At 48.6% G+C, this 109,748-nt stretch overlaps 2 protein-coding genes and 2 long non-coding RNA genes across 14 annotated transcripts in view; 2 read left to right on the top strand and 2 right to left on the bottom strand.

Moving 5' to 3' along the window:
- The window catches only part of LOC140422030 (uncharacterized), a 5,218-nt gene extending 3,355 nt beyond the window's left edge, over window positions 1-1,863 (top strand). Inside the window, exon 2 of the long non-coding RNA XR_011947229.1 lies at window positions 573-1,863. This is a non-coding gene — a long non-coding RNA (uncharacterized lncRNA). The remainder of the gene's footprint in view (window positions 1-572) is intronic.
- Window positions 1,864-24,569: 22,706 nt separating this feature from the next.
- Window positions 24,570-97,266, bottom strand: LOC140422021 (uncharacterized). Of its 10 annotated transcripts, XM_072507002.1 has the most exons (4): window positions 70,881-71,058; window positions 69,523-69,649; window positions 47,354-52,929; window positions 24,570-25,947 (listed from the first exon to the last, which is right to left on the bottom strand). In XM_072507002.1, exon 4 carries the CDS (start codon window positions 25,586-25,588, stop codon window positions 24,761-24,763), a length of 828 nt encoding a protein of 275 aa, XP_072363103.1. In that variant the 5' UTR covers window positions 25,589-25,947; window positions 47,354-52,929; window positions 69,523-69,649; window positions 70,881-71,058; the 3' UTR covers window positions 24,570-24,760. The 10 variants fall into 10 exon arrangements, 8 of the variants coding, with proteins under 8 accessions (XP_072363103.1, XP_072363101.1, XP_072363105.1 ...); XM_072507000.1 differs by lacking the exon at window positions 69,523-69,649; XR_011947226.1 differs by lacking the exons at window positions 24,570-25,947; window positions 69,523-69,649 and adding an exon at window positions 39,967-41,325.
- LOC140422025 (uncharacterized) lies at window positions 71,412-76,192 on the top strand. Of its 2 annotated transcripts, none has more exons than XM_072507013.1 (2): window positions 71,412-71,638; window positions 74,253-76,192. In XM_072507013.1, the coding sequence occupies exon 2, from the start codon at window positions 74,751-74,753 to the stop codon at window positions 75,387-75,389; it is 639 nt and encodes a 212-aa protein (XP_072363114.1). In that variant the 5' UTR covers window positions 71,412-71,638; window positions 74,253-74,750; the 3' UTR covers window positions 75,390-76,192. The 2 variants fall into 2 exon arrangements, with proteins under 2 accessions (XP_072363114.1, XP_072363115.1); XM_072507014.1 differs by lacking the exon at window positions 71,412-71,638 and adding an exon at window positions 71,678-72,091.
- A 1,294-nt stretch (window positions 97,267-98,560) lies between the features above and the next one.
- LOC140422033 (uncharacterized) lies at window positions 98,561-108,080 on the bottom strand. The gene is made up of 2 exons (XR_011947232.1): window positions 108,026-108,080; window positions 98,561-102,427 (listed from the first exon to the last, which is right to left on the bottom strand). It is a non-coding gene; the product is annotated as an uncharacterized lncRNA (long non-coding RNA).
- Between the last annotated feature and the right edge of the window lie 1,668 nt (window positions 108,081-109,748).

Genomic DNA, 109,748 nt, shown 5'->3' on the forward strand with positions numbered 1-109,748 from the left:
GCTGACGACTCGGATGTTCTTTCTCTGACCCTCGGTTCTCCAAGTCCGCCAGGCTTCTCCCACGCCACTCAGCTGGTTCTCCAAGGATTTAATTCTTGCCTCCTCCGAGGAGGCATCTCGCTCAATGTTCAGGATTCTCTCTTCCGGATCGTCGAGCCTCTTCATGGTGTTGTTCAGCTCGGCCTCCTGAGCTGACAGATATTGAGTCAGCACACCCAGCCTCTGGTCAAGAACACGGAGAATGTCGCTGACATAGATCGGCCAATGATCCCACAGAATAAATGAGCAGGTTCGATGGGCCAAATGGCCAACTGCAGCTCCTATTTATTGTGATCTCTGTGCCCAGGACAGGAAGCAGTGAGCATGGATCTGTCAATCAGCCTGAATGAGCACCTTCAGGAGAATTGGGAGGGTGAATATTAGATACAGCAGGGTGAGAATGGAGGGAGAGTGTGTGGGATGGAGATTTTGGGGAATGAGAGAGGAAAGAATGTTATCTAGGAACTAGAATTGTCTGTTCTGAATTTCTATCCTGTATTGACAGTGATGTCTTTTGTAAATTGTTTTTACAGGATATTAGAAGAGGAGGAATTACAGACAGAAATCTCAAACTTCATGTCTCAATCTGGCTGAGCCTCTTAATTCCTTGGAACTGGATATCACCGGACTTTGAATCTCGAAGGAGAAATGTTTGCTCAATCTGTCGGCTTCAAAAGATTTTAACCATCAGTGTGACTGGAAAAGCACCGAGAGACACACAACCGAGTGAGAGTGTTCCAGAGCACTGACTGTGGAAAGAGCTTTAACCAGTTACACAGCCTGAAAAGACATCACACCATTCACAGTGGGGAGAAACTGTACACGTGTTCTGTGTGTGGACGAGGCTTCAACTGATTGTCAAACCTGGAGAGACACCAGGACACCCAAAACATGGGGAAACCGTGGAAATGTGGGCACTGTGGGAAGGGATTTAGTGCTCCATCTCAGCTGGAAGCTCATCGACGCAGTCACACTGGGGAGAGGCCGTTCACCTGCTCTGTGTGTAGGAAGGGATTCATTCAGTTATCCGCCCTGAAGTCACACCAGCGAGTTCACACCGGGGAGAAGCCGTTCACCTGCTCTCAGTGTGAGAAAGGATTCACTACTTCATCTAACCTGCTGACACACCAGCGAGTGCACACTAGGGAGAGGCCGTTCACCTGCTCTCAGTGTGAGAAGGGATTCATTGCTTTATCGAACCTGCTGACACACCAGCGAGTGCACACTGGGGAGAGGCCATTCACCTGCTCTCAGTGTGAGAAGGGATTCACCACTTCATCGAACCTGCTGACACACCAGCGAGTGCACACTGGGGAGAGGCCGTTCACCTGCTCTCAGTGTGAGAAGGGATTCATTGCTTTATCGAACCTGCGGATACATCAGCGAGTTCACACTGGGGTGAGGCCGTTCACCTGCTCTCAGTGTGAGAAGGGATTCACTAGGTTATCCAGCATGCAGATACACCAGCGAATTCACACTGGGGTGAGGCCGTTCACCTGCTCTCAGTGTGAGAAGGGATTCACTCGGTTATCCCACCTGCAGAGACACCAGCGAGTTCACACAGGGGAGAAGGTGTTAACCTGCTCTTCGTGAGAGAAGGTATTCAGATATCCATACACCCTGCAGGAACACTAGCGAGTTCATACCTGGAAGAAGCCATTCACCTGCTCTGAGCAGGGGAGACATTCAGTGATCGGTCCCAACTCCGGAGACACTAGCGAGTTAATTCTGGGGAGAGACCATTCATCTGCTCTCAATGTGGGGAGGGGTTTTGTGATTTGTGACTCCAACAAGTTCACAATAAATTACAGATGTTGGCTCCGCTGTTATTGTTTCTGCTCTCACTGACATCCAGGACTGCATTCTGCTCATTGACATCTGGTGAATGGTGATGATTGGAGGGTTTCTTTCTGCTGGACTGGCCGGTCTAACACCTCTGCCTCTGGTGGGCTGATCATTTTTGAGGCTAGTTGCGATTACCTGGTTCCAAGTTTGTCGAGGAGCACAGAATGAAAAGGTGTTTGCACGTTGGAAGATATTTAGTTCCCAAAGCAGCCATGTTGCCATGAAGATGGGCTATGGTGGTTACAGGGTTCTTTTGTCTAATTTATCTGGGTGTTTCTCGCAGAAGGAAACTGTCATGGTCTGAGGGGCAAGTTGTCTGTGGTAGATTGGGAAATTACAAGAAACATATCACTGAAAGTGGCAACGCAAGTGGATAAGGAGCTAAGAAGGCAGACGGCATGCTTGTCTTCATTGGTCGGGGCATTGAGTTTAAAAATTGGCAAGTCATGCTGCAGCTGTACAGAACCTTAGTTAGGCCACACGTGGAATATTGCCTACAATTCTGGTCACCACATTACCTAAAGGATGTGGAGGCTTTGGAGAGAGTACAGAGGAGTTTTACCAGGATGTTGCCCGGCATGGAGGGTATTAGCTGTGAGGAGAGGTTAGATTAAAGTCAGATTGTTTTCACTAGAGCGACGGAGGTTGAGGGACAACCTGATAAAAGTTTACAAAACTGAGTGGCATGGACAGAGTGGATAGTCAGAAGCTTTTTCCCAGTTTGTAAAAGTCAATTACCAGGTGACATAGGTTTAAGGTGCGAGGGGCAAAGTTTAGCCGAGATGTGCGAGGGAGTTTTTTTTACACAGAGGGTGGTGAGTGCCTGGAACTCGCTGCCGGAGGAGGTGGTGGAAGCAGGTACGATCGTGACGTTTAAGAGGCATCTTGACGAATACATGAATAGAATAGGAATAGACGGATACAGACCCTGGAAGCACAGAAGGTTTTAGTTTAGTCAGACATCATGATCCGAGCAGGCTTGGTGGGCCGAAGGGCCTGTTCCTGTGCTGTACTGTCCTTTGTTCTTTGTTGTTCTTTGAATGCCGATAGACAGGCAACCACTCGCATTTTATTTACATAAAATATAGATACCTTTAAGAAGCAAAAATTAAACAGCAAAATGAAGCTATCGTGACTAACAAGAAATGTTAAAGATTCCATTAGATCAATGGAGGAGGCAATATAGTAGTGAGCCTGGGGATTGGGAACTTGTTTTAGAATTCAGCAAAGGATCAAGAAACTGATGAAGAGAAAATAGAATATGAGAGCAAACTGGGGAGAACTGGAAAAGCTTCTATTGGAATGTGAAAAGGAAAAGATTAGCAAAGACCAATGTGGGTCCATTCCAGGCAGAGACAGGAGAGTTTATAATGGGTAATAAGGAAATGGCAGAGAAACTAAACAATGTGTGTCTGTCTTCACAGAGAAAGATACAGAAATTGTCTGAAAAATATCAGAGAACCAAGGGACCAGTGAGCAGGAGGAACTGAAAGAGATTAGTATTAGTGAGAAAGTAGTACTGGAGAAATTAATGTGGTTGAAAGTTAATAAATTTCCAAAAGCTGCTGCTCTCCATCCCAGAGTGTTGAAAGAGGCGGCTGTAGAGATAGTGGATACATTGGTGATCATCTTTCACAATTCTACAGATTCTGGAATGGTTCCTGCAGATTGGAAGGTGGTAAATGTAACCCCACTATTTAAGGAGGGAGAGAGAAAACGGGGAACCACAAACCCATTAGCCTGATATCAGTAGGAGGGAAAATGCTACATTCTATTATAAAGGATGTGATAACATACGAATTAGGAGCAGGACTAGGCCACTCGGCCCCTCGAGCCTGCTCCACCATTCAATAAGTTCCCGGCTGATCTGATTGAAACCTCAACTCCACAGAGGCCCCTTAGAAAATACGTCTGAGGAAATAGTAAGAATATTCTTTATTATTATAATCTTTATTATTGTCACAAGTAAGCTTACATTAACACTGCAATGAAGTTACTGTGAAAATCCGCTAGTCGCCACACTCCAGCACCTGTTCGTGTACACAGAGGGAGAATTCAGAATGTCCAATTCACCTAACAAGCACGTCTTTTGGGACATGTGGGAGGCACCCGGAGGAAACCTACGCAGTTTTGGGGAGGACGTGCAGACTCTGCACAGGCAGTGACCCAAGCCGGGAATTGAACCCGGGTCCCTGGAGCTGTGAAGCAACAGAGCTAACCACTGTGCCTTCATGCTGCTGTGTCAGTTATGGGGAACAAGGAAATGGCCGAGGAGTTAAACAGACATTATGCATCAAGATACTTCGAATATCCCATTAATATTAAAGAATACGGAGGGAGCAATTAAGTACCATCACTGGAGAAGTCGTATTGGACAAACTAATGGGGATAAGATAAGTCCCCTGGATGGCTGCATCCTCGGATCTGCAGGGATAGTGGATTGATTGTAATTTTAAAAAAATCCTTGGATTCTGGAGCAGTACCAGAGGATTGGAAAACTGCCAATGTGACAACCCCCCGATTCAGAATGGGAGGGAGGCATAAAATGAGACACTATAGGACGATTAGCCTAACATTTATTATTTATTTGTTGTTTTTTTTAGCTTAACGTTTATTATTGAAAAAATGTTGGAATAAATGAGGAAGTAATAGCAGCACATTCAGAAAATCTGAAGATATTAAGGCTGAGAGATTTTTAAAAAAATGTAAATTTAGTGTTCCCAATTCATTTTTTCCAATTAAGGGGCAATTTAGCGTGGCCAATCCACCTACCCTGCACATCTTTTGGGTTGTGGGGGCGAAACCCACGCAAACACGAGGAGAATGTGCAAACACCACACGGACAGTGACCCAGAGCCGGGATCGAACCTGGGACCTCGGCGGCGTGAGGCAGCAGTGCTAAACACTGTGTCACCGTGTTGCCCAGCTGAGATAGATTCTTGATCAGTCAGGGAACCGAGGATTACGAGGAAAGGGCAGGAAAGTGAACGTGAGGAATGTTGGTTTCAGCCATGATCCGATTGAAATGTGCAGCAGGCTGGAAGGGCCGAATGGCCTACTCCTATTCCTTATGGTCTTATTCCCACCTACCCCTGATAAATTTTCACCCCCTTGCTTTTCAAGAATCTATCCAGCTCTGCCTTCAAAATATTCACAGACTCTGCTTCCACTGCTCTTTGAGGAAGAGAGTTCTAAAGACTCACAACCCTCTCAGAGAAAAAAGTTCTCCTCTGCCTTAAATGGGCAAGTTATTACTTTTGAAGTGACTCCAATTTCTAGATTCTCCCACAAGAGGAAACATCCTTTCCACATCCACCCTGTCAAGGCCCCTCAGGATCTTTCACGGTTCAATCAAGTCACCGAAACTCCATCGGACACAAGCCCAGCCTGTCCAATCATTCTTATAAGATCAGCCTCCAATTCCAGGTATGAGTCCAGTAAACCTTCTCTGAACTGCTTCCAACACATTGACATCATTCCTTAAACGAGAGCAATACTGTACACAGTGCTCCAGATGTGGTCTCACCAATGTCCTGTATAACTGAAGCATAACCTCCCTACTTTTGTATTAAATTCCCCTCACAATAAACAATAACATTCCATTAGCTTTCCTAATTACTTGCTGTACCTGTATACTCGCCTTTTGTGATTCATGCTCTTGGACACCCAGATCCCTCTGAATCTCAGAGCTCTGCAATCTCTCACCATTTAGATAATAAGCTTTTATATTCTTCTGGCCAACATGGACAATCACACCTTTTCCCACGTTCTCCAATTGACAGATCTTATTCCACTCATTTAACATCTACCTTTGTAACCTCAATATGTCCTCTTCACAATTTACTTTCCTACCTATCTTTGTATCATTGGAACATAGGAGCAGGAGTTGGCCATTCAGCCCGTCGAGCCTGTTTCATCATTCAATACGATCATGGCTGATCATCCACTTCAATGTCTTTTCCCCCACACTATCCCCATATCCATTTGTGTTATTGGTATTTAGAAATCTGTCTCTGCTTTAAATACACACAGTGACTGAGCTCCCACAGCCCTCTGGGGTAGAGAATTCCAAAGATTTACAACTTGTAGATCTCTGTAGATCAAACCATTGCCCCGTTCTATCCCCATATCCCTGTCAGTTTATTTCCCTCAAAAGCCCATCCAATTTCCCTTTGGAAACATTCCAACATCTCTACTTCTACCCGCATCATAGGAAGTGGCTTCCAGGTATTTCCCACTTTCTTCAAATGCAAATGAGTCTCAGAGAGCACAGAAAGAGGCCATTCTGTCCATTGTTCCCATGCTAGCTCTTTGAATGAGTTATCTAATTAGTCCCATCGCCCGGTGAGTTTCTTTTTCTACAGAATCTGTCCAGTTCCCTTGTTAAAGTTACAGTTGAATTTACTTCCTGCACCTTTGTCAGGCAGTGAATCCCAACAACTCGTTCTGTTTTAAATCGAATAATTTTACGATATGCTGTTTGGATTTTCACGGGGGATTTGAAATGGAGAGAAAGACATGGTTGTTACACAAAATCAAGACTCAGTCTTTATGAGTGATCTTCATGAATGGGAAGAGTGTGAAATACCCAGGTTTGCGGTGCCAAGGTGCCAGTCTGCCAGTGTCAAGGTGCACACGTTCCAGGGGCTGGGCTGGAGAGCCACCCTGCCCTATCCCTGACCACTCAGGGGCCTCCAATGGCCCGGGAACCCCTCAGGTACCGTGATGCCTGGCCCATGTCTGTGTGGGCCAATACTAATCGGCGTCCATGTGACCGATGGGGACTCGGACTCTCCTGCGATCTAACTGGCGCACTTGGATTCGCGCCTTGCGCATCGTGGCCATGAGATTGTGCCCTGATTCTCATTTGCTGTAAAAATGTCAAAGGTTAATTGCTGTGTATGTAAAAAATGCGAAATGAAGATAAATGTACTGGCAAGAGAGACCTTCAAACTCAGATTAGCCTCAACATTTGAAACTGTATGAATAAGGGATTGTATAGAATCAGATAAAGGGATAGTATGTAACAGTTCTATTGTATTCCTGTCTAAGATAATGAGAGAAGGTGGTGTCAGTAATTGGGGATCCAATTAAATTAATCCAGTGACCAAATTGACCAATTGTCATGTTACAACAGGCCCAACTCTGACGTGAGGTAATGGTCACTTTGGGGATAAAAGTAGAGGTTCTGAAGGTCTTCCTTGCTGGAGACTCCTTTACTGAAGACTCCTGAGGCCGAGTTCCAAGGAAATTACTGTCAAAAAAGGAGCCAGAGAGGGTTACGCTTCTACAGACTGACCACCCACATGAAGTTGTAAAAGTCAATGTCTTTTGTTCAGTAAACCTTATTTATTTAATAAACCTATTTTAAAATCTACTATCCAGAGAATTCTGCCTTAGTCTTAATTGGTTAATTTATTAAATGGTAGGTTGGGTGGTGTGGCTGAAAACAATTAATTTCCAGAAAACAAGATCAGATAACCAAAATCTTCAATTTAAAAACTTGCATTTCTATAGCGCCTTTCACAACCACAGGATATCCCAACGTGCTTTCCAGTCAATTAAATATTTTTGAAGTGTCACTGCTGTAATGTAGGAAAAGCAGCAGCCAATTTACACACAGCAAGATCCCACACACAGCAATGTGATAATGAGCAGATGATGTGTTTTTGGTGATGTTGATTGAGGGATAAATATTGACCAGGACACCGGGGATAACTCCCCTGCTCTTCTTCAAAATAGTGGCTGTGGGAACTTTTACACCCACCTGAGAGGGGCAGACAGGGCCTCAGTTTAACATCTTATTTGAAAGAAGGCTGTTCTGACAGTGCAGCACTCCCTCAGTGCTGGGGTGAGAAATGTTGGATGTGATTTTTGTCTTCAGGTGCCTGGACTGGGATTTGATCCCACAACCTTCTGACCTAGACTTAGTGTCAGCCATGGCTCAGTGGGCAGCTCTATCGACAATTCAAAGTTAGAAAGGGAAAGTTACCCTTTAAACGCCCACCCTTTGCCTCCAGTGCCCAAATATAATAATAAAAACCCCAGTATAAATAACATATTTGACTGACAAATGTTGAAGTGTTGATTTAGAGACACAAGTTTTAACTTCCCATTTGAGCCTCGGGCACCTTTCTGTCTCTATTGCTCGTGTCAATGACAGGCAGGAGCTGAGGACTGAATTTAACTGAGAATAACGGGACCTGCACCCCAGTTGAGAAACTGCCAAGGATGTCGCACTAATGGAGGACTGACTGGGAAATGGGCCTCCAACCAATTGTTATATTGATCACTCAGAGCTAAAGAGAAACCCGTCTCTTCAAATACATATACAGGGAAGAGGCTGCAATGAAATCTGTCCCTTTTAACCTGCACAAAAGCAGGAGGCTCAGATTCACAGACTGCAGGAGGAGTCCATTCAGCCCATTGTGTCCCTGCTATCTCTTTGAAAGGACTCTCTGATTTATCCAACTGCTCTGCCCTTTCCCCACAGCCCTGCAAATTCTTCCCTTTCAAGTATTTACTCTTTGGAAATATACAATTGAATCTGATTTCAGACAGATCAGAACAACTCACTGTGTCATAAAATAAAATCTCATCTCCCCTCTGGCTCCTTTGCCAATTACCTCAGAGAGACTCACTTTCTGTTAAAGAGCCTGTCAACCCCTCACCCACTTTCCCTAAAGTGCATCAAACTAATAATGAAAAATCCAGAAAAATCTTAATATTTTTGCTGATAAAAGTTTATTAATGAAACAAAACATGGTTAAAAGACGCAAATTGACTTGGGGATCAAAGACAACCAGAGTAAAAGATGTTCACAATGTTCTGGACCCAAATGGTTTCTCTTTAATTCATCTGTAGCCTGTTCCCTGCCCTCTTTGTGGAACACCTCCGCTCAGTCCACAAGCATGACCCTGACCTTCCACTTGCTGCCATTAGAATTCACCACCTTGCTCTCAGGCTCACATTTCTGTCCTCGGCCTGCTGCAATGTTCCGGAGAAGCCCAACACAAGCTGGATGAACAGCCCCTCATCTTCTGATGAGGCACTTTACAGCTTCTGGACTCAACATTTGAGTTCAACAACTTCAGACCGGAACTCTCCTCCATTTTGATTTGGTTTTTTTACCGGGTGCCAGTCTGCATCACTTCCAGAAGGAGCTGTCCTTTATTCTGCCACTAACATTTACTCTGGACCAATGCTTTGATTCTTTATGACAACCATTACCTCTCCCTTTACCTTTTGTTCCAGGACATTTTTGTCATTTAATCTCAGCCACCCTCGAACCAGTCCCTGACTTTCTCTTTTGTTCTGCCTGACCCTCCCCCAATGAACATTCACCTGAGGAAGGAGCAGTGCTCCGAAAGCTAGTGTTTGAAACAAACCTGTTGGACTTTAACCTGGTGTTGTAAGACTTAAACTCATTCGTGGAAATACACAGGATTCCCCAGGTTCATTGTTCTTTGGGACATTCCTGTCAAACCAACTGTTCACCCACGACAGAGTCTGATGGCCTCTGTCCGTCAATGAGAGGTCAGTTGCACATCAATATCATAGCTCTGTTCTTCTGCATAAGGAGCTTGGCAGCGGTTAGAGAGAGAGAGAGAAAGAATGCGGTTCTGAATAGTTACATACGAGAAGGCTTTGGAAATTGACCAAGAGAGGTCATGAAAGTTGCCACCGAGGCAGGCTTTCGAAAACGGTTATGAACGAATATTCCCAACAGAAGAAAAATTGCTTTGTTAAATGCAAGTATTGCCTTTGCCTGTTTGTGTCAGGGGAAAGAGAGCTGCATGTTCACATAAAGTGTTGCTTAATGAGAACTGACACCTTACATTTAAGAAACTATATGTAATGGGGGGGAGGGAAGGTTAAAACTACAAGAAGTATAACCAAAGCAGGTCAGCATGTGAGAAGAAGTTAGAGGATTTTTGTTGTTTTTTTAATAAATATTTTTATTCTCCTTTTTCACATTTTCTCCCACATTTACACCCATCAACAATAAACAATAATCACCAAGATATGTGAATCCCCATAATAACAACGATCCGCCCACCAACCCCCAAACCTCAGCCCACATGTTTACATAAACAAATGACAAAAAGTAATCAGGGATTACTCGTAGTCACCCTTAATCTACACAGCCCCCCCCCCTCTCACACCACCCACCCACCCCCTCAACTAATGTTCGATGTTATCCAGTTCTTGAAAGTGCATAATAAATAGTGCCCATGACTTGTAGAACCCCTCCGAGCTTCCCCTCAGTTCAAACTTAAACTTCTCAAGGGTCAAGTATGCCAACAGGTCCCCCCGCCATGCCAGGGCACTGGATGGAGAGGCTGCTCTCCATCCCAGCAGGATCCGCCTTTGGGCGATCAACGAGGCGAAGGCTATGATATCTGCCTCCGCTCCCATTTCCAACCCTGGCTGGTCCGACACCCCGAATCTGGCCTCCTGGGGACCCGGGTCCAGTTTCACACGCACCACCTTGGAAATTACCCTAAACACCTCCTTCCGGTACTCCCCTAGCTTTGGACAGGACCAAAACATATGAACGTGATTCACCCTCCCCCACACAACGCTCACACATATCCTCTACTCCTTCAAAAAAATCGCGCCCCCCCCGGCAACGCTCACACACATCCTCTACTCCTTCAAAAAATCGGCTCATCCTCGCCCTCGTGAGGTGCGCTCTATATACCACCTTCAGCTGTATCAGCCCCAACCTCGCACATGAGGTGGAGGCATTCACTCTCCGGAGCACCTCACACCAGGCCCCCTCCTCTATAACCTCTCCCAACTCTTCCTCCCACTTTGCTTTGATCCCTTCCAGTGGTGCCTTATCCTCTTCCAGAATAGCTCCGTACACCGCTGACACTGCCCCCTTCTCCAGTCCCCTTGTCGTCAACACCACCTCCAGCAATGTGGAGCCTGGTTCCTCTGGGAAGCTCTGTATCTCCTTCCTGGCAAAATCCCGAACCTGCATGTGCCTAAACATTTCTCCCTGCTCTAGCCCATACTTCACTTCCAGCTCCCTCAATCCTGCAAACCGACCCCGAAGAAACAAATCTTTTAGCGTCTTAATCCCCTTCTCTTCCCATTTCCGAAAACTTCCATCCCACCTCCCTGGCTCAAATCTGTGGTTCCCCCGAATCGGCATTTCCCTTGACCCTAAACCCAACCCGAAGTGTTGGCGAAACTGCCTCCAGATTTTCAATGAAGCTATTATTACCGGACTCCCTGAATATTTCCCCGGAGCTATTGGGAGCGGCGCTGTTGCAAGTGCCTTCAGCCCCGACCCCCTGCACAAACTCTCCTCCATTCTGACCCACTGAGAGTCCACCCCTCTGACCCAGCTCCGCACTTTCTCCACATTCGCCGCCCAGTAGTAGTACAACAAGTTCGGGAGACCCAAACCCCCTGCCTGCCTTCCCCTCTGTAGCAGCACCTTTCTCACTCTGGCCACCTTCCCTCGCTATATGAATGAGGTAATCCTTCCCTCAATCTCACTGAAAAAAGTATTTGGCAGGAAAATCGGTAGGCATTGAAAAATAAACAGGAATCGTGGCAACACATTCATTTTAACCGCCTGTACCCGACCCGCCAGTGACAGAGGAAGGCCGTCCCACCTTGCCAGATCGGCTTTCACTCTCCCCACCAAACTAGTGATGTTGTACCTACGAAGCCTCCCCCACTCCCGGGCAACCTGCACCCCCAGATACCTAAAATGAGTCCCTGCTCTACGGAATGGCAACCCCCCCCACCCCTGCCCCCACCCCCGGCCGAGACACCACAAAGTACTCACTCTTGTCCAGGTTCAACTTGTACCCCGAGAAAGACCCAAATACCCGCAGTAGCTCCAATATTCCTCCTATCGACGCACTCGGCTCCGACACATACAGCAGCAAGTCATCGGCATATAAGGACACCCTATGCTCTATCCCCCCCCACACCCCCCCCAACCGGCACTATTCCTTTCCATGCTCCCGAACTTCTCAATGCGATGGCCAGCGGCTCAATCGCAAGTGCAAACAGCAGGGGGGACATAGGACATCCCTGTCTCGTCCCACGGTGGAGAGAGAAATATCTCAAACTGATATTATTTGTGCGGACACTCGCCTTTGGATCCTTATATAATAGCTTTACCCAGTTCACAAACCTGGGTCCAATCCCAAACCGCTCCAGCACTGCCATCAGGTACCCCCATTCTACCCGATCAAACGCCTTCTCGGCATCCAATGCCACAACTACCTCTGTTTCCTTTCTTTCCACCAGTGCCATAACAACGTTCAAAACCCTCCTAATGTTCGAAAACAGCTGCCTCCCTTTCACGAACCCCGTTTGATCCTCCCCTATTACCTTCGGAAGGCACTCCTCCAGCCTACCTGCCAGTACCTTCGCCAACACTTTTACGTCCACATTCAGAAGTGATATGGGCCGATACGACCCGCACTCCGTCGGATCCTTATTTTTTTTTAGTAACAGGGAAATCGATGCCTGCCCCAAGGTTTGTGGCAACACCCCCATCCCTATCGCCTCCTCAAACATGCCCATCATCAGGGGTGCCAACCTATCCTTAAATTTTTTATAATATTCCACCGGAAACCCATCCGGCCCTGCCACCTTCCCCGACTGCATCCTCCCAATCGCATCCTTTATCTCCTGCTCCACTATTGCTCCTTCTAATGTAGCCCTGTCCCCCTCCCCTAGCCTCGGGTACTCCAACCCATCAAGAAATTCCTGCATCTCACGGTCTCCTCCGAGTGGCTCTGACTTGTACAACCTCCCATAAAACTCCTCAAAAACCTTGTTAATCAGCACTGGGGCCACCACCAACTTCCCTGCCCTATCCTTCACCTGAAGAATTTCCCTTGCCGCTGCCTCCCTCTGGAGCTGACCTGCTAACATACGCCTTATCTCCATGTTCATAAACTGCACCCCTTGCTCGTCTCAGTTGGCGCACCGCCTTCCTGGTGGACAGTCGGTCGAAGCTCGCCTGTAGTTCCGTCCTCTTTTCCAGCTTCGCCGGGTCCCCATCCTCTGCATACCTCCTATCTACCTCCAACATCTCATCTATTACCCTCTGCCGCTCCAACCTCTCCTCCTTATCCACCCTAGCCTCAAACGAAATTACCTCACCTCTCACCACCGCCTTTGGAGCCTCCCAGACGACTGCCTTCGACACCTCACCCGTACAATTGAAACCTACATATTCCTTAATTACGTTTTCAATTTTCTCACAGAATACTTGGTTCCCCAAAAGCCCCACATCCAGTTTCCACCCCGGTCTCTGCGCTGCCCCCTTCTCTAGCACCATATCCACCCAATGTGGAGCGTGATCTGACACTGCAATTGCAGAGTATTCCGACTCCTTGACTCCAGCCAGCAAAGCCTTCCCCACCACAAAAAAGTTGATCCGCGAGTATACCTTACGGACCGCTGAGAAAAACGAATACTCCCATTCCCTTGGGTGCAGGAACCTCCAAGGAACCACCCCTCCCATTTCCACCATTAGCCCAGCCAGCGCCTTCGCCCCCCCCCCCCTGATGGGACCAGCGAGCGCGGCCGTGATCTGTCCAACCTTGGCTCCTGCACCAGGTTCCAGTCCCCCCCCCCCCCCCCCCCAATCAGCTACTCTAAATCTTTTTTAAAGAAGTTTGGGAATCTTTATTACAAGCACGCAGGGGAATGCTTCAGTGAACCAAAGTATCTGAAGGAGCAGTTACAATAACACACATTTATACACAGTCCAGTTGCAGCTGGCCAGGCTGTTTTATCTGCAAGTTAGTGGGAAAGTACAGGACTTACGGAAAACAAAATATAACTTGATAACAGCTCATGCTTATCGGCTAGAATGACTTCATCTCTCACAAGACACATCTGGGAAATCAAAAGCCGGACTAGCAATCCAGAGACCCAGGGTAATGCAATAGGAATTCAGGTTCAGCAGATGGTGAAATTTGAAGTTACAAAAAATTTGGAATTTAAGTTGATGACAATGAAAGCATTGCCGATTGTTGTAAAAACCCATCTGGTTCACTGATGTCTTAGAGAAGGAAATCTGCCATGCTGACCTGGTCTGGCCTACTTGAGACTTCAGACCCACAGCAATGCAGTTGACTCTTAGCTGCAGCCCCTCAGTTCAAGGGCAATTAGGGATGGGCAACAAAAGCGGCCCAGCCAGCGATGCCCACATCCCATGAATGGAATAAACAAATAGAAGATGTGCAGGTCAATGGTTCTGGTGGAAAATACAGTGAGATAGAGTCTATGAATATAACTCACTTTCCTTATCTGGATGGAGCAAGGAAGTATGTGGGGTTGATCACACACTTCATGGTCAGGGATGTGGCCAAATACTGCCAACGATGAATATAGTGCACCCTGGTGGAACCAGGCCGTCCCTGCACGATCAAAGTCAGCCCCGGCCCAAACGACCCTGGGAAAACCTGCAACTAGATTTTCCTGGACCCTTGCCTGGAATACAGGGTAAAACATATTGTCTGCTGGTTCTACGTCAATTCACCGGTGGGTGGAAGCATTCCTGTATAAGGACGCCACCGCTGGCACCATGGCTTTGATATTGGCTAACAAAATAATACCAAGGTGGGAGGGTGCCCCTCCAACTGGATTCTGACCAAGGGACCCACTTCACGGGAAAAGCCATGGAGGAGGCCTGTAAAGTTTTGGAAATCGAGCAGAGATTCCACATCCCATACCATCCTCAGAGTTCGGGAATGGTAGAGCGGATGAACAGAAGCTTAAAAAACAGCCTAGCCAAAGCCATGCTGAAGGAAGGGAATAATTGGGTACGGGCCTTGCCCGCAATATTGTTGTGTCAAAGAGCCACCCCAGCCGGGGGAACAGGATTAACCCCTTTTGAGTTAATGGCAGGAAGAGCAATGCGCCTCCTGGAGGAGGTGATAACCGGAGGGGTGGAACTTCAGATAAACACAGGAACTGTGCTCCAATGTATGAAAGATCTGGTAGACCGCCTGCTGGTCCTGAAAGGTCAAGTAATCACACAGCAACAGCATAGAGACTGGACCAAACTGACAGGAGAGGAAACCCCTAAACTACCCATGCCAGGGGCAGGGTAATAGTCAAAGACATGACAGGTAAAAAGGGACTAGGGGTTTGATGGGAGGAACCCTATGAATTAATAGTCACTGGACAAACGTGTCCTAATAGATGAAAAACCCACTGGAGACAGTTAAAAATCATACCCCAATGAGTAGTCCCATAATCACAAACATTGAGAGACCCTCCGATAGGTCAACGAACCCACGGAACTGGGGGTAGACGTGGCTTTTGCAGCCGCTGCATTTGTGAAAGGAATCATCTGGATTTGTAAGTGGGCCACGAGTGCAGCCCAGATTATGGGACAACGGAACCAAAAGGACAAAGAAGAGGAGGATTGGAAATGATACAAATGATATAATACTAACTGAGATCCGGAAGGCGTCTCTTTATACCTCCAGAATTGTATTGCCAGCGCGCTTTGGGGCCCCATCCCATATCTGGTTTCAACCACTGACATCGACCTCCTCACCATGGACACAGAAGGAGCCGGACATCACTGACACGAAAACCAATGATCACATGTATACTAATGTCACGTGGGTGTGTTGGGCCACAAGAATTGCAATAAGAGACATAAGGGGAAGGAGCGGTATAGGTTTTTATTATGACGAGACCCAGGATGTATGTACCAATGGGACTTTATACGTCCTGCGGGGCAGCTTTTACCAATTACCTGCAGTTCTGAAATACCTCGGCCCTATATCAGTTGGGGAACCCAGGATCAAGGGAATTACAGGTAATAGGGAAAGCTGGGACACAGGACCCTTCCCCCCAGGCAAGATGACAGTGTATTTTAAAATGACGGAGCAGAAAATACAGTGCCCTCAACAACCCCTATCGCTCTATTGTGAAATATAAAGTTAGAGGGGACTGTATAGAAATGTATTGTATAGACCCCTGCCAGGCACCTCAATGTACTAAGAATCAAGAGGTGAGATGTGAGAGACTGATTGCTTTGTACCAGGGAAGAGAATCAGAGGCAGAGCAGGCAGGGTGTGGTTGCTGATCAAAGCGGGTCTGGTGGACTGAAGTGCATTTGTTTCAATGCAAGAAGAGTAACAGGTAAAGCAGATGAACTTAGAGCTTGGATTAGTACTTGGAACTATGATGTTATTGCCATTACAGAGACTTGGTTAAGGGAAAAACAGGATTGGCAGGATTTCAGGCGGGATATAGAGGGATGTAAAAGAGGTGGGGGAGTTGCACTACTGCATAAGGAGAATATCAGAGCCGTATTGCGGGAGGACACCTCAGAGGGCTCATACAACGAGACAATATGGGTCGAGCTCAGGAATAGGAATGGTGGCTTCACAATGTTGGGGGTTTAGTATAGGCCTCCCAACAGCCAGCGGGAGAGAGAGGAACAGATATGTCAACAGATTTTGGCAAGGTGTAAAAGTAGCAGGGTTGTTGTGGGTGATTTTAACTTCCCTTATATTGACTGGGACTTACTTAGCGCTGGGGGCATGGATGAGGCAGAGTTTGTAAGGAGCACCAATGTTTGAAACAGTATGTTGATACTCCAGCTAGGGAAGGGGGTGTACTGGACCTGGTATTTGGGAGTGAGCCCAGCCAGCTGATCGACATTTCAGTGGGGGAGCAGTTTGGGAACAGTGACCACAATTCAGTAAGCTTGAAGGTACTGATGTATAAAGATAAGTGTAGTCTTCAGATGAATGTGCTAAATTGGGGGAAGGCTATTTCCCACAACATTAGGCAGGTACTGAAGGATTTAGATGGGGGCAGGTGTTTGAGGGCAAATCAACATCTGGCTTTTGGGAGGCTTTCAAGTGTAAGGTGATAGGAATTCAGGACCGGCATGTTCCTGGAAAGGAGGAAGGATGAGTATGGAAAGTTTTGGGAACCTTGGATAACGAGAGATATTGTGAGCCTAGTCAAAAAGAGAAAGGAAGCATTTGTCAAAGGTAGGAGGCTGGGAACACACAAAGCAAGCGTGGAATACAAGGAAAATAGAAAGAAACTTAAGCAAGGAGTCAGGAGGGCTAAAGAGGGTCACAAAAAGTCATTCGCCAGCAGGATTAAGGAAAATCCCAAGGCTTTTTATACATATATAAAGTGCAAGAGGGTAGCCAGGGAGAGGTTGGCCCACTCAGGGACAGGGGTGGGAATCTATACGTGGAGCTAGAGGAAATGGGTAAGGTATTAAATGAGTACTTTGTGTCAGTATTCACCAGAGAAGGGCTTGGTGGATGATGAGTCTGGGGAAGGGTGTGTAAATAGTTTGGGTCATGTTGAGATCAAAAAGAAGGTATTGGGGGTCTTGAAAGACATTAAGGTAGACAAGTCCCCAGGGCCTGTTGGGATATACCCCAGAATACTGAGAGAGGCAAGGGAGGAAATTGCCGGGGCCTTGAGAGAAATCTTTGTATCCTCACTGGCTACAGGAGAGGTCCCAGAGGATTGGAGAATAGCCAATGTTGTTCCTTGGTTTAAGAAGGGCAGCAAGAATAATCCAGGTATTTAAAGGCCAGTGAGCCTTATGTCAGTGGCAGGATTATTGGAGAGGATTCTTTGAGACAGGATTTACTCCCACTTGGAAATGAGTGGATGTATTAGTGAGAGGCAATATTGTTTTGTGAAGGGGAGGTCGTGTCTCAGTAAATTGATTGAGTTTTTCGAGGAAGTGACGGAGATGATTGATGACTGTAGGGCAGTGGATGTTGTCTACATGGACTTCAGTAAGGCCTTTGACAAGGTCCCTCATGGCAGATTGGTATAGAAGGTGAAGTTGCACAGGATCAGAGGTGAGCTGGCAAGATAGATACAGAACTGGCTCGGTCATAGAAGACAGAAGGTAGCTGTGGAAGGGTGCTTTTCTGAATGGAGGGCCATGGCGTTCCGCAGGGATCAGTGCTGGGACCGTTGTAATAGATATAAATGATTTGGAGGAAAATGTAACTGGTTTGATGGTAAGTTTATGGACGACACAAAGGTTGGTGAAATTGCGGATAGCGATGAGGACCATCAGAGAATACAGCAGGATATAGATTGGTTGGCGACTTGGGCGGAGAGATGGCAGATGGAGTTTAATCCGGACAAATGTGAGGTAATGCATTTTGGAAGGTCAAATACAGATGGGAAATATGCAGTAAATGGCAGAAATCTTAAGAGTATTAAAAGCAAATTACTGCAGATGCTGGAATCTGAAACCAAAAGAGAAAATGCTGGAAAATCTCAGCAGGTCTGGCAGCATCTGTAGGGAGAAAAAAGAGCGAACGTTTCAAATGTTTCAGATTACCCTTTGTTAAAGCTAAAAGGCTTAGAAAGTGGGAGATATTTATACTGTGGGGTGAGGGAATGAAAGATGAGTCATAGCCACAGAAACCAAGGGAAAAGAGTGCTAATGGCAGTCCCCAGCGAGAATAAAAGATGTGAAAGGCCAAACAGCAGAGAAACTAAAATCAGAGGGTAAAGTGTGACAGATGTAGGGGGGAAGCAAAGGGGAGAAAAGGTAAGGAGAGGGGGAAAAGATTGGAATTGAGGAAGTGAGTAGGGTAGGAGAAGAGCAATTAAAGGAGGCCATTGGGACCCTGTTTCTCGATGGGATCCGGCAGTGGAATCTATGTGATGGGTAATGAGAGCAATGATGGTGTAAAAAAAACATACAGTTTAGCTGCTGTTCATGGACAGAAGGACAAAGCCTCTTATTCAAGAATATACCAATGAGTCACTAACAACAAAGTCGTATTTCTGACACCTCCACCAACTGGATTACCGATTCTTATTCAAAGAGAAAAATAAGAGTCCCTATACCCATTATAAACTCTCCTGTCTCTGCCTGGAATAGACCCACATTGGTCTTTGCTAATCGTTTCCTTTTCACATTCCTTTAGGAGCTTTTCCAGTTCTCCCCAGTTTGCTCTCATATTCTATTTTCTCTTGATCAGTTTCTTGGTCCTCCTTTGCTGAATTCCAAAACAAGTTCCCAATTCTCAGACCTGCTACTATATTGGCCACATTATGAGCCTCTTCCTTTGATCAAATGTTAGCCACGGTTTCCTCACTTTTCCTGTTGGATTTTTGTTTCTTAAAGGAATCTATATTTGTTGTATAAATGTGAAGTGAAAGTCACCAGAGTCTGAGAGGCCTGTGGGCTGCTCTCCCCTTTGAGAGAGAGAGAGAGAGAGAGAGAGAGAGAGAGAGAGAGAGAGAGAGCTGGACTTCCAGTGATGGGGATGTGCTGAGAAGTCCCACATCAGGTGGCTCTCCTCCCACGAACCTGAAAAATAGGCTCTTTTTGACCGAAAAATGCGAACACCAAAAAACACCCCCACACCAGTTCCACAACACGGCAGAGAGAGAATAATACCAAACAGCAGCCAATCCAGAGGACAAGTGGAAACCAGGAGTGGAAAAAGCCTGGACAAGCAAACGACCGAACCGGCTGACACACGAGGCAGTGAAACGCAGGCTTCGCCAGAGCGAGAGGGACCGGCCTGCCACACGAGAAGCCCCCCCCCACTCCACACACCAGGGGATGGGTGGAGGATGTTTCTCTCAACAGAAATGAGACAACATTGGGAGGAAACTAAACTGGACATCCAAGCTGTGGTGAAGAGTATGGTTGCCAAAGTGATGGCGACCATGCAGGTGGACCTGGACAAGGCGGAAAGGCACCTGGAAGTCCAGGGGGAAATATCAAGGAGCTGGAAAGGGCTGCATCAGATCAGGGCGACCGGATCATTGCCCTGGAAAAGGAGGTGGTAAGGTTGGTCGCGACTCTGGGGAATTTAAAAGGGGAAATCAAGGACCAGAAGAACGGGTCGAGGTGGCAAAACCTACGAATCGTGGGCCTTCCGGAGGGGATTGAAGGTAGGAACCCCACAGACTTTGTGGCCCAATTGCTGGGTAACCTGCTGGGAAGGGACAGCTTCCCCAAACCACCAGAAATCAACACAGTGCACCGGTCGCACCGACCAAAGCCCAAAATCGGGGAACAGCCTAGGGCGATAATCGGCAAGATGCACCGGTACCAGGACTGGGAAAGAATCCTGCGCTGGGCCAGGCAGTCCACAAACTGCAGCTGGGAAGGCCACCGGATTTGGATTTATCAGGACATTGGGGCTGACCTGGCCAAGTGTCGGGCTGAATTTAACACAGTAAAGGCCGCATTGTACAAAAACAGTGTGAGGTTTGGGATGCTGGACCCAGCCAAGCTCTGGGTCACGTCCCAAGGCAGAGAGACTTCTTCACGGTCCCTGCGGACGCGGACAAGTTCGTCGCGGAGAATGGACTGGAGAAGCGACAGCAGGGACAGCGATGGAGAGCCCATAGAAAGACACTCTTAATGCTTAGTGTTTATTTGTTACATTCTGTACAGCCAACTGTGAACCATCACATCGGCCACGTGGTGCGGGAGCGTACTGCCTCGTTCTAGGGACCAAGGAGGAAAGAGAGGGGGGCATGAACGAGGGCAGCAGAGAGAAGCTGTGGGGAATGGCGGACAGGGAGCCCAGGGATCGGGCGACAGAGGATGCATAACTCACCACGGGAAAGGGGGCCACCACACTAAAGAGGTAGTTAGCACCGGGAAGCGTGCAGGAAAGAGTCTGTGGTGCGTCTCCTGCAAGGGGGAAAGCGCCTGGTGAGGGGGGGCCAGACATTGTGAATTGGAGGACAATCAGGGGAAGTAACCACAAGGGAGAGACAGATAAAGATTTAGGGCATTAGACCGGCTACATTAGGTCACACGTGGGGACTTGGAACAAAATGGCTCTGCAAGCAACCACTTTGGAGGGTCCCTGAACAAAGGGAAACCCCAGAGTTCAGGGGCTCACCCACGTGGAGAACTCACAGTTGGCGGCCATGTTCGGTGTCCCCTGGACAAAGGGAAACCCCGGAGCGCAGGGGCCCGACCTCATGGGGAGAACAGTGACCGCGGCCATCTTGGACGACCCCCAAACAAAGGGAAACCCCGGACTGCAGGGCGCATCCACTAGGTAAGTATTGATCCCGCAGTAACGGGGGGAGAGAAACCCCCCATCAGGACAATCACCTGGAACGTCAGGGGATTCAATGGCCCAGTGGAAAAACCCAGAGTCTTCGCCCACGTGAAAAGTTTGAAAGCCGACATAGTCTTCCTCCAAGGGACACACCTGAGGGAGAAGGACTGACTGTGGGTAAGGAAGGGCTGGGTGGGACAGACCTACCATCCCTGCTAATCTCCGACCACCTCCCCAAAGGAGGTTGGACATGGCCCTCCTGGCCAATAAGGCTTTCTGCAAAAACATTTCACAGGCCATCGGCAAATATATGACTAATAATCAGAATGTGGAGGCTGTGGTCAGGGGTGAAATTATAGCTTACAAAGAATGAAGGGATAGGGGTGGCTAGGCAACAGCTAGTCGCCTCCAAACTGGAGGTAGACCGGCGATACTCCGGGGCCCTGATTGTAGAGCTCCTGGCAGAGAGGAAAAAGCTACGGATGGTCTTTGACCTGATCTCCACGAGGAAAGCAGTGCACAGGGGACCCTGTACGAACACGGAGAGAAGGCCAGCCGCCTGCTGGCTCACCAGCTGAGAAAGCGGCAGCAATGAGGGAAATAGCCCAGATTAGGGACAGCGGAGGCAAATTAGTAGCGGAGTCGGTAAAGGTCAACAAGGCATTCGAGACCTTCTACTGGGGGCTGTACACCTACGAGTCCCCAGCAGGTGACTTGAGGATGAAGCAGTTCCTCGATGGACTGGACGTGCCCATTGTGGGGCAGGATAGGAGACGGGGCCTGGAAGCACCGTTAGAACTGGGAGAGATCATGAGAATATTAGCTCCATGGAGGCGGGGAAGACACCGGGACCGGACGGTTTCCCGGCGGACTTCTACAAAAGATTTGCGACAGCTCTGGCCCTGCAGCAGCCGGAGATGTTCACAGATTCACTGGCAAGGGGCACCCTGCCGCCTACACCAGCACCAGCCTCAATCTCGCTGATACCCAAGAAAGACAAAGACCCAAAAGAATGCAGTTCCTACAGATCCATCTCGCTGCTAAATGTAGACACAAAATTGCTGGCCAAGATCCCAGCCTAAAGGCTGCAGAACTGCCTACCAGAGGTGGTATCAGAAGACCAGAGGGGCTTTGTTAAGGGTAAGCAGCGAACTCGAACATCAGGCACCTGCTGAATGTGATCATGACACCATCTGGGGAGAGAAAACCTGAGGTGAACATCTCCCTGGACACAGAAAAGGCCTTTGACACAGTCGAATGGAAGTACCTCATCGAGTTACTGGAGCGGTTCGGGCTTAGAACAGGATTCACCGCCTGGGTGAAACTCCTGTGCAACGCTCCCACGGCGAGCGTTCGGATAAACACCAGCAGCTCTAAGTATTTCCAACTGTACAGAGGCACAAGGCAGGAATGCCCATTGTCCCCGCTGTTGTTTGCATGAACGATCGAGCCATTAGTGATCGTGCTTAGGACAGCAAAGAACTGGAAAGGGCTCCGGAGAGGAGACACAGAGCACAGAGTCTCACTCTATGCAGATGACCTCCTCTACATCTCGGACCCGCGAAGCAGCATGGGAGGAATAATGGTGCTTTTGAAAGAGTTTGGAATCTTTTTGGGCGACAAACTTAACCTGAGCAAAAGCGGGGTCTTCCCATTGAACCCGGAAGGGGGAGGAGCAGAGCTGGAGTGGCTGCAGTTTAAACAGGCCCGGCACAAATTCCACTACCTGGGGATCCAAATCGCTCATCACTGGACTGGGATCCACAAGTGGGACCTGACCAGCCTGGCGGAGTACCTGCAGAGATGGAACACATTCCCACTCACCCTGGCGGCGAGCCACTGCAGCACTCCCATCCCCACCTAATAAATACTCAACTAGCCCAGTGGCAGCAACTCTCCTGTCATGGAACCAACCGCGACAGCATTTCAGGCTAACTGAGATGTTCGATAAAGCCCCATCTGCAACAACCACAGGATCGCACCGGCGACCATGGACTCTTCCTTCAAAAGGTGGGGACAGGACGGGGAGACACTGACAGTTCAGGACTTTTACACCAACAACAGGCTAACAACGCTCGAAGAACTGACTGAAAGATTCCAGCTGACAGGGGGTAATGAACTTAGGTACCTCCAACTGAAAAACTTCCTATGAAGGGAAACATGGACGTATCCACGACCACCACGACAGTCACTGCTGGAGGACCTGCTGGACGCAGAGAGCTGAGGGAAAGGGAACTGTGGTGACATGTACGGGCGACTGCTAATGGGGGCCAACATCCAACTGGATGAGACAGGGAACAAGTGGGAGGAGGACTTGTGGTTTGAAATAGGGTGGGGACTCTGGAGCGAAGCACTGCACAGGGTCAACTCTACCTCCACATGCGCAAGACTAAGCCAAATGCAGCTACAGGTTTTACACAGAGACCACTTAACCAGAACCCAAATGAGCAGCTTCTTCCCGGAGGTGGAGGATAGATGTGAACGGTGCCAAGGAGGCCCAGCCAACCACGGCCACATGTTCTGGTCTTGCCCCAGACTTGCTGGGTATTGGACAGCCTTCTTCGAGGCAATGTCCAAAGTGGTGGGGATGAGGGTGGAGCCATGTCCGAGAGTGGCAGTCTTCAGGGTATCAGAGCAGCCAGATCTCTTCATGGGGAGGAGGGCGGTCGCCCTTTCCTTTCGCCGGAGAATCCTGCTCGGCTAGCGGTCAGCAGCACCACCCAAAGCTGCAGACTGGCCGTCCGACCTATCGGAATTTCTCCAAATGTAAAAAATTAAGTTTGCCATCCGAGGTCGGAAGAGGGCTTCCACAAAACGTGGGAGCCATTCACCCGACTGTTCCGAGACCTGTTAGTAGCTAATAGCTTAGAAGACAAAGAACAGGAGAAGGCAGTCATGACACAGTAAGGAAGGGGGGGGTGGTGGGATAGGGGAATGAGAGGGGGGCAGGAGACATGGAACCCAACCATGCCCAACAAAAGAAGCATGGGAAACAAGGGGGGGCGGGCAGGAAAAGAGAAAAAGGGGGGGTGGGCCGGGGCAACAGCCGGAACAAAAATAAACAGTGGGGAACGAAAACCAGGAAACCACCACTGTGAATAATGCGAAAGAAAGAACAACCGTGTCTGTACGTACACACTGATCCTTCTTCTGTATACCACAAAAGACTCAATAGAGAGAGAGCCCCTGGTAAATATGTAATCATTCCTTAAATATTAGCTATTCCCTGTCTCCCATGTAGTTTCCCAGTCCACCTCAGACAACTTGCCCCTCATACCCTGATGGCGTTCTTCTGTGAGCAACACCCAGATAAATTAAACAAAAAAAAAACCCATGTAACCATCACGGCCCATCTTCATGGCAATGTGGCATTGTTTTGGGGGATCCAAACAGGAATGCAAGCTGAATAACTTCTCTCTTGCAAAACATCCTTTTACTCTGTGATCCTTATGAAATTTGAAACCAGGTATTCGCAACAAGGCTCAAAGAGCATCAGCCCACTGGAGGCAAAGTCCTGAGACCGGCCAGTCCAGCAGAAAGAAACCCTCAGACCCTCCCCATTGACCAACTGACAGAATGAATGAAATGCAGTCCTGGATGTAACTGAGAGCAGAAACAATAACAGCAGAATCTAACTCCTGTAATCACTGGTCAATTTATTGGTGTCTCAGCAGATGCAATGAATCATGCTTTCCCTTCCCACATTGAGAGGAGGTGAATGGCCTCTACCCAGTGTGAATTCGCTGGTGACTCTGTAGGTTGGATAACTGAGTGAATCCCTTCCCACACCGAGAGCAGGTGAACGGCCTCTCCCCAGTGTGAACTCGCTAGTGTTTCCGCAGGGTGGATGAATCACTGAATCCCTTCTCGCACTGGGAGCAGGTGAACGGCTTCTCCCCAGTATGAACCCGCTGGTGTGTTTTCAGGTTAGATAACCGAGTGAATCCCTTCCCACACTGAGAGCAGATGAATGGTCTCTCCCCAGTGTGATCTCGATGGTGTGTCTTCAGACTAGATAAATGAGTGAATCGCGTCCCACACTGAGAGCAGCTGAACGGCCTCTCCCCAGTGTGAACTCGCTGGTGTGTCTGCAGGTGGGATAACCGAGCGAATCCTTTCCCACACTGAGAACAGGTGAATGGCCTCTCCCCAGTGTGACCTCGCTGATGTGACTTCAGGCTGGATAACTGTCTAAATCTCTTCCCACACTGTAAGCAGATGAACAGCTTCTCCCCAGTGTGAATGCGCTGGTGTGACATCAGACTGGAGATTTGAGTGAATCCCTTCCCACACTGAGTGCAGGTGAACGGCCTCTCCCCAGTGTGAACTCGCTGATGTACCCGCAGGGCATATAACCGACTGAATCCCTTCCCACACTGACAGCAGTTGAACAGCCTCTCCCCAGTGTGAACTCGCTGATGTATCTGCAGGTCAGATAACCTACTGAATCCTTTCCCACACTGAGAACAGGTGAACGGCCTCTCCCCAGTGTGAATTTGCTGGTGTTTCCTCAGGTCAGATAACCGACTGAATCCCTTCTCACACACGGAGCAGGTGAATGGCCTCTCCCCAGTGTGACTGCGTCGATGAGCTTCCAGGGGAGATGGGACTCTGAATCCCTTCCCACAATCTCCACATTTCCACGGTTTCTCCATGTTTTGGGTCTCCTCGTGTCTCTCCAGGTTGGACAATCAGTTGAAGCCTCGTCCACACACAGAACACGTGTATGGTCTCTCCCCGCTGTGAATGGTACAATGTTTATTCAGGCTCTGTAACTAGTTAAAGCTCTTTCCACAGTTAGTGCTCTGGAACACACTCACTCGGGTGTGTGTGTCTCGGTGCTTTTCCAGTCACACTGATGGTTTAAATGATTTGATGGCGACAGATCGGGTAAACATTAATTCTTCTGGATTCAAAGGTCGATGATATTCAGATCCTAACAAATCAAGTGGCTCTTTCAGATCGAGAAGTGACGATTGAGATTTCTGTCTGTAATTCCTCCTCTTGTAATATCCTTAAAAGGAGTTTACAAAGTCAACTCAGTATCGGATAGAAATTCAGAACAAACAATTCTAATTTCAGAATAACATTCTTTCCTCTCTCATTCCCCAATACCACATCTCTAATACCTATTCCCCAATACCTAGTCTCCAAGGAGGAATGGAGTGTTGGAGCAGTAAGTATAACAACCGTACCTCGGGGATTCGCGGCCAAGTCTCCAGGGAGCGGACTCGGAGGGGCAGGGTATCGGAGCAGTGACTGTAGGAAGGATGAGCTCGCTGACCACTGCACCCTGGTACAGGAGGCCATTCAAGTGGAAGGGGGGGGGATGGAAGTGGTAGTTGTCAGGGATTCTATAATTAGGGGAACTGATAACATCGTTTGGAATATGGACCGAGAGTCCCACATGGTATGTTACCTGCCCGGTGCCAGGGTGAGGGGCATCTCTAACCGGCTTGAAAGGATATTGGAGAGGGAGGGGGAGGATCCAGGTGTTGTGGTCCAAATTGGGACAAACAACATCAGCAAGACTCGGAAAGAGGATCTGTTTGGGAATGTCAGGAACTAGGAACAAAATTAAAGAACAGGTCCCAAGGGTTATAATCTCTGGGTTATTCCCCGAGCGGTGATGGGGAGTGTGCCTTTTGTTTCTCTTTGTTTGTTGCTGGTCGGGAGGGTTGAGGGAAGGGGTGGACTGGAAGGGCGAGAAGAAGTCAGAGGCCTTGGGCAGGGACCGCCATGCGAGCTGGGCAGGGTAGTTAATGGGAGTGAAGTGGGGGGTTGCTCGATGGAAGGCATGGGGGGGGGGGGGGGAAAGGAGATATTGGGTTGGTTCTTTGTTTGGTTGTGAGAGTGCGAAAGGGGGAGGTGCTGACGTGGGTGTGGTTGGTGTGGTAAAGGGAGAGATGATGGTGAACATCCAAGGGCGGGCCTGGAGGGGTGCATGCTGGGGGCTGGCTTAAAAGGGGATCTGGCTGACCGGCAGGGGAAGGGAGCGGGGCCCCCCTCCCTGACCAGGCTGGTCATGTGGAACGTGCGAGGGTTGAATGGGCCGGTTAAACGATCGCGTGTTTTTGGTCATTGGAGGAACCTGAAGGCGGACGTTGTGCTCTTGCAGCAGATGCAGCTGAAGTTTGGGGATCAGACGAATGGGTGGGGCAGGGGTTCCACTCGGGGTTAGACACGAAGACGAGGGGTGGCAGTGTTGGTTAATAAGAGAGTGGCTTTTGAGGTGGGGGTGCATTGTGGCCGATCCGGAGGGTGGGGGTAGCTCTGGGATGGTCAGTGGGAAGCTAGAGGGAATGCCAATGGCCATGGTGAATGTTTATGCCCTGAATTTGGGACACTGTGGCCTTTGTGAGGTGGGTGTTAGAGAGGATCCCGACTCGGAGTACTCGGCCATTGTGTTTTTTGACCACGCGCTGCATTGGGTGGATTTGAGGATGGGGGAGGGGCAACGGTTGCAGTGGAGGTTGGATGTGGGGCTATTGGCGGATGAGGGGGTGAGTGAGTGGGTTACAGCTGCTATGTCGAGTAGAACGATATGGAGGACGTCCCAGCCACCACGCTGTGGGATGCAGTAGTTAGGGAGGAATCCGGGTGGATAGGGAGAGGGTTCCCACCTCTCCCACCCTTTCAGGCAGTGAGTTCCAGATTTCAACAAACCTCTGGGGGAAAAGCTTTTCCTCACATCTCCTCTAAACGTCCTGCCCATTTCTTTAAATCTGTGCCCCTAGTTATTGACCAGCTGGGGTTTAACCAGCATTTTATACAGCTCCAGCATAACCTCCCTGCTCTTATATTCAATGCCTCTGTTAATAAAGGCAAGAATCCCATTGGCCTTCTTAACCAGCTTATCCACCTGCCCTGCTGCCTTCAGAGATCTGTGAATATGCACACCAAGTCACTTTGCTCTTCTGTACTTCATAGGGTCCGACCATTCATTGTATATTCCCTTGCCTTGTTAGTCCTACCAAAATGCACAACATCACACTTTTCTTGTTTAAATTCCATTTGTCACTCTTCTGCCCATCTTTTTTTCAAATAAATTTCGAGCATCCAATTACTTTTTTCCATCTTTTGGGTTGTGGGGGTGAGACCCAAGCAGACATGGGGAGAATGTGTAAACTCCACACCAACAGTGACACGGGCCGGGATTGAACCTGTGCCCTCGGCGCCGGGAGGTGGCAGTGCTAACCACTGCACCATCCTGCTGCCCCCTCTTCTGCCCATCTAACCAGCCCATCTATATTGTCCTGTAATCTAAGGCCTTGTTCCTTACTATTTACCACACCATTTTTTGTGCCATCTGTGAACTTACTAATCATACCTCCTACGTTCACATCCAGATCATTAATGTATACAACAAACAAGTGACCCAGCACTGATCCCTGCAGAACACCGCTGGACACAGGCTTCCAGGCACAAAAACAACTTTCAAACATCACCCTCTGCCTCCGACCACTAAGCCAGTTTTGGATCCAGTTTGCCAAATTGCCCTGAATCCCCTGAGCTCTTACCTTCTGCATCAGCCTCCCATGTGGGAGTTAGTCAAAAGCCTTACTAAAGTCCGTGTAGACTACATCAACCACATTACCCACATCGACAAACCTCGTCACCTCTTCAAAAGATTCAATCAAATTTGTAAGACATGCTCTCCCTTGTTTAATCTTTGCCTCTCCAAGTGGAGATTAATTCTGTCCCTCAGAATGTATTGCAGTAGTTTCCCTGGCAGTGAAGATAGACTCACTGGCTTGTAATTTCCTGGTTTGTCCCTACTTGCCTTCTTGAATAATGTCACCACATTACCTGTCTCCCAGTCCTCGGACACCTCTCCTGTGGCCAGAGAAGATTTGAAAATTCTCAGAGCCTCTGCAATCTTCTTCCTTGCCTCCCACAGCAGCCTGGGATACATCTCACCTGGCCCTGGGGATTTATTCACTTTCAGACCTGGTAAAACTGTTCATACCTTCTCCCTCTCAATGTTAAGTTGTTCAAGCAAATCACAATGTGCCTCTATGATTTCTATACCTATATCATCCTTCGCCATAGTGAACAAAGTGCTCATTTAACACCTCACCTGTGTCTTCCACTTTCATACACACATTGCCACATTGGTCCCTACTCTTACCCTGGTCAACCTGCTGCTCCAAATACACTTATAAAACATTGTTGGATTTTCCTGTATTTTACCTGTCAGTGCTTTTCCATGCTCCCTCTTTGCTCTCCTAATTCCTTTCTTAAGTAATCCTTTGCACTTTATCTGTTCCTCTAGGACTTCTGCTTTGAGTCCTCGGTATCTGTGATAAGACTCACCTTTAATTCCTTATCCAACCCTGGATATCCCTTGACATGGGACCCTGGAGCTGTGAAGCAAAGCGCTAACCAGGGCTACCGTGCCGCCATGTGCGCTGATTCGGTCTTATGTTTTTTAAACCCCCCCCCCCCCCCCCCACACACACATTCTGTAACGTACGAGATCCCAACCTCAAATTCAGATGTTTCAATTTTATTGGCTTGCTCCTCCTGGGCTTTCCATGAGCGAATTCAATTTATCTATTTCAAGTTGACTATGTTGTTCGTCAGTTTGCCAATACTTTGGGGTGTGTGAGCTGCATTGTTATCCTCCTGTTTTTATAGAATCTAACCCTCTTTCCCCACTCACTGTGTGAACATGGTGACTGGTTGTTGAATTGCTGACATTTCATCTGGAGGCTGTGCTCCCTCAGATATCCTGTTCTGAATGAATTCCCAATGTCTGGTTGTATTTCTGCGGCAATATCTCTTGTTCTCGGGGCCCATTTCCCGCCAGTTTTTCTGCTGCTTTCATTGTTTGAAAAATGGTGAAACGAAAATAAATAAAAATATTTACATTTGCGGGTGTCTGGCGGGAGGTGCGCGGCTTCCCTTCCGACAGGGAGTCAGGGAGCCGCTTCAAGTCTTTCCGTGCAGCCTGGTCAAGCTGCCGAGAGCCTCGGGACTCACTGCTCGGTGTCGCCGGTCGGTGCTGCGGGTCTGACGGGAGGACAACCCCAGTCAGTGACCTTCCCCTCCCCCGGCCCGGGACTGCGCATGTGCGGTGGAGCCCCCCCTCCTGTGACGTAATGGCCAATGGGAAGAGTTGGAGGACCGGAAGGTCGCTGGTCCTCCAGCTAATCAGCACGCGGGCTTTGTGTAAATGCTATTGAGCTTCACACAGACTGAACATTCCTCCTGTCTCCAACATCTGGGAGTAAAACACTTTCTTTTGTCCCCCTTTCCATTTCTTTTCTCATTCTCACCTTCAATTGGTCACTTGCAGCAACTGAAGGGAAAGGAGGTGAATCCAGGGAGGGTGCAGACTCTGGAAAGCTTGGCCCAGATCTCTCTCTCTCTCTCTGAAAGACATTGACATCCTTTGCTCCCTCAGCTTGACACGGGGAGAACGTGCAGATGCCGCACAGACAGTGGGACCAGGCTTTTGGACCGAGCCCCTGGTTGGTTCCAATGTGCTTGGCCCAGCGGTTGCCTGAAGGGTCTCCTGTCTCCGACCCACACTTGGGCCGAGGTTATGTCCCTGGGTTAAGGGGGTCGCTCTGCCCACCTCATCCAGGTAGATTGTACTCGGGTGAGGCCTGAGGGAATTGGAGGTTGCAGATTCCTTGGCCTCCTGTAGGGTTACAATACTGGGGAAACTGGTGCTGAGGTAGAGGGGCCAATTATCTCATCGACTGGTTGAGCAGGCTTGATGGGCCTAATGCAGCTCCTATTTATTCTGTGTTAAAACGCATGAAAGCACAGTGATTAGCACTGTTGCTTCACAGCTCCAGGATCCCAGGTTTGATTCCCTGCTTGGGTCACCGTCTGTGCAGTCTGCACGTTCTCCCTGTGTCTGCGTGGGTTTCCTCCCACAAGTCCCGAAAGACGTGCTGATCGTGAAATGAAAAATGAAATGAAAATCGCTTATTGTCACAAATCGGCTTCAAATGAAGTTACTGTGAAAAGCCCCTAGTCGCCACATTCCAGCATCTGTTCGGAGAGGCTGGTATGGGAATTGAACCCGCACTGCTGGCCTTGTTCTGTTTTACAAGCCAGCGCTTTAGCCCTGTGCTAAACCAGCCCCTCAGTGATTTGGACATTCTGAATTTTCCCTCTGTGTACCCGAACAGGCGACGGAATGTGGCGACGCAGGGTTTTTCCACAGTAACTTCACAGCAATGTTAATGTAAGCCTACTTGTGACAATAAAGATTATTATTATAAAGCAGTGAGCGTGGATCTGTCAAACAGCCTGAATCAGCACCTTCAGGAAAATTGGGAGGTTTATATTAAATACAGCAGAGAGCGAATGGAGGGAGTGTGTGTGGGATGGAGATTTACAACTTTTCGGAACATAGGAACTGGAGCAGGCCATTCAGCCCCTGGAACCTATCCCGCTATTCAATTAGATCATGGCTTATCTGTGACCTAACTCCATATACCTGCATTTGGCCCATATTCCTTCATACCTTTGATTTACAAAAATCTAACTATCTCATTTAAAATGAACAACTGATCTAACTTCAACTGCAGTTTGTGGGAGAGAGTTCCAAACTTCTACAACTCTTTGAGTAAAGAAGTTCTTCCTAACATCTCTCTTGAATGGTCCAGCCATAATTTTATTTTTTAATAAACATTTTATTGAGGTATTCTTGGTGTAGAAACAACAAAATAGAAAAGATACATGAAACCATAAACATCGTGCAAAAACCGTTTACCTTTCGTACAGGTCTCACCCTCATTGACCCCTGAGTCTAACTTAACCTACTCTCCCCCCCTCCCCCCGTCTGCTGACATTTAATTTTCTGCAAGGAGGTCGACGAACGGTTGCCACCTCCCAGTGAAACCTAACAGTGAACCTCTCAAGGCAAACTTAATTTTCTCCATACAGAGAAAGCTAGCCATGTCCGATAACCAGGTCTCCGACTTCAGGGGCTCTGGGTCCCCCCCATGCCAAAAGTATCCGTCTCCGGGCTACCAGGGAAGCAAAGGCCAGAACATCCGCCTCTCTCTCCTCCTGGATTCCCGGAACTTCCGACAACCCGAAAATCACCACCTCTGGACCTAGCGCCACCCTTGTTTTTAACACAGTGGACATGACGTTCACAAACCCCTGCCAGAATCCCCAAAGCTTTAGACATGTCTAAAACATGTGGACATGGTGCACCTATCCTCCACCTAAAAGAATCTGATCATCCGGGCCACTGTCATGTGAGCCCGGTGCACAACCTTAAATTGTATCAGGCTGAGCCTGGCACATGTGGCAGACGTGTTGACTCTAAACGCGTCTGCCCATAAACCATCCTCTATCTCACCTCCCAGCTCCTCCTCCCACTTACGCTTCAGCTCGTCGGTCTGCATCTCCTCCGACCCCATAAGCTCCTTATAGATGTCTGAAACGCTCCCCTTCCCTACCCACCCTCTGGAAATTACCCTGTCCTGAATCCCTCTCCGCGGTAGGAGCGGAAAGGTTGACACCTGTTTATGAAGGAAGTCCCGCACCTACAGATACCTGAATTTGTTTCCCCTCGCCAGCCCAAACTTTTCCTCCAGCACCCTCATACTCAGGAAACTCCCCTCTATGAACACATTCCCCATCCTCTCAATCCCCGCTCTCCGCCATACCCGGAACACCCCATCCATACTCCCCGGGGCAAACCGGTGGTTAGCACAAATTGGGGCCCAGACCGATGCTCCCACATGCCACGTCCACTGGCCCCAAACTCTCAGGGCCGCCACCACCACTGGACTCGTGGAGTACCGTGCTAGCGGGAATGGCAGAGACGCAGACTGGTGCTCTTACAAGAAGCCGCCTCCTTACGCACCCACGCCGACCCCTCCCCCACCACCCACTTCCTGATCATGGCTATGTTAGCTGCCCAGTAATAATTGCTAAAATATGGCAGCGCCAGCCCACCCTCTCCCTGGCTCCGCTCGAGCATTACCTTCCTTACCCGCGGAGTCTTGCCCGCCCAGATGAAGCCCGAGATCACCGTGTTGACCCGCTTAAAAAAGGAACGCGGAATAAAAATGGGGAGACATTGAAATACAAATAGGAACCTCGGGAGGACCGTCATTTTCACCGTTTGCACCCTCCCGACCAGAGACAACGGGAGCGCCTCCCATCTCCGAAAATAGTCCTTCCTTTGGTCCACTAGCCGGGCCAGATTCAAGTTATGCAGCCGGTCCCATTCCTGTCCCACTTGGATGCCCAGGTACCTAAAACTACTCCCTACCTACCTGAACGGCAGCTCCCCCAGTTGCCCCTCCTGTCCCCGCGCCTGAACCACAAACATCTCAGTCTTATTCATAGAACATACATTACAGCGCAATACAGACCCTTCGCCCCTCGATGTTGCGCCGACCTGTGAAACCACTCTAAAGCCCACCTACACTATTCCCTTATCGTCTATCCAATGACCATTTGAATGCCCTTAGTGTTGGCGAGTCCACTACTGTTGCAGGCAGGGCATTCCACGCCCTTACTAATCTCTGAGTAAAGATCCTACCTCTGACATCTGTCTTATATCTATCTCCCCTCAATTTAAAGCTATGTCCCCTCATGCTAGACATCACCATCCGAGGAAAAAGGCTCTCACTGTCCACCCTATCCAATCCTCTGATCATCTTGTATGCCTCAATTAATTCACCTCTTAACCTTCTTCTCTCTAACGAAAACAGCCTCAAGTTCCTCAGCTTTTCCTCATAAGATCTTCCTTCCATACCAGGCAACATTCTGGTAAATCTCTTCCAGTCTTCTTCCAGCTAGCCAATTTCTGATCCAAACTAAATCTTCCTGAATCCCATGCTTCCGTATTTTCTGCAGTAGCCTACCGCGGGGAACCTTATCAAACGCTTTACTGAAATCCATATACACCACATCAACTGCTTTACCCTCATCCACCTGTTTGGTCACCTTCTCAAAGAACGCAATAAGGTTTGTGAGGCACGACCTACCCTTCACAAAACCGTGTTGACTATGTCTAATCAAATTATTCCTTTCCAGATGATTATACACCCTATCTCTTATAAACCTTCCAGGATTTTGCCCACAACAGAAGTAAGGCTCACTGGTCTATAGTTACCGGGGTTACTCTACTCCCCTTCTTGAACATGGGGACAACATTTGCTATCCTCCAGTCTTCAGGCACTATTCCTGTAGACAAAGATGACTTAAAGATCTAAGCCATTGGCTCAGCAATCTCCTCCCTAGCTTCCCAGAGAATCCTAGGATAAATCCCATCCGGCCCAGGGGACGTAACTATTTTCACACTTTCCAGAATTGTTAACACCTCCTTCTCATGAACCTCAAGCCCTTCTAGTCTAGTAGCCTGAATCTCAGTATTCTACTCGACAACATTGTCTTTTTCCTGTGTGAATACGGACGAAAAATATTCATTTAGCACCTCTCCTATCTCCTCTGACTCCAAGCACAACTTCCCACTGCTGTCCTTGACTGGCCCTACTCTTACCCTCGTCATTCTTTAATTCCTGACATATCTATAGAAAGCTTTAGGGTTATCCTTGATCCTACCTGCCAAAGACGTCTCATGTCCCCTCCTGGCTCTTCTTAGCTCTCTCTTGAGGTCCTTCCTAGCTAACTTGTAACTCTCGAGCACCCTAACTGAACCTTCATGTTTCATCTTTACATAAGCCTCCTTCTTCCTCTTGACAAGTGTTTCGACTGCCTTAGTAAACCACGGTTCCCTTGCTCGACCACTTCCTCCCTGCCTGACAGGTACATACTTATCAAGGACACGCAGCAGCTGTTCCTTGAACAAGTTCCACATTTCCATTGTGCCCATCCCCTGCAGTTTTCCTCTCCATCCGATGCATCCCAAGTCTTGCCTCATCGCATCATAATTGCCTTTCCCCCAGATATAACTCTTGCCCTGCGGTATATACCTATCCCTTTCCATCATTAAAGTAAACGTAATCGAATTGTGGTCACTATCACCAAAGTGCTCACCTACCTCCAAATCTAACAACTGTCCTGGTTCATTACCCAGTACCAAACCCAATACGGCCTCGCCTCTCGTAGACCTATCTACATACTGTGTCAGGAAACCCTCCTGCACACATTGGACAAAAAAGGACCCATCTGAAGTACTCGAACTATAGCGTTTCCAGTCAATATTTGGAAAGTTAAAGTCCCCCATAACAACTACCCTGTTGCTTTCGCTCCTATCCAGAATCATCTTTGCAATCCTTTCGTCTACACCTCTGGAACTTTTCGGAGGCCTATAGAAAACCCCTACGAGGGTGACCTCTTCTTTCCTGTTTCTGAAGCAGTATACTTGTTACTAAGGGGAACGACCACAGGGGATCCCTGTACTGACTGCTTCCTCCCAGCCCCTCTCACCGTCACCCATCTATCTTTATTCTTCGGAGTAACTACATCCCTGAAGCCTCTATCTATGACCACCTCTGCCTCCCGAATGATCCGATGTTCATCCAGCTCCAGTTCCCTAACGCGGTTTCTGAGGAGCTGGAGATGGGTGCACTTCCCACAGATGAAATCAGCAGGGACACTGTCGGCGTCCCTCACCTCAAACATTCTGCAGGAGGAACATTGAACTGCCTTCCCTGCCATCCTATCTAGATTAAAAAAAGAAAACGAAAGAAAGAGCTTACCTGTTATTCACTCCCCTTCTCAGCAAGCACTCACTCAGCAACCTCTGCGCCCTGCACGATAACACCTGAGGGAAAAGAAAAGAAAAACTACTTACCAGTCACCAGCCAATCCCTTACCTGCAGGCTGTGATGTCACGGTTCAACTTCTTTCTACTTCTACCTGCCCTCGTGCCTTCCTCTTGATCTTTACAGCGGTTGGTTTTTTTTTGATTAGAGGAGGAGGTAGGGAGGGAAACACTGAAGAAGTGTTTCGGGTTTAAATGTCACTTGACAACAGCTCCTCCACAAACCACCTTCAAGTTAGGGTGACCACAATGGAGGTATGCAAATTTCCCTTGCAACAGTCAATCAGCAGCACCGCTCTACTGCCCTCTGTTGGATGTTTAGCTTACACCCTGAAAACCGGCCGAATTCCCCGAAAATCTTCATGATTTCCTTCAAGCCCTCTACTGGGTCAGAAACGTATCAAAGATCATCCACATAGAGCGAAACCCGTCCCAGTAGCTCCCGCAGATAATCCCATTCTACCGCATGAAAAGCCTTTTCTGCATCCATTGCGACCACTACCTCAACCTCCCTACCTTCCGGGGACATCATGATCACATTTAACAGCCTTCTTACATTGGCCACCAACTGCTTATCCTTAACAAACCCCTTCTGGTCCTCCCCAATAACGTCCGGAACACAATCCTCAATCCTGGAGGACAAGATTTTGGTCAGTAACTTGGCATCCACATTCAGCAGGGAGATCAGCCTGTCGGACCCACACAGATCCGGGTTCTTGTCCCGCTTAAGAATCAGCGAAATCATTGCCTGTGACATCGTCGGGCGCAGCACCCCTCTCTCCCTTGCCTCTTTGAACATCCGTAACAACACTGGCTCCAATATCCCTGAGAACATTTTATCGAACTCTGCTGGGTACCCGTCTGGACCCGGGACCTTACCCGCCTGCATGGCCTTCAAGCCGTCCACTATCTCTTCCAGCCCAATTGGGGCCCCCAGCCCTTCTACCCGCTCCACTTCCACCATTGGGAAATTCAGCCCCTCCAAGAAGCGCCTCATCCCCTCTGGCCCCTCAGGGGTTTCCGATCTGTAAAGCCTGCTGTAAAAATCTCTGAACGCCTTATTCACCCCTACCGAATCACCAACCAGGTTCCCATCTCCGTCCTTTACTTTCCCTATTTCCCTAGCTGCCTCCCTCTTCCTAAACCGCTGTGCGAGCATTCTACTGGCCTTCGCCCCATGTTCATAAATCGCCCCCCTCGCCTTTCTCAGCTGCTCCACCGCCCTCCCTGTGGTCAGCAAACTAAACCCCGCCTGCAACCTCCGTCGTTCCCTGAATAGCCCTGCCTCTGGGGTCTCCGCATACCTCCTATCAATCTGTAGTATCTCCTTTACCAGTCTGTCCATCTCTGCCCTCTCAAGCTTCTCCCTATGAGCCCGGATCGAGATCAGCTCCCCCCTTACCACCGCCTTCAGTGCTTCCCAAACCACCTCTGCCGAAGTTTCCCCCGTGTCATTGACCAGCAAGTAGTTCTGAATGCATTTCCTCAGCCGCTCGCTGACCCCTTCATCCGCCAAAAGTCCCACATCTAACTTCCAGTGCGGGCGCTGGTTACTGTCTTTGCTAACCTGCAGGTCAACCCAGTACGGTGCATGGTCTGAGATTGTAATCGCCAAATACCCCGTGTCCACTGCCCCAGCCAGAAAGACCCTGCTCAAAATAAAGAAATCAATCCGGGAATACACTTTATGCACGTATGAGTAGAAGGAGAACTCCTTCACCCTCGGCTGTCTAAATCTCCATGGATCCACCCTGCCCATCAGCTCCATGAACCCACTTAGTTCCTTTGCCATTGCTGGCACCCTGCCCGTTTTTGAGCTTGACCGGTCTAAGCCAGGGTCCATAACTGTATTGAAGTCCCCTCCCATGACCAACCTGTGCGAGTCCAGGTCCGGTATCTTTCCCAGCATCCTCCAAATAAACTCCACATTGTCCCAATTTGGCACATACACATTTACTAATACCACCTACATCCCCTCTAGCTTCCCACTGACCATCATGTACCGACCTCCCACGTCCGAGACTGTTCTACCTGCCTCAAACACCACCCGCTTATTGATCAGGATCGCGACCCCTCTAGTCTTTCAATCTAGTCCCGAGTGAAACACCTGGCTGACCCAGCCTTTCCCCAATCTAACCTGGTCCGTTACCTTAAGGTGCGTCTCCTGCAACATTATCACGTCCACCTTCAATCTCCTAAATTGCGCGAGCACACGTGCCCTTCTAACTGGCCCATTTAACTCTCGAACATTCCAGGTGATCAGCCTAGTTGGGGGGCTCATTTGCACCCCCCCCCACCCCACCCCCTCCGCTGCTCAGCCATCCGCTTTTTTAGGCCCACCTCCAGCCCGTGTTCCGCGCCTCCACCGGTCCGCCCCCAGGCAGCCCCCGATCTCCTCTCTGTCCCTCAGCCCAAGTCCCTCCCTCGTCAGCAGAACATTCACCACCCCCCCCCCCCCTCCCCAGCAACAACACCCTGTAACCCAACCCCTTTCCTAAACCAAACATATGCACACCCCCCACTGCACTTCCGAGAGCCAGCCCTACCCAGCTAGCTTGGTAGCTTGGTGGCCCCCATCCCCAGCGGCAGATAGTCTTCCACCTATTGTTCTCTCTCCTTCCCCCCCCCACCCCCCGCCCATACAAACAAACTCCAGCATCAAACAATCCCCACATAATTGCCCAACAGAAAAAACACCAAGATCAAAACAAGCACACCTCCATCCCCCAACAGTGCAAATGAAAACCTTAACTCACTCAGCTCTACTCCTGGTTCCAAATCAATGCAAACGGCACCTCAAACCCATCTTCCATAAAACGGAGAACAAGAAACTTTTTACAAAAACAGAGAAACAAAAACATGAACATTGCAGCCAAGTTCAAAAGTTCTCAGTCCTTCGCCAGCCCTTTCTTTCTTGGAAAGTCCAACGCGTCCTCAGGTGACTCGAAGTAAAAGTGTTGATCCTCATGCGTGACCCAGAGACGGACTGGGTATAACAGTCCAAACTTCACCTTTTTCTTGAAAAGGATTGCCCTGATCTGATTGAAGCCTGCCCTCCTCCACTCTCAGGTCTTGGTAAACCCGCAGGATGCTATTGTCCGATTTACAGCTCCGTATCTGCTTGGCCCACTGCAGAATACGCTCCTTATCTGAGAACCTGTGGAATCTCACCACCATAACCTTTGGGGGGGGCCTCCCATCCGCGGCTTGCTCGCGAGTGCTCTGTGAGCCCTATCCACCTCCAAGGGCCGGGAGAATGCCCCATCCCCCAGCAGCTTCTCAAACATGCCTGCGACGTATGTCCCAGCGCCGTTCCTTCGGACCCCTCCGGGAGCCCGACAATTCTTAGGTTCTGCCAGCGGGACCTATTCTCTAGGTCCTCCACCTTCTCCAGAAGCTTATTTTGCTGGTCCCTCAGCATCCCCACCTCCAGTTCCACTGCAGTCTGATGCTTCCCCTGCTCAGCCAGCGCCTTCTCCACCTTCTGGATCGCCCGATCCTGGGTGTCCAATCTGAGCTCCAACCACTCAATCGATGCTTTTATTGGGTCCAAGCAATCCCGTTTCTGTGTCGCAAAGCCCTCCTGAATGACTTGCATCAGCTGCTCCACAGACTGCTGGGTCGACAAGCCAGAGGTTCGCCCCTCCGCCATGTTGTCTCCTGTTGCAGCTTCAGCCCAAGTCTTCTCTGTCTTTTTGATTCTGCCCTTACGAACACTTCTAGTCCTTTTCTCCATGCACCGAAATGGGAATTCAGTAGAGAATTGCCACTAACATCCGTTCTACAATTCAACTCCGTTAAAAAATAGGGGGAAAAGGTCCAAAAGTCCGACCAGAGCGGGAGCTACCAAATGTGCGACTTACTCCTTCTTGCCACCACCGGAAGTCCTCCGGGGCGAGAACTGGCCACACACCAGGCCGGGGGTTGCAATATAACTTGGGGGCTCAGGTCCCTGATCTTTGGAATGGCAGAGGGCGATGATTGGGTTACAGTATAAATTAAAAAGTCACACCAGGTTTGTAGTGGTATAAGGACGGCTCTGGAGGCTGCTGAGAGTTTTTTCAGGCGGATGACCTGTCTTTGGTTTCTTGAAAAGGGTTTCAAAACGGCAAGCTGGTAAATTGGCAGGTGAATGAAATTAGAGGTGCCAGCTAAAGCTAGGAAAGCAGAGATATGTGATGTATTGGTTGAATATGTGGGTCTGTTAGAAACACAGGAGAGCTCACATGGTTCTGAGACTCAGAGGGATCTGGTTGTCCAAGAGCATGAATCACAAAAGGCGAGTATACAGGTACAGCAAGTAATTAGGAAAGCTAATAGAATGTTATTGTTTATTGTGGGGGAATTGAATACAAAAGGTAGGGAGGTTATGCTTCAGTTATACAGGACATTGGTGAGACCACATCTGGAGCACTGTGTACTGTATTGCTCATTTACCGCCAGTCCAGCAGAACAAAACCCTCCGACCTTCCCCATTGATGAACTGTCAGAATGAACAAAATGCCGTCCTGGATGTAATTGAAGCAGAAACAATAACAGCAAAATCCAACCCCTTGTAATCACTTGTGAACTTGGTGTCTCAGCAGGCGCCATGAATCATGGATTCCCTTCCCAGACTGGGAGCAGGTGAACGGTCTCTACTCAGCGTGAACTCGCTGGTGTGACTGCAGGCTGGATAACTGAGTGAATTCCTTCTCACACTGAGAGCAGCTGAACGGCTTCTCCCCAGTGTGAACTCGCTGATGTGTCCGCAGGTTGGATAACTGAGCAAATTCCTTCGCACACTGAGAGCAGCTGAACGGCCTCTCCCCAGTGTGAACTCGCTTATGTTTCCGCAGGTTGGATAACTGAGCAAATCCCTTCCCACACTGAGAGCAGGTGAACGGCCTTGCCCCAGTGTGAACTCGCAGATGTTTCCTCAGGTTGGATAACTGAGCAAATTCCTTCTCACACTGAGAGCAGCTGAACGGCCTCTCCCCAGTGTGAACTCGCTGGTGTGTCTGCAGGGTGTATAATTGAGTGAATCCCTTCCCACACACAGAGCAGGTGAACGGCCTCTCCCCAGTGTGAACTCGCTGGTGTGTCTGCAGGGTGCATAACACAGTGAATCCCTTCCCACACACAGAGCAGGTGAACGGCCTCTCCCCAGTGTGAACTCGCTGGTGTGTCTGCAGGGTGCATAATTGAGTGAATCCCTTCCTACACACAGAGCAGGTGAACGGCCTCTCCCCAGTGTGGCTGCGTCGATGAACATCCAGCTGAGATGGGACTCTGAATCCCTTCCCACAGTCCCCACATTTCCACGGTTTCTCCATTTTTGTTTGGGTGTCCTCGTGTCTCTCCAGGTTTGACGATCAGTTGAAGCCTCGTTCTAACACAGAACACGTGTACGGTCTCTGTCCGCTGTGAATGGTGTGATGTTTTTTCAGGCTGTGTAACTGGTTAAAGCTCTTTCCACAGTCAGTGCTCTGGAACACTCTCACTCGGGTGTGTGTGTCTCGGTGCTTTTCCAGTCACACTGATGTTTAAAATGTTTTGAAGCTGACAGAAAAGACAAACATTTCTCCTTCTAGATTCAAAGTCCGGTGATACTCAGTTCCAAGGAATTGAAAGACTCAGTTAGATTGAGATGTGAAGTTTGAGATTTCGGTCTGTAATTCCTCCTCTTCTAATATCCTGTAAAAACAATTTACAAAATACATCACTGTCAGTACAGGATAGAAATTCAGAACAGACAATTCTAGTTCCTCTGGAACATTCTTTCCACTCATTCCCCAAACGCTGTAAATCTCCATCCCACACACTCCCTCCATTCTCACTCTGCTGTATCTAATATTCACCCTCCCAATTCTCCTGAAGGTGCTGATTCAGGCTGATTGACAGATCCATGCTCACTGCTTCCTGTCCTGATCACAGAGACCATTACAAATAGGAGCTGCAGTTGGCTATTGGGCCCATCGAGCCTGCTCGTTTATTCTGTGGGATCATTGGTCGATCTATGTCAGCGACATTATCCGTGTTATTGACCAGAGGCAGAGTGAGCTGACTCAATATCTGTGAGCTCATGAGGCCGAGCTGTAAAACACCATGAAGAGGCTCAATGATCCGGAGGAGAGAATCCTGAACGTTGAGCCTTGGCGGAGGCAAGAATTCAATCCTTGGAAAACTGGCTGAGTGGCGTGGTGGACTCCTGGAGAACTTGGAGAACCGAGGGTCAGAGAAAGAACATCCGAGTCGTCGGCCTGCCAGAAGGTGTGGAGGGTAAGGCCCCCGTTCGGTTCTTCGAGGACCGGCTGCCACGTTTTCTCAAGCGGGATGTGAAGCCTTGGCGTTTCAAATTAGAAAGGGCATCGGATTCTGTCTTTGAGGCCGAGGGATAGTTTTCATCCCAGGCCTGTAATCATTCCCTTCCACAACTTGAAAGATCACCAGAGGGTCTTGGAGACGGGTAAGGTGAGGTGGGACCTGGCTCCCATCTCACCTTACAGTAAATTATGTCACTTTATCCTGTGACCCTGAAAATTGAATCCGACAACTCCGTCAAGTCTTTCAATAATCCTAATACTGCCTTAGTCTTCGCTAATATCCAACAAAAGCTCAGGATTGGTGCAGCACAGCAGAAATGTCTCAGCAGTACAGAAGTACAGGAGAGGACAGGAGGACGACAATACAGATGGATCAGTATAATCATTAAGCTTGGTGCAACCGTGTGTACCAATGGATATCCTGGAGAACAAGGGAGAAGAAGAAAAATGCCATGAAAACATGGTGAAACGGTGCACACCTTCCCACGTAGCGAGTGCTCGCATCGCCCACCAGAATCCAGGATAAGATCACCGTGCCAGGTTCAGGCGGGTGTCAGAACACATCTCCCCCAGCTCCAGTCATACCAGAGGCATCAATAACACATCCATATCTCCCCTTCTTGGGTACAAGACCTGTCTATACCTTTGCAGGAACCTTTCCCAACTCTTTCCCAACTGCATCCTGTTATTGCAAACTCTCTAGTGCAAAAGCAGAAGTGATTCATCTCGAAAGTCACGTACACAGTTACAAAGCTCCAGTCAACACCAAGCTCTATTTGACATTCCATTTCCCATCAAGCTCTATTCCTCTTGAGCCAAACTCTCATTCCCCCCTTTTATCATTTCATGATAACTTCTTCTAATCCATAGCCACTTGTCTCATTCTCTCCCATTCTATCTGCACTTCTATCATTTTCCTACGTACCTCTGCACCTTTTTTCACATCCATTAGCTATTCGAGGCTCACTTCATGTTGCTGTACTAACTGTTGGGAAATTACTGCTGCACCGACACTTTTACACAAGCATTTCATTAGGAAGCTAAGCATGATTATTACAAGTATTACAACTACCAGGATTATTAATCCATGCACCAGGTAAGACCCCCATGATCCGTCAAACAACCAATCTAACCACCCATCTCTTGATTTTTCATGCAGTTTCTTAACCTTTTTGCGGATATAATCCACGAGGTGGGTGATGTTCTCCGAACTATCGGGGATGTAAGTGCAACATTCCTAACCGATCACGGCACATGTCCCACCTTTGTTTTCAAGGAGGTAATCGAGGGCCATTCGGTTTTGTAGGGCTACGGTTCTTATTGCCACCATTTCATTATTTATCTCAGTCAATGCTTCAGTGGTGTCGTTTGCTACCTCTTCCAGGATTTTTGCTATCTTCCTTATTTCCTTTATTGCAAGAGCTACCCCGATAGGGGGAAGCAGGATCCCAAAGTATCGCTGCGTTTCAGTTATTGCTCTCTTTTCTCACTTCATCATTTGGTAATGGTCGCCTAAATTGGCGAGGTGGTGTATAAAGGGGACTACATACCCCAGATAACAGGATCCCGTCCAATTCTCTGGCAGCCAGGGATATGCCTTGTGGCAACAAATAAAGTACGTCCCATTGTATGAAGTGAGTTTGTCCACGTCAAACCCTTCAGCCATCAGGGAGTACTTGAAGGTACCTGTCCCGTTAGCGTATGGGACGTCCAGTGTACACCCATAAAACTGAGGAGACGTATATACGGGATAGACCTTGGATATGTTGGCCACTACAAATCTGTGCTCACATTGACTCGCATCTACGAATATCCCTTTAACCACATTCCTTACTAAACATATTATTCCCAGTGGTCTTCCCATGTTGGTGGTATTAGTGAGGGTAAGAAACGGAGGCTGGTGGGATCGGTCATAACTTGGTTGGTACCACATCTCAAAGGTATTCATTGGATAGCCCCCCTCTTTCCAAGGTCTTGGGGATATGGGGAGAAACGATAAACTAGAAGCTGCCCCGCCGTCTGGGTGTCTTACCACAGTTGCGATTCTTATTGTCCTCGGGGATTGACGAGTACCATTCTGGTAAATATACCATTCTACGGTTTCTGACAGGTGAAGGGGAACAAGTCTGAGGGGATCCCTCCCTTAGCATGGGTCGGGATATGTGTACATACCCAGCAACCAGAAACATTCATATCCTTTGCGTACACATATGACATATACAAATAAGTGTTCACATGCAATTCTCGTTTAGCCCGGGATGGTTGCTTCTGCAAGTCACTGATTTAGGGGCTGGTTTAGCACAGGGCTAAATCGCTGGCTTTGAAAGCAGACCAAGGCAGGCCAGCAGCACGGTTCAATTCCCGTACCAGCCTTCCTGAACAGGCGCCGGAATGTGGCGACTAGGGGCGTTTCACAGTAACTTCAGTTGAAGCCTACTTGTGACAATAAGCGATTTTCATTTCATTTCATTTTCATTTCATTTCACATTGTAACGGCATTGTTCTGTCTTTGTGCCTGCATTCATAATCTCATTTGCAGGCATGTTGGTCGCAGGATAGGTGATGTGTCGTATCCAAGGGCCAGTTTTGACCCTGGCGCAGGAACTGAGCCGAACATCGATCAACGGGCATCATGGCCCATGATCTCCTTTGCAGGACCCGACTGGCACAATGCAGGGTGTCCCCTTGGCAAAGATGGTGAGGGCTCCTCCTCTGGGGCTCACAGACTTTTCGTCTAGTTTCCCCTTTCAGGATTATGAGGCCAACCAAGGTCAGGGCGACGAGAACGATATTCATGACTGTAGTTCAACTTTATCGTTCCCCTAGAACTTAAGACAAAGAGTTTTAATTCCTACGACATTTTTACACTCTTACAATGATGAATATGAATCCAAGCATTCCGGCCTTCCACTTTCACGGCCGTGGGGGTGGTCAGGAGAACCTGAAACGGTCCCTCCCATCATGGCTCCAGCCCTTTCCGAACCCAGTTCCGGATCATAACGTACTCGCCGCGGTTAATAGTGACAGTACTGGCAAGGGGGGGTACTTCCCCACGGGCCGCTCAGACCCACGAGTGGAGACCTTTTAAAACCTTTGTCAGAGTTTTAACGTAATTGGCCATTTCCGTGGTCATGTGGTGAAAGTTTACATCTTTTGGCTTGTCTTGACCCCAGGGAGTGTGAAAAGGCCTTCCGTACAATATCTCAGCAGGGCTTAATCGAGTTTTTCCAGCTGGTGTAGCGCGAATTTGAAAAGGGCAATGGGCAATAGCTTGAGCCAAGTAGCACCTGTCTCAGCCTGTAATTTGGCTAGTTTGGTTTTCAATGTCTGGTTGGCGCGCTCTACCATTCCTGCTGCTTGTGGCCTATATGCACAGTGCAACTGTTGTTTTATGCCCAGCTGAGCACAAAATTCTTTGTTAATCTGTCCCACAAAATGGGGGCCATTGTCTGAACTTAGCCGATACGGGATCCCAAACCTGGGAACAATTTCCCGCATCAAGACCTTCACCACCGTGGTGGCTTTGTTGTCCACGGTGGGGTAGGCCTCTATCCATTTACTAAATACATCAACGATGACTAACACATGCTTATAACATTGACATCTTTCCAACTCAATGTAGTCCATCTGGAGGGTCTCAAAGGGACCTTCTGGTAGCGGGGTTTTACCCATTTCACAGGGTATTGCTTTTCCAGGGTTATACTGCTGGCATACCAGGCAACGGCTGCTAATATTTTGCGCTATACCTTGCAGTCTCGGATGCCACCATGTTTTGAGCAGCAAGTCACCTGTTGCACGTGCACCACAATGAGTTGCAAAATGAACACACTCAGTGACCCAGGCTGCTAATGCGTCGGGCATACAGGTTTGCCCTTCCGGGGTGACCCACAATTTGTTTACAGGATCATAACAACATCCCAATTCTTCCCACAATCGTTTTACACAAGCAGGAGCGTCCTCCTGTAATTGAATGACGTCAGTGATGGTCGGCATTGAATTTTCAGAGGGAGACTGACTTTTCCAGTTTTTAGTCTGACTCATCATTTTGGGCACCACCACGTCTTTTAGTCAAGAGGCCTCTTTGGCTTGGTGGTCCGCCTGCCGGTTGCCCACGTCCACCAAACCTTTACCAGTTGTGTGGGCTGCGCATTTTATCACGGCTATTTGTTTAGGGAGCATGAAGGCCTGCCATTGTTACGGGGGCCATGGGCGGGGACTGTGGAACGGGGACCGGTATTACGGCAACAGGAACAATCGAGACAGGGACCGGTCCCATTGCCACAGGGGCATAGTATGGTGGAGGCGATGGCTGAGGCAGGGGTGCAGTCGGCTGCCTCCTTCCCACTGGCCAATTTTCTAAATCGCTCTCGTCGTCTCCCTCGGTTAAGGCAAGGCCGGCCATTTGTCCGCACGGATTGGGTTGTGGTGGTTTAGACCTAGGAGATCGGGCCCGTTTCTTGTGGGCACACTCCTTCTTTAAGACCTCAGCGGTCTTAACAATCCCACCCTCCATCAACTCTATTCCCAATTTTAGAGCATTCGCTTGCCAGCAGAGACGCGTCTTTTAATTTTTGGCAGTACTCTCGCCATAGGACAATCAATTTTTTTTGCCTTGGAACTACGGTTATGCTGCCAAATAAGTTGTTGTGCCTCGAGAACAGTGGGTAAATCCTTTGGTCCTCCTAGGGGCCATTGTCCTTTTCCTAAGATCTTATGTAATTCTCCGGAGAGCTGTCGTAATTGTTTGGAATGTTCCGGATACTGCTCGCAAAGAACCTGAAGCGCGCTTCCACTATCAGAGGTACTATCCAGGGTATTACCCATTGTCTCCTATCCTTGTGGTTACCTACTTAATTTTGATAGCGATCCTAAATCACTTATTCAATCAAGAATTTAAACAGGGTTATCCTGCCCCGTTACCCAATCAGGAGGCTTAGTCAAATTGTTTGAGTGTTCCGACAGGGCACGCAACGGTCAAACCCTGTTTATTGTGAAGCTTAAGGCGTCATCCGCACCTGGTGAGAAGTACTATAACTTAGACGGAGTTATCCATTCTCCGCTGTAGCCAATAGTCAACCCGGAGTGTCGAACAAGTCAAGACACGGGTTGACAATCATTTGTTTTAATGCCAACCTTTTATCGCGAAGGTATCAAGCAACCAGAAGGATCATCATTCCCTACGTATCTCTTTTGGGCCGAGGGTCTCCTACCCTCGCGCACAGGTTTCCAACCCAGAATTCGAAGAGGACTCTAACCTCTTACGGGACTCCAAGCCTTCCTGTAACAGGTTCGCCGGACTAACCTGGATCTCCTAAGAGTCTCTTCAGAAACAGACAGCAGGACCTGGTTGCGCTCGGTACAGCGGAGGGGGAAACCAAAGTGGTAATAAGGGTACTCACATTTGGGGGCCCAATTCCTCCTCGGCGTCCAGGCATGATCAGTCAGTTACGCCGTCTGTCTCCGGCGAGGCTTCTTGAGATCCCACCGCTGCCACCAAATGAGGATTCGCTATTGTCAGTCCGGATGAAATGATCAATCGAACACCAAGTCACTTCAACGTATACCTTATTTCACTGCCGGGACCAAGATGCTATATCAGTAACAGCTACAGCACTCAGTCAGTCTTCAAACATTATACAGCAGGTTATATACAGCATCAGGGACAGCCCCTTTGGTTCCCAAAATTGGGAGGCCTCACTTGTGACATTCTGTTGCTCTCAGCTAAATTATAATTATCTTTAGAATGAGGAACCCATTCCCAACTGCATCCTGTTATTGCAAACTGTCTAGTGCAAAAGCAGAAGTGATTCATCTCGAAAGTCACGTACACAGTCACAAAGCTCCAGTTTACACCAAGCTCTATTTGACATTCCATTTCCCATCAAGCTCTATTCCTCTTGAGCCAAACTCTCACAATTACACAGAGTACACAGAGAAGACCAGCAAATATTCACACAATTGGTTCAAATTCTAATCGCTGCAGCTTCCAAGAGATTAACAATAACAGGATTTTTAAAAAGTACTACCAAAAGCAGAGGATCTCAGGATAACAGGGACCAAGATACAGCCCTGAGCACACGGACCCCTGACGTACGCCCCTCACAACAAGCTCATTTGAAACCTCACTCAGCCTCTCAGGACACCCCGGCCAAGAAGGAACCTCCCAAGCAAAAGAGGGCAACAGGAAAGTGACCACAGTACAAGACCTGGCCCGGCCCTGTACACCCTCGTACACAGGAGTCAGGAAAGCAAGGATAGCCACACTGTGCAGGACTCACCCAACCTCACTCCTCTCTCACCACACCCGAGGGCAGCGCACACAAGAAGATTCACCGTCCTCCACCAAGGAGATTCCACCCACAAGGAGAGGAAAATTCGTCAAGACACCCAACAACTCGGCACCTCGGGAGGGGTGCGATCCTCAATCCCCGCTCACGGCAAAGGAAACCCCCGAGATACAATATACCAAATCGGGGCCTACATCAGCACGCTACCTCCTCAAGGAAAAGTAACTCCAAAAGAGAGGAACACCAGGATTGGCCAAAGGATGCCAGACAAGAACCAGCACCATATGTGATAAGTAGATTGTCATCTATATTATCTGTACGTAAATAATAATATATGTATAACTGTTGTAGTTCCAACATCCGACCATCAGGTGGTGTGAGTATGCAGACACATGACCCGGACACACCATATGTTCCAGGAGGTGTTGGTAAGGAGTTTGCAGCAGTCACATATTAGAGTAGCTCTGTAGTATCTTAGTGTAAGTTAGTGTTAGACCATTATTTCCAACTGTATTAATCTTAGACATTTTAGTAATTAGTTAGTGTAGTGTTAGTAATAAATAACTATGTTTATGAAACAAAGTCTAATGTTCTTTATTCACACGACAATATAAAGATTCAACATCTGCCCAATCAAAGAACATTGCACCGTGCACCGTCACAAAAAGGATACTCGGGGCAGAGCTGCGTAGCCTCATTGGCGTCAAAACACTGTCTCCCCACGGGAGACCCTGCTTCAACAAGGAGGGCATTCAGGAAGTCACTATATAATCCCACTTGGAGCAGGGTGCCTATCCCCCCCCTCAGCCTCACCCTCAGACCCAATGAGGGCTCACACATCAATGATCCACAACTCAAACCCTCCAACCCACAGGTTACTACCTCCCAGTGGAACCTATACCGAGAGGATTGATTGATGATTTGATTGATTTGTTTTATTGTTACGTGCACCGAGGTACAGTGAAAAGTATTGTTCTGCGTACAGTCCATACAAATCGTTCCATACATGAAAAAAACATAGGACATAGATAAATACACAATGTAAATACATAGACACAGACATCGGGTGAAGCATACGGAGCGCAGTACTACTCAGTGGAGAAGGTGTGTGAAGAGATCAGTTCAGTCCATAAGAGAGTTATTCAGGAGTCTGGTGACAGTGGGGAAGAAGCTGTTTTTTATCTGTCAGTGCGTGTTCTCAGACTTTTGTATCTCACTGCCCGATAGAAGAGGTTGGAAGAGAGAATAACCCGGGTGGGAGAGGTCTTTGATTATGCTGCCCGCTTTCCCAAGGCAGCGGGAGGTGTAGACAGAGTCAATGGATGGGAGGCGGGTTCGCGTGATGGACTGGGCTGTGTTCACGACTCTCTGTAGTTTCTAATGGTCTTGCCCCGAGCAGTTGCCATACCAGGCTGTGGAGGACCAGAGGAGGAGCAGACCAGGGGCCTCCATAGGGGACAACACAGGGAGGGAAACTCACTCCACCACCCATCAGAACCTCCGCCCGACCCAATAAACACAGTTACTCCTGCCCTAGTCGATCAAGTGACCACTGCCACTCCCAGGCAGCCAAGAGAATATTGAAGAAGACAAGTGGAACAAGGATTAACTGACCACACCCAGTTCCTCGTGCTCACTAGTCCCCTTGGTGTTCTCGTGTTTTTGGGACGATTTCTGTATCTTCCTCCGTGAAGACAGACACACATTGTTTAGTTTCTCTGTCATTTCCTTATTCCCCATTATAAACTCTCCTGTCTCTGTCTGGAATGGACCCACATTGGTCTTTGCTAATCTTTTCCTTTTCACATTCCTATTGGAGCGTTTCCAGTCGTTTTTTATGTTTCTCGCCAGTTTGATCCCATATTCTCTTTATCAGTTTCTTGGTCCTCATTTGCTGAATTTAAAATCAATTCCCAATCCACAGGCGTATGGCTATTTTGGCCTCTTTTAAGCCTCTTCGTTTGATCTAATGGAATCCTTAAATTTTCTCGTTAGCCACAGTTGCATCACTTTTCCTGTGGCTGTTTGTTCCTTAAAGGAGAGTACATTTGAAGCCAACATGTAATAATACCTTAAAAGTTAGTGGATTGCCTGTCTATTGTCATACCTATTGTTGAAATGTCCCAATCTACCAGAGACAACTTGTCTTTCAAACCTCGCCAGTTTCCTTTGTGAAAAACACGTGGATAATTAAACAAAGGAACCATGTAACCACCATAGCCCATCTTCATGGCAACGTGGCATGCTTTCAGAGGTTCCAAACAGAAATGGGAACTAAATATCTTCCAACCACTGATGCTGTATTTACTTGCTGTAAATATGGCAGCTAATAAGGTTGCCCTTCTTAATCTCGATATGAATAGGAAATGCTTTCAGAGTCGCCAGGCATCAAATGATACCGCCACAAGGTTCAACCGGATATCGATCAAAGCCCCAAACAACCAGTTAGTTAGTTCAAGAACAATAATACTTTATTTATACACAAGATTAACTTACACATGCAACATAAAAACTAAGAGCTAAATTACACCTATCACTATGACAACCTGTACTTAACTTCTGGCACCCGGCTTAGGTCAGAGGAACAGTGGCCTTTGTTCGAATCTGGATCTGCTGGGTCTGGAAAAGGAACTGTGGTTCAGCTAGGCTCATTCATCTGGTAGCGAGTGTTGAACTTGACCGTGCTTCTGGTCGTGGTGCTGCAGATGGAGTCAGACATTGCCAAAGCGTCAGGTCCAAAAGAGACCGAACACATGGCAGTGTCTCTCTTTATCCTTGGGAGGTTTCACGCTCTTTTGGGTGGTCCTTAGGTTTAGACTCAATAATCCGGCAGTCCTCGATCACTGCTTTCGATCTGAGCCAATAAAGGGGCGGGTGCTTTGATGGCTGGGCGGGTCCTGAGCGGTCATTGACCTTGGCTGTTTATGCTTCCTGAGTAAAGGGAGTGGCACCGATGTGTCTGGAATTGTATCGGATACCCGAGTACCAGTTCCTTTGTCTTAGGGAAATGAGTCATTAGCATGCAAATCGGCTGGGGGTTTCGATCCTGTCTGGTTCTGCTTACAAATATATATTTAGGCTCTGAGCCTGCCTGAATCTTACATTGGCCATATTTCCCTTGAGGCTTTGCAAATGTCCATGTTTCTTTGTAAGTGGCCATCCCAGATGGCTACACCACCAAACACCCTTTCGCTCTGTGATCCTCGTGAAAGTTGAAGCCAGGAATTCACAACATGGCTCAATGATCATCAGTCCACTGAAGACAAATTTGTGAGACCAACCAGTCCAGCAGGAAGTAACCCTCCACCCATCCCTATTGATCAACTGACAGAATTAACAAAATGTAGTCCTGGATGCAATTGAGAGCAGAACAGCGGAATCCAACCCCTGTAATCATTTGTGAACTTGGTGTGTGAGCATGTGCGATGAAACACAAAACCTCTCCCACACTGAGAGCAGATGAACGGCCTCTCCCCAGTGAGAACTCGGCGGTGTTTCCATAGTTGGGATGGATCACTGAATATCTCACCTACTCAGAGCAGGTGAACGGCCTCTCCCCAGTGTGAACTCTCTGGTGTGTCCGCAGGCTGGATAACTGAGTGAATCCCTTCCCACACTGAGAGCAGATGAACGGCCTCTCCCCAGTGTGAACTTGCTGGTGGCTCCGCAGGTGGGATAACTGAGTGAATCCCTTCCCACACTGAGAGCAGGTGAACGGCCTCTCCCCAGTGTGAACTCGCTGGTGTGTCTGCAGGATGGATAACTGAGTGAATCCCTTCCCACACCGAGAGCAGATGAACGGCCTCTCCCCAGTGTGAACTTGCAGATGTTTCTGCAGGGCGGATGAATGTTTGAATCCATTCCCACACTGAGAGCAGGTGAATGACCTCTCCCCAGTGTGAACTCGCTGGTGGCTCCGCAAGTGGGATAACTGAGTGAATCCCTTCCCACACTGAGAGCAGGTGAACGGCCTCTCCCCAGTGTGAACTCGCTGGTGTCTCTGCAGGTCAGAGAATTGAGTGAATCCTTTTCCACACTGAGAGCAGGTGAATGGCCTTTCCCCAGTGTGACTGCGTCGATGAATTTCCAGCACAGACGGTGCTGTGAATCCCTTCCCACAGTCCTCACATGTCCATGGTTTCTCCATGTTTTGGGTCTCCTCGTGTCTGTCCAGTTCGGCCAATCAGTTGAGACTTCGTCCACACACAGAACACGTGTACAGTCTCTCCCCGCTGTGAATGGTGTGATGTTTTTTCAGGCTGTGTAACTGGTTAAAGCTCTTTCCACAGTCAGTGCTCTGGAACACTCTCACTCGGGTGTGTGTGTCTCGGTGCTTTTCCAGTCTCAATGATAAGAACATAAGAACTAGGAGCAGTAGTCGGCCATCTGGCCCCTGGAGCCTGCTCCACCATTCAATGAGATCATGGCTGATCTTTGGTGGACTCAGCTCCACTTTCCTGCCCGAACAGCATAACCCTTAATCCCTTTATTCTTCAAAAAACTATCTATCTTTATCTTAAAAAAATGTTTCAATGATGTTTAAAATCTTTTGCAGTTGACAGATGAGGCAAACATTTTTCCTTTAGATTCGAAGGCCAATGATATTCAGGTCCCAAGGAATTGAGGGACTGTCAGATCCAGACGACATGTATTAGGTTTCTGTCTGTAATTTGTCCTCTTCGAATCTCCTGTTAAAACAATTTACAAAAGGCATTACTAAGTACAGGATAGAAATTCAGAACAAACAATTCTAGTTTCTCTGGAACTTTCTTTTCTCTTGCATTCTGCAACATCTGTAAATCTCCATCCCACACACTCTCCCTCCATTCACTGTATCTAATATTCAACCTCCCAATTCTCCTGAAGGTGCTGATTCAGGCTGATTGACAGATCCCTGCTCACTGCTTCCTGTCCTGGACACAGGGACCATAACAAATTGGAGCTGCAGTTGGCCATTCGAACCTGCTCAACCATTCAATGAGAGCATTGGCCGATCTACCTCAGCACCATTTTCCAACACTATCCCCCATATCCCTCGATAACTTCACTCCCTTGAAACGTTAGCAATCTCGGTCTTGAAAATACTTGACGACTGAGGTTCCACAGTCCTCTGGGGTGGAGAATTCCAAATGCTGACGGGGGAGAGGGGAAGCTGTGTTTGGTGGTGGAATCACGCTGGAGTTGGCAGAACTGGCGGAGGATGATTTCTTCAATGCGGAGGCTGGCGGGGTGAAAAGTGAGGTGGTGCTAATTTTGCCTTAGTTCAATTGCTCTGTTTTATTACCTTTGCTCTTGAGTCGCCAGGTATCTTTCTGATACCGCCACGTGGTTCAAGTCCGAGTAATGATCAATAATCCAATACACCGATTAGTAAGATTTATATCAAAGCACAGTCATTATACACAGTAATCGCTACTCATGCACAAATTCTATGTTTAAGCTACTTCTACAACTAACAGGCCTATACTTAACTTGGAACTGGCCCACCAGGTCAGGGAAACAAATGGCCTTTCGTTCGGGTTCTGAGCCTGCGGGATTCGAAGTTGATACAGATTGGTAGCTAGGAGCGCCTATCTCGTAGCGAGCGTTGAAGTAAGACTTACAGTTTCGACCAGCTGCTGAAGAGTGAAGAGCTGGAGAAGTGGTGGAGAAGAGAGAGACTTGAACTTGGGGCTCAATTCTTATAGGCCTCGGGGGCTTCCCGCCTTTCGGGGCGGACCCTGTACCTGGTCCCAAGTGATTAGACTTTGTCCCAATCGCTTTGTTTGATTTTCTCCAATGCTGGAGCGGTTCCCTGATCGATGGGCGGTCTTCAGGTGGTCATTCACCTCCTTTTGTGTAGGCTTCTGCTGGCGCCGAAGAGTCTGGTTTTGCTTTGCGTGTCTAAATGTTGGTTATTGTTCCCGGGGATTGCTCATTAGTATGCAGATGGCTGTTGTTTTGTTATGCTGATGGTTGCTGGTATCGATCTTGTCTGGCCTTTCCAGAGGTAAATACACAGCCAACCTGCAGCTGCTCATTTTTGTCTTGTTGGCTGACTTTCCCATTAGCCTTTGCCGTTCGCTATTTTGAATCGGGAGTCGGCCATTTAAAGTGCCTACATTCCCTCGTGATCCTAACGCGAAGCGTGAAGGATCACATAACTATGTTGCTTTCCATTCCCTGACCTGGGGGGGGGGGGGGGGGGGGGGGCACTTCCTTCATGGCCTCTGCATTGACCATAGCTATGCAAAAAACTTTTATCTGACAATTCTAAGGGCGCTATGTCAAACAGGGACATGTATTACAAAACAATAAACTGGGAACCTCTAACTGTTCTTAATACACTACACTCACTTAAACATTTCATTATCCTAACTTCCTCAACCATACAACAAAATCATAGCAGTTTATACACAGTTTTCCTGGCTTGGCAGTCAAGCTCAGGATCGTACAATTTGCTCATGAACAGTTCTTTACATTTCTTTATTTACAATAAAACACAAGTGAATGCTCTTTATTATAGATCGCGGGGGTCGGGGTTCTGGTCGTATCCTAAAATAGGGGATCTGATCCTATATACCGGGGTTCGAGCGCGGTAGGCTCTCCTTCTCCATTTTCTTAGACGCATAGTCTGCACGAGGCAGCAGAGTATCGCTAATACCAGTAAGGTTTCTAGTACATAGGACAGGGAGTACCAGGTTATAAACCTGGCACACCAAGATGATGTGGTGTCGCTGGTGACTGGGCTCTGGGTACTGCGGGGAAGCGAAACATTAATGGCGGGGGGGGCTTGAAGTCATGGGGTTCGCATTCACGTGCAACCAAATGTCCATAAAGATGATGATCCATGTGAAGGAAGTCCCCATGGCTCTTCTCTTTCCTTTTCTTTTCTTCTCCGGTTCTGGAGCTTTTGGGGTTCTGTGGAAACAAGCATAGTGTCTGTAACTATCTTGGTTCAACATCTCGTACGATAGTCTGTCTGTCCTTTAGTGCCAATTACTCCCTTTATAATTGGTCACTATGTGTGACTCTCTCATTTTTTTTCTCCCCCCAAAAATCGAATTTTAGGACAGGACACACTTCCAAATAATGAACCAGTGCGAGCCGTCTCACAGACTGTGCAATTTACCATCCAAATGTTTCAGGATGTAAATAGCATGTGGTTGGCAACCTAAGGGTTACCGGAAACAAACCAAAACTTTTTGAATTGAAAGTGCCAAAATGAGGTGCGTATGGGCCGCGACGGGTACGATTTGGATGGAGTCCCCGGGTAGGATGGCTACCAATGCCGTATCTCTCCTACCTGAGCGTAGTTGACCAGCGGGGGGTTTCCAGGCAGGGCGGGTCTCAAGCCGTTTCTCCACTGCCTGAGCAACCGACAAGAACGGGCAAAAATGTAGTCATCGTGGTGGGGCTGCCGTAGTGGTTCTATCCTTCGAACCAGAAGGGCAGTTATGAACGGGCGTATTGTACCTTGACAAGTCTCAGCAGACAAGCTAGTTCCGCTGAACTAGTGTCTGGCAATAGTGAGTCTCTGTGGGGAAGTCCTCAGAGGTTTCGGCTGAAAAGGCGTAGGACCGAGAATTTTTTTTTCCTGTCTGACAAACAACATGTAACAAACTTACAAACAACATAAAACATGTGGCAGGTTCCATCAGAAAGGACACCACTTCTCCCAAGTGGTTCCTTTTAAACATCATCTGGACACCTCAGTTCTCAGCTGCGAACAGGGTCGCAAAGGGGTTCTCGGTTTGGGAGTCAGACCCAAGGTCGTCCTCTTCTCCCGGGTGCCAAACTCTGGAGTGGATTAGGGCTGAAAGGGCTGCATGGTGTGAGGTGGGGTCGCTCTCGTCGTTGCGGACGAGTCGGAACGAGTTATCTCGGTGCCAATAGTTGGTGTCTAGTTGTGTGGGGACAGAATCGGGGTCGTCAGTGTGGTTCAGTGGTCGGTGGTGGGGTTTGTTTAGGAAAGTGATCATGAAGGGATCACTCAGATCGTAGTCGGAATCGCTGGGTGTGGGTCCTGTTGCATGGGGATAGTAGGGAGGCGTGCTGTGGCTATCGTCCGAGTCACATTCGCTGTCTCTGCTGCAGCAGTCGGTGGGCGTTCCGGGGCGGAGTGTATATTTCGGGGGTGGAGTCAACGTTGAGTCCGTGGCCGGGCTGGACGTGTTGGGGGATGGTAGGGTTATGTTGGCTGTGGGCGGGGTGTGGTGTGCTGCGTCGAGCATGACGTGGTGTGCGTGGTTCGACTGTGTTCCATATGCCTTCAGCTGGTTTATATGGAACCGCGCAGTCTTACCGTTGGGTACTTTATTTTATACACGGAGGGGCTCACTTTGTCCGCAATGGAATACGGACCCGAGTATTTTGGTGACAGGAATGTGCTGGGGTTATATACAGAGAGCATAACTTGCTGTCCTATACTGTACTCAGTCGCATGCACTGTCTTGTCGAAACAAGCCTTGCTCTGTTTCTTTCTGGTGCCCAATTTTACTGTGGCTGCTAGCTGAGCCGTTTTAACATTTTCAACTAATTGCTGTACTGCTTTCTTGTGTGTGAGGGCCGTCACTTCGGGGCTGGTCCAGTCTAAACCTAATAAATATTCTGTGCCTTTCATGGGGCATCCGGTCATGAGGGTGTGTAGGGTGTAACCTGTGGAAGTAGAAATTGTATTATGCAAAAACATCAGCGCAAAAGGGAGGACTGAGTCCCAAGTGGTGTTGTTCTGCTGGACCATTTTTTTGAGGGTGGATTTTAGGGTCCGATTCATGCACTCCACGATACCACTCGACTGTGGGTGGTATGCTATGTGGAATTTTTGGGTGATGCCAAATATCGTGAGGACGTTCTGCATGACACGTCCCGTAAAATGGGAGCCTTGGTCGGATTCAATGCTGCGGGGGAGTCCCCATCTTGTAAAGATGTAGTGGGTCAAAATCTTAGCTGTGGTTTTTGCAGTGTTTGTGTGGGCTGGGAATGGTTCCACCCATTTCGTAAATCTGTCTATGACCACATGTACATATTTATAGCCATTCCTGCAAGGGGGCAATGGTCCTATAAAATCAATCTGGAGGTTAGTCCAGGGGCCATTAACGGGTCGGGTGTGGCTGAGTTGAGCCTTTTTGGCACATCTGTCCGGATTACTCTGGGCGCAGATAAGACAATTCTCGATGTAGTGATTTACATCATCCTTTAAATTCGGCCACCAACAAAGCTGCTTGAGATGGGCTGTAGTGGGATCGATTCCCTGATGTCCATGACCGTCATGGAACAAACAAATCAGTTGATTCCTGACCTGTTCAGGAACCACATAAAGGGTGTCTTTTAACACCACACCGTCATGTGTGGTCAGTGCATTTTTGAACCTCTCATAGGGAGCTGGATATTTTCCTTTTACAATCGCCCTGAGATTGCTGTCCTGCTTCTGGGCCTCCACTAGATCCTCGATCTTTATCTGTGAGACCTGAACTGCACTCACTGGTGCGCTTTCTCACTGGCCAAATCGGGGCATTATTAGTGGAGGCTACTGATCTAAGTACGCCCTGCTCTAAAAAGCTTTCTATTACCTTGGAGATTTCTCCCTCTGCCTCTTGGGGAAATCCGTATTGTTTTGGGGGTCTAGGGTCAGGTCCTGGTATTTGTACGGAGCCAGTCATCCGTCCACAGTCGTGCTTGTGGGTCGCGAATGCTGCCCTGTTCTTTTGCAGAACTGCCCTAACCTGCTTGTCTGTACCAAGCGTGGTCAGGTTGAACCAAAATTCACCTACTGCGCTAATTTTGTTCGCGTACTCTCCTATGTTGAGTGTTGCGGGGGCTCTTGCAGATTTTGCCATCTTCCAGACACACTGGTTGACTGGATCAAATGAAAGATTATGGGAATTCATGAAATCGATTCCCAGAATGTGTTCTGCTGTGTGGGGCAGGTCAACTAAAACCACGGGGTGCTTGGTGGTGATGTTGCCGATTTGAATGGGTACAGGGGCTGTGATGTGTCCCTGCTGTGAGTGGCCTGTAAAGCCGCTGAGGGTGATAATGGCTGTCGTGGGCCACGTGTCTTTTGAAACATGGTGGAGGAATTTATTGTGGTGCGGGACCCTCCTGTGTCCCAGAGAAACTCGATGGGCTGTCCCCGAATTTTCGCTGAAACTACCAGTCATCCTGACCTATCCCAAGGGTGTCGCAGACCCAACTGGGGGAGCCCGAACGCCGTCAGTCCGTTCCGGTCAGGACTGTCGGATCTGAACGGGCGCTAACGCTATGAATGGACTCTGTCTTTTTCTTACTCAGAGTGCCCGTCTGCTGGGCTCTCTGTGGCTTTTTAGGGGCATTGCACTCTCTTGCGAAGTGTCCCAACTGTTCACAGTTGTAACACTCCTGTGACTTGGGTGGGGGGCTGTTCTTTCCCTCATTCACCCATGCGGGGTTCTGGTGGGTGTTTACTGCCTGCATATCTGTGCCGGCCTGCTTTTCCACGCTATTCTTAACTGCGGGTTTACTTTGAACAGATTGCTCCCAAGCGCGGGACAATCTCTTCACTACCCACTTCTCGTTATGGGCCTCCTCTGAGGGATCATAACTCGTGCAAGCTTTCTGTCCTGTTTCTGTGGCATGGGAGATAAGGGCGCGGGTCCATTTGGCCATGTTGTCTGGGGACAAATGGGCGCGGTCTAAGTCTCCAAAGACTGCTGCAAAAGTGAATCCACAGGCGTCCAGCGAACGCTGTGGGGTGCTCGGATTTCTTTTGCCTACATTTGTTGAGGCCGTCTACGGGGTCACCCCGGTTATACCCGATCGCATCCAGGATTGCGGTATGCATTTCTGCAAGGGTGCCTCCGCCTACATTCTGAGGGTCGGGAAAGGCTGCTGCTACTGAAGGGTCTAAACTTAAAACTGTGAGCTTGACATGCTCTCGCTCATCCAGGCCGTACATGGTCGCCTGATGCTTAACTGTGGCAAAGAAATGGTGGCGGTCTGAGGTGGGGAGGAACGGTTTGATCTTATTGCATGCGTCCCGTAATTGGGTCACTGTTAAGGGGGTGGAGTATAGAAATTCCACATCATCCGATGTGGCTGTGCGGTGGGTGGTGACTGGGTTCATTGGAGCCTGAACTATCTGCTCTGTGGGGGGTTGAGGCGCTTTCCTCTTTTGTGGCTTTCCATGCGCACATGTACCCTGAACATATCTCTGTGCTGTTTCATTCAATTCTTCCCAATCAGGGCCGTCTTCCTGATCTAATTTCGCTCCAAAGGTTTCCTGGAAGTCATTCTGAACTGAAAGCAGCGATTGCAGCTCTGCAATCTGCTTCCGGCACTTTGCGTGATCAAGCGTGCTTTGTCTTTGTTCTGTGGTGGCAGCATGGAGTGCTCTTAATGCTGCCTTTAGATCGCTGCAATGTCTCTGCGACGCTTCTGCCTGCTTTTCTGTTTCTTCACGTACCAGGACTGCACGTTGCGTGTCCTGATAGGCGTTTTGATATTGAGACTGGAAGCTGCTTAAGTGCGCCAGACAAGACTGGTGTGCCCGATTGGCATCCTCCACCTCTCCATCTTTTGCTGCCAACTTCCTTCTCAATTCTAAATTCTCCTTTTCTACTTTGCTTACATCGACCTTACTCATTCGATGTATGCCCTCAACTTATTTCCGGAGCGTCCTAACAACCTCCTCTGTGCCTCGCAATTGTGCCAAGCAGGACACAATTGCCATCGGCTTGCGAGCTTTCCCTAAGCTCCTTTTGTGGATCTCACTCAGGTTCTTCCACCAAGAATGTCCTATACTCCCGGGACCTGATTCCTCGTTGTCACAGAATTCATTCCAAAGGGGCCATCCTTTCCCTTTGAGATTTTCCTGATCTCTTCCTCCCAAATGGGACATTGTCCCACTCTACTGCTGCTGGTCGCTGCGACCGCAAATTCCTCTGGGTTCATGAGGCGTTGCATTGCCTGCATTGCCATCTTTCCTATCCAAATGCTGCTCTTCAAATTTGGGACAGGGGTATTAATCCGAATGCTGCTCTTCAAATTTGGGACAGGGGTATTAAGGCGGTACTGTAAATACGGGTACGGCTTTCGCTACTTTCCGATATACAAACTTCCGACAGTTTTGTTTCAACAAAAAATCTATCAGTTTTACCTTATCGCCCTGTTAGTTACGCATGCATACACACACTTCCGAATTATGAGTATTGATCAGAACTGCTTGAACACTTGTGGTTTTCTGTTTCCAATTGGATCTCTAATTCAAATTCTTGGGTTCTCTCGGAGTGGTTTTCCACTTCTAGATCGGGTCCCATCAGGAAGTCGCCAAATAATGTTGCTAATTTTGCCTTAGTTCAATTGCTCTGTTTTATTACCTTTGCTCCTGAGTCGCCAGGTATCTTTATGATACCGCCACGTGGTTCAAGTCCGAGTAATGATCAATAATCCAATACACCGATTAGTAAGATTTAAATCAAAGCACAGTCATTATACACAGTAATCACTACTCATGCATAAATTCTATGTTTAAGCTACTTCTAAAACTAACAGGCCAATACTTAACTTGGAACTGGCCCACCAGGTCAGGGAAACAAATGGCCTTTCGTTCGGGTTCTGAGCCTGCGGGATTTGAAGTTGATACAGATTGGTAGCTAGGAGCGCCTATCTCGTAGCGAGCGTTGAATTAAGACTTACAGTTTCGACCAGCTGCTGAAGAGTGAAGAGCTGGAGAAGCGGTGGAGAAGAGAGAGACTTGAACTTGGGGCTCAATTCTTATAGTCCTCAGGGGCTTCCTGCCTTTCGGGGTGGACCCTGTACCTGGTCCCAAGTGATTGGACTTTGTCCCAATCGCTTGGTTCGATTTTCTCCAATGCTGGAGCGGTTCCCTGATCGATGGGCGGTCTTCAGGTGGTCGTTCACCTCCTTTTGTGTAGGCTCCTGCTGGCGCCAAAGAGTCTGGTTTTGCTTTGTGTGTCTAAGTGTTGCTTATTGTTCCCGGGGATTGCTCATTAGTATGCAGGTGGCTGGTGTTTTGTTATGCTGATGGTTGCTGGTATCGATCTTGTCTGGCCTTTCCAGAGGTAAATACACAGCCAACCTGCAGCTGCTCGTTTGTGTCTTGTTGGCTGACATTCCCATCAGCCTCTGCCATTCGCCATTTTGATTTGGGAGTTGGCCATTATAAGTGGCTACAGAGGACAGTGGGAATTCTATCCTGGTTCTGGGAGAGAGGAGTGAGGGGGAGGGCAGAGGTGTGGGAGATGTGTCGGACACGGTTGAGAGCCCCGTCGACCACAGTGGGTGGGAAGCCACGGTTAAGGAAGAATGAAGACATGTCAGCAGCACCGTTTTGGAAAGTGGCATCATCGGAACAGATGTGACGGAGGTGAAGGAACTGAGAGAATGAGATGGAGTCCTTGCAGGATGTGGGGTGTGAAGTGCTGGAGTCGACGTAGCTGTGGGAGTCGGTAGGTTTGTAATGGATATTAGTGCACAGTCTATCTCAGAAATTGAAATAGAAAGGTCAAGGAAGGAAAGGGAAGTGTTGGAGACAGACCATGTGGAGGTGATAGAGGGGTGCAAACCGAAGCAAAATGAATATATTTTTCCAGGCTTTGCAGAACACCTCCGGTCCATCCGCAAGCAGTTCCCAGACCTTCCTGTCACTTGCCATTTCAACTCACCGCCCTGCTCTCAGTCCACATGTCCGTCCTTGGCCTGCTGCAATGTTCAGGTGAAGCCCGGCGCAAACTGGAGGAACAGCACCTCATCTTCCGATTAGGCATGTTACACCCTTCTGGACTTAACATTGAGTTCAACAACCTCAGACTCTCCACCACCTTTACCCCATTTTTATCTATCAATTTATTTTCATTTCTTCCATTGATCGTTTTTTCCCTCCCCATTATTCTCCTCCCTTCCCCCCATTCCAACTATTTCAAGTTGCCCTTTACACACTGCTCACCTTTATTCTGCCATTCACACAATCTAACCTTTTTATGTACCACTATCAGCCCTTCTTAGCCTTAATTACCACCATTTGCATTCCTTTTATCTTCTGTTCTCGACATCTTTGTCTGTATCTCCACCTATTGCTGGCCCTATTCCAGCCCCACCGCTCCATTCCACCCCTCCCCCACTACAGTACAAATCTGACCCCATTTCCAGTTCTCTCTAACTGTCACAAAGCGTCATCCAGACTCGAAACATTAGTTCCCTTTTCTCTCCACAGATGCTGTCAGACCTTCTGAGATTGTCCAGTATTTTCTGCTTTTGTTTAAGATTCCAGCATCCACAGTAATTTGTTTTCATAATAATATATCTAATCTGTACCATGTAAAAACACTAGACATATCTCTGTCCGACATTTATTTACTGTTCCTTTAAATTTTAGCCAACTCTAATAATAATAATAATAATAATCTTTATTGTCACAAGTAGGCTTACATTAACACTGCAAAGAAATTATTGTGAAAAGCCCTGAGTCGCCACATTCCGGCGCCTGTTATAGAATTTACAGTGCAGAAGGAGGCCATTCGGCCCATCGAGTCTGCACCGGCTCTTGGAAAGAGCACCCTACCCAAGGCCACACCTCCACCCTAGCCCCATAACCCAGTAACCCCACCCAACACTAAGGGCAATTTTGGACACTAAGGACAATTTAGCATTACCAATCCACCTAACTTGCACATCTTTGGACTGTGGGAGGAAACCGGAGCACCCGGAGAAAACCCATGCATACACGGGGAGAACGTGCAGACTCCGCACAGACAGTGACCCAAGCCGGGAATCGAACCTGGGACCCTGGAGCTGTGAAGCAATTGTGCCAACCACTATGCTACCATGTTGTTCGGGTACACAGAAGGAAAATTCAGAATGTCCAAATTACCAGACATACGTCTTTCGGGACTTGTGGGAGGAAACCGGAGCACCTGCAGGAAACCCGCATAGACACAGGGAGAACTCTGGGGAAACCAACCCTTTTAATTGTTAACATTAGGAAAGAAACCACCCTTTTAGCCAAACAAATAAATGTGTCAAGCTGAGGGAGCAAAGGATGTCAATGTCTTTGAGAGAGAGAGAGATCTGGGCCAACCTTTCCAGAGTCTGCACCCTCCCTGGATTCACTTCCTTTCCCTTCAGTTGCTGCAAGTGACCAATTGAAGGTCAGAATGAGAAAAGAAATGGAAAGGGGGAGAAAACAAAGTGTTTTACTCACAGATGTTGGAGACAGGAAGAGGTTTCAGTCTGTGTCATGGTCAATCTTCATTAACACAACATTTGCCTTCTGATTGACTGGAGGACCAGAGTCCTTCCGGTCCTCCCACTTTCCCATTGGTCAACACCTCAGCAGGAAGGTCAGGGGCGGGCTTTCTTCCACACATGTGCAGCTTTCCCTCACCCTTGGACATGCGCAGTACCTGATCACCTGCCCATGCGGCGGATAGAGCGGTTTCCCCAGCGCGGGGGATTGTGGGAGCTACGGCCTACACTGTCCAAACTCGTGGGACTGGGATGAAAAGTGGAGGAGGGGCAGTGACCTCACTCTGACACAAAGTACATGTTGGTAGTCATGGGAATTGATTGTGATGTTCGCCCTTAGCACCTGGGGTGGGCAATAGGTGAGAGTGAAACTGAACCCGAGAGTCAGCATCTTCACGGGAGGAGACTTGGGGAAAAGCAGGAGGACAGAAGGATAAATTAGTGTTTATATCAATAGTGAGGAGAGCATGGGTGGGGGTCAGACATTTATAGTTTGAGAGGAAGAAGGATTTTCTGTGACAACTAGAATTGTCAGTTGTGTACTACTGGGCCGCCAATGCGACAATGGTGCGCAAGTGGGTGATGGAGGGGAGGGGGCTGCATGGAAGAGGCTGGAGACGGCGTCCTGTGTGGGTACGAGTCTAGGGGCGCTGGCAATGGCGCCACTGCCGCTCCCTCCAAGGAGGTATACCACGAGCCCGGTGGTGGTGGCGGCCCTCAAAATTTGGGGGCAGTGGAGGCGGCATGGGGGGAAGTTAGGGCCTCGGCGTGGACCCCATTACGGGGGAACCACCGGTTCGCCCCAGGAAGAACAGGTGGAGGGTTTTCGGGGTTGCACAGGGCAGGCATACGAAAATTGGGGGACCTGTTTGTGGACGGGAAGTTCGCGAGCTTGGGTGAGCTGGAGGAGAAGTACGGGCTTCCCCCGGGGAACACGTTCAGGTATGGGTGTTTGCCAGATGGCAGGTGGGGGAATTCCCACGGCTACTGCCACACACAGTACAGGACATGGTGCTCTTGAGGGGGGGGGCTGGGAGTGGGGAAGATCTCGGAAACCGACCAGGTGATGCAGGAGGAGGAGGAGGCCTCGGTGGTGGAGTTGAAAGCTAAGTGGGAGGAGGAGTTGGGAAAGGAGATCGAAGAGGGGACGTGGACAGATGCCCTGGGGGGGGGGGGGGTTAACTCTTCCTCTTCATGCGCGAGGCTCAGCCTCATACAGTTTAAGGTGCTGCACAGGGCACACATGACCAGGACAAGGATGAGCAGGTTCTTTGGGGGTGAGGACAGGTGTGTTAGGTGCTCAGGGAGCCCAGTAAATCACACCCATATGTTCTGGGCATGCCCAGCGCTGGAGGAATTTTGGAAGGGCGTAGCGAGGACGGTGTCGAGGGTGGTAGGATCCAGGGTCAAACCGGGCTGGGGGCTCGCAATATTTGGGGTAGCAGAGGAGCCGGGAGTGCAGGAGGCGAAAGAGGCCGGAATTCTGGCCTTTGCGTCCCTGGTAGCCCGGCGAAGGATTCTCCTTCAGTGGAAAGATGCGAGGCCCCCAAGCGTGGAATCCTGGATCAACGATATGGCAGGGTTCATTAAATTGGAGAGGGTGAAATTCGCCTTGAGAGGGTCGGCACAAGGGTTCTTTAGGCGGTGGCAACCGTTCTTAGACTTTCCGGCAGAACGATAGACATTGGTCAATGGCAGCAGCAGTTCGGGGGTGGGGGTTTACTTTGTTTTTGTTTATGTTATTTACACTGTAAGGGTCTGAGGGGGTGTATACACCTGTTGTGTTAAGTCGGGGTGTTAATGTTAATTTATTATTTATGTACAGGGGGAGGGGTTTGGGGGGTTGCTTTTTTAGATTGTGTTTTGTACTTAACCCTGTTGGGTTCTTTTTTCTTTCTCATTTTGTTATTGATATTTTATGAAAACCTTTAATAAAAATTATTTTTTTTTTAAAAAATTGTCAGTTGTGAATTTCTATTCCGTAATCACAGCGATGACTTTTAAAAAAAACATTTTTTAATATAGATTTAGAGTACCCAATTATTTTTTTCCAATTAAGGGGCAATTTAGCATGGCCAATCGACCTAACCTACACATCTTTTTGGGTTGTGGGGGTGAGACCCACGCAGACACGACGAGAATGTGCAAACTCCACACAGACAGTGACCCAGGGCCGGGAGTGAACCCAGGTCCTCAGCACCGTGAGGCAGCAGTGCTGACCACTATGCCACCCTGATGATGTCAATCCTATCACACCCATTAAAGTCTCTATCAGGTCAGTCTTCAACCTTCTCTTCCCCAGGGAAAATATCCCCAACCTGTTCAATATCTCCTGAAACGTAAACACTCTCAGTTCTGATATCATCCTTGTTAATCTTTCTTGCACATCCTGGAGACCCTATCTCTGTTTTAAAGGGTATATAATGAATATTTAGATTTGGTTTAATTTGGTTGAAGGTGCCTTATTTACTCAGTTCCAAATTAAACCTCTAAAATGCTACAATTCGAAGGAGGCTTAAGGACTCTGAAATGTCAATGTTTATTTTTTAAAAGCAGTGTACTGATGAAGTACACGAGTGACGTTCACCACCTCAATTGGGTGACCTGTCCTGGTAGAAGTGTGAATCTTCCTCAGGTTCCTGAACCAACAGTGATTTCCTAAATTCCTGCCCAGGAACACTCCAGTGTCTCCACGACTAGAGTCCAACTTACAAAACCCAAGATCACTCCCAAATCCCACTTTTACCTCTTGAATTAACATTACCTCATCTTGAATCAGACCTGTTGTAATCAGACAATTGGTCATTGTTGTCACTGGGTTAATTTTATTGGATTTAACCATTGATGTAAATTGTTCCGTGGAGCAGAATAATGGGACTGTTCAGGATCTTTCTATTATCTGAGTTTAGACAAGATCATGAACAGTTTACATCGAGTAATTAAAGAGAAACTGTTTCCATTGACAAAAGGATTGTTAACCAGACGACAAGATTTAAGGTTATTCACATAAAAGCCAGAGGGGAAATGAAGACGATGAATCTTGATCCGGAATGCACTGCCTGACAGGCTGGTGGAAGCAGATTCAACACAGGGAGTTGATAAATTTTAGAAAGGGACTAGTACAAAGAACAAAGAAATGTACAGCACAGGAACAGGCCCTTCGGCCCTCCAAGCCCTTGCCGACCATGCTGCCCGACTAAACTACAATCTTCTACACTTCCTGGGTCCGTATCCCTCTATTCCCATCCTATTCATGTATTTGTCAAGATGCCCCTTAAATGTCACTATCGTCCCTGCTTCCACCAACTCCTCCGGTAGCGAGTTCCAGGCACCCACTACCCTCTGCGTAAAAAACTTGCCTCGTACATCTAATCTAAACCTTGCCCCTCTCACCTTAAACCTATGCCCCCGAGTAATTGACCCCTCTACCCTGGGGAAAAGCCTCTGACTATCCACTCTGTCTATGCCCCTCATAATTTTGTATACCTCTATCAGGTCTCCCCTCAACCTCCTTCGGTTCCAGTGAGAACAAACCGAGTTTACTCAACCGCTCCTCATAGCTAATGCCCTCCATACCAGGCAACATTCTGGTAAATCTCTTCTGCACCCTCTCTAAAGCCTCCACATCCTTCTGGTAGTGTGGCGACCAGAATTGAACACTATACTCCAAGTGTGGCCGAACTAAGGTTCTATACAGCTGCAACATGACTTGCCAATTCTTATACTCAATGCCCCGGCCAATGAAGGCAAGCATGCCGTATGCCTTCTTGACTACCTTCTCCACCTGTGTTGCCCCTTTCAATGACCTGTGCACCTGTACTCCTAGATCTCTTTGACTTTCAATACTCTTGAGGGTTCTACCATTCACTGTATATTCCCTGCCTGCATTAGACCTTCCAAAATGCATTACCTCACATTTGTCCAGATTAAACTCCATCTGCCATCTCTCTGCCCAAGTCTCCAAACAATCTAAATCCTGCTGTATCCTCCGACAGTCCTCATCGCTATCCGCAATTCCACCAACCTTTGTGTCGTCTGCAAACTTGCTAATCAGACCAGTTACATTTTCCTCCAAATCATTTATATATACTACAAAGAGCAAAGGTCCCAGCACTGATCCCTGTGGAACACCACTGGTCACAGCCCTCCAATGAGAAAAGCATCCTTCCATTGCTACTCTCTGCCTTCTATGGCCTAGCCAGTTCTGTATCCACCTTGCCAGCTCACCCCTGATCCCATGTGACTTCACCTTTTGTACTAGTCTACCATGAGGGACCTTGTCAAAGGCCTTACTGAAGTCCAGATAGACAACATCCACTGCCCTACCTGCATCAATCATCTTAGTGACCTCCTCGAAAAACTCTATCAAGTTAGTGAGACACGACCTCCCCTTCACAAAACCGTGCTGCCTCTCACTAATACGTCCATTTGCTTCCAAATGGGAGTAGATCCTGTCTCGAAGAATTCTCTCCAGTAGTTTCCCTACCACTGAAGTAAGGATCACCGGCCTGTAGTTCCCGGGATTATCCTTGCTACCCTTCTTAAACAGAGGAACAACATTGGCTATTCTCCAGTCCTCCGGGACATCCCCTGAAGACAGCGAGGATCCAAAGATTTCTGTCAAGGCCTCAGCAATTTCCTCTCCAGCCTCCTTCAGTATTCTGGGGTAGATTCCATCAGGCCCTGGGGACTTATCTACCTTAATATTTTTTAAGACACCCAACACCTCGTCTTTTTGGATCTCAATGTGACCCAGGCTATCTACACACCCTTCTCCAGACTCAACATCTACCAATTTCTTCTCTCTGGTGAATACTGATGCAAAGTATTCATTTAGTACCTCGCCCATTTCCTCTGGCTCCACACACGGATTCCCTTGCCTATCCTTCAGTGGGCCAACCCTTTCCCTGGCTACCCTCTTGCTTTTTATGTACGTGTAAAAAGCCTTGGGATTTTCCTTAACCCTATTTGCCAATGACTTTTCGTGACCCCTTCTAGCCCTCCTGACTCCTTGCTTAAGTTAAGGAGTTTAGTTTTCAGGGTTCATGGGGAAAGGGAGGATAGTGGGACTAATTGAGTACTTCTTTCATAGAGCCAGCTCAGGCACGATGGGCCGAATGGCCTCCTGTGCAGTGAGATTCTGTGGTCAAAGATAAATAAATGTGTGTCTGCAATATGTACAGTGATGTCAATAACGCCTGGAATTCTGTTTTCCCAGTTTCAGAGTGGTCTCCCTTTTCTTCCAATTTGATTTTAGACAAGGAGAACAGAAGCAAATGGCTTTCAGTACATTGAGCAGCCCCGATGTCTATTCTCAGCCAGCGTCACACAGAGGGGCAAGGTGTGGATTCTCAGACCAGCGAGTCAAGGCAGCCTCTTTAAATGGGCAGTTCCCACAATGTATTCAGTGACCACACTGGGCACTCCTGCCCTCCCCATCAGCTGGCTCGTGCCAGGGACCCGGGATCGATTCCCAGCTTGAGTCAGTGTCTGTGTAGAGTCTGCATGAGGTTTCCTCCGGGTGCTCTAGTTTCCTCCCACAAGTCCTGAAAGACGTGCTTGTTAGGTGAATTCAACATTCTGAATTCTCCCTCACTGTACCCGAACAGATGCTGTAGTGTGGCAATTATGGGATTTTCACAGTAATTTTATTGCAGTGATCATGGAAGCCTGCTTGTGACACTAATAAAGATTTTTATTATTAGGTGGGATGAAGTATTGAATCTCTTCCCACAGTCAGAGCAGGCAAACGGCCTCTCATCAGTATGAACTCGCTGGTGTGTCCACAGGCTGGATGGAGCACTGAATCTTTTCCCACACAGAGCAGCAGAATGGTCACACCCTGAATGTGCCAATGAGTTTCCACTGTAGATGGACAACTAAACCTCGCTGGTGTCTCCACAGTGTGGATGACCTTCTAAACTTTGTGCAGTGAGAGCAGCTAAACGGTCTCTCCCCAGTGTGAACGCACTGGTGCATTTCCATCGTTTCTCCATGGTGCGGGTGTGTCCTGCTGTCTCTCAAGGTTATACAATCAGTTGAAGGCTCACACAGAATACCTGAACGGTCTCTGTCCACTGTGAATGATGCAATGCCTTTTCAGGCTCTTCCCACAGTCAGTGAACTGGAACACTCTCACTCGGGTGTGTGTCTCGGTGCTTTTCCAGTCACACTGATGTTTTAAACCTTTTGAAGCAGACGGAACAATCAAACATTTGTCCTCGTGGATTTAAAAGCCATTGATATTCAATGAATTGAGTAACACTGTCAGATTTTGATATGAAATTTTAAAAAAAAATTTAGAGTACCCAATTCATTTTTTCCCAATTAAGGGGCAATTTAGCATGGTCAATCCACCTACACTGCACATCTTTGGGTTGTGGGGGCGAAACCCACGCAAACACGGGGAGATTGTGCTAACTCCACACAGACAGTGACCCAGAGCCGGGATCGAACCTGGGACCTCGGCACTGTGAGGCAGCAATGCTAACCACTGTGCCACCGTGCTGCCCCCTGAAGTTTGTATTTTTAAAAAAATATTTTTATTCAAGTTTTCAAAATTTTGCCATTTGTACAATAAAAAAACAGACCCAAACCCCAACGCCTCTCACCCCAACCTCCAAACTGCCCTCCTGCTCTTTGACGGTCACCAGATCCCCAAAATATGACAAACAAAACCCATCTCTGGTGAACCCCTCATCTGCCCCTCTCAGAGCAAATTTCACCTTCTCTAAATACAAGAACTCCATTAGATCCCCCAGCCATGCCGAGGCCGGGGGGGGGGGGGGGGGGGAAGAAGAGGAAGCTGGTCTCCACCTCAACGGGTCCTGCCTGCAGGCAATCAACAAGGCGAAGGCTGAAACATCTGCCCAATCACCCTTCTGCAGCTCCAGCAGGTCTGACACCCGAATACGGCCTCCAGGGGACCCGGCTCCAAATGCACGTGCAGAACCTCAGACATGGTGCTGAAAATTGACCCCCAAAATTTCTCCAACCTTGGGCAGGACCAGAACATGTGGACTGGATTGGCTGAACCCCTCCCACACCGCTCACAGCTATCCCCCCCACCCCCTTGTACAACCGGCCCATCCTCACCTTCATTAAGTGCACCCTGTGCACAACTTTCAATTGAATCAACCTCAGCCTCACACACGACATTGAGGTGTTAACCCTCCGTAGCACCTCACACCATAGTCCTCCCTCCAACACCATCCCAAACTCTTCCTCCCACTTGGCCTTAATCCTTTTCATGGACTCCTTGTCCTCCTCCATAATCCCACCATAGATCGCCAAAACAACCCCACCCCCCACTGACAACAACGAGGGGTACAGTGCCAAATTCCGCACTTGCACGAGCCTGCCAGCGACAAGGGGTAAAAGAGATGGAAAGGGGGATAAAAGAAAGTGTTTTACTCACAGAGATTGGACAGAGGAGGAAGTTTCAGTCTGTGTGAACGTCAATCTTCATTCAGAAACAGAGGAAGCAGCAGCTTCCTGGAGAATCTCTTTGCAGCCATCACCACAAATTCCGCACTCTGATTGGCAGGGAGACCCGTGCCCTTCCGGTCCTCCTCGGATTCCCATTGGTCTCTGATGGCGCCAGGAAGGGGGCGGGACCCAAGCCCACATGGAGCAGGAGGGTCTCCTCCCTCCGGGGCGCTGAGCTGCTGTCCAATCCGCAGCATCGTGTTTCTGTGACCAGTGATATTGCCCCAATGAGAGGCTGAGCTGGGTACGTCCCTCTGAGTCATTCTGACGTCACAATAGAGCTGCCTGAATCAGCCAATAGGAATGACGTTTCCGGATTCCAGTGGGCAGACCCGGCGCGGGGGCGCGGCAGCTCTTGTTCCCCCAACACCTCAGGACAAGGTTTCCAGTCAACCGGCTGCGCCACAGGGAGAAGCCGCTTGGTGATCTCCGCCACTGCGCACGTCCAAGATAGAGGGGAAGCTGCGCATGTCCAAGGTAGAGGAGAAGCTGCGCATGTCCAAGGTAGAGGAGAAGCTGCGCATATACGGAAGTACCCATCCCTGACCATTCTGCTCAGGTATTGACCAATGGGACGAGTGGGAGGACCGGAAGGACTCTGGTCCTCCAGTCAATCAGAGCGCGGGCTTTGTGAATAAAAGATTTGAGCTTCACACAGATTGAAACGTCCTCCTGTTTCCAACATCTGTAAGTAGAACACTTTATTTTCTCCCCTTTCCATTTCTTTTCTCATTCTGACTTTCAATTGGTCACTTTCAGCAACTGAAGGGAAAGGAAGTGAATCCAGGGAGGGTGCAGACTCTGCAAAGGTCTCTCTCAGAATCACAGACTACAGCACAGATAAGGCCCTTTGGCCAATCAAGTCATCACCGATGCATGAAAAACACCGGACTTGCCTACCAAATGCCATTTGTCAGAGCCTCGCCCAAAGCCTTGAATGTTATGACATGCCAGTTCATTCAGGTACTTTTTAGAAGGATGTGAGGCCTCTTACACCCTCCCAGGTAGTGTATTCCAGACCATGATGTGGAGATGCCAGCGTTGGACTGGGTTAGGCACAGTAAGAAGGCTTACAACACCAGGTTAAAGTCCAACAGGTGTTTTGAATCACTAGCTTTTGGAGCACAGCTCCTTCATCAGGTGAGTGAAGAGGTGGGTTCCACAACCACATATATAGACAAAGTCAATGATGCAAGACAGTACTTTGAACGTGAGTATTTGCAGGCAATTAAGTCTTTACATGTCCAGATGTAGCGACTGGAGAAAGGGATAATCACAGGTTAAAGAGGCGTGAATTGTGTCAAGCCATGTCAGTTGGTAGGATTCCACAAGCTCAGGCCAGATGGTGGGGGTTAATGTAATTAGACATGAATCCAAGGTCCCGGGTTGAGGCCGTACACATGCGTGAGGAACTTGGCTATCAGTTTCTGCTCGGCGATTCTGCGTTGGAGAAGGTTTACCGTAGATCAGAGGCTGAATGCTCTTGACTGCTGAAGTGTTCCCCGACTGGAAGGGAACATTCCTGCCTGGCAGTTGTCGCGCGATGTTGTTTCATCCGTTTTCGCAGCATCTACATGGTCTCGCCAATGTACCACGCCTCGGGACATCCTTTCCTGCAGCGTATGAGGTAGATAATGTTGGCCGAGTCGCAGGAGTCTGTACCGCGTGCCTGTTGGGTGGTGTTCCCAGGTGTAATGATGGTACCCATGTCGATGATCTGGCACGTCTTGCACAGGTTGCCAGAGCAGGGTTGTGTGGTGTCGTGGTCGCTGTTCTCCTGAAATACCATGACCACCCTCTGGGTAAACAGGTTTTTTCTCAATTCCCCCCTCATAATAATAATCTTTTATTGTCACAAGTATGAAGTTACTGTGAAAAGCCCCAAGTCACCACATCCCGGCGCCTGTCCGGGTAAGCTGGTTTGGGAATTGAACCCACGCTGCTGGCCTTGTTCTGCATTACAAACCAGCTGTCTAGCCCACTGAGCTAAACCAGCCCAAAACCTCCTACTCATAGAATTTACAGTACAGAAGGAGGCTATTCGGCCCATCGAGTCTGCACCAGCCCTTGAAAAGAGCACCCTACCCAAGCCCACACCTCCACCCTATGGCCATAACCCCACTTAACGTTTTTGGACACTTAAGGGCAATTTATCACGGCCAATCCAGCTAACCTGCACATCTTTGGAAGTTGCGAGGAAACCTGAGCACCGGAAGAAACCCACGCACACACACACATGGGGAGAACGTGCAGACTCTGCACAAACAGTGACCCAAGCCGTGAATCGAACCCGAGACCCTGGAGCTGTGAAGCAACTGTGCTACCCACTGTGGTACCGTGTTGCCTCACCTTGAACTTGTGTCCACTCTTCAACAAAGGTGAACAGCTGCTCCCTATCCACGCCCCTCATAATTTTGTACACCTCGATCAGGTTGTCCTTCAGTCTTCTCTGATTCACTGAAAACAACCCAAGCCTATCCAACCTCTCTTCATAACTTAACCGTTCCATCCCAGGCAACATCCTGGAGAATGGGCTCTGCACCTCCTCCAGTGCACTTCCATCCTTCCTATAATGTGGCGACCAGAATTTCACACAGTACTCCAGCTGTGGCCTAACAAAGTTCTACACAATACCAACATGACCTCCCTGCTTTTGAAATCTATATCTCGGGTTGAATGGGCCGGTTAAACGATCTTGTGTTCTTGCGCATCTGATGAGTTTGAATTCGGACATTGTGTTCTTGCAGGAGACGCACATAAATGTGGAAAATGAGACAACGCTAAGGAAGGGGTGGGTGGGGCAGGGATTCCCGTACCAGCTTAGACATGAAGACAAGGGTGGTGGCGGTGTTGGTTAATAAGTGAGTGGCTTTTGAGGTGGGGGAACATTGTGGCCGATCCAGGGGGTGGGTATGTGATGGTCAGTGGGAGGTTGGAGGGGATGCCAATGGTCCTGGTGATCGTTTGTGCCTGAATTGTGAATATGTGGACTTTGAGGTGGGTGTTTAGGAGCATCCAGGACCTGGACATCCATAGGCTGATTATGGTTTGTGTTGCCGAGGAAGACGAGAGGTGGGTGCTCCTGAGAGAAGGGGGGGGGGGGCTGAATCAGCACCTTCAGGAAAATTGGATTAGTGAATAGTAGATACAGCAGAGTGAGAATGGAGGGAGAGTGCGTGAGATGGAGATTTACAGCTTTTGGGAATGAGAGGGGGAAAAATGTTCTCTAGGAACTAGAATTGTCTGTTCTGAATTTCTATCCTGTACTGACAGTGATGATTTTTGTAATTTGTTTTTACAGGATATTAGAAGAGGAGGAATTACAGACAAAAATCGCAAAAGTCACATCTCGATCTGACTGAGTCCTTGGGACCTGAATATCATCAGCCTTTGAATCTAGGAGAAATGTTTGACTAATCTGTCTGCTTGAAAAGATTTTAAACATCAATGTGACTGGAAAAGCACCGAGACACACACACCCGAGTGAGAGTGTTCCAGAGCACTGACTGTGGAAAGAGCTTTAACCAGTTACACAGCCTGAAAAAACATTGCACCATTCACAGCGGGGAGAGACCGTACACGTGTTCTGTGTGTGGATGAGGCTTCAACTGATTGTCCGACCTGGAGAGACACAAGGACACCCAAAACATGGAGAAACCGTGGAAATGTGAAGTTTGTGGGAAGAGATTCAGAGTCCGATCGAAGCTGGAGATTCATCAACGTAGTCACACAGAGGAGAGGCCATTTACCTGCTCTATGTGTGGGAAGGGATTCACTGAGTTATCCAGCCTGAAGTCACATGAAAGAGTTCACACTGGAGAGAAGCCGTTTACCTGCTCTGTGTGGGAAGGGATTCAGACATTCATCCACCCTGAAGTCACATCAGCGAATTCATACTGGGGAGAGACCGTTCACCTGCTCTCAGTGTGAGAAGAGATTCACTGCATTATCTAGCTTGAAGTCACACCAACGGGTTCACACTGGGGAGAAGCCATTCACCTGCTATCAGTGTGGGAAGGGATTCACTCAGGTATCCAACCTGAAGACACACCAGCGAGTTCACACTGGGGAGAAGCTATTCACTTGTTCTCAGTGTGGGAAGGAATTCACTGCGTTATTCAGCCTGAAGTCACATCAGCGAATTCACACTGGGGAGAAGCCATTCACCTGCTCTCAGTGTGGGAAAGGATTCACTCAGTCACCCCACCTGCAGGCACACCAGCGAGTTCACACTGGGGAGAGACCGTTCCCCTGCTCTCAGTGTGGGAAGGAATTCAGAGATTTATCCACCCTGCGGACACACCAGCGAATTCACACAGGGGAGAGGCCGTTCACCTGCTCTCAGTGTGGGAAGAGATTCGCTCAGTTATCCAGCCTGAAGATACACCAGCGGGTTCACACCGAGGAGAGGCCGTTCATCTGTTCTCAGTGTGGGTAGGGATTCAGACATTCATCCACCCTGTGGAGACATGAGCGATTTCACACTGGGGAGAAGCTGTTCATCTGCTCTCAGTGTGGTAATGGATTCACTCAGTTATCTCACTTGAAGAGTCACCAGCGAATTCACACTGGGCAGAAGCCATTCACCTGCTCTCATTGTGGGAAAGGATTCCGACATTCATCCAACCTGCAGAGACATCAGCGAGTTCACACGGGGAGAGGCCATTCACCTGCTCTGATTAGGGGAGGCATTGAGTGATCCATCGCACCTGCGGAGACACCGGCGAGTTCGCACAGTGGAGAGGCCGTTCATCTGCTCTCAATGTGGGAACACATTTTCTGTTTCATCGCAACTACTGAGACACCAACAAGTTCCCAATTGATTGCAGGGATTGGATTCTGCTGTTGTTGTTTCTGCTCTCAATTACATTCGGAACTGCAATTTATTCATCCTGTCAATTGGTCAATACGGATGGTCGGGGTTTCTTTCTGCTGGAAAGACTGGTCTCGCAATGTATCCTCCAGTGGGCTGATGCTCTTTGAGCTTTGTTGCAAATACGTGGTTTCCAATTTCACAAGGGTCACAGAGTGAAAATGTGTTGGAAGTTAGAAGATATTTAGTTCCCATTTCTGTTTGGAACCTCCTAAAGCATGCCACGTTGCCATGAAGATGGGCTATGGTGGTTACATGGTTCTTTGTTTACTTTTTCTGGGTGTTTCTCAAAGAAGGAAACTGTTGAGGTATGAGGGACAGGTTGTCTGTGGTAGGTTGGGAAATTGCAATAAAAGGTTAACAATAAACAGACATTTGTTAGCATTTATTACATATTTGCAACAAATACACATTTCTTTCAGGAACAAAAATCCACAGGAAAAGTGATGCAGTAATTCTTCCCACCTACTGAGACACTCAAAGTTTCACAATTTATTGCAAGAGTTGGCTTCTGTTATTGTTTCTACTCTCAATTATATCCAGCACTGCATTTTGTTCATTTTCACAGCTGCTCAGATATAGATTCCTTTAAGAAACAAAAATCCAACAGGAAAGATGATGCAACCGTAGCTAACAAGAAAAGTTTCAGATTCCATTAGATCCAAGGAAGAGGCTCATGAAGTGGCAAAAATAGTAGTAGCCCTGAGGATTGGGAGCTTGTTTGAGAATTCAGCAAAGGACCAAGAAACTGATAAAGAGAAAATAGAATATGAGAGAAACTGGCGCGAAACATAAAAACCGACTGGAAAAGCTCCTATCGGAATGTGAAAAGGAAAAGATTAGCAAAGACCAATGTGGGTCCATTCCAGGCAGAAACAGGAGAGTTTATAATGGAGAATAAGGAAATGGCAGAGAAACTAAACAATGTGTGGCTGTCTTCATGGAGGAAGATACAGAAATCGTCCCAAAAACATGAGAGAACCAAGGGGTTCTCACAATTGTGAGAATGAGTGAAAAAGTAGTACTGGAGAATTTTTTGGATTAAAAATTAATAAATCCCCAAAAGCTGATGCTCTACATCCCAGAGTGTTGAAAGAGGCGGCTGCAGAGATAGTAGATACATTGGTGATCATCTTTCACAATTCTATAGATTCTGGAATGGTTCCTGCAGATTGGAAGGTGGTAAATGTAACCCCACTATTTAAGGAGGGAGAAAGAAAACAGGGAACCACAGACCCATTAGCCTGACATCAGTAGGAGGGAAAATGATACAATCTATTATAAAGGATGTGATAACATACGAATTAGGAGTAGGCCACTCGGCCCCTCGAGCCTGCTCCACCATTCAGTAAGTTCCCGGCTGAACTGATTGCAACCTCAACTCCACACAGGCCCCTTAGAAAATAAATCTGGGAGATAGTTATGGGGAACAAGGAAATGGCAGAGGAGTTAAACAGATATTTTGCATCAGTCTTTATGGTTGAAGAGGCTTTGAACATTCCATTAATGCTAAAGAATAGGGAGGAGAAATTAAATCACGACAAATAATGTTAGACAAACTAATGGGGCGAAAGGCAGATAAGTTCCCTGGCCCTGATGCTTGCATCTTAGGATCCTAAAAGAAATGGCTACAGAGACAGTGGATGCATTGGTTATAATTTTCCAAAAATCCTTGGATTCTGGAGAAGTACCAGAGGATTGGAAAACTGCCAATGTGACCCCACTATACAAAAAGGGAGTGAAGCAAAAAGCTGGTAAATGTAGACTAATTTGTCTAACTTTATTGTTGGAAACATTTTGGAAACAATTATTAAGGAAGTAATACCAACACATTTGGAAAACCATAATAAGCAGAGTCAGCATGGCTTCATTAAAGGGAAACCGGGTCTGGTTAATTTATCACAACCAGGATAGAGGGTAACCAATAGATGTGATGTATTTGGACTTTTGGAAGGCGTTCGACAAGGTACTTCACAAAAGGGTTAAGTTATAAGATTGGAGCTCGAATATTGGGATGGAAGAGAATTGGCTGATGGGCAGGAAACAGCGAACTGTAACCAGTGGGGATCCACAGGGATCAGTTCACGGACATCAACTGTTTATAATATCTCATAATGACTTGGAGGTCGAAGCGAATGTACTAGGTGCAATAGAACATACAGTGCAGAAGGAGACCATTCGGCTTATCGAGTCTGCACCGACCCACTTAAGCCCTCACTTCCACCCTATCCCCGTAACCCAATAACCCCTCCTAACCATTTTGGACACTAAGGGCAATTTAGCATAGCCAATCCACCTAACCTGCACGTCTTTAGACTGTGGGAGGAAATCAGAGCACCCGGAGGAAACCCACGCAGACACGGGGAGAACGTGCAATGACAAGTTGCGAGGAGGGGGGTACAAACAATTTTCAGTGAGATAGGTTATGTAAGTGGGCAAACTGTTGCCACATGGAGCATAATGTGGGAAAATGTGAAGTTCATTTTGGAAGGGAGAACAAAAGAACTATTATTTAAATGGAGAAAAACTGCAGAAAGCTGCAACACAAAGGGACTTGGGGGAACTTGTGCACGAAACACAGAAAGCTAGCAGACAGGTGCAGCAGGTAATCAGGAAGGCTAATGGAATGTTGGCCCTGATTCCAAGGGGGTGGGTGTATAAGTCGGGAAGTCTTGCTCCAGCTGTGGACCAGAGGGACCCGTCTCAGAATAAAGAGGTACCAATTAAGGCTGAGAGGAGGAGAAATTTCTTCTCTGATGCTTGAGTCTTTGGAATTGAAAGTTGTGGGGACAGAGTCCTTGTCTATATTTAAGGCTGAGATAGATTCTTGATCAAGAGAATCAAGCATTACAGGGAAAGGGCAGGAAAGTGGCCAAGAGAAATGTTGGATCAGCCATGATTGAATGGTGGGGCAGGCTCGAAGGGCCGAATAATCGACTCCTGTTCCTATTTTATGTGGTATTCCTACTGCCCCACCCCCATCCGATAACCTTTCACCCCCTTGATGAACAGGAATCTATCCAGCACTGCCTTCAAAATATTCAAAGACTGCTTCCACTGCCCTTTGAGGAAGAGAGTTCCAAAGATTCACAATCCTGTGAGAGAAAAAAGTTCTCCTCTGCCTTAAATGGGCAAGTTATTACTTTTAAAGTGACTCCAATTTCTAGATTCTCCACAAAAGGAAATATCCTTTCTACAACCACCCTGTCAAGGCCCCTCAGGATCTTATACGGTTCAATCAAGTCACCTAAACTCCATCGGACACAAGCCCAGCCTGTCCAATCATTCCTCATAAGACCAGCCTCCAATTCCAGGTATGAGTCCAGTAAACCTTCTCTGAACTGCTTCCAACATATTTACATAATTCCTTAAATGAGAGCAATACTGTACACAGTGCTCCAGATGTGGTCTCACCAATGTCCTGTATAACTGAAGCATAACCTCCCTACTTTTGTATTCATTTCCCCTCACATTAAAAAGTTACATTCTATTCTATTAGCTTTCGTAATAACATGTTTTCCTTACCTGGTCTGGCCTACATGTGACTTCAGACCGATAGCAATATGGATGACTCTTAACTGCCCCCTCAAGGGCAATTAGGGATGGGCAATAAATGCTGGCACAGCCTGCAATGCCCACAACCCATGAACGTATTTAAAAAATGATATTTAGTTCAAATCAATCACTATTGGGGCTGGTTTAGCACAGTGGGCTAATCAGCTGGCTTGTAATGCAGAACAGTGCCAGTAGCGCGGGTTCAATTCCCATACCGGCCTCCCCGAACAGGCGCCGGAATGTGGCAACTAGGGGCTTTTCACAGTAACTTCATTGAAGCCTACTTGTGAGAATAAGCAATTATTATTATATTATCGTCCGTCTGCATCATTGTTATACGTAACAAGGTCAAGGAAGCCATGTTAAACTCCAACATGTGACTGGACTGTTAGTTTTTCAACCAAAATTTTTCTATAAACGACTGAACTCATGGGAATTGTTTAAACTAACATTGTTCCAGAATTTTGTAAACCTACAGGACATATGTTGTTAAAATCTGGCTCAAGTCTAAATCCCATTGTTCAATCCAATCAAGGTCCATGAGAAAGAAAGGAATAGCCTTCTGCAAAACAAGCTCTTTGAACCAATGTATCTTGTGTTAATCAACAATATTGATCAGCTACCAGTCAGTGACAAATGACTGAATAAGTAATGAGCTAATTGAGTTAGGATTAATGAATCAATAATGAATTAGTAGTTATAGTGAAAGACTGAGTTTTATTTGCTGTAAAAAATGTAAAAGCTTAATTGCTGTGTATGTAAAGAATGTGCAATGAAGATAAATACTGACAAGAGAGACCTTCAAGCTCTTATTAGCCTCAACATTTGAAACTGTATGAATAAGGGATTGTTTGAATCAGATAAAGGGATAGTATGAAACAGTTCTATTGTATTCATAGGATCATAGAATTCCTGCAGTGCAGAAGGAGGCGTTTCATTCCATTCTGCACCGATCCACTGAATGAGCATCCTACCTTGGCCCACTCTCCCACCCAATCCTCATTACCTCTTAACCCCACTTCACCTACTCATATTCGGACTGTGGGAGGAAACCAGAGCACCTGAGGAAACACACGCAGACATGTGGAGAAAGTACAAACTCCACACAGTCACCCAAGGATGGAATTGAACTTGGGTCCCTGACGCTGTGGGGCAGCAGTGCTAACCACTGTACCGCCCCCGTCTATGATACTGAAAGGTGGTGCAAGCAATTGGGGATCCCAATTAAATTAATCTAATGGCCAAATTGAGCAATGGTCATATTACAACAGGCCCACTCTGACATGAGGTAATGGTCACTTTGGGGATAAAAATAGAGGTTCTGAAGCTCTTCCTTCCTGGTCTAACACTGAAGACTCCTGAGGCCGGGTTCCAAGGAAATTACTATCAAAGAAGGAGCCAGGCTCCCGAGGCTGAATTCCACAAGAATTACTGTTAAACAAGGAGCCAGAGAGGGTTACACTTCCACAGACCGATCACTCAAATGAAGTTGTAAATAGTCAATGTCTTAACGTTGATCAGTAAACCTTTTTGAGACTTCCGGGTGCGGCGATGACCAGCTAAGTCGCACGTTTCGGCAGCTCCCGGTGGAACGGACTTTTGGGCTCTTAATAAGAGCCCCAACGGCAATTTTAACAGCTAAAAGCACTGTGCGGGAAACCAGAAGGGAATCCCCCCTGGATACAGATGGAAAAAGGAGAGGAAAGTGGCCGGATTGCGGTGGATCCTTTAGAGTAGCGGCAAGGAAGGCAAGCAAAAACCAAGATGGCGTCGGAAGGTGGCAGTTTAATATGGGGCCCTGAACAACACGAGTTTTTGAAACGCTGCGTGGAAGAGCTTAAAAAGGAGATGAAGGAGGAGCTGTTGGCCCCGATATTACAGGCGATCGAAGGGCTAAAGGATGAGCAAAAGACCCAGGAGCAGGAGCTTCGGGTCGTGAAGGCAAAGGCTGCCGAGAACGAGGACGATACACAGGGCCTGGTGGTGAAGACGGAGATGCACGAGGCACACCATAAACGATGTGTGGAAAGATTGGAGGTGCTGGAGAATAACGCGAGGAGGAATAATTTAAGGATTCTTGGTCTTCCTGAAGGTGCAGAAGGAGCAGACGTCGGGGCATATGTGAGCACGATGCTGCACTCGTTAATGGGAGCGGAGGCCCCGGCGGGTCCGCTGGAGGTGGAGGGAGCTTATCGAGTGATGGCGCAAGGACCGAGAGCAGGAGAAATTCCTAGAGCCATAGTGGTGAGATTCCTCCGTTTTAAGGACAAAGAGATGGTCCTTAGATGGGCAAAGAAAACTCGGAGCAGTAAGTGGGAGAACGCGGTGATCCGCGTATATCAAGACTGGAGTGCGGAGGTGGCGAGAAGGAGGGCGAGCTTTAATCGGGCCAAGGCGGTGCTTCACAAAAAGAAGATAAAATTTGGAATGCTACAACCGGCAAGACTGTGGGTCACATATCAAGGGAGGCACCACTACTTTGAGACAGTGGATGAGGCGTGGACTTTTATTGTGGAAGAAAAACTGGAATAAGCGGGTTACTAAAAAAGAATGTTTGAAACAAAGTGGTGGGGCGAGTATGGGGGGCGAAGAGGGGGAAAAAAAGGGGGGGGGAAAGATGAGTTTTATGTTATTAATCCTGCGATGCGGTAACTTTTCTCTCTTCCACAGGTGGTGGTGGAGGGAGATGGAGGAGATGGGGCGTTGGCCATGGGGGGCGGGGCCAAAAGGGAAGCGCAGGCTTTGTTCCCGCGCTATGATAATCATGGCGGGAATAGGGAAGCAGGAAGGAGGGGGCGTCGCGTGGTGCGAGCCGAGGTCACGGGGGGAAGCCGAGGTCGGCCAGAGTTTGCTGACTTCTGGGAGAAACATGGGGGGTGTAACTACGCTAGTGGGGGATCTAGCGGGGGGGGGTGGGAGGGGGGAGTTACTGGGTTGCTGCTGCTGGGGAGAGGGGGAGCCGGAATGGGTGGGGTGGGCGCCGCCTGGGGGGTGGGACAGCTGCGTGGGAACCGGGTGAGGAGCTGGAAAAAGGGGATGGCTAATCGACAAGGGGGGGGGGGGGTAAAAAGCCCCCCAACCCGGTTGATCACGTGGAATGTGAGAGGGCTGAACGGGCCGATAAAGAGGGCACGAGTACTCGCACACCTTAAGAAACTTAAGGCAGACGTGGTTATGTTACAAGAGACGCATTTGAAACTTATAGACCAGGTTAGACTACGCAAAGGATGGGTGGGGCAGGTGTTTCATTCAGGGCTAGATGCGAAAAACAGGGGGGTGGCTATACTAGTGGGGAAGCGGGTTATGTTTGAGGCAAAGACCATAGTGGCGGATAGCGGGGGCAGATACGTGATGGTGAGTGGCAAATTACAGGGGGAGGCGGTGGTCTTGGTAAACGTATATGCCCCGAACTGGGATGATGCCAATTTTATGAGGCGCATGCTAGGACGCATCCCAGACCTAGAGGTGGGAAAGTTGGTAATGGGGGGAGATTTTAATACGGTGCTGGAGCCAGGGCTGGACAGGTCGAGATCCAGGACTGGAAGGAGGCCGGCTGCAGCCAAAGTGCTTAAAGATTTTATGGAGCAGATGGGAGGAGTAGACCCGTGGAGATTTAGCAGACCTAGGAGTAAGGAGTTTTCATTTTTCTCCTATGTCCACAAAGTTTATTCGCGAATAGAGTTTTTTGTCTTGGGAAGGGCGTTGATCCCGAAGGTGAGGGGGACGGAGTATACGGCTATAGCCATTTCGGATCACGCTCCACATTGGGTAGACATGGAGATAGGGGATGAAACAGAAGGGCGTCCACCCTGGAGAATGGACATGGGACTAATGGCAGATGAAGGGGTGTGTCTAAGGGTGAGGGGGTGCATTGAAAAATACTTGGAACTCAATGATAACGGGGAGGTCCAGATGGGAGTGGTCTGGGAGGCGCTGAAGGCAGTGGTTGGAGGGGAGCTGATATCAATAAGGGCACATAAAGGAAAGCAGGAGAGTAGGGAACGGGAGCGGTTGCTGCAAGAACTTCTGAGGGTGCACAGGCAATATGTGGAGGCACCGGAGGAGGGACTGTACAGGGAAAGGCAAAGGTTACACGTAGAATTTGACTTGCTGACAACGGGTACTGCAGAAGCACAGTGGAGGAAGGCACAGGGTGTACAGTATGAGTATGGGGAGAAGGCAAGCAGGTTGCTGGCCCATCAATTGAGGAAAAGGGGAGCAGCGAGGGAAATAGGGGGAGTGAGGGATGAGGAAGGAGAGATAGAGCGGGGAGCGGAGAGAGTGAATGGAGTGTTCAAGGCATTCTATAAAAGATTATACGAAGCTCGGCCCCCGGATGGAAAGGAGAGAATGATGTGCTTCCTGGGCCGGCTGGAATTTCCTAAGGTGGAGGAGCAGGAGAGGGTGGGACTGGGAGCACAGATCGAGATAGAGGAAGTAGTGAAAGGAATTAGGAGTATGCAGGCGGGGAAGGCTCCGGGACCGGATGGATTTCCAGTCGAATTCTATAGGAAATATGTGGACTTGCTTGCCCCGATACTGATGAGAACCTTTAATGAGGCGAAGGAAAGGGGACAGCTGCCCCTGACTATGTCAGAGGCAACGATATCGCTTCTCCTAAAGAAGGAAAAAGACCCGCTGCAATGCGGGTCCTATAGACCTATTTCCCCCCTAAATGTAGACGCTAAGATTCTGGTCAAGGTAATGGCAATGAGGATAGAGGATTGTGTCCCGGGGGTAGTCCATGAGGACCAAACTGGGTTTGTGAAGGGGAGACAGCTGAATACGAATATATGGAGGCTGCTAGGGGTAATGATGATGCCCCCACCAGAGGGGGAAGCGGAGATAGTGGTGGCGATGGATGCCGAGAAAGCATTTGATAGAGTGGAGTGGGATTATTTGTGGGAGGTGTTGAGGCGATTTGGCTTTGGAGATGAGTATATTAGATGGGTACAGCTGCTGTACGGGGCCCCGATGGCGAGCGTGGTCACGAATGGACGGGGGTCTGCGTATTTTCGGCTCCATAGAGGGACGAGGCAGGGATGTCCTTTGTCTCCATTATTGTTTGCACTGGCGATTGAGCCCCTGGCAATAGCATTGAGGGGTTCCAGGAAGTGGAGGGGAGTACTCAGGGGAGGAGAAGAACACCGGGTATCTCTGTATGCGGACGATTTATTGGTGTATGTGGCGGACCCGGCGGAGGGGAAGCAAGAGATAATGCGGATACTTGGGGAGTTTGGAGAATTTTCAGGGTATAAATTGAACATGGGGAAAAGTGAGTTGTTTGTGGTGCATCCAGGGGAGCAGAGCAGAGAAATAGAGGACTTACCGCTGAGGAAGGTAACAAGGGACTTTCGCTACTTGGGGATCCAGATAGCCAAGAATTGGGGTACAATGCATCGGTTAAACTTAACGCGGTTGGTGGAACAGATGGAGGAGGACTTCAAGAGATGGGACATGGTATCCCTGTCACTGGCAGGGAGGGTACAAGCGGTTAAAATGGTGGTCCTCCCGAGATTCCTCTTTGTGTTTCAGTGCCTCCCGGTGGTGATCACGAAGGCTTTTTTCAAAAGGATTGAGAAGAGTGTCATGAGTTTTGTGTGGGCCGAGAAGACCCCGAGAGTGAGGAAGGGATTTTTGCAGCGTAGTAAGGATAGGGGGGGGCTGGCGCTACCGAGCCTGAGTGATTACTACTGGGCCGCCAACATCTCAATGGTATGTAAGTGGATGGGAGAAGAGGGAGCGGCGTGGAAGAGATTGGAGAGGGCGTCCTGCAGGGGGACTAGCCTACAAGCTATGGTGACGGCGCCGTTGCCGTTCTCACCGAAGAAATACACCACAAGCCCGGTGGTGGTGGCTACTCTGAAAATTTGGGGGCAGTGGAGACGGCATAGGGGAAAGACGGGAGCCTCGGTGTGGTCCCCGGTAAGAAATAACCATAGGTTTGCTCCGGGAAGAATGGATGGGGGATTTGGAACATGGCAAAGAGCAGGAGTAACACAATTGAGAGATCTGTTTGTAGATGGGACGTTTGCAAGTCTGGGAGCGCTGACCGAAAAATATGGGTTGCCCCAAGGGAATGCATTCCGGTATATGCAACTGAGGGCTTTTGCGAGGCAACAGGTGAGGGAATTCCCGCAGCTCCCGATGCAGGAGGTGCAGGACAGAGTGATCTCAGAGACATGGGTGGGGGACGGTAAGGTATCAGACATATATAGGGAAATGAGGGACGAGGGGGAGATTATGGTAGATGAGCTGAAAGGGAAATGGGAAGAGATGGGGGAGGAGATTGAGGAGGGGCTGTGGGCTGATGCCCTAAGTAGGGTAAACTCATCATCCTCGTGTGCCAGGCTAAGCCTGATATAATTTAAGGTGTTACATAGGGCGCATATGACTGGAGCACGGCTCAGTAAATTTTTTGGAGTAGAGGATAGGTGTGCGAGATGCTCGAGAAGCCCAGCGAATCACACCCACATGTTCTGGTCATGTCCGGCACTACAGGGGTTTTGGGTGGGGGTGACAAAGGTGCTTTCGAAGGTGGTGGGGGTCCAGGTCGAACCAAGCTGGGGGTTGGCTATATTCGGGGTTGCAGAAGAGCCGGGAGTGCAGGAGGCGAAAGAGGCTGATGTTTTGGCCTTTGTGTCCCTAGTAGCCCGGCGCAGGATACTGTTGATGTGGAAGGAAGCCAAGCCCCCGGGTGTGGAGACCTGGATAAATTACATGGCAGCGTTTATAAAGCTGGAACAGATTAAGTTCGTCCTAAGGGGATCGGCTCAAGGGTTCACCAGGCGGTGGCAACCGTTCATCGAATACCTCACAGAAAGATAGAGGGAATGGAAAAGAAGAAGACAGCAGCAGCAACCCGGGGGGGGGGGGGAGAAACCAGAGGGATTCTCAGGGATGTTAATATATAAGTATATAAGTATAATATGTACAGGTTGTTGTTATAGATAATTGTATATTGGACGGTTAAAACATATTTTTGGAGAATATTTATTTGGGACAAGGCAGTTGCCATTTAGTTTTGTTTTAGTTTTTGTTTATATATTATTTATTTCTTGTTTATAAAACTGGCCATTGTTATTTATATTGTGATATTACTGTGTAAAGGATACACAATGTACTGTGATGGTTGGCCAAAAACTTTCAATAAAATATATATTTTTTAAAAAAGTAAACCTTTTTGATTTCATAAACTTCTTTTCAAATTTACTATCCAGACAATATTGCCTTTGCCTTAATTGGTTAAAGACTTGTCTGAACTAAAGTGAATTTATTAAATGGTAAGTTGCGATGGCTGAAATCAATCAAATACAGTGACCAGCCACATGTACGTTGTGTCAGAGTGACGCTTTTCATTCCAGTCCCAGACTGGGCCCCAGGTGAGCAATGACGAACGCGCCTCCAACAATGCCCGACGCTGGGCAAAGCGCTCTATCCGCCGCACAGGCGGGCAGCCCGGGACCGCACGTCCAAGGGAGAGGGGCAGCTGCGCATGTGCAGGATAGTGCTAATCCCATTGGCCAAATTGTCCGCGTTCCATTAGTCAAAAGTTCTTGCAGCGCCACGTGACATCGCCTTTCTGGCAGCTAGCAACCAATGGAAAATATTGGAGGACCGGAAAGACTTTGGTCCTCCAGCCAATCGGAACGTGGGCTTTGTTTGAACACAGATTGATCTGCACACAGACTGAAACCTCCTTCTGTCTCCAACATGTGAGAGTAAAATACTTTATTTTCTCCCCTTTCCATTTATTTTCTCCCCTTTCCATTTATTTTCTTATTCTGACCTTCAATTGGTGATTTGCAGCAATTGAAGGGAAAGAAAGGGAATCAAGTCTGTATGTCAAACACATTTTTTAGGGGCAGCACGGTAGCATAGTGGTTAGCACAGTTGTTTCACAGCTCCAGGGTCCCAGGTTCAATTCAATGTCTGTGCGGAATCTGCACGTTCTCCCCGTGTCTGCGTGGGTTTCCTCCGGGTGCTCCGGTTTCCTCCCACAGTCCACCAAGATGTGCAGGTTAGGTGAATTGGCCATGCTAAATTTCCCTCAGTGTCCAAAAAGGTTGGGTGGGGTTACTGGGTTGCGGGGATAGGGTGGGGGTGTGGACTTAGGTAGGGTGCTCTTTCCAAGACCCAGTGCAGACTCAATGGGCCGAATGGCCTCCTTCTGCATTGTAAATTCTATGATTCAATGTATTTTTCCCCACACTATCCATATCCATTTGTGTTATTGATATTTAGAAATCTGTCAGTTGCGTGGCACGGTTGCCCAGTGGTTAGCATTGTTGTACGGCACCAAGAACCTGAGTTCGATCCTGGCCCCGGATCACTGTCCATGTGGAGTTTGCACATTCACCTAGTGTCTTGTGGGTCTCAGATCCACACCCGAACTTGATGTGCAGCATTGGTGAATTGGCCTCGCCACACGGCCCCTTAATTAGAAAAACATAGATTTCTTTCTCTTTGTTTAATAAATTATCAGTCTCTGCTTTAAACACACTCAGTGACTGAACTTCCACAGCCCTCTGGGGTAGAGAATTCCAAAGATTCACAACCCTCTGAGTAAAGAAATGTCTCCTCCGAGACCCGTATTAAGTGACTTCTCCCTTAGTTTGAAATTGTGTCCCCTGGTTCCAGACTCTCCAACCAGGGGAAACATCTCACCTGCACCCACCCTGTCTATTCCTTTATGGATTTTGTAAGTTTCAATGAAATCCCCTCTCATTCCTTGAAACTTGAGAGAAAGGAGGCCTAGTTTCCCCAATCTCTCTTCAGGGGACAGTCCTGCCAAACCTGGAACAAGTCTCGTGAAACTTTGTTGCTGTTCCTATGTGGCAATAACTTTCCTAAGGTAAGGGGAGTAAAACTGCACACATTACTCCAGCTGTGGTCTAAGCAGTTCATAATGATCGATGTCAAGGCCACCGGACGGTATTCATTGAGGCACGTTGCCTGGTTCTTCTTTGGCACCGGTATGATGGTGGTCTTCTTGAAGCAGGTGGGAATCTCAGAACGGAGTAGGGAGAGATTGAGGATGTCCGCGAACACACCTGCCAGTTGGTCCGCGCAGGATCTGGGTGCGTGGCAGGGACTCAGTCAGGACCCGCCGCTTTCCGAGGGTTCACTTTCAAGAAGGCCAATCTGACTTTGTACGCTGTGACGGTGGGCATGGGTGTGCCCAACGCTGCTGGGGCAGGTGACAAAGGTTTGTTGGTTTCCTGCTCGAAATAAACATAGAATGCATTGAGTTTGTTGGGAAGGGGTGCGCTGTTGCGAAAGATTCTACTCGGCTTTGCTTTTTAGCGCATTATGTTGTTTAAGATTTGCCACAATCGATGAGAGTCCATGATTCTAGCTCAGTCTGGACAACTCTTCTGTTGTCTCTTGGCATCCCTGTTGGCTTTGCAGAAGTCGTACCTAGATTTTTTTTGTATAGGGAGTCCTTTTGCCTGACTTGAACGCCTCAGACGTGGCCTTCTGTCGGGAGTGAATCTCCCGATTAAACCATGGGTTCTGGTTGGGTAACGTACGTACTACCTTCTTTGACACCCAATCTTCTACACACTTGCTGAGTAAGTCTGTGATGGTGCTGGCATACTCCTTTAGGTTAGCTGCCGAGTTCTTGAATATGGACCAGTCGCGCAGGAGCTCTTCTGTTGCCTCAGACCAGCATTTCTTAACCGGATTCTCCCGCTTAAGTTTCTGCTTGTACGCTGGGAGAAGGAGCGCCGTCTTGTGGTCCGATTTTCCGAAGTGCAGCCAGGGGATGGATCATCAGGCGCCCTTGATGTTTGTGTAGCAGTGGTCAAGGATGTTGGGGCCCCTGTTGGGACAGGAGATGAGTTGGTGGAATTTTGGCAGTACACTCGAGGTTGGCCTGGTTGAAGTCTCCGGCCACGATGAACAAGGCCTCCGGGTATTCTGTTTCATTGTTATTTATAGCGGTGTACAATTCATCAAGTGCCTTCTTCCCTTCCACCTGGGGTTGGATGTAGACCGCCTTGATGATGGCAGAAGTGAACTCCGTGGAAGGTAGTATGGGCGGCACTTCACAGTCGGGTATTCCAGTTCCGGGGAGCAGTAGTTCGCCAGGGTCGCCACATCCGAGCACCAGGAGTTGACGAGGAGACAAACCCCTCCACCCACTCCAGGTTCAGTCCTGGATGTGATTAACAGCAGGAATAACAGCAGAATCTAACCCATCATCACTTGTGAACCGTTTGGTGTCTCAGCATGTTGGACGACTGAGTGAATCCCTCCCCACTGTGAGAGCAGGTGAATGGCTTCTTTCCAGTGTGAACTCGCTGGTGTCTCCGCAATGTGGATGATGTTTGAAATCTCTTTGTGCAGTGAGAGCAGTTTCTCCTCAGTGTGAATGTGCTGGTGGGACATCAGTACCCGAGAGCTTTTAAACCTACTCCCACAGTCGGAGCATTTAAAGGGTCTCTCATTGCTGTGAGTGACATTATGGCTCAGCAAGTGACGACCGAGTGAATCTTTTCCCAGTCGGAGAGGTGAACGGGCTCTCCCCAGTGTGACCTCGCTCGTGTTTCATCAGGTTGGATGAGGTTCTAAACCTCTTTGTGCAGTGAGAGCAGCTGAACGGTCTCTCCTCAGAGTGAACGCGCTGGTGGGACATCAGTCGCTGAGAGCTTTTGAAACCCCTCCTGCAGTCAGAGCATTTAAAGGGCCTGCTCTTGGTGTGAGTGACATTGTGGCTACGCAGGCCGGATAATTGAGTGAATCCCATATCACACACAGAGCAGATGAACGGCTTCTCCCCGGTGTGAACTCGCTGGTGTGCCTGCAAGTTGGATAACTGAGTGAATCCCTTATCACACACGGTGCAGGTGAATGGCCTCTCTCCAGTGTGAACTCGCTGGTGGCTCTGCAGGTTGGCTAAGTGAGTGAATCCCTTATCACACACAGTGCAGGTGAATGGCCTCTCCCCAGTGTGAACTCCCTGGTGCCTCTGCAGGTTGGATAAGTGAGTGAATGCCTTATCACACACAGTGCAGGTGAATGGCCTCTCCCCGGTGTGAACTCTCTGGTGTCTCTGCAGGTGGGCTAACTGAGTGAATCCCTTCCCACAGTCGGAGCATGTGAACGGTCTCTCCCCAGTGTGAACTCGTTCGTGTCTCCGCAGGTGGCCAATGTCAGTGAATCCCTTTTCACACTGAGAGCAGATGAAAGGCCTCTCTCCAGAGTGACTGCGTTGATGCCTTGCCAGCTCGCACGGGGCTGTGAATTCCATCCCACACACAAAACAGGTGCACGGCCTCTCTACAGTGTGACTGCATTGATGCCTTTCCAGCCCGTACGGGCCTTTGACTCCCTTCCCACAATCCTCACATTTCCATGGTTTCTCCATGGTCCGGGTGATCTTGCGTCTCACCGCGTTGGACGGTCAGTTGAATCCTCGTCCACACACATAACACCTATACAGTCTTTCCCTGCTGTGAATGGTGTAGTATTTTTTCAGGCTGTGTCACTGGTTAAAGCTCTTTCCACAGTCAGTGCTCTGTAACAGTCTCACACGGGTGTGTGTGTGTGTCTCAGAGATTTTCCAGACACACTGATGTTTAAAATCTCTTGAAGCAGACAGAATAGACAAACATTTCTCCTTCTAGATTCAAAGGCCGATGATCCCAAGAATTGAGTGACTCAGTCAGTTCTTGACGGGATATTTAGTTTGAGATCTCGTCCTCAAACTCCTCTCGTTCAAATTTCCTGCAAACAGATTTTACAATAGTGATCATTGTCAGTACAGGATAGAAACTCAGAACAGACAATTCTAGTTTCTATCGAACATTCTTTCCTCTCTCTTTCTCTAAAATGCTCTAAATCTCCATCCCACAAACTCTCCCTCCATTCTCCCTCTGCTGTATCTAATATTCACCCTCCTAATTCTCCTGAAGGTGCTGATTCAGGCTGATTGACAGAGCCAAGCTCACTGCTTCCTGTCCTGGACACAGGGACCTGTAAATCTTCATGCAGGCTGCCAGACAGATATATGTCTATATTGCTGGATGAAAAATGTGTGCAATATACAGACTGTATTCACTTACTTTCCCTCCCAATTTTCCAGATGGTGCTGATCAACAAATCTAAACTCACTAAAACCTGTACAAGAGTAGAGAATCTCCAGACAAGTACATTTACTGATTAGAGATAGGAAATTCTGAGGAAGAATTTTATTTAGTCATGGAGTAGTTATGACAGGGAACTCACTATCCACAAGGGTTGTGGAAGTCGAGATGATCAATAATTTAAAATAAAATAGGATGGTTACTTGAAGAAAACAAACTTGCAGGGGAACAGGGATATCGAGGGGGAATGGGACTGACTGGATTGCTGTACAGAGAGTCAGCATTGACTTGAGTTACCAAATGGGTTCTGTCAGTGCTGCAATGAATGTATGACTGGAAATATATAATGTAGGTACAGTACTATATTACAAAACTATAAACAATAATACATGTATTTTATTGCAGAACCATCAATATTATCTATAATACATACCACATAACATTAGACATATCTCTGTCCATTATTAAATTTTTAAAAATTAATTTACGGGATGTGGCCAATGCTGGTCAGGCCAGCATTTATTGCCCATCCCCAGTTAGCCTTCCGAAGTAGTGGTGAGCTGCAGTCCTTGAGGTGTAGGTACATCCCCTGTGCTGTTTTTTTAAAAAATTTGTTTTTTATATATTTAAAGTACCCAATTCATTTTTTTTCAATTAGGGGGCAATTTTGCGTGGCCAATCCACCTACCCTGCATGTCTTTGGGTTGAGGGGGCGAAACCCACACAAACACGGGGAGAGTGTGCAAACTACACGGACAGTGACCCAGAGCTGGGATCGAACCTGGGACCTCGGTGCCGTGAGGCAGCAGCGCTAACCACTGCTCCACCATGCTGCCCTACATCCCCTGTGCTGTTAGGGAGTGAATTCCAGGATGTTGCCCCAGTGACAGTATATTTCCAAGTCAGGGTGGTGTGTAACTTGGAATCAAACCTCCAGGTGGTGGGGTTCCCAGGTATCTGCTGCTCTTGTCCTTCTAGATGGTTGTGAGTTTGGAAGGTGCTGTCTGAGGAACCTTTATGAGTTACTGCAGTGTATCTTGTAGATGGTATACACAGCTGCTACTGTTTGTCAGTGGTGGAAGGTTTGAATGTTTGTGGAAGGCGACGCAATCAATCAGGCAGCTTTGTCCTGGATAGTGTTGAGCTTCTCGAGTGTTGTTGGAGCTGCATTCATCCAGCAAAGTGGAGCGTATTCCATTACACTCCTGACTTGTGCTTGTAGATGTCTGGTAGACAAGCTTTGGGGCATCAGGTGATGTGTTACTCACCGGAGGATTCCCAGCCTTTGACGTGCCCTGGGAGCTACAGTATTAATATGGCTCGTCCAGTTCAGTTTCTGATCAATGGTAACCCCCAGGATGATGGTTGTGGGGGATTCAGCGATGGAAATGCCACTGAATGTCAAAGGGTGTTGGTTAGATCCTCTCTTGCAGGAGATGGTCATTGCCTGGCACTTGTGTAGCACAAATGTAACTTGCCACTTATTAGGCCGAGCCTGGATATTGTCCAGGTCATACTGAATTTGGACATGGACTGCTTCATTATCTGAGGAGTTGAGAATGGTGCTGAACATTTGTGCAGTGATCCACAAACATCACCACTTCTCACCTTATGATGGAAGGGAGATCATTGATGAAGCAGCTGAAGATGGTTGGGCTGAGGAAACTGTCCTGAGGAACTCCTGCAGTGATGTCCTGGAACTGAGATGATTCACCTCCAATCACCACACCCATCTTCCTTTATGCCAGGTATGAGTCCAACTAGTGGAGAGTTATCCCCTGATTCCCATTGACTCCAGTTTAGCTAGGGCCCCTTGATGCCATACTCGGTCAAATGCTGCATTGATGTCAAGGACAATTACTCTCACCTCACTTCTGGTATTCAGCTCTTTCGTCCAAGTTTCAACTAAGGCTGCAATGAGATCAGGAGCTGAGTGACCCTGGTGGAACCCAAACTGAGCATCCAGGAGCAGGTTATTGCAGAATAAGTGCTGCTTAATAGCAACTTTGATGACTCCTTCCATCACTTTGCTGATGATGGACAGTGGACCTACAGAGAAGTAATTGGCCGAGTTGGATTTGCCCTATTTACTGTCCCTTTAAATGTCAGCCATCTCCGAGGGAAACCAGCCCTTTACTTGTGAACATTAAGAAAGAGATCGTCCTTTTAGCCAGACAAATAAATGTGTCAAGCTGAGGGAGCAAAGAATGCCAATGTCTTTAAGAGAGAGAGAGACGTGGGCCAAGCTTTCCAAAGCCTGCACCCTCCCTGGATTCACTTCCTTGCCCTTCAGTTGCTGCAAGTCACCAATTGAAGGTCCGAATGAGAAAATAAATAGAAAGGAGGAGAGAAGAAAGTGTTTTACTCACAGATGTTGGAGACAGGAGTCTGTGATGCAGCTCAAGCTCATTCAGGGTTGGAGGAACAACAGCTTTGCTCGGCAGAAACCTCCATGTCCAGCTTCCGCATTGAGACAATGGGGAGCTCTGATTGGCGGGGAAATAGAGTACTTCCGGTTCTCCAATCTTCCATTGGGCACAAGTCGGCGGTATTGAGCGCACCCTGCACATGCGCAGATTCCCCTATCCTGAGACATGCGCAGTCCTGAGTTGGTGGGAAGGGCTTCTCGCTCTGGCCGCAGTTGTCAGCCGGTTGCCTGGAAACCGTCTTGACGATGTGCAGGGGGAGAACAAACGGTGGAGGCGAGGCTCCCGTGTCCTCGCGCCGGGCGGGTGCGCTCAAATGCAGTGACGTCACTGCAGAACGGATTCATTCCTATTGGCTGATTTAGAGGACGAGCTCCTTTGTGATGTCACAATGTGGAGGTTGGACAATGAGTTCCAGACTAAAACTTCCTCCTCTGGGCAACATCTGGGAGGAAATCAATGTCTCCCCCTTTCATAAAGTCATGAGATATAGGAGCAGAATTAGACCATTTGGCCCATTGAGTCTGCTCTGCCATTCTATCAAGGCTGTGCTCATCCTGGCTTTAATTCCACCATACTGCCAGTTCTCCATTACCCTTCAACCCATTACCAATTAAAAATCTGTATTCCAAAATCTGTATTTAGCCCTTTACATAAATTGTGTGACATTCATGGAAGTTTGCCAACTGGAGCGTTATTCTCAGTTAAATTCAGCCCTCAGCTCCGTCGCTGCCTGTCATTGACATGAGTAATAGAGACAGAAAGGTGCCCGAGGCTCAAATGGGAAGTCAAACCTTGTGACTCGAAACCAACACCTCAACATTTGTCAGTCAAATCCATGTTATTTATACTGGGGGTTTTATTATATTTAGGCCCTGGAGGCAAAGGGTGGGGGTTTTAAAGGATAACTTTCACTTTCTAACTTTGTATTGTCTATAATAGTGACATTTAAGGGGCATCTTGACAAATACATGAATAGGATGGGAATAGAGGGATACAGACCCAGGAAGTGAAGAAGATTGTAGTTTAGTCGGGCAGCATGGTCGGCACTGGCTTGGAGGGCCGAAGGGCCTGTTCCTGTGCTGTACATTTCTTTGTTCTTTGTATAATGTCAGCCGTGGCTCAGTGGGCAGCTCTCTCTCACCTCGGAGTCAGAAGGTTGTAGGTTCAAGTCCCAATCCAGGGGCCTGAGGACAAAAATCACATCCAACATTCCTCCTCGCAGCACTGAGGGAGTGCTGCACTGTCAGAACAGCCTTCTTTCAAATAAATGAAATGAAATGAAAATCGCTTATTGTCACAAGTAGGCTTCAAATGAAGTTACTGTGAAAAGCCCCTAGTCGCTACATTCCGGCGCCTGTTCGGGGAGGCTGGTACGGGAATTGAACTGTGCTGCTGGCCTGCCTTCAAAGCCAGCGATTTAGCCCAGTGCTAAACCAGCCCCTAATAATAAGATTCAAATAAGATTCTAAACGGAGGCCCTGTCTGTCACTATCAGGTGGATGTTAAAGATCGCACAGCGGAGAGGGAGAGGCTGGTGGGAGAGATACTTAGTATCTGGTTGGACAGGAAGTACGCGGAGGCCCCCGAGGGGGGGCTGCTAAAGGAGCGCCAGAGATTACAGGCGGAGTTCGATTTGCTGACCACTGGGAAGGCGGAGGCACAGTTGAGGAAAGTGAAAGGGGCAGTTTACGAGTATCGGGAGAAAGCAAGTAGGATGCTGGCGCACCAACTTCGCAGGAGAGATGGGGCCAGGGAGATCGGGGGAGTGAGGGATAAGGAAGGTAATACGGTCTTGGGCCCAGAGAAGGTCAATGAAGTCTTTAAGGAGTTTTACTGTAAACTGTACGAGTCAGAACCCCCGAGGGGAGGGGAAGGGATGAAGCAATTTATGGATCGATTGAGGTTCCCAAGGGTGGACGAGGAGCGGGTGGAGGGACTGGGGGCCACGATTGAGTTGGAGGAGATGGTTAAGGGCCTAGCAAGTATGCAGTCGGGCAAGGGCCCGGGTCCGGACGGCTTCCCTGTAGAAATTTACAAGAAATTCTCAGAGCTACTGAGCCCACTCCTGCTAAGAACCTTTAACGAGGCAAAGGAGAGAGGAACCCTCCCCCTGACGAGGTCGCAGGCATTGATCTCGCTCATTTTGAAGAGGGGGAAGGATCCGCTTCAATGTGGGTCCTTCAGGCCGACAACCCTCCTCAATGTGGATGTCAAACTGCAAGCAAAGATTTTGGCTACCAGAATAGAGGACTGTGTCCGGGAGTGATTGAGGAGGACCAGGCAGGTTTCGTCAAGGGCAGGCAATTGAACACAAATGTGAGGAGGCTTCTGAATATTATTATGATGCCCACAGAAGGAGGGGACGCAGAAGTAGTGGCTGCAATGGACACAGAGAAAGGCTTTGACAGGGTGGAATGGGAGTACCTGTGGGAAATGTTAGGTAGGTTGTGTATTTCGGACCCGCCAGAGGGGATGGGGGCGGTCATGCGGATCCTAAGGGACTTTGGGAGCTTCTCGGGATAAGTTGAACGTGGGGAAAAGTGAGCTTTTTGTAATCCACGCTAGGGGCCAGGAGGAGAGAATGGGGGAGCTCCCGCTCAAGATGGCGGGGGGAAGCTTTCGTTACCTAGGTATACTGGTGGCTAGGAACTGGGATGCCTTGCACAGGCTCAACCTATCTCGGCTTGCTGAGCAGGTGGAGGGAGACTTTAAAATGTGGGACATGCTCCCGCTTTCCCTGGCGGGAAGGGTGAAGAATGTGAAGATGACGGTCCTCCCCAGATTCCTGTTCGTTTTTCAGTGCCTTCCCAACTTCATCCCCAAATCCTTCTTCAAGCGGGTGAACAGGATTATCACGGGATTTGTCTGGGCAAACAAGACCCCGCAAGTTAAAAGACTGTTTTTGGAGCCTGGGGGGGGGGGTTGGCACTGCCGAACCTCTGTGGATACTATTGGGGTGCTAATGTGACCATGATTAGGAAATGGGTAATGGAGGAGGAGTTGGCGTGGGGGCAGGTAGAGGCGGCGTCATGCAAAGGCACCAGCCTAGGGGCACTAGGAACGGCACCGCTGCCACTCTCGCCGGCACGATACACCACGAGCTCGGTGGTGACGGCGGCGCTGAGGGTCTGGGGTCAGTGGAGAAGGCACATGAAGGAGGAGGGGGCCTCAGTGTGGACCCCGATATGGAACAACCATAAATTTGCTCCGGGCAAGATAGACGGGGGTTTTCAAGTCTGACATACGGCAAGCATTAGAAGGATGGGAGACCTGTTTATAGATGGGACTTTCCCTAGCTTGAAGGCGCTGGAGGAGAAGTTCAGCCTACCCCCGGGAAATGCAAGTCCACGACTTTCTCAAAAAACAGGTGGGGACATTTCCGTTTCTGCCCCCTCGAAGGATACAGGACAGGGTGGTGTCTGGCATCTGGTTAGGAGAGGGAAAGGTGTCGGACATCTACCAGGAGCTGCAGGAGGCGGAGGAAGCTTCAGTGGAGGAACTGAAGGGCAAATGGGAGGAGGAGCTAGGTGAGGAGCTAGATGAGGGCCTGTGGGCTGATGCCCTGGGCAGGGTGAATTCTTCCTCATCATGTGCCAGGCTCAGCTTAATTCAGTTTAAGATGGTACATCGGGCTCACATGACGACGGCGAGAATGAGCAAGTTCTTTGAGGTAGAGGACAAGTCTGCGAGGTGTTCAGGGAGTCCGATGAACCATGTCCATATGTTCTGGGCATGCCCGGCGCTTAAAGAATTCTGGCAGGGCTTTGCGAGGGCTATGTCCAGGATTTTGGACACGCAGGTGAAGCCGAGTCCAACAACAGCGATCTTTGGGGTGTCAGAGGATTCGGGAGTGCAGGGAGCGAAAGAGGCCGAGGTTTTGGCCTTTGCCTCCCTGGTAGCCCGGAGACGGATCTTGTTAATGTGGAGGGACTCGAAACCCCCGAGTGTGGAGACCTGGGTTAGTGACATGGCGGGGTTCCTCAGCCTGGAGCGAATAAAGTTTGCCTTGAGAGGGTCCTTGCTGGGGTTCTCCCAGCGGTGCCAACCTTTCCTTGACTTTCTAGGGGATCGGTAAAATGTCAGCAGCAGCAGCAATCGGGGGGGGCTCAGGTGGGGAACTGTCTATTTAATGTATATTTTATTTTTGTATAATGATAACAGCCACCTGGTTTTGTTTGTCATTAAATATTTTTTGTTTATTTTTCTGTTATTAGTTATGTAAAAATTTGTTTGAAAAAAAGCTTTAATAAAAAAACAATTAAAAAACCATTCTATTAGCTTTCCTAGTTACTTGCTGTACCTATCGACACGTCTTTTGTGGTTGATACCCAGATCCCTCTGAGCCTCAGAGCTCTGCAATCTCTCACCATTTCGATCATAAGCTTTTTTTATTCTTTCTGCCAGAATGGACAATTTCACATTTCCCCCATTAAACTCCATTTTCTGCGCACATGAAGGAGACACATCCTGAGTGAGACATAGCCAGAGTGGGAATTGGAACTTGGTAATTTGGTGCAGTGAGGTAATTTGGTGCAGAGTGGGAGAAGGTGTTTATCCCGACCATTTTGTTTTCTTTCTTCTGGCAATCTGCAGGGAGAGAACCAGAGAGCATCCTGGGAAGGAAGTGATTTTTATTACCTTTTCAAATTGTGTGTGTGGGGGGGGGGGGGGGGAGAAACTGAAGTGACATCACAGTAAAGCTGTGACCTGATTGGCTGGTTGGGAATCTGTTACATTTGAAAAAATAAATAATATTGCAAAACAAATGTAATTTATTAACTAGATAGTGGAGTAACTAAACCTGAGGGCAGAGATCGGTATTTAGCATTTCATTTTACAGTAATAATCTAGCGTCAGGGCCATATAGTTAATTGTAACTCAATCTCACAATAATTCAAGCGTTTATTTTAAATTAATTAACTCGTGCTTAAATGTGCCTCAACGAGGTGCGGTGCTCCAACTGTGAGATGTGGCAGATCTAACATTCCGGTTGACTATATCTGCAGCAAGTGTAGCTAATGGCAGCTCCTCACAGACCGCGTGGTTCGGTTGGAGCAGCAGTTGGATGCACTTAGGAGCATGCAGGTGGCGGAAAGCATCATAGATAGAAGTTTATAGAGATGTGGTCACACCCAAGGTGTAGGCAAAGAGATGGGTGACCGCCAGAAGGGGCAGGCAATCAGTGCAGGAATCCCCTGTGGTTGTCCCCCTCTCAAACAGGTATACCGCTTTGGATACTGTTGGGCGGAATAGCCTATCAGGGAAAACAGCAGCAGCCAGAGCAGTGGCACCACAACTGGCTCTGATGTTCAGAAGGAGCGTTAAGTTGAGTGAGTGAGAAAATGAATGGCAGATGCAGTATAATTTGTAGCAATGCAAGGTTATCCTTGATAATTATGTAAATGGCCATAGATTAGGAGAGGGGAATGTGCAAAGAGACCTGGGTATCCTCGTACACCAGTCACTGAAGGAAAGCATACAGGTACAGCAGGCAGTAAAGAGGGCAAATGGTATACTAGTCTTCATTGTGAGCAGATTTGAGTACAGGAGCAGGGCTATCTTGCTGCAATTATACTCAGAGAATTATTCTCAGAGGTAGGATCGATTCACATTTGGAAGTGAATGGTCTTATCAGCGACAGACAGCATAGTTTTGTATGAGTGAGGTCATGTCTCACTAATTTGATTGAATTTTTGAAGAGGTGACATAAATGATTGATGAGGGAAGGCCTGTGGATGTTGTCTACATGGACTTTAGTAAAGCATTTGATAAGGTCCCTCCTGGCAGGTTGGTGCAAAAGATTAGATCACATGGGGTCAGGGGTGAACTAGCTGGATGGATCCAGAACTGGCTTAGCCACAAAAGACAGAGGGTAGCAGAGGAAGGGTGTTTTTCCAAATGGAGGTCTGTCACGAGTGGTGTTCCGCAGGGATCAGTTCTGGGACTGCTGCTCTTTGTAATATATATATATAAATGATTTAGAAGAAAACGAAGCGGGTCTGATTAGCAAGTTTGCGGATGGTACTAAGATTGCAGGAGTCGCGGACAGTGATGAAGATTGTCAGAGAATACAACAGGATATAGATATGTTGCAAAATTGGGCAGAGAAATGGCAGATGGAATTTAACCTGGACAAATGCGAGGTGATGCATTTTGGTAGATCCAATTCAGGTGGGAGCTATAAAATAAATGGCAGAACCATCAGGAGCATAGAGACAGAGAGAGATCTGGGCGTGTAGGTCGACAGATCCTTAAAAGTGGCAGCACAGGTGGAAATGGTGGTGAAGAAAGCATATGGCATGCTTGCCTTCATAGGACGAGTATAAAAGCTCAAATATTATGTGACAATTATATAGAATGTTGGTTAGGCCACATTTGGAATACTGTGTCCCATTCTGGTCACCGCACTACCAGAAGGACGTGGAGGCTTTGGAGAGAGTACAGAAAAGGTTTACCAGGATGTTGCCTGGTATGGAGGAGAGATTGAATAAACTGGGATTGTTCTCCCTAGAGAGACGGAGGCTGCGGGGGTGACCTGATAGAAGTTTATAAAATTATTAGGGGTAGAGATAGGGTGAACAGTTCGAGGGTTTTTCCCAGGGCGGAAATGACAATTACAAGGGGGCACAAGTTGAAGGTGAGGGGGGAAGGTTTCAGTGGAGATGTGTGGGGGTAGGTTTTATACACAGTGGGTGGTGGTGGCCTGGAATGCACTGCCAAGTGAGGTGGTTGAGGCAGATACGTTAGTGACCTTTAAGACTTATCTGGATGGCACATGAACAGACGGGGTATAGAAGGATACAGGCGGTTGGTCGAGATAGGACACGTGACCGGTACAGGCTTGGAGGGCCGAAGGGCCTGTTCCTGTGCTGTATTATTCTTTATTCTATACAGGGCCTTGACGAAATCGTACCTGGAATATTGTGAGCAGTTTTGGTCTCCTTATCTGAGGAAGGATGTTCTTGCTCTAGAGGAAGTGCAGAGATTACCAGACTGATTCCTGGGATGGTGGGACTGACGTGTGAGAGATTGAATCAGTTAGGATTGTATTCGCTGGATTTCAGAAGAATGGGGGATCTCATAGAAACCTGTAATATTCTAACAGGACTTGACAGGGTAGGTGTAGGAAAGACTTTCCCGATGGTGGGAGTGCACAGAACCAGAGGTCGCTGTCTGAGGATACAGGATCGACCATTTAGACACAGGTGAGGAGAAATTTCTTCAACCAGAGTGGGGAGCCTGTGGAATTTGTTACCACAGGAAATAGTTGAGGCCAATACATTGTATGTTTTCAAGAAGCGGTTAGATATAGCACTTAGGACAAAGGGATCAAAGGATATGGAGGGGAAAGCGGGATTAAGCTATGGAGTTGGATAAGCCATGATCATAATGAATGGCAGAGCAGGCGCGAAGGGCCAAATGATCTCTTCCTTCTCTTATTTTCTATGTTTCTATGTAATCCCTTCCCGCACTAAGAGCAGGTGAATGGCCTCTCCCCAGTGTGAACTCGCTGGTGTGTTTGCAGGGTGGCTAACTGTGTGAATCCCTTCCCACAGAGGGAGCAGGTGAATGGCTTCTCCCCAGTGTGAACTCGCTGATGTCTCTGCAGGATGGATGAATCAATAAATCCCTTCCCACACTGAGAGCAGGTGAATGGCTTCTCTCCAGTGTGAACTCGCTGGTGTGACTGCAGGCTGGATAAATCGTTGAATCTCTCCCCACACTGAGAGCAGGTGAGTGGCTTTTCCCCAGTGTGAACTCGCTGATGGCTCTGCAGACAGGCTAACCGAGTGAATCCCTTCCCACACTGAGAGCAGGTGAATGGCTTTTCCCCAGTGTGAACTCGCAGGTGTCTCTTCAGGATGGATAACTGTGTGAATCCATTCCCACAGACGGAGCAGGTGAACGGCCTCTCCCCAGTGTGAATTCGCTGATGTTGCCGCACGGCGGATGAATGAATAAATCCCTTCCCACATTTAGAGCAGGTGAATGGCCTCTCCCCAGTGTGAACTCGCTGATGTACCTTCAGGTGAGATAACTGAGTGAATCCCTTCTCACACTGAGAGCAGGTGAATGGCCTCTCCCCAGTGTGACTACGTCTATGAGCCTCCAGCAGAGATGGGGCTCTGAATCGTTTCCCACAGTCCCCACATTTCCACGGTTTTTCCATGTTTTGTGTCTCGTCGTGTCTCTCCAGGTTGGACAATCAGCAGAATCCTTGTCTTTACACAGAACATGTGCACTGTCTCTCCACACTGTGAATGGTGTGATGTTTTTTCACGCTGTGTCACTGGTTTAAGTTCTTTCCACAGTCAGTACACTGGAACACTCTCACTCAGGTGTGTGTTGTGTGGGTCTCGGTGTTTTTCCAGTCACACTCACGTTTAAAATCTTTTGAAGCCGACAGATCGGACAAACATTTCTCCTTCTTGCCGATGATATTCAGATCAGAAGGAATCGAGTGCGTTTGTCACATCGAGACGTGATGTTTGAGATTTCTGTCTATAATTCCTCCTCTTCCAATATCCTTTAAAAACAATTTACAAAAGTCATCATTGTTATTACAGGATAGAAATTCAGAACAGACAATTCTAGTTCCTATGGAACATTATTTACTCTCTCATTCTCCAAAAGCTGTAAATATCCATCGCACACAATCTCCCTCCATTCTCACTCTGCTGAATGTAATATTCACCCTCCCAATTCTCCTGAAGGTGCTGGTTCATGTTGATTGACAAATCCAAGCTCAGTTCACTGCTTCCTGACCAGGACACAGCGATTAGAATAGGAGCAAGAATAGGCCATGAAAATGAAATGAAAATCGCTTATTGTCACAAGTAGGCTTCAAATGAAGTTACTGTGAAAAGCCCCTAGTCGCCACATTCCGGTGCCTGTTCGGGGAGGCTGTTACGGGAATTGAACCGTGCTGCTGGCCTGTCTTGGTCTGCTTTCAAAGCCAGCGATTTAGCCTTGTGCTAAACAGCCCCATTCGGCCCACCGAGTCTGCTCAACCATTCAATGCACTCCTTGGCCGATCTACATCAGCTCCATTTTCCCACACGATCCCATATCCCTCGATATCTAGAAACCTATCAATATTTGTCTTGAACATACCTGATGACTGAGGCTCCACATTCCTCTGGGAAAAGAATTTCAAAGCTTCACCACATCTTCGAGTGAAGAGATCCCTCCTCATCAGCTTTCTCTCCATTTTCCTACCTGTTCCCCATAACCCTTAACTCCATTGTCAATAAAATATCTGTCAAACTTGTGTTTCAGTATATTCGATGACCCCCAGATAAAACTGGTGCCTGTGGAAGAGAAATCCAGAGACTAACAACCCTCTGAGGGAAGAGATGACTGGAAATCTATAACGTAGCTACAGTCTTATATTACAAGAGGAGAAATAATAATAAATTTACTTTACTACAGAACAGTAAATAATATATCTAACCAATACCACGTAACAACACTGGACATATCTCTGTCCATTATTAATTTCTTTTTAATAAACAATTTTAATGAGGTATTTTTGGCATAATAAACAACAATAGTATAAAACAGTGTACAAAGAACAATAAACATAGGGGTGCAATCACCACATCACATCCCACCAAGACCTCCCTAACTAACCCCCTATTCTACACTACCCTAACCCCCCCCCCCCACCCCGCTGACGATTAATTCTCTGCGAGGAAGTCGATGAATGGTTGCCAACTCCGGGCGAACCCGAGCAGCAACCCTCTCAAAGCAAACTTCATTTTCTCCAAGCCGAGAAAGCTCGCCATGTCCGAAAGCCAGGTCTTCGACTTCGGGGGCTTTGAGTCTCTCCAGGCTAGCAGTATCCGTCTCCAGGCTACCAGGGAAGCAAAGGCCAAAACGTCGGCCTCTTTCTCCTCCTGGACTCCCGGGTCCTCTGAGACCCCAAAAATTGCCACCTCTGGTCTCATCACCACCCTGCTTTTCAAAACTCCGCAAACCCCTGCCAAAATCCCCTGAGTTTTGGAAACGACCAGAACATGGGCATGGTTCTCTGGTCCTCCTGCACATTTTGCGCACCTGTCCTCTATCCCAAAGAATCTACTCATCCGGGCCACTGTCATGTGGGCCCGGTCAACAACCTTGAATTGAATCAGACCAAGCCTGGCGCACGGTACGGTCGCTTTGACCCTGCTCAGCGCGTCCGTCCACAGGCCCTCCTCTAGCTCTTCCCCCCCCTCCCCAAGCTCCTCCTCCCACATATGCTTCAGCTCCTCGGTCTGAATCTCCTCTGCCCCCATGAGTTCTTTGTAGATGTCAGAAACGCTTCCCTCCCCCACCCATCCTCTAGAAACTACCCTGTCCTGGATCTCCCTTAGTGGCAGGAGTGGGAAGGATGATACCTGCCTATGCAGAAAGTCGCGCACCTGTAAATATCTAAAATCATTCCCCCTCGCCAAACCGAACTTCTCCTCCAGCGCCCACAAGCTAGGAAAACTCCCTTCTAAAAACAGGTCCCCCATCCTCTCAATTCCCATCCTCCTCCATATTCAGAACCCCCCAATCCAAGCTCCCCGGGGCAAACCGGTGATTGTCGCATATTGGGGACCAGACCGATGCCCCCATTGCTACCACATGCCTCCTCCGCTGACCCCAGACCCCCAGAGCCGCCACCACTACAGGGCTGGTGGAGTACCGTGATGACGGGAACGGCAGCTACGGCGTTACCAACGCCCCCAGACTGGTGCCCCTACACGACGCTGCCTCCATCCGCTCCCAGACCGACCCCACCCCCCCACTATCCATTTCCTTATCATGGCTATGTTGGCCACCCAATAATAATTGCTAACATTCAGCAGCGCAAGTCCCCCTTTCCCCCGGTTCTGCTCAAGCATCACCTTCTTCACTCGCAGGGACTTACCCGCCCACACAAAGCCCAGGATAATTTTATTAACCCTCAGGGCAGCACGGTGGCGCAGTGGTAGCACTGCAATCTCACGGTGCCAAGGTCCCAGCTCTGAGTCACTGTCCATGTGGAGTTTGCACATTCTCCCCGTGTTTGTGTGGGTTTCGCCCCCACAACACAAAGATGTGCAGGGTAGTTGGATTGAACATGCTAAATTGCTTAGTTGGGAAAAAATGAATTGGTACTCTAAATTTATTTTTTAAAAAAATTAAAATTTATTGACCCTCATGAAAAAGGAACGCGGAATGAACATGGGGAGACACTGAAACACAAACAAAAATCTCGGGAGGACTGTCATTTTAACCGTCTGCACTCTCCCAGCTAACGGCAATGGGAGCGCATCCCACCTCCGAAACTCGCCCTTTATTTGTTCAACCAACCGGGACAGGTTCAACTTGTGTAACCGGCCCCAGGCCCGAGCCACTTGTATCCCTAGATACCTGAAGCTGTCCCCAACCAACCTAAACGGCAACTCCCTTAGCCGATCCTCCTGACCCCTCGCCTGGACTACGAACATCTCACGCTTTGCCATGTTCAATTTATACCCCAAAAACCGGCCAAATTCCCCCAAGATCTCCACGATTTTGCCCATCCCTGCCACCAGATCTGAAACGTATAGGAGCAGGTCGCCTGCGTACAACGAGACTCTATGTTTCACCCCCCCCCCCCCCCCCCCCTCCCCGAACCAGCCCCTTGAAGCCCTCAGAGCAATTGCCAGCGGCTCTATAGCTAACGCAAACAGCAGTGGGGAGAGGGGGCACCCTGTCTTGTCCCCCGGTAGTCTAAAGTAGTCAGAAGTTGTCCTATTCGTTCTCACACTAGCCTCCAGGGCCTGATACAACAGCCTAACCCAGTCGATAAAGACCTTCCCGAACCCAAAACGTCCCAGCACCTCCCATAAATAATCCCACTCCACCCGGTCGAACGCCTTTTCCGCATCTATCGCCACAACTACTTCAACCTCCCTTCTTTCCGGGTGCATCATGATCACATTGAGCAGCCTTCTTATATATGCCACCAGCTACCTGCCCTTAACAAACCCGGTTTGGTCCTCCATAATAACAGTCCATTATTAATTTAATTGCCATGAAATGTCAGCCTTCGCCTGGGGAACCCACCCCTTTAATTGTGAACATTAGGAAAGAGGCAAACCTTTTTTGAAATAAATTTAGACTACCCAATTCTTTTTTCCCCCCAATTAAGGAGTAATTTTTGTGTGGCCAATTCACCTACCTGCACATCTTTTTGGATTGTGGGAGCCAGACCCATGCAGACACGGGGAGAATGTACAAACTCCATACTGACAATGACCCGGGGCCGGGATCAAACCTGGGTCCTCGGCTAACCACTGACCCTGCCCCTAGTGATGACTTTTGTAAACTCCTTTTACTGGATATTACAAGGGGAGGATTTACAGATGGAAACTCAAATCAAACTTCACATCAAGATTTAACAGAGTCACTCCATTCATCAGGACCTGGATATCATTGGCCTTTGAATGTGGAAGAAGAAACGTTTGTCTGTTGGAAAACGTTTTCAAGATCAGTGTGACTGAAAAAAACCCCGATACACACAAAGACTCGAGTGAGAGTGTTCCAATGAACTGACTATGGAAAGAGCTTTTAACCAGTTACACAGTCTGAAAAAACATCACACTATTCAGAGCGGGGAGACCGTACACATGCTCTCTATGGGGACAAGACTTCAACAGATCATCAAACGTGGAAAGCAACAAGGACACCAGCAGCAAGCTGAAACCATGGAAATATGGGGACTGTGGGAAGGGATTCAGATCCCCATGTGAGCTGGAGACTGATCACCATAATCATACCGGCGACAGACCATTCGCCTGTTCTGAGTGTGGGAAGGGATTCACCCAGTTATTCCAGTGAGGATTTATCCTCGAGGTGGGCAATATCATCGTTCTTTTTCTTTTTGTTCTGAGAGGGGTTGCCCCGCCAGAAGTGAGCTGGTGAATGAGAGTGAGATGGGGGCTGCAGTTGTTGAACCAGTTTTGGCTAGTTTTGTCTGGATAGAGATCAATTGATTCTTGGAGGGGACTTCAATTGTGTTCTGGATCCTAAATGGACTGGTCCAAGCCCATTCAACCTCTACAATATCACAGAAAAAGGAATGAAACCAGACCGACCATCTGACATTGACCCACGCACCAGAAATGACAATGGCAAACCCGGCAAAAGATTTTTTAAAACTTCCATCAGCAGACTGTAAAAGGATTAGGGGACACAGATTCCCAGATTTAAGATTGTGAACAAGATCTACAGGGGAGATAGGAGGTAGTCATTTTATCCAGATCTGGAACTCAATGCTTACACACAAAAGTTGATAATCTCCAGGTCCTGATAACTCAAACAGTGGTGTCAGAATTTCATGTGAGGATTGGTTGTGAGTTTCCTGTCTGCGAATCCCTTTCTAATCACCCGTGAAAGAAGTTTATAAAGGCATCACTGTCAGTCCAGAAATGTAATTCAGGAAAGATAAATATTTCTCCTGGTTTGAATTTGCTGTGTGTAAATCCTCCCCTACTATCCCCTGTAAAAGGAGTTTCCAAAATTAATCACTGTCAGTCCAGGAAAGAAATCCACTACATTCTGCCCTCTTGCTCCCCGGTCCACAATGACCACTCATGCTCCCCTCTGGACACTGACCCGCGTTGTCATCAGCAGTCCCCTGACTTGAGGGTGATGTTGACTCAGGGTTGCGAGTTTCTGCCCTGGGTCTTCATGTGACGGAACAGAGCCGCCGAGCTTTGGACACATGGGGCACGATGTCCAATGAGGCAGTGAAATCCGGAGAGCAGGATTTGCTTCCTTTTCTTTTAATCTCTGCCACCGCTTTGCATCATCACTAAGACATTGGGACTCAAATACTAATCCAGTTTGATGGACAGGTTGTCTCCATTCTGAACAATGGGGAACAAGCTCCTCCCACTCATTGAAACATCGCCCCGACAAAGACGGCAAATGCGCATGCGCCCTGATGCACACCCAAGAAAGATGGCGGCCGTTAACGCGAGCCGAAATGAGTTGCAATTCTGTTCGATACAAACTGCGTCCTGAAAACATTTTTCCGCGGTTTTCGGCTCACAACAGCTTTATACAACGTTTCCGCCCACCTCCGCGATCTCTCGCTCCCTCCATATGGTTAATCGCCTCTTACCAATTTCCGATCTGAAAAAGACATCCTTCTGCATCTCCATTACCCACACTGCGCATGCTTCAATCACAGCCTGGCCCCGCCCCTTATTCACTCCGATTGGTTGGAGGACCAGCCGCTCTCACTCGGTCCTCTTGTCCCGCTTCCTCTTCCTATTGGTCGGGCGCCGCCGTCAATCACCCGGACATTGTGACAGTTAACAGATGGTGAGAGCGGCCGCAGGCTCACGCTGACTGTTCCAGTCTCTGCCTCCTCCCCAATCCTGCTGCCCCAGCCTCTGTCCTCCCACCCCTGTGCCTGAGGTGCGAGTGGGACCAGCTGGGACTGTTGTGAAGACCAAGGGCTTTGTTTTGGGCCCCACAGGGCTGAAGAGCGCCGTCCGCCTGCCTTTCACCACCTGTGGCGGGTGTGGGGCAGCCTGGGACATTGTTTTAGGCCCCTCCAGGGCTGAAGAACGCTGCCCCGCTCTGCTGTTGCCCTGCAGCACCTTCCCTTGTGGCACCTGCTGTTGTGGTGCCACGTCCATCCCCTCCTCCCCCCACCCATACCCTACTACCCTGGTCTTAGATACACGGCCGGACCGTACCAGGGGTGGGCTTGGCCAATACCCCAGGGGCATCCTCCACTCTGCCGGGGGCAGGGCGGCCAAGAACCTCTGCAGGGAAGGGAGCCCCTCGACCATCCGCGACCCCCTCGCCTTTCTGCCTACTAACACGGCAACTTAGGGTCAAATGTTGTGCCCAACCCCACCATGACCATCGAGGCGTGCACTCGTGCAATGGCCGGGGTCTTCAGCCCCTCGGCCATCGTAACCGCCTCCAGGATGTACGGTAAGGTTATGTTTTTCCTGCGGGCCGAGCAGGCGGTCCACCATGTACTAGAAAAGGGGGCTCACGGTGGGTGGGACACATGTGGTGGTGCACCCGCTGAAGGCCACCGCCGAACGTGTGGTTCTTTCAAACGTCCCGCCCGACCTCCCCACCGAGCTCCTCCTCCCCCATCTCAACCTACTGGGGGAGGTCAGGTCCGGGGTGGCACCGCTGACACTCGGCCTGAGGGATCTCACCCTCCGCCATGTATACCCCTTCCGGCGTCAGGTTTTTGTCTGCTTGACCTGGGAGGAGGTCACGGAGGGAGGTTTCGTGGTCTCCCACCAAGGGGAGGACCATAAAGTGTTCTGGTCTGCGGATGGCATGCGGTGCCATGCCTGCAGAGGGCTGGGGCACATTCGCCGGAACTGCCCCACCCTAACGGCCGCCACCAACTCCAGGGCGGCTGGCACTGCCCCCATCTCCTCTATCACCTCTTTGTCTGCCCAACAGCCGTCCCCTGACAACACCGCGGCTGCTGGGTGGGGGCAGAGGCAGCCTAAAAAGGCCAAATGGAAGACGGCACGGCGGTCGGACTGGGCCCATCCACAACTTGGACCCATCACGTGTACTGACCCCGTGCCCATCCCAACCAACTTGGAGGCCGCAGCCTCACCTCGGGACACCGCAGCCGCCTCTCAACAACCTGAGGTGCATGGAGAGATCACCGCACGGGCTCCGGAGGGCGGTGGGGACCCTGTGTACTGCCCTGAGCTGGAGGCTGTTCCAGCCTCACCACAGCCCCGCAGCAAGGTGAGCCTGCCCCCTGCAAGCGCCGCCTGCCTCGGCTGGAGGAGCTGGTGGATCTCGCTACGCCCTCCCCAGGCGAGCGGTGTTGGGTATCGCCTGCGTTTACT

This window comes from Scyliorhinus torazame, chromosome 5 (assembly GCF_047496885.1).
Source record: "Scyliorhinus torazame isolate Kashiwa2021f chromosome 5, sScyTor2.1, whole genome shotgun sequence".
Taxonomy (NCBI): Eukaryota; Metazoa; Chordata; class Chondrichthyes; order Carcharhiniformes; family Scyliorhinidae; genus Scyliorhinus; species Scyliorhinus torazame.

Coding starts and splice junctions, on each gene's coding strand:
- LOC140422025 (XM_072507013.1), top strand. CDS start 74,751: ATGAAAGAGTTCACACTGGAGAGAAGCCGTTTACCTGCTCTGTGTGGG.
- LOC140422021 (XM_072506996.1), bottom strand. CDS start 90,753: ATGGAGAAACCATGGAAATGTGAGGATTGTGGGAAGGGAGTCAAAGGC.